The sequence below is a fragment of the Gobio gobio genome (genome assembly GCF_949357685.1).
Source record: "Gobio gobio genome assembly, chromosome: 1".
Lineage (NCBI taxonomy): Eukaryota > Metazoa > Chordata > Actinopteri > Cypriniformes > Gobionidae > Gobio > Gobio gobio.
The window spans coordinates 5,856,761-5,983,801 of NC_137097.1; the positions used below are offsets into that span (position 1 = coordinate 5,856,761).

General features: G+C 41.5%; 2 protein-coding genes across 2 annotated transcripts; one reads left to right on the forward strand and one right to left on the reverse strand.

Annotated features, from left to right (window-relative positions):
• Window positions 1-26,971: 26,971 nt before the first annotated feature.
• On the reverse strand, window positions 26,972-38,253 carry LOC307127504 (uncharacterized protein). Its single transcript, XM_079818759.1, has 3 exons — window positions 38,186-38,253; window positions 36,043-36,565; window positions 26,972-28,714 (listed from the first exon to the last, which is right to left on the reverse strand). The coding sequence occupies exons 2-3, from the start codon at window positions 36,500-36,502 to the stop codon at window positions 27,423-27,425; spliced, it is 1,752 nt and encodes a 583-aa protein (XP_079674885.1). The 5' UTR covers window positions 36,503-36,565; window positions 38,186-38,253; the 3' UTR covers window positions 26,972-27,422.
• A 23,377-nt stretch (window positions 38,254-61,630) lies between these two features.
• LOC307131958 (uncharacterized protein) lies at window positions 61,631-80,470 on the forward strand. Its single transcript, XM_079826087.1, has 4 exons — window positions 61,631-61,691; window positions 70,426-70,763; window positions 78,855-79,376; window positions 79,460-80,470. Exons 2-4 carry the CDS (start codon window positions 70,478-70,480, stop codon window positions 79,492-79,494), a joined length of 843 nt encoding a protein of 280 aa, XP_079682213.1. The 5' UTR covers window positions 61,631-61,691; window positions 70,426-70,477; the 3' UTR covers window positions 79,495-80,470.
• The last annotated feature ends 46,571 nt before the right edge of the window (window positions 80,471-127,041 follow it).

Sequence of the window (127,041 nt, forward strand, 5' to 3'; positions counted from 1 at the left end):
GCTAATCTTACTAACTGGACGGAATGTATTATCCAATGGATCGTCAAAAGAAGTTTTTATTGTGTTGAAGATGCTTTATTTGAGCTCACTCGAAGCAGCGGTGTGGAAAACCATTGAGAAGAGTCAAGACAGCGATGACGGTGCTTGTTGACAGAGCTGATCCAATAACATACCGGTGAGTTGCTATGTGTAGTTGTTTATGTATATTGAGAATGTGTGTGAGAATGTATTTATTTTATTGTTTCTGTGTGTTAGAAAAAATGCAATATACCAGTATGCATTATACATATGCTGATATTTTGCATTTTTCCTAGCACACATGGGGAAAAAGTATATATAATTTTTCCCCATGTGTATGTAAATAAAACATATATATATATAACACATGTAATTGTTTATATATATATATATATATATATATATATATATATATATATATATATATATATATATATATATATATATATATTGAGACTGTATTTATTTTATGTTTTTCCTGTGTGCTAGAAAAATTACAATATACCAGTATAGATTATACATATACTGATATTTAGCATTTTTTCTAGCACACACAGACGGCCGACCATCTGTGTGATTGTTGAATGCTCACTGTATCACCGGCCATTATATTGATTGTAGGACTGTGTGCGAATGTATGGGCCGCCGTCAATATGAATGCTCACTGTATAGCCGGCCGTTAGATTGATGCTTGGGCTGTGTGAGAATGTATAGGTGGCCGTCAATATGACTGCTGTCTAACCGACTGCCCATCAGTTTCATTGTTCATGGGATGGCCTGTAATTAGAGTGAATGATGACAGTGTGATTGTTGATTGAATGGGCAAACTATACAGAAATAGGACATGCAGTGCTAATTCTCTTTCCTTTCCTTGCCATTCTACAGGCATCAGGTTGAGTCTTCAGATGAGCTATGGCATCCAAGCACCAGCCAACCAGCAGAAAAGAGAAGAACGCTTTCAGATTCTTCAAGATCTGCACTTGCTGTTGTAGACCTGAATCCGCCAGTAAAAGGCCAGTAAATGTTTTTTTTTTTACATTTGCAAATTGTGTGTGTTTTTATAGCTATATATTTATATTATATTGTTATTTATATTACTAGTTATATTTATAGTTATTATACTTATATTACTTGTTGTATTTTCAGATGCAAAGAAGTTTAGCTCTTTTTTTATTAATATTTCATTTTTATTATATTTTTATAAGTTCTGTTGTACAAATAAATCACTAATACAAAGTCTTATGGTTCTGCCTATTATTTTATAGTTGAAAAAGCATTCAAGCATCATATATGATGGCTAAAACAGCTTGCAGTACACTTCATAACATTAGGTTATCAAGTCTCCTTTAGGTTTCTTGGCACCTGGACATATTCTTAGAAAAAAGCATGCAGGAACCCCATTTTTCATGATATCTTCGTCAAATTTTAAATATAAACTGATGAGACTTGTGCCTTTCAATTCATTAACTAACTGGATTCCTCCAGGCTTATTTTCATATATTTTTACATCAAATAATAAAGTGTTCATTGTAGCACAAATCATCTTCAAGACACTTCAACTTCTATAACTGTTTGTCTTTCTAAGTTTTTTCTACTTTAATGTTTGGGTAATAAACTCTAAAGTGTCTTCTTTTTAAAGATGTCTAAATTGTGCATGTAGTGCAAATTGTTCAGCAACTGCAATTGTTTTAGTTGGGAGATGTCATTTCTGGGGATGTGCCTCAAGCAGGCGGAGGGAGAAATGGAACAGACATAGTCTTGGAAAAAAGCTTGCAGGAACCACATTTTTCATTATATCTTCCTCAAACTTGAAATATAAACTGATAAGTCGTGTGGCTTTCAATCCATAACTGAACTGGATTCCTCCAGGTCTATTTTCATATATTTTTACATGAAATAATACAACATTCTGTGTAGTGCAAATAATTTTTGAGGCATTTCAACTATTATAATTTTTTATCTGTTTGAGAATTATCAACTCTGATTGCTTTTTAGTAGAGTCCCAAGTGTCTTCTTTCCAAAGATACCTTAATTGTGCCTGTAGCACACTGTTCTCAGGAGCTATAATTGTTTTAATTCAGGTAGGTCGTTTTCAGCTGTGAGCCCCAAAGTGGGGTTGCAGTTTAACAGGTTAATGTTCTTTAAATGTTTAAAATGTGCGTTTTCTTCATGTATTAAGAACGTTGTTTTGAGAACTTTTTCACTCAACATTATGAGAACATCCGTCAAGCACAAATAACATGATTAAGACGTTGCAAGAACGTTTTTATGAGAACGTTTTCGCTCAACATTATGAGAACATCAGTCAAGCACAAATAACATCATAAAAACGTTCCAACAATGTTGTTCTAAGAATGTTTCCTCTCAACGTTACGAGAATGTTTTTTAACTATGAAAACATTATAAGAATGTTCCTGAAACATTATTTTAGGAATGTTTTTTTCTAACATTTACATAACTTTTACATAACGTTAGTGAAAGTTATGGAAACGTTCCCTGTTAGCTGGGGATGCATCCCCTGATGAAGGATGACAGAGTTTACAACAGTAGTAGAGGACAATACTGTTTCCCAACTGTAGGGGGACCCAGAGAGCAAAAACTACCTAGTGCTGCTTTAAATCAACATGAAATACACTGGGTGTGGGGGATTTATCGCCATAAAGTGTTAAACGTGTATACTTACAAGTAATACATTTTTCAACACCTTGAGTGATTCAATGAAACACTAACACAGTGTTTGTATAATAAACACTTTCGTCAGTGTTGTTTTAACACTAGCAAAGATGGACCTGTATGTTCACCTGGAAAGTGATAATTTTAACACCCATAGTGATAAATCTCCCAACATATTTTTGCTGTGTGGGCTGTTTGACTGAAGCTTTTGATGACTATGAGGACAGGCAGAAGAGAATCAAAATATATACGTTGTTGTGAAACACAATAACAGTGTCTTTGTACACTTTATCTTGTTGTCGTGGCCTTGATTTTGCCTTAAGTTGACTCATTCTTACCTGTGTATTGGCTGACACTCCTTTGCCACCGTCCATTTCAGTCTTTCTGGACCTGGGCTGTCTGACGGAAGCTTTTGATGACTATGAGGACAGGCAAAAAGGAAGGATATGATAAAATGTGTAAAATGTAACTATTCTGTTAATAATAGAAAGAATCTTTAAAAAGCACTTTATTTTGAGAATTTAACAATGTCTGTAGTACTCACTTTTCCTTTAGGAGAAGGCATAACTTCTGCCGTATGAAAGTACTTTCTTTTTTTTTTTTCTCGGCAGTCACACGCTCTTCTTGGCCCATTTTTCTTCAGAGTCTTCCATACTGAATTTTTTCAAATTAAAACGCTTCTGTAACATCTTGTCTGGAAGGTCATGTTGCAGGATGTGTTCTCTGTACCTTCCCTGAAGTGATGCAAACATTTTTTGAATGAATGCTGCCGTGCGATGGTACAGTTTTTTCTGCAGGATCTTGTCTTTGACAATACTGAACCAATTTTCAGCATGACAGTTCGTGTCATGTGTTTTCTGTATGTCATTGTCATTTTTGGTAGACTCTCTGTCTGTAAATCTTTTCAAATCACCAAGCATTATCCCTGACCAGAGTGGAAAAATTGGCAGGTAGTCTTTGATCAGATTTTCCAGTATCCCTGGACAATAATATTTGTTGTCCATTTCAGTTTCCTCCTCTGTCTCTTCAATAGACATGACAGCCTCGTGTATATTGCCAAACTCCTTGGTAAACGGTGACTTTGCCAATATTGTGTTCGCCTCTGGAGGAATGTAGTCATCCACCGCCTGCTTCTCATCCAGTGTGTCTTCTGGAATTTTTATTCCACAAATTTCATCTTGAAGTATTAGAAGACACTCGTTTACACACTGTGTGTTTGTTTTGGTGTAAAAAACATGGCACATGCACTTGAAAATGTCTAAAGCCCGCTTCATATTTGTGGTGTGCATTAGTTGTGCCACACAGTGAGTAGCGAACTCTTTCAAGCCCTTGTCAGTTGTTCTTCTGCCAATAGCTCCTTGGACTGCCTTAATTATGTGGGCAGAACATAGGTGAAGAACAGTTAGATTCCTTAAATCTGTCATGGTGTCGTTTCCTTTCACTAAATTGTAGGTTTCCATTAGGTACGTATGTCGTGTTTGTTGAACGACAATAGGACACTCTGGATGAGTGCCCTAGCTGTAGTCAGTTTCAACCTGGTGTACGTTGTAGAGAGTGAGTTTCCGTATTTTTGTCACAGTTTGATGCAACCAGAAAGACACATTTGGAATTGTGTGGTCATTGGTTATCATTTCAGATATGGGAAGAGGGGGCTTGTCTTTTCCATGTCCTGGTAGATTGATGCTGTAATACAGCACTCTCTTTGCCTGACTTGGAATTCGACTCACAACCCCTCCCGTAGCATCCAAATGCAGGGTAACAGGATGTCCTTTTCTAAGATGTTGTACTAGAATGGCCAGTCCTGTCTCGGTGTAAAGATGAACACCAAATGGATCCACCTGCAGATGTTGGACATATCCTGGGCAAAATCTGTATGATAGATCTGTGTCTTTCATAATTTTCTGCGTTAAAGGGGCTATATGCGTTTTTCTGAAATTTAAACTCGCGACTGACACCTGTGGCCAAAAAACAGAACTGCTCTCATTTTCTGCTCGCTCTCGCAGCGGTGGTGACGTCACATCCGCAGACAGCGCGGGAAAAGACGACCCGCCAGAAAATAGGAAAAATAGGATACAGGCTTATAGGTGCACCCACTGTGAGCGGACAATGTGTCAGTATGCTCATCAGGAGATGTTTGAGTCATAAATGGTCAAATAAAAAGGCAATTGTTACGTTTATTTTGGGGAAAAAGTTGCATATAGCCCCTTTAACATCAGCTCCAGGATCACATCATCATGTAGCCTGCAGATTTTATTAATTTCACTAGAAATTACTTTTAGTATGTTTTTATTTAAACTTCTAGTGATTTTTCAGCCATCAGTTCAGGAAATGAAAGCTCTAGTGTAAAGTTCTGCCAGGAAGATTCAATGTTACGTCACTTATTACATCCAGACCTTACCAATCATGTCCTAATCATCAGAGTATAAAGATGGTCACTTACACACACGTCTGAGTTCACAGATGCTGAAGCCAACATTTCAGTTGACGATCCGGACGTTCGGTAGCGGTCGATCGCTGGTCCTATTATAAAATTAATAGTGCAATACAGTGGCGTTCAAAGTCCATGTCAGCCTATCATTCTGTTCATTGGGCTGAGTTAACGAGAGCAAAATCTCGCGTTTAGATCCAGAAGAATTACTTTCAATGGAGGACTATCCGGGCATGTTATCAAAGACACGGCTGTGATCTTCATCACCATTCTGGCGTCATCACTTCATCAGCATTCATCACAGTGATATGTATATGATTATGCATTTCCGATGTCGATTGGGTGTATATTAATGATTTTTAAAACGTTAAGGGGTAAATTTCAACATAAAATATATTCTGACAGAATCTGTTCTGAGAGGAGGGTTTCTGACAGGAAAATGTATTTTCTGAAGTGATTTTGACCTCAAATCAAGTTATATTAATGATTTTAAAAAAGTTAAAGGTAGGGTAGGTAAGGTTTGGTTAAAAAACTTTTTTTCCAAATTTGTTTAAACTTTCTTTATAAATCAATACATAATTAAAATGTAAGTACTCTGAAAAAGTATAAAAGTATAAAAATTGAGTGTCTGTAGACCTCTCACGACTGTTTTAAAGACAGCTCATTATTTCCATTCACTCCACCTTCTCCCTTCTGGGCTCTTTCCAAAGCCACGCCCCCAAAACACATGAACGCGCTACGCCCACGATCAGCTCAGCTGAAAGACGCATTATTTACCTGAGGCGAGCCGAGAAGAAGTGCATGTAGTGACATCATGTCAGAATCACATGTAATAAAAAATCTAACTTTATCATTATGAATATAAACAAATAAGATGTCTTTTAGTACTCACTATCAAGCTAGAATAACAATACTGGTAAAGTTTAAAATACACACACAACACAGTGTCTACGACACACACAGATACAAGATAAAAACATCAACATAAACATTGGTAGAGTATATAAAAACAAACCAAAGGCCGAAATAAACGTGCAGGTAAAGTTCCCGGTGAACATGGTAAAAGAGTTTAGACAGAGGGTAGTAGCTAAAGCTAACTTAGTTCTAAAAAAAGTTCCTGGATGCGGTGTACTAGCTTTTACACATGCATTTTATTATCTAAAGTTACATTTTGCGAAATTCAACACGACAGCGATCAACTTGAGCTAAGCATATTGAGTATTTATCATCTCTACTAATGGTTCGCTAAGTGTATAACATTGTAACTTTATGCTAAGTAATGTTATTTTAGCTATATTAGGCAGCTACGTGTGCTAGTGAGACATGCTTCATGAAAACATAAACAAAAAAAATGTATAATCAGAATGAAAGATTACCTGTCCAGCAGAAATACAGCCTCTTGAACTCCTCAAATCAAACGGGTGCGCCAGGGTTGCCAGGTTTTCACAACAAAATCCACCCAATTGCTACTCAAAACCAGAGGTGTCAAAAGTATTTGCATTCATTACTCAGGTAGAAGTATAGATACTGGGGTTTAAAAAGACTTCTGTAGAAGTTGAAGTATCAACTCAAGGTTTTTACTCAAGTAAAAGTGTAAAAGTACTGGTTTCAAAACTACTTAAAGTATAAAAGTAAAAGTAATGTAAGGGGAAAAATTGCCATTAAAGGAATAGTTCACCTAAAAATGAAAATTCTGTCATCATTTACTCACCCTCAAGTTGTTCCAAACCGGTATGAGTTTCTTTGTTCTGAAGATATTTTGAAGAATGTTTGTAACCAAGCAGATAGAGCAACCATTGACTGCCATAGTAGGGGGAAAATACTATGGCAGTCAATGGTTGCTCTATCTGCTTGGTTACAAACATTCTTCAAAATATCTTCAGAACAAAGAAACTCATACCGGTTTGGAACAACTTGAGGGTGAGTAAATGATGACAGAATTTTCATTTTTTGGTGAACTACCCCTTTAAGGACAAAAGATTAGGCCGCGCCACAGTGCATACCCCACATTTTTCTAAAGGCCATAATGACTATAATGTTATATTAAACGTTAATGTTGAACATTTTTAGTTGCACTTGGCTATGCGTTTCAGCCGCTTATATTCCCATTGAAAATTAACGCATTTTAGGACAATGCAAATACATTAAAGAACCATATGTGTACTACTGAGCATTAACGTGTTTCATGGAGCAGAAGATTTGATGACTAGTTGCCTATAAATATTGTAAAAGTGCAAAAAGTCAAAATTCAGAGGCATGTTATCAATAACCATTTTTTGAATGTGTGATCAGTGTGGCCAGATTGGGTCAACAATTTCCAGCCCAAAAACCTCACCAAATGTACATTTATATATTTTTTTAAAAATGGTTATTGATAACATGCCTGGTTATTGATAACAAGTTTGCACCTCTTACAATACTTATAGGCAACTAGTCACTCAAAGAAAAAAAAACAAAACTTTAACTGCCAAAATAATGTGATATTATTGTATTGCCATACCAATCAATGTTGATAAGTAAGTTACCATTTTATCTCCTTAAAGCATAACATTGATGATTAAAAAAAAAAAAAAAATCCCAGTAAAACGGTTCAAATATGACTATATGTCCAGGTAGAAACTGTCAAAACCGCAATCCCTTAGAAAAACACAAGATTTTCAATGTCAACAGTAAGAAGCCAATTTACGTGCAAAAAGTGCCCAATATAGAGATTGGAAAAAGCTATGTAATTAACAGGCATTTCACACGTTAATGCACACACCAATGTCAAAATGCGTAATTAATTTATACTGTACAATAATCCGTCAACAAATACATAACAACAATGCGCTTACCCTTGTGTTGCACTTTGCTTTGACAAAACTACAGTATGTCTTTCGTGAAGTACATGGCACATGCACATTTAGCACAGTCAAAACGGATTAGTCGTTGATTTTAACCTCTTTCAGCAGCTGTCGGGGTTGCTAGTTGCAGATGTCCTAAGTGTGTGTATGATGATGGACAGGAGTCACGGTTATATTTATAAAGAGTCTTCGAGTCACAGGTGTAATTCACGTTTGAGAGTTGAGTCACTCTCCCACTCTTTACTGTAGATACAACTTACTGTATATTTATGCCACTGGCATAGCGATCACTGATTCACTGGAATATACAGCTACGAGTCATCGCGCTAAAAACCCGGCTAAAGTCATGAATGAGGCTGAGCACATCTGCCTGCTGATCGCTGATTGGCTGAAAGTACGTGCTCGTCGGCGAGAACCCGCCCTATCTGGCAACATGGTGTGTGATTTGTGCAGGTGCAGGCGTGATTGATAGCCTACAACCCAATAGGGTGTCGGAATGGTTTGTGTTTATCCTTCTCATCCAACCACAATCAAATTCACTCTGTCCGGATGGCGCGATTTATCTGGATAGTTTATTTTATTTTATGACAAGCCGGAATGAAAACATGCCGAAATGGAATAGGAGTAACGAGGCTATTTTTAAAATGTAAGGAGTAGAAAGTACAGATAATTGCTTGAAAATGTAAGGAGTAGAAGTAAAAAGTAGGCTGAAAAATAATTACTCCAGTAAAGTATAGATACTCAAAATTTCTACTTAAGTAAGGTAACGAAGTATTTGTACTTCGTTACTTGACACCTCTGCTCAAAACTAGCCCAAAACAAGCCCAATCGTGTTTCTCCGGTAAAAATCGCGTTTGGGGGGTAAAATATGTGTCTTTTTGGTAGGGCTGCCTGCTAAAATTCGCAAATCCCGGGGCAAAATATCACATAATTGGGGTCGCTTCAACCCGCGGACATGAAAAACAGCCCGCGGCAACAGTGTTTGAAGTAGCCCGACTTGGCAACACTGGGGTGCGCGAATGTGGGCAGATCCTGGAGCAAAAGCGGCGGTAGCCATGGTAGCGAGAGAGAGAGTGACAGTCGCCCAAGCCAATCACTTGTTTCGTCCCGAACTAAAATAATAAGCGGTGTTTATTGCAGATTAAAAAGTCTAGAGTCAATCGATTTTTATACTCTCTTTTTCAGAGTACTTAAATTTTAATTATGTATTGACATATAAAGAAAGTTTAAACAAATTTGGACAAAAGTGTTTTAGATCATTCTTACCTACCCTACCTTTAAAGGTTAACTATGTAGGACTTTTGCAGTAAAATATCCAGAAACCACTAGGCCAGTGTTATATATTTTGTTCAGTTGAGTACTTAGAATATCCCAAATGTTTCCAACTATTTGTAAATCGTGAGAAATTGCTATTTTAACCAAGGAGCCGGGACGTGTGAGCTATGCGTTTGAGGGAGTCGCCTGTCGATTGTGTCATATCTGCGTCACCCTCGGTTTCCGGTTTTATTCTGCAGAAACGCTTTACTCTCACTGCAGTGTGAACAAGTGTCATAGCAGCCGTCGAGCAAACGTCATAACTTCCTTTTCAACACACTTAGATATATCTAATACGATAAACAGAGTTGCGTTACCTCGTACTCATGACTGGAAAAGAGGAAGTGCCGCCGGCAACCGTGTCATAATAAAAGTCCCGCCGGCGACTATGCCATAATAACAGTCCCGCTCTTCAATCGCTCCTGCGGCCTTGATCAGGTCCACAACACTCGGTCCTGCTCTGCTTCAGACTACAGTAATGTTAATAATCGCATCCATCAACATGATTTCTGCCCGAGTCCTATCCTGACTGTTTTCCACCGGCTGTGAGGTGAAGACCACATGTCCCAAGATTCTGCGCTCAAACGTGGCGTCATCAAACTACGCCTTTGTTTTGAACAGGCGACCTCTAGTGGACGGAAAAGTTACATAGTGTAGCTTTAAGAGATGTCTGACACTGGATGAACTAAAGCTCTGTAATAGTGAGTAATATAGGTGATAAGCACAAGAGAAGAACGGGTCAAACTAAATTTTTTAAATATAAAACAAAGGAAGCAGATAAGTGATTGGTCCGTGGCAACCCTGTGTGCTCATGTGTAGCTCATTCACGTCTGCCATCTGCTGTGTGTGTGTTCACAGCAGGAGCTGTGCTCAGGAGCGCTGCTCCTCTCAGCTTCAGCCACTCACTGAACAGGGTAAACACAGAGAGAGGTGTGACGGCAGGGAGAAAGCAAGACCTCGCACTCGCAGACCAGTACTGGTGACATTTGTAAAATAAAGTAGCTGACTTTTGTCAAAAAAGTCGCTAGATTTGTCGCTAGTCGCTTTTTTTTTTTAAAGTCGCTAAAGGGGTCTGAAAAGTCGCTAAATATAGCGACAAAGTTGCTAAGTTGGCAACACTGAAGCGCTGTGAAGCTCGTGACCGCGCGTGCCACCGGGAGATGAGAGAGCATGACGCAACTCCGCTTTTCAACACTCTGGCTTTAACTGACTGTTATGCCATATTAGCGCCAAAACGCTATTTATTGTTTGAATTTCGCATTAAAACTTAAAGGTCCCGTTTTTCGTGTTTTTTTGAAGCTTTGATTGTGTTTACAGTGTGCAATATAACATGTGTTCATGTTTCGCGTGTAAAAAAACACAGTATTTTTCACACAATTTACTTATCTGTATACTGCTGTTTTCACTGTCCTCAAAATGGCTTGAAAGATTTCCCTGTTCTATGAAGTCCCTCCTTCAGAAACACGTAACGAGTTCTGATTGTGCCAGCGGTTCAGCAGAGTGCACGTTACCGGAAAGGTCACGCCTCTCACCATAACGGGGATGCATGCGCTCAATGATCTCTAAGTACAGCGTCCCTGGGAAAGCCAAACAAAGGTGACTTGACTCCGGGATGAAAATAACAGCGTCTCGGCGACATGGCAACAAACAAACTATACGAACGCAACCGAACGCAACACTTCCTATTCTCCACGCGGGAGCAACAAGACCACGCCCCCTTTTTCGCGTGTTCTTGTGGGCGGAGGTTAGTCGACATACTGCTCTACTGGCGTAATTAAAGCAGGAAATACCAGGATGTAGTCCTAACCAGCCGTTCGCTGTAGGCTTTGAAAGGGAACTTCTGTTAAATAAAATATCTCGCTTGGCATTGAACTTTGAGCTTTATAATTTTACAGGTATTATAAATGCTCTAACAGCAACATTACACACTAACTAAAGTTTGAAAAATGGGATCACGAAGAACAGGACCTTTAAAAAAAATGTAAAAGCTTAGACTTTGTTTAATATCAAAAGCAGGTTTGGCAATTTGGCGTGAGATTAAGTTGGGCAGCGTGAGAGCGTGAGACAGAGTCTGAAAGCCTGAGTATCACACCAAATGCGTGAGAGTTGGCAACCCTGTACACACAGGTTCGAAGACTCGTTCTCTCGCCCCCTACAGTGCAATTCGGCTAGGTATACATCCGCGCTAAAATATCAAGGTGAAAGTCATCATAGCTTGCGTAGTATAGACCCAGCTCCCAACCCAACTTTGAGAATAGATTAACGGCGATATTTTTTTTTATCACCCGATAAGAGTCTCACATTAACGCAGTACGTTAATGCCGATAACGGCCCACAACTAATATATATGTGTATATATATATATATATATATATATATATATATATATATATATATATATATATATATATATATATATATATATATATATATATATATATATATTTATCATCTTCCATTAAAAAACAAACCCAAAAAAAACTGTTAAACTTACTTCTCTCCTTCTCATTAGAATGGCATCATCCCATCCCTATAGCCGCCCCGGTCCCATCAGGGTCAAATGCATAAAAAATTACATTAAAACCAAAACTCTAAATTTCAAGCAGGCCAATAATGTAATTTGCCCAGGCACAAAAGAAATCACCCACCTTAGTGCCCTGTCAAGTGGTGGAACGGTGTATGTGTGTCAGTCCTCTTCATCCACTGCAGTGTTTGAAGAGAGTGTGACATACTACATTAAAAATTACACCGTGTCCTCCCGATACAGGCCAGATCGTCTGTACATTGGGCAGAATACAGCGATCTATAGAACCTCTCCCCTCTCACTGACAGAGGAGGAAGAGAGGCTGGCAAGAGAGGCACTCATTCCTCCATCCATTGAAGTCACTGGACTAGACCAGGACCTCTTTTCCCGGGGGGCTACCTCAAGCTTGAAGGGATGGTGGAAAATGTGAGTAATTTTTACCTTGTCAGAACTTTATCAAACACACAAAACAACAACAATGCATTTACAAGTTATTTCTAAACATTTGTAAGTTATCATATTGACTTTTAATGTACCATTATTTTATAGCTGCAGGTTCCGAGGATGACCACTGTTACGGGCATGGAAGTCTCCATCTTGGACATGGCCATTCAAAGTGGTCCGAAACGCCTGGACGTGTCCCTGTGGCGAGATCAGGCCCTGAGCACGATCCACCTCAATGACCAATTAAAAATTACACACCTGAAGCGGAACACATAGTCTGTAAAATTTAACTCAACAACCTACACAACCGTTGAGGTATGTCACATACAAAACCCTCCGTCCTTAAAAATCAAACACCATTATTTTTTTTATTCCATCATTTAGCCATTATGTTAAGACAGTGTCTTAAGATCTAGTATGAGCCACTAGCAGTTAGGCAAGTGGCATTCAGTCTTACTTTTCGTATCAAATTAGGCCAGTCTATGTTTTTATGTAACTGATTAAAAAAAATTATGAACAGACTTAAAGAAAAAAATGGATGTCTAACTTGTAAGACTAGTCTTAACAGTTTATGCAACCGGCCCCTGCTTGTAAGTTTCAAGAAAAACAAAAGTTTTCTCAAGTGGGTCTTATTGTTATTTTTGTGCACAGAAACTAACCCTGAGAGATAAAACAGTATTGATATTTATTGATGGTATGGCTTCATTGATAACAATGGAAAACATGTTTGATATAACCCTCATTATACTTTCACTTTCGACATGGATTTCAGTTGCATTAACAACCGACAAGCGTGCACAATCACTCGATCACAAACAGACTATCATTTCCTAGCTAAAAGCAGCATGCTATGAGTGACAAGCAGACAAGTTGCAAATGCTATTTTAATTACAAAATAAAGGAAAAGGTTCAGTATCACTTACTCTTAATGTGCTTTTTTTCTCAACTCAGGTAATGGAGCAAGGACCAGTGGTGGAGGAGATAAAGGTAGTTGGCCTCTCCGAAGCCAATGGGGAACTGGCCATCCTGACGAGGACTTCACTGAATTCACAGCACCCCTCGATCTCCTTGAGAAGAGCGTTGAGGAGCTCATCAGTGAACTCCCTCTTAATTTGATTGTGATGCATAGACGGAGGTCAATTGAAAAAATAACTGACCCTACAAACAATAAAATGTTATAATAAAGTTAGTTAGTTAATTATTTAAATATAAATCACATGTTGTATGTATTTATAGTTTATAGTTAGATAGTTAGTTAGTTAGAGGCCCGTAACTCTCCCAGTCCACCAGGTACTGCAGGGAGTTTTGGACCCTACGCGAGTCCAATATCCGGCGGACTGTGAAGGCTGGCTGGCCGTCAATGATCCTGGGGGGCGGAGGGGGCCTGCGTGGGGGGCAAAAGGAGAAGACAAAACAGGTTTTAACAAAGATACATGAAAGGTAGGGTTAATTCTAAGGGAACGAGAAAGGTACAAACGGTAAGACACAGGGTTTACTTTCCTGGCAATACGGAAAGGGCCAATGAATTTGTGGGCACGTTTCTTAGACTCAACCCGAAGAGGTAAGTTCCTGGTAGCCAGCCAGACCTGTTGGCCGGCCCGGAAGCAGGGAGCCCTCTGTCGACGGCGGTTAGCCTGATGCTGGTACCTCATGGAAGTCTGGAGAAGCGTACGTCTAGCCTTCTTCCAGGTCGACTGGCAGCGTCGGACGAAGTGTTGGGCGGACGGGACACCGACCTGTGCCTCTTCCTCAGGAAACAGTGGAGGGAGATAGCCAAACTGACACTCGAAGGGGGACAGTCCAGTGGCAGATGATCGGAGGGTGTTGTGTGCATATTCAGCCCACACGATGAAGGTGGACCATGAGCTGGGGTTGTTGGCCACCATGCAGCGCAGGGTGGTCTCGAGGTCCTGGTTGACCCGTTCTGTCTGGCCATTAGACTCAGGATGGAACCCAGATGACAAGCTGGCAGAAGACCCAACCAATTTACAAAAGGCCCTCCAGAATCGAGATGAAAACTGGGGGCCTCGGTCGGAGACGACATCCTGAGGAATTCCAAAGACGTGGTTAATCAGGAGCGTGGCAGTCTCCTTGGCTGAAGGCAGTTTAGATAAGGGGATGAATCGGGCGGCCTTAGAGAACTGGTCCACAATAACCAGGATGACAGAGTTGCCCTGGGACGGAGGAAGGCCTGTGATGAAATCCAGAGATATGTGCGACCACGGTCTATGGGGAACAGGCAAGGGGTGCAGAAGTCCTATAGACCGCTGGCGCCTCGATTTACCTTGGCAGCACACTGGACAGGCCTCCACAAAGCTCCTTACATCCTCCTTGATGGAGGGCCACCAGAACCGCCGCTGGAGGAAGTCCAGGGTACGTGAAATACCAGGGTGGCAGGTAAGGGGAGAGTCATGACCCCACTGTAGAACCCGGGCTCGGACGGATCGAGGAACGTAAAGGCAACCTGGGGAACCACCACCTGGGTCCGGTTCTTGGGCTTGGGCCTCACGTATCTCCCTCTCCAGTTCCCAGCGCAGCGGCGCGACGACCCTAGCCTTAGGGATGATCAATTCTAGTGCTTTCTCTTGTGGCTCAGGGTAGTAAGCTCGGGACAAGGCATCCGGCTTGACGTTCTTAGTGCCAGGTCTGTAGGATAGAAGGAACTGAAAACGATTAAAAAATAAGGACCATCGAGCTTGGCGGGGATTGAGTCGCTTAGCCTGCTGCAGGTACTCAAGGTTCCTGTGGTCTGTGAGAACCTGGAAAGGGTGTTGAGCCCCCTCAAGCCAGTGGCGCCACTCTTCCAAGGCGAGCTTCACCGCAAGAAGTTCCCGATCCCCGACGTGGTAGTTGCGTTCCGCTGCCGACAGGCGACGAGAAATGAAGGCGTAAGGGTGCATCCTACCGTCCTCCCCTCTCTGAGAAAGGATGGCCCCAACTCCCACATCCGATGCATCCACCTCTACCACAAAAGGTCTTTCAGGATCGGGAACTGAGAGTATAGGTGCCGAGGTGAAGCGACGCTTGAGATCACTGAGGACCAGCAGATCTTGGTAATACCCCCCTTATCACCACATACCCAAATCAGAAGCCATGGATGAACAGGGAAGTGCGACTCCTGCTGAAGTCACGCAATACTGCCTTCAGATCAGGAGATGCACAAGCCTACAGCGCATCCAGAGCTAACCTGAAGAGGGGCATCAAAAAGGCCAAGCACTGCTACAAGCTAAAGATAGAGGGTCACTTTTCCAACTCTGACCCTCGACGCATGTGGCAGGGCATCCAGGCCATCAGTGACTACAAACCCACCCACTCCACCCCCGCAGCCACTGATGTCAACTTCCTGAACGAGCTAAATCACTTTTATGCTCGCTTTGAAAGAGACAACAGAGAAACTGCCACCAAGCTCAAACCCTCAGCTGACCCACCAATCACACTCTCCTCCACAGATGTCTGCAAGTCACTGAGCCGGATCAGCGCGCACAAGGCTGCTGGACCAGACAACATCCCTGGTCGTGTTCTCAGGGCATGTGCGGAGCAGCTCGCTGAGGTTTTTACAGACATTTTCAACCTGTCTCTTGCCCAAGCAGCTGTACCTTCATGCTTCAAACGCACGTCCATTGTGCCAGTGCCAAAACACTCTAACCCGAGGTGCCCTAACGACTACCGCCCTGTAGCACTCACACCCATCGTCATGAAGTGCTTTGAGCGGCTGGTCCTGGAACACCTAAAAGACTCTCTACCATCCACATTGGACTCACACCAGTTTGCCTACCGCAGCAATAGGAGCACAGAGGATGCCGTTTCCATGGCACTGCACTCTGTGCTCACTCACCTGGACAATAAGAACACTTATGCACGCATGCTGTTTGTTGACTTCAGCTCAGCATTCAACACTGTCATCCCAACCAAGTTAATAGCCAAACTTGGAGACCTGGGCATCAATACCTCAATGTGCAACTGGATTTTGGACTTCCTAACTGACAGACCCCAGAATGTTCGTTCAGGATCCACCTGCTCCACATCCATCACACTCAACACTGGTGTACCACAGGGCTGTGTGCTAAGTCCGTTTCTCTACTCCCTCTTCACCTCCGACTGCAAGCCTGTGTATGGATCTAATTCTATCGTCAAGTTTGCGGACGACACAACGGTGATTGGGCTCATCAGCAACAACGATGAGACTGCCTACAGGGAGGAGATCCAGCACCTGGCCACATGGTGCACCGAAAATAACCTGCTCCTCAACACCACCAAAACGAAGGAGCTCATCGTGGACTTCAGGAAGGAGTCAAGAGGCACACACGACACCATCCACATCAATGGAATGGCTGTTGAACGTGTCTCCAGTTTCAAGTTCCTGGGGATCCACATCTCAGCGGACATGTCGTGGACGACCAACACCTCCAGCCTGGTCAAGAAGGCTCACCAGCGCCTCTTCTTCCTGAGGACACTGAGGAAGAATCAGCTCTCCTCGGCTATCCTGGTGAACTTCTATCGCTGCGCAATAGAAAGCATCCTGACCAACTGTGTCGCAGTATGGTATGGGAGCTGCTCTGTTGCGGAGCGCAAGGCACTGCAGCGGGTGGTGAAAACTGCCCAGCGCATCACAGGGACTCCACTGCCTGCCATCGAGCACATCCAGAGGAAACGCTGTCTGCATCGAGCTCGCAGCATCCTCAAGGACTCCTCTCACCCAGCCCACAGACTGTTTTCTCTCCTGCCCTCCGGCAGGCGTTTCAGGATCCACCGGACCAGGACCAGCAGACTTAAGAACAGTTTTTTCCCCAGAGCTGTCTCTTTATTGAACTCAAACCCCCGCTGATCCACTCCCCTCATATACTGATAACTCTCCTACCTCACATCCACCTTCACTTTGTTATTTGCACTACCGACTCTTTATTACAGTAACAACTGTTTACTTATTCATTTTGCACTACCACACCGTAACTGGATTATGCTCATTTGCACTGCCGACTGTTATTTACAGTACCTACTGTTTACATTTGTATTTTGCACCGTACTTCTAACTGTAATATGCAATCACTTCCACTGCACTTTTACACTTTTTTTCGGATAGCTTCTGTCCATAATTTATTGCACTACCTTAATCCACTGCCATATTCCTAATTTTAGCCTAACATATCATTGTATACCTCTATCTGTAAAATTCTGTTTATAGTAATAGCCATCTGTATATTATATTATATTCATAGTACATATCCACCTGTAAATTCTGTTTATAGTATTAACCATCTGTATATTATTCACTGTACATATTCACCTGTAAATTCTGTTTATAGTAATAACCATCTCTCTATTTATAGACATATTTATATATACTCAGTACATATCCATGTCCTGCACTTATGCAAACGTTGTATATCCTGCACTTGCTGCTATTGCACTTCTGGTTAGACCTAAACTGCATTTCGTTGCCTTGTACTTGTACTTGTGTAATGACAATAAAGTTGAATCTAATCTAATCTAATCTTAGTCAGTGCCGTTAAGGGTGCAGCCACTGAGCTGAAGTTCTTGATAAACCTCCTATAGAAGTTAGCGAAGCCGATGAAGCGTTGAACTTCCTTGACTGTCGTAGGGGTAGGCCATTTCAGGACTGCCTCGACCTTCTTGGGATCCATCTCAACATGACCTGGGGTGATGATAAAGCCGAGAAACTGAGCATGGGTGACGTGGAACTCACATTTCTCCGGTTTCACATAGAGATGGTTATTCAGGAGGCGTTGGAGAACAGCACTGACATGCCCTTCATGCTCCTCTAGAGACCTTGAAAAGATTAAAATGTCATCCAAGTAGCCGAAGACAAACTTGTTTAGCATGTCCCGGAGTACATCATTTATTAGGGCCTGGAAGACTGCTGGGGCGTTGGTGAGCCCGAACGGCATCACCAGGTACTCATAGTGACCCGTGGGAGTGTTGAAGGCCGTCTTCCATTCATCCCCTTGCCGAATCCGCACCAGATGGTAGGCGTTGCGTAGGTCCAGTTTGGAGAAAATGGAAGCCCCTTGTAGCAGCGCAAAGGCGGAGGCCATCAGAGGAAGGGGATAGCGATTCCGAATCGTGATCTTATTAAGTGCCCGGTAATCGATACACGGCCTGAGTCCTCCATCCTTCTTCCCCACAAAGAAAAAGCCTGCTCCTGCTGGGGAAGTGGAAGCACGGATAATGCCAGCCGCTAAGGACTCCCTGATGTATGTGTCCATAGCAATGCGCTCGGGAGGAGACGGGGAGAAAATCCGACCTCTAGTGGGACAGGTGCCAGGGAGAAGGTCGATGGAGCAATCATAGGAGTGGTGTGGTGGTAGGGAAGTGGCTCGGGACTTACTAAAAACAGCCTGGAAACGGTGATAGACACTAGGGACTCGAGACAGGTTGATGGGTTCTTGAGACTCGGGACTCTGGGCTGGGAGACTGGAGAGAGGACAGGTAACCTGGCATGCAGTACCCCAACTCAGGATGGTTCCAGCTAGCCAGTCGATGCAAGGGTTGTGTTGGTGCAGCCAGGGATAACCCAAGATCACAGGGAACTTGGGAGAGTCAATCAGATAAAACTCCTCCATATGTTGATGTTGGAGAACAGTGAGACGAAGAGGGTTAGTGATCTCCGTAACGCAGCCCGGTTCCAAGGGTCTGCCGTCTAGGGCAGTAACAGTTTGGGGTTGAGGAAGTAATTGGGTGGGTATACCAAGCCTCCTGACCAGAGCACGGTCCAGGAAGTCGCCAGCAGCCCCGGAGTCGATCATGGCTCTGACCTGATGTTGATGGCCCTCCCAGGAAAGAGTTACAGGAATGGAAAGCACTGCATTGGGAGGAGGAGCACTAATCTTCCCCATCACAGCCCTCCTGTAACTGGGCGGAGACGGTCGTTTCCCGGGAGCTCGGGAAAGAGGAGACGGAAATGCCCAGATGCACCGCAGTATAGACAGCGATTCTCCCTCATGCGGCGATCCCTCTCAGCAGGGGAGAGTCTGGAACGCCCCAACTGCATGTCCTCCGGGGGCTCGAGTCTCTCAGAACTGGGTGAGGAAATGCGTGCAGGGTAGGTTTGCCTGTTACCAGAAAATCGGGGCGGAGACGTCTTGCGACGGGTTGACTCTCTCTCTCTAAGCCGATTGTCCAGACGGATAGCCATGGTGATCAAGGACTCGAGATCAGTCGCGGGTTCGCAAGTAACTAGCTCGTCCAGAATGGGTCCGGACAATCCTCCCTGAAAGCAGGCCATTAGAGCTTCGTTGTTCCATCCACTCCTGGACGCAATGGTCCGGAACTCTATAGCAAAGTCTGCAGTGCTACGTGATCCCTGCTTAAGAGTGAGTAGTTGCCTGGAAGACTCCTGACCACTCACTGGATGGTTGAACACCCGCTTGAACTCCTCCACAAAGAGAGTGTATGTTCCACAACAGGCATCTCGTGATTCCCACACCGCAGAGGCCCAGGAAAGTGCCTTATCTGCTAGGAGAGTGATGATGTAGGCGATCTTAGAGCGGTCAGTAGGGAAGCTTGAAGGCTGGAGTTGAAATGTCAAGGAACACTGAGTCAGGAATCCCCCACATGAATTGGCATCCCCCGAAAAGGGCTTAGGAGGTGGAAGCCGAGGCTCAGCGACCACTTGGGGTAAAAGTGGTACATCAATGGAAGGTGGGTGTGGTGCTGGAGAAGGTGAACTCCCTGGAATCCGTTGGAAAAGCTGGCCAATGGATGTCATCACATCAGCGAGAAGGTCAGAGTGCTTGGCCATCAGTTCCTCCTGACGGGTAAGAACAGCTTCATGGCGTTGATATGCTACCTCATGCTGAGCCATCACTGCCACCAGGTCCTTATAGGTGAGTGTTTCTGGATCCATTTGTGACTTGGTCTTTCTGTCAGGACCCGGCCTAGAACTCGGGTCTCTGGTGTAAGAGCTTGGCGGTAATACCACTGAGCCACCAGCTAGCAGGAGTTGGATCCAATTGAAACACAGGTCAGAGTACGAGGTCTCAGGTAAGATGGTTTAATGAACAAAAGATGATGACAAAAAACTCCAACAAAAGTTCTTCTCAACATGGAGGAATGAAAACAAAAAGGAGAAAAACAAACACTCCACGAGGGGAGAAAAAAAAGACAGAAGCAAGAGGACTACTTAAAATAACTTAAACAAAAAAATCCTTACAATGTCACAAGGTCTCAAAAGATCCAAAGAAACTCAGGGTGCCAGGCAGACATCTCATACAAAGACCAAGTAACAAGGGAGAACAAAAACAGAGCTTAAATACACAAGGGGAAACAAGGTGCAGGTGAAGATAATTACACAAACGAGAGACAACAGGTGAGTAACATGACATCTAGTGGCAGGACTAAGGAACAGCAGTCCCAAATGCTGACAGGTTTGAACAAATTGGTTGATGAAAGATTTAATAATTCGCTGTACATTATAATACTTCGTTCCTGAATGAACAAGCCGAATTAATCTGTTCAATATTAATGACTCACTCAATAAAAGTGACTTGCTGCCACCTAGTGGTGGTTTGAATTTCACATTTCAAGAATAGTTTCAATTTTGAATATAAAATAAATATTCAACGTTTTGAGTTTAAAACAAAGCGTTATTAATTTCCTTTATCAATCAATAATTAAGTTATTGTTGATCCCACGTGAGCTGCATTAAACAATGTTATTTCAGATGCTGCATCTATTTCCTGAGTATTGCAAAGATGAATTTTGATACTGAATTCGTCTCGTTACTCATTTAATTTATTGATTAAATGTAAGAATTTGACAAAAGATTATGCATACATCATCTTGCATCATACATGACAGCAACTTTTTGCCTTGTAACTGAAAAACATGATTAGTGTCGTGATTTCACTCGTGATATTGTAATAATGTCAAGCGTTTTTGTGTGGAGTGGAAAAGTTCATTCTTGTAGGCTATGCTACACAGAGAAGAACCGTTTATGAATTCGTTAATTACCTTTTACGCATTAGGAAAAAAAAGACATTGTAGTGACATTGTTATTGTAGTAGCATAAAAACACAAGGATTATAAATGAATATCTTACTTGCATTGTATTCCCACACGCAGTACTCAGAGTGGGTCACACACTGACTGAAATTTCCTCCTCAGAAAGTCCTGCGTCACACACTAATTGAGTTGAGCACATGGCATAGGCATGGCGCAAAAGCGGCAAAAACTCCCGCGATATCAGTAGTTTTTTTTTCTAATCTAAACTCATATGATTGGTTATTGCATCATGAGCTCAACAGAGATTTGTTGTAAAGCTCAACGCTGAAAAAAATTATATATAGGCCTATATAAAATCATGTATAAAAATTGTATAAAATCATGTGAGCATGTCTGACTTACTAAAAATGTTGCAACACTTTACATTTATTTTCACATTTCACTTCAATTGTGACAGTCTTTCAACCCTTGTCTTGAATATGCATTTTTTTCTCCATTTTGGACGGATTAGGGCAATATTTTAGCCTGGATGCCAGCCGAATTTAGCCCCGCCCACAACATTTTAACTCGGGCAGTTCGGTCTGGACTTTCTCCTTAGAGGAGTAATTATGCCCGAACAGAAACTGTTTGGACCAATGAAATTGTCAGGGCGGGCTTTAGACGATGATGGACAGATGATCAACAGTAATGTAATCATCTACGTCATCAAAGGTGCTTGGGTTGAATTTGTTCTAATCCTAAACGGAGAACTTGTTCGTATATGCATTCACCTTTACTATTTCTCTCAGAAATGATGATCGTGTTGGTAAGTATTCTGTGTATCCTTAAATTATTTTTTTACAACGCCGGCAAAGATCGTTTACACTCATCTTTTTCTTCTAACGTTAGGCTACTTATTCCAGCGTGCGTGAAGACAGGGTTGCCAAATTTTTACAACAAAACCTGCCCAATTGCTAACGTTCCTCAAAACTAGCCAAAAACAAGCCCAATAGCTTTCCAGGGGGGTTCTCCGGGGGAAAAAAGGCATTTTGGGGGTAAAATATGTGTTATTTTGGCAGGGCTGCATTCCTGGGTCTGTATATGACATAATTGGGGTCGCTTCAACCCGCGGACTTGACAACACAGTGCAGTTGAGTTCTGTTGACATTTGACAACTAACGTTATGCGTTGCTCTGATTGGTTGTAGGTCTATCCAATTGAGGTCTTTCCTGGTTCGGTTGAAACACACCCCATAATCACAGCCCAACAGAGCAGTATCAGACTCAAATTCTGACTAGAATTGAGTATGACGACGTCAGGCTAGCAATATCTATCTATCTATCTATCTATCTATCTATCTATCTATCTATCTATCTATCTATCTATCTATCTATATATCTGTGGCGGCGTGCTAATCCCTCTAAGGGAGCTACGTCTCAATTTGGTATACGTTAATCAGGGAGGGGAGTTATCCATACAGGTAACCCACCCCTAGAGGGTAGGCTTAAGCCACACCTCCAATAATAACCGACTATGCCACCCCGGGGGCTCAAATACCAGGGAATTGCCCTTTCACCAAAACAACACTTAAGGCACACAAGTTCGATTTACAGCTGAGTCAAGACATGAGACAAATGGAATACACAAATATATAAAACTTTATTGTATCAGCAAAATTAATCAAATAATAAATCAAATCAATTGAATGAAACCAAATCTGAATCTGATCAAATAATGAAGGAAATTAAGAATCAAATCATATTAATCAATTGATGAAGCAAATAATGAATCAAGTAAAACAATAAATCAAATCAAATAATGAATCAAACAATGACTCAAATAAATCAAATGAAGAGTTGAATCAAATAATGATTCAAATCAAATGATGAATCAAATTAAACCAAATAATGAATAATAATATTGGTTTTGATTTGTTTTTGATACACTTATACCTCCACTCCAGGGTTGGGGACCCAGCTTTCTTATTCTCTGAAAGAAACACAGCAAAACACACCCACACACACACACACACACACACACACACACACACACCAAAGTGTCGAACACTGCACGCGGAAAGTACCGCCACCAAAGAGAGGGAAAGACTCGTCCCTCGCACGGAGCAGAACGCTGGTAACCCCAACTCCTGGAGAGAAAGCAAAACTAACATTAAATCAAACAAAACACTTTTATAAAATGAACCAGTGACCACTTGGCCACCCAAAACGAAATATAACAAAATCAAAACAGAAAGAACAGTTCAGCACAACGGCACATACAACCAATACGCTGAAATTGTTCAGAAAGAAAGAAAAAAAGAAGTAAATAAACAAAGCGTTCAAATAAATAAACCACTTAATTCAGTTAATTCACCAGATAAAACACAGAACACCGTGAGCACTGCTGGAAGGTCAACCCCATTGGTTCAAAACTCATCAACGAGGCAATGTACAGGATCTACGTTAAAGGGTAACTAAACCCTAAACCAACTTTTTTTAGTTAATGATCTGTAATACTGGGGCTTTATTAATGCTGTTCATTGATTCGAGTAAATGTTTTGACATTTGAGTATAAAGTGTTTTAATTCTATAAAATATGGTGTAAAACCGCCAAAGTGCTGCCCTCTTAAGGTTGAACGGTGGCTACTGCAGTTGAATTTTCCTATTGGACGTTGTGGTACATCGTGACGTAGGATGGTACCTCCAACGGCTCACTATACGCGCCCCTGGCACGAGCTCACCACGCCCTCAGAAATGATTCCCCCAATCACATGATGAGAACGGCTTCACTCCAGTATGAACTGTCATGTTAGTGAAGTAGAAGTAGAAACATTATGAATGAAACTGACTTGACACTTGCTTTAACATTGCATTGAAGAAAATACGGTTAAATAATGCAGTTGCCAGTACACGTCAGGCTTTTCTTGCGATATTATTGCCGCCCGTCATGCGTACAGATAAGTTTCATACATGAGACGCGCTTTCAAACCCTGACACGCAAGTGGTTGCAGCGGACGCGGTGACGAATAACAATACTGTAACGTGCTGGCGTATATAGTCTAACTTATTTGAGGAAATCTGTTTATAATAGGCTTTTTATATTTTATTTTTATTTTATTTTATTTTTTTAGGTCTGAACTTTATTGGTCATGCGCTGCTGCGCTGATTCAGTGAATTTGAATGAAAATACATCGTATGTATATCAGATATCTGATCTATTTTTAGTGACATTCAGTTTAAGGATTTGACTGTTCATAGATTAGGTCAGTTCTCTTGCGCTGCTGCTTCACTATCATCGTCTGCATCGGGAGTTAACGCAGTTTGAGCCAGCGGCTCGCATTGATAAGGCTCTGGGTCTGTGTCTACAGACAATCCACCCTCCTCCACTTCAGGTGAAGGTAGAAGAATGACTGCTCTGTTGCAAAGCTGGCGTCACTCCAGTCATTCTCCATCTTTGCGACTTGCGAGTCAGACAGCTGTCAATCAATCTGTCACTGCGGGTCTCAGGTGCACGCCCTCCGCTCAGCCCTCGGTTCATCCCCTCTGTATCCGCTGGGCTCTGCCCACTTTTCCAGCATTTTTCAAAATTTGCCAGTGGGTGGAGTTAAGCTCTGAGCAGGGGTTTAGTTACCCTTTAATTTTTTTGTGTCTTCTCACTACTAAGTACTAATTAAAAAGTTTGATAATAATAATAATACAATTATACAAAAAACTAATTTAAAACAAGAAATTATTAATATTAGTTTCAATTTTGGTTTTTAAAACCCCTGAATTTTCATTTTGGTGCATCCCTAATTTGAGTAATGGACTATAGTCTATAGATGTTCGGTCCGTGTATTTTAATTTAACGTATGCCTTTAACGTCAGTTGAATTGGATTACATTGTGGCCATCCAAACTACCACTTGGCTGATACTCAGTGTCCGTCGCTGAAACCACCGGCAAGGGTAACAGTCTGAAGCCGGCCCGATTCTGTAGCAGTCAATAATTCACCGGCGTTGGACCACCGATCTGGCTGCCGGTCATACACGGCGCCGCGTCACAAGGCCGTCTGCACCACTCTGCTGCGCGGAAAGCAGTACGCCCATATACGAGCGTGCAGCCGCCGAAGCCCTCACGATAAACCCACTGCAACGTCTGTTTCGGCCTCTACCTACGTGGTTAACTGTAGAAAATAACAAAACTCGGAATGACCTATCAAGCTAATGCACAATAAAACGGGGCTCCGTGATTAAAACAACTTACCGGTTCGAAAATCCCACGTTACCCGGGAAACGCCAAGCCACTAAAATCCAGTACAAATCATGGTTTGCAACAGTGCCACAGGATTCCTCAGTCCACACTAAAAGAAACAAGCGTATCAAACCCCCGTCCACACCAGCAATAAAATACAGCCACAATCTATCTATCTATCTATCTATCTATCTATCTATCTATCTATCTATCTATCTATCTATCTATCTATCTATCTATCTATCTATAAACTCAAACTATTTCAAATTTTAAACTTCAAACTATTTCAAACTTTCTGGTCTAGCTTTTTCAAGTCAACTTAAAGTTTGTCTACAAACTTTTTTATCCAGTTCTCAGTCATAATAATCAAAATTAAAAGAAATAAACATTTGAAATATATCAGTCTGTGTGTAATGAATGAATTTAATATACAAGTTTCACTTTTTTAATGGAATTAGTGAAATAAATCAACTTTTTAATGATATTCTAATTATATGACCAGCACCTGTATTTACGCCTCCCCAAATTTGCATATAATCAGCCCATGTTCAAGGCCAGGCAGTAACGTGGACCTGCACCGAATCATCAAATGTTCTGCAGGTATTGTGAAGATGAGGACAATACAGTGAAAACGTCAGATCATGGAAATAAATGTTACGTTCCAGCCTGTGCAGGGGATGCGAGCACTTTTCATAGCCTTCGTACAGAACAGAACTGTCAACAGGCATGGTTGATGTTTATCTATAACAGGATACCGCACCAATTGAATTCAAAGTTGTTAGTTTGCTCTGACTAGTGTCAATTTTGTTTACTAAATTATGACAAAAAAATGTTCATTGACAACCTTTTTTTTTCAAGATGAGATGACACACGCGTCCTTCAATGCTAACTATGACTATATAAACAAGCAATATCATTGACGAAAAAAGACGAGACTAAAATGTACTTTAAAAAATAAAAACTTGAACAAAAAGCACTCTTTGGTTTGATTTTGTGCGAAAGAAACTGTATTATTCGGTCAAAATACTGAGCTTGGTCATTACTCTGTGCGCGTTCCTGTGATGAGTGCGAGCCGTCAGCACTGACTCAGCAGCCACTCACGCAATGTTGTCATGACAACCGGTACACAATATTCTGGAGATTTTATTATTAGTATTATTTTATTATTTATCATATACCTTATAGAAAAGACGAGAGTCGCGTTTGTTTCTATGGAGCCTGATTTCTTAAAATGGTGTGTGTGTGTGTGTGCTTATCCTAGGATATCATGAGCACCGGTGCCTGCTGACGGCTCGCACGCACTCACAGGAGCGCGCTCAAAGTAACGGCCGAGCTCAGTATTTTGATTTAATAATTCGGTTTCTTTCTCACAAAACCTAGTGTGCCTCCTGAACACTTTCCATATATGGTGCGCGTCTTCCTGTATCATTGCGTGATACTTTTGTATATTTTAGCCTGGTCGCTATCCACTGCCATTATAGGAAGGAGCGCGTGCAGGACTATTTTTAACATTTCTGCTTTTGAGGTCCAAAAAAGTGCATTAGAACAACAGCAGGGTGAGTAAAAGATGGCTTTATTTTCATTTCAGGGTGAACAATCCCTTTAAGTTGTTTCAAACCTGTATACGTTTCTTTCTTTTCTTTTCTTTAGTTGAACACAAATTAAGATATTTTGAAGAATGTCGGAAACCAGACAATTGACAGTAGCCATTTACTTTTTTTTCTACTATGGAATTCAACGGGTTCTGTTAAGCTGGGCATACACTGCGATTTCAGCAAGGTTACCTACTCACACTGTACATGAAACCAGTTCTCTCATACATGAATACTCATGTGGTACTCCAGGGCTTTTTTATAACAAAATTTTTTCCCACAGTGTCCACATGTAAACGGCTTCTCTCCAGTGTGAACTCTCATGTGCCGGTTAAGGTTTTCTTTTCGGGTGAAACTTTTTCCACACTGTTGGCAGGTGAACGGCTTCTCTCCAGTGTGAACTCTCATGTGGTTTTCAAAATGTTTTAGAGTGAAACTCTTTCCACACTGAGGAGGGTTGCTCCCCAGAGTGAAGTCTCGTGTGTCTGTTAAGGTTTACTTTTTTAGCGAAACTCTTTCCACACTGAGGGCAGGTGTAGGATTTCTCTCCAGAGTGAACTTTCATGTGGACTTGAAAGTTTTCATGTTGATCAAAACTCTTTCCACACTGTTGGCAGGTGAACGGCTTCTCTCCAGTGTGAACTCTCATGTGGCCTTCAAGGTTTCCTTTTCGGTTGAAACTTTTTCCACACTGTTGGCAGGTGAAAGGTTTCTCTCCAGTGTGAATTAGCATGTGCCTGTTAAGGATTCCATTTTCAGCAAAACTCTTTCCACACTGTTGGCAGGCGTAAGGCTTCTCTCTAGTGTGAACTCTCATGTGTCTTTGAAGGCTTACTCCTGGAGCGAAACATTTTCCACACTGTTGACAGGTACAAGGCTTCTCTCCAGTGTGAATTAGCATGTGTCTGTCAAGGTTTTTTTTTAGAGTGAATTTGTTTCCACACTGTTGGCAGCTGAACGGCTTCTCTCCAGTGTGAATCCTCATGTGGTTTTCAAAATGTTTTAGAGTGAAACTCTTTCCACACTGAGGGGATGTGTAGGGTTGCTCCCCAGAGTGAACTCTCATGTGTCTGTTAAGGTCTACTTTTTTAGCGAAACTCTTTCCACACTGAGGGCAGGTGTAGGATTTCTCTCCAGAGTGAACTTTCATGTGGACTTGAAAGTTTTCATGTTGATCAAAACTCTTTCCACACTGTTGGCAGGTGTAAGGCTTCTCTCCAGTGTGAACTCTCATGTGGCCTTCAAGGTTTCCTTTTCGGTTGAAACTTTTTCCACACTGTTGGCAGGTGAAAGGTTTCTCTCCAGTGTGAATTAGCATGTGCCTGTTAAGGATTCCATTTTCAGCAAAATGCTTTCCACACTGTTGGCAGGCATAAGGCTTCTCTCTAGTGTGAACTCTCATGTGTCTTTTAAGGCTTACTCCTGGAGCGAAACACTTTCCACACTGTTGACAGGTACAAGGCTTCTCTCCAGTGTGAATTAGCATGTGTCTGTCAAGGTTTTTTTTTAGAGTGAATTTGTTTCCACACTGTTGGCAGGTGAAATTACTTCTAGTTCCCTTATTTTTAGCCTTTTTTTGTGACAAAGTCTTTTCAGGCTGTGAGCAACTAAATGGTTTTTCTCCAGTTATTAAATCATGATTCTTAAATTGATCTTTCTCTTCCATTTCATTCAGTACTTCACTCTCCTCTTTCAGCACCGTCAAGTCTAAGGCAAAAAGAGACAAATGCAAATTAACACCAGTGTAATGGTACAAAGCAACAAACAAAACATTTAGACATGTAAAGTAACAAAACCAACATACAACTAGATCCTATTCACATGGGCATCACACCAGGGTGTGGGTGGTGGTGTGGGGTTGGGGAGATAGCGCAAACGTTGCTAGTGCGGAGGGCCCAGAAGTTTATGGAGGGACATTGATATAGAGCACACACGTTTTCTGAAGCCGATCATGAAATTACTGACATAATCTAACACGTTTATTTTCTTTGAGTCCTCAATGCCTAACATTCTCTCTTTCAGTGGTCCTCTCACAGTATGGCCAAAGACCAGCTCTGATGGGCTGAACTTGAGAGACTCCTGCTCAGTTTCACAGATTGAGAATAAAAGCAAAGGTACTCCTTCGTCCCACTCAGACCATGTCTCGATGCAGTATTTCCTAAGCATTGCATTGCTTTTCCTAAGCATTGTCTGATGGAACCTTTCAAATGACCCCTGTGACTCTCTGGGTGATAAGCACTGTGTATACGATGTGTAATATTGAGCGATTTAAAGACTTGAGCTCACAATTAAGATAGAAAATAAACCCCCTGATCAATCTGGACGTGATCAGTCTCAGTAGAACAAAAATGGTAAAGAACTTTGTTAAAACTTTAACAACTGCTCGGGATGTGATTTTTTTTGGAGTGGAATTGCTTCCGGGTATCTGGTAGCTGTGCACATAATAGTCAATAAAAACCGGTTACCAAATAGTGGCATGGATTAACTATGATGCTGAAACAGAATGGGTTAACATGGAACAGTGCTCTGAATAATTGTCAACACTAGTCTTTATGACACTGTAACGGATGGGCATGATCAAAATGCTCTAGGTACCATCAAAACCTTCCCCCTTTCCCTTTGGTCAAACTTGATCACTGGCCCGGCCCAAGCAAACCACCTCTCTTCAAATGCCCTTATGACCTCTGCTCTCCTGAACGACCTTAGCAGAGACGATGCCTGGAACCCTCAAAGGCAGCACAGGAGACTACAAAGACTAGAGACAAACTTCCAATACACAAGGACACTGACTCCACTTTTACTCACAATCAACCTGTCCCAACTGTATACACTATTTCTCCTGCATTTTATGCATGTCCTTTTATATTAGCATAGTTATGATTCTTTAGTTATGTTAGTGCAACTTCAAATGCTGATATCCAAAGAAGATATATCATTGATTTAATGTCTTCAAATCCCCATCTTGCTTGGTATCAAAAGAAACCTTTAATTTCAGAATTTATGGCGTATAGTATGTTTTGATTAAAATGCATCATAATATTTCTGCCATACCTTTATGTAAAAACTGCAAAAATTCTCCATGCCACCATAAACATGCAGATAGGGATAAGATAGAACAAGACTTTCTGCTGGTCTTCTTTGATTGGTCACCTCACCAAATGGGTGTGAACTGATAGGGCCTTTAAGAGTTCCCTGATTAGGCACATCTTTTGAGACACCACATTTCCTCCTTCTGGTAACTATCTTCAAGTTAACTTTGTGGGAATTAACATGAAAAACACAATAAACACTTCAGCACACTCCTAATGAAAACTTCAAGAAATTCTGGACTCTATTGCATCTGGACTTGTTCAGCAACCGAAGTCAATGCAAGTACAGTTCACAACCTTTAGATGCGCTTCTAAGTCATTGTGCCCCTTTAAAGGTGAACCTGATTCTTTGATGTTTCTCATGGGTTGTGGTAGAAGCAGAGAAATGCTGGAGGGTGTGGGAAGGTAGGAGACCACACACATATATTCTGGGATTGTCTGAAAATATCCACATTTTGCAAAGGGGTAAAAGGCTGAGATCATGAACATTCTGCATATAGACGTGCCTTCTACTCCCATTTTTCTTGTTTGAAGGGATACCACAGGATTGGTGTAGTAAAAACAAGATATATTTTGCATGTACTCTAATTAAATGCATGAAAAACTATATTAATTGGATGAAGCCACATTCTCCAACAATGGCCCAGTGGATAAAAAAGCTTGAATCTATTTATAAAATGGAATATTTGACTGCCCGACTCCAACTGAAAGTGGATTCAAGATTCAAGATTCAAGAGTTTTATTTGTCACATACACAGTTATATACACAATATACAACTGGCAGTGAAATGTAAACAGGTCCGCTCCATGGACAGTGCAAATAACAGTTACAAGAAATTAAAATAGAAATAGAATAAAATTAGAATAAAAAGTATTAACATAAGTAGAATTATAAATAAATCAAGTAAAAGATAAAAATAGGAAATAAGATAAATAAAAATATAAAAAATATGTGGATATGATAAGTGAGATAAACTGTAGACTTAAAAATAAGTGGTTAACATAAAATATATATATATGTATATATAAAGAAGTATAATGTGCTAGGTTTATTACAGGTTGTTACGCAGTAACAATAGGAAAGTAAAGTGCAGTGCAATTGCAGTATGTGGATGTTAATGTTAAAAAACCGTATGTTTATGCGTGTGCGGGGTGAAGTGAAGTCACGTGACTGAGTTCAGGAGTCTGATGGCCTGGGGGAAGAAACTCCTCCTGAGTCTTTCAGTCTTTGCCATCAGGCTACGGAAGCGCTTACCAGATGGCAGCAGGGTGAAGTGAGAGTTTGCAGGGTGATTAATGTCTCTGATGATTTTGGTAGCTCTACCTCTGCAGCGTTTGGTGTAGATGTCCTGCAGAGACGGGAGAGCTGAGCCTGAGATGCGCTCGGATAAGCGCACCACTCTTTGCAGGGCTTTGCAGTCGTGACTGGTGCTGTTCCCGTACCACGCTGTGATGCACTGAGTCAGGACACTTTCTATCGCCCCTCGATAGAAAGTTTTCAGGATGGCTGGTGAAACCCTGAATTTCCTCAGCTGGCGCAGGTGGTACAGTCTTTGCCTGGCTTTTTTCACCTGTGTCTGGGTGTAGAGAGAGTAGAGCAGGGGACTCAGCACACAGCCCTGTGGAGCTCCAACACTCAGGGTGATGGAGGTGGAGGTGAACTGGCCTATTCTCACCGCCTGGGGTCTGCCAGTGAGGAAATCTTCAATCCAGAGGCAGAGAGAAGAATTCAGGCCTAGATCCAGGAGTTTGTGTGTTAGCTTAATGGGAACTATGGTGTTAAAGGCTGAGCTATAGTCAATAAATAGCAGCCTGACATAGTTCCCACTTTTGCTGTCGATGTGAGTGAGGCAGGAGTGAAGGACGTGAGAAATGGCATCTTCAGTCGATCTATTGGGATGATAGGCAAACTGAAGAGGGTCCAAAGTGTCAGGAATGGAGGAGCAAATGTTGTTTTTAATGAGTCTCTCAAAGACCTTCATGACTAAAGATGTGAGAGCCACTGGACGATAGTCATTTAAGCAAGAGGGTTTACTGATCTTAGGTACAGGGATGATGGAGGATCGTTTGAAGGAGGTGGGGACAACAGATGTAGCAAGGGACTCGTTGAATATGGATGTAAAGAGCCCTGCGAGCTGATCAGCACAGGACCGCAGAACACGACCTGAAATACCATCCGGCCCAGCAGCTTTCCTGACATCCACACGTTTGAGTGCCCTCCGAACCTCGTCCTCCGAGACAGAGATCACGTGACCGTTGCTGCTCTGAGGGACTCTCTCTGACGCGTCACTCGCCGGAGTCGCGCTGCCGCGATTACCATCAAAGCGAGCGTAGAAAGAGTTTAACTCGTTCACCAGCAACGGATCAGCTCTCACCTCTGCAGAGGATTTAGTTCCAAAAGCACAGATGGTCCTCAGTCCCTGCCACATCCGCCGGGAGTCGTTGAGTTGGAAATGAGATTCCACTCTGTCTTTATAGCGGAGTTTTGCGGCTTTAACGGCGCGCCGGAGGGCGTAACATGAAGCTTTGTACTCCCTCATATCCCCCGTTAGGAGACCGGCATTGTAAGCGGTGGTGCGCGAGTTTACTGCAGTGCGAATTGAACTGTCCACCCACGGTTTCTGATTAGGGAAGGACGTTATAGATATTGTTTGTGTGGCTTGCTCTGTCAGTGTGTTAATAAAGCAGAGCGCCACTTCTGTGAACTCGCTGACGTCTTCAGAACTCGCGCGGAACATGTCCCAGTCGACGTCATCAAGAGCTGCCTGTAGCGTGATCTCTGAATGGGATGACCAGCGTTTGACTTCCCTCCTCACCGGGGGCTCTTGAACGAGCCTTTGTTTATATTCCGGTGTGAGGAAAATGGCGGCATGGTCCGATTTGCCAAAAGCTGGCTGTGAACGAGCTTTGTAGGCGTTCTTAAACGGAGAGTAGCAATGATCCAGTGTGTTTGCTCCTCGTGTGGGACAGGAGACATGCTGGTGAAAGTTTGGCAATACTTTCTTTAGGTTTGCTTTGTTAAAATCACCCGCGACGATGAAAGCAGCGTCGGGGTGTTTGTTTATGAAGCCGCTGGTCACATCATGGAGGGCAGATAAAGCCAGCCCCGTGTCTGCTTGTGGTGGAATATAAACGGCAGTGGTGATGACCGAGGAAAACTCCCTCGGTAGGTAGAAAGGCCGGCAAATGATAGTTAAATGTTCCAAGTGAGGCGAGCAGGATCGCGAAAGAATGGAGATGTTCCTAGGATCGCACCATTTCTTGTTTATCATGAAACGCACTCCACCGCCTTTAGATTTCCCGGCCTCGGCTGTTCTGTCCATCCGAAAAACAGAGAAGTTCTCGGACGGCGTCACGGCTGTATCCGGGACCGCTGGCGTGAGCCATGTTTCGGACAGACAATAGATGTTGCAGTCTCTCATGTCCCGTTGAAAACTTATCCTGGCTCTAAGATCGTCCATCTTATTCTCCAAGGATTGGACATTTGCGAGCAAAATGCTCGGGAGAGGAGGACTGAATGCTCTTTTTCTCAGTCTGTTGCGGATCCCAGCGCGTTTCCCGCGGTGTTTTTTGAATCTTCGCCGTCGACTCGAGTGGCCATTGTTCAACTCGGCGTCCCGGCGAATCTCAGATGGAAGATTGGAGAAAGTGTCCTGAAACAGGTCAGTGTAGCGGTAACCAATTTCCAGAAGTGTTTTGCTGTCGTAACAGATCAAAGCAGATGATCCGTTGGAAAAAATAGAGAGTAAAAGAGAGTAGAATAATAAATAAAAGCAAAGTCTTAGCGGAGCGACCTGAACGGCGACCGAGCACGGCGGCGCCATCTTGTGATATCATCTTACAAAGGTAGACAGTATATATATATATCTGGTAGGGATGAAACGGTATGGAAATTCAACATCACGATTATAGTGACCCAAATTATCACGGTTATCAATATTATCACGGTTTTGTTCAAACGAGATGAAAGTATTCAAAAAGAACAGATACACACACTTAAAACATTTCAACAAGTTTTATATTTGAAATTCAACAAACAACAAATAACTAAAGCAGCTCTAAGCACTTTTTTTAAGCTAGATTATGTGGGATTTCCTTCCTTAATGGCCGTCGTCAATAGCAACGCATAATGCATAAATAATAATAATTTGTCGTAAATATAATCTCTAATATTATCTCTGTAAATATATTCTCAAGCAATATTCTCATCAGTGTTCAGCAATGATGCATTTAAATCAGCATATTTTGTGTTAAAGCCCAAACAGTATCGTAGTGAAATAATGCATATCCATATTTCCATATGATTTGACATTTATTTTATTAAATATCAAAATGTGTGCATCATACCTGACACCTAAATGATCACTTTACTGTCAGTTTTATGACTGTCATTCTCTTCAAATGCTATTGAAGTCAGAAACGTGTATAACGTTACCAATGTTGTATGTAACTTTAGAGATGGTCCCTAAATTCGCCAGCGTTGTGCCAGTCATATCAGACGCGCTGTGGTTCTGCTGTGGTTCTGCTGTGTGTTTTAAAACTATTTTCGCTGCTGAAATAGAACAAAAACAGTCCAACACAGTATGTTGAGTGAATCTCCTGCGTACATCGCACGTTTATCTCTGCTTTGAGTGCAGATTTCAGCGAGTGAGCGCGGCGCGCGCTCTGAACGCCTCTGATTATGAGACTTTGCATTCATAAACTCAATATAAACACGTGTGAGTGGTTATAATGCGCAACGCGATTATAACAGACGGCTTTTGAGAAGACTAAGTTCAACAGCCAGAGTGACTAGTGTGCAGCCGAAATAACGTTACCCGCAAATGGCGGTTGTTAATGTTAAGCCCTGAATATTATCCCTTAAATGTCACCCTAGTCTTGTCTGCATTTGTTCGTTCGCTTCACGTTATTATTTGCCAGACGTAGTTTTGGTATTGAGGTCAAAGTCCACTTGCCTTGCGTTCGTAGTTTTGAAGTGTTCCCCCTATTACAGCGACTTTCTTCTGGCATGTTCTGCAGACAAGGTGACCATCTTAGAGTTTCCCTCAGGACTTTTGTAAAAGCCAAAATATGACCACACCTCAGATTTGGTCCTTTTAGAGGCTGAACAATCTCCCGAGTGCTGTCACTGCCTTCTGCCATTTCTTCTCATTCAAAAACAGCGGTGCGCTGCGCCAGACTGACGCTGACCGGACATGATTTACCGCGAGTTTTCACAATCGTGATAATCACACGCGGTTTTAATGATAATTAAATTTTATACGATATTACTAACCGTCACTAAATTTTATCGTGGTTTATCGTGAAACCGGTAATCGTTTCATCCCTAATTTCTGGATGCATATAAAACTAATTGATCAATACAATCAGAACTGTTACTTATTTGCTGTTGTATTATTTGATTTTCCACATAATGTGTTTTCTTTATTATCTTATTACTTATGTACTTTTTTCTTCCCTTACTTGAGTAAATGCTGTTGTCAAGGAATGGTTAGTTCACGGTTTGATGTATAAAAATAAATGTAAAAAAAATGACATGCTCAAAAGGTTCACCCATGACTGAACTGGGATTAAAGTGGCTGGTGGATTCACCTGGTTTGGTTTCCCAGCATACTTGCAAACATGACAAGTCATGCAATGCTGTACCACATCACACTTCAAACCATACCAAACAAATGCTGTAGAAACATGGAGGTGTTCACTTGGCCTCCAAGTTCCCCAGATCTCAATCCAATCGAGCATCTGTGGGATGTGCAGAACAAACAAGTCCAATCCATGGAGGCTCCACCTCACCACTTACTGGACTTAAAGGATCTGCTGCTAACATCTTGGTGCCAGATACCACAACACACCTTCAGGGGTTTAGTGGAGTCCATGCCTCAGCGACAGCAAAATGGGGACCAACACAATCTTAGATCATAATTCAGCTTTAAGAATGAAACCAACCTGTGTGTTCCTCAGTTTCTTCATGTTTCACTCTCAATGGTTCCTCAATCTTCAGGTCTTCTCTCTCCTCTTTCTCTGTGTGTTCTTCAGTTTCTTCATGTTTCACTCTCAATGGTTCCTCAATCTTCACGTCTTCTCTCTCCTCTTTCTCTGTTTGTTCCTCAGTTTCTTCATCTTTCACTCTCAATGTTTCTTCAATCTTCATGTCTTCACTCTCCTCTTTCTCTGTTTGTTCTTCAGTTTCTTCATCTTTCACTCTCAATGTTTCTTCAATCTTCACGTCTTCACTCTCCTCTTTCTCTGTTTGTTCCTCAGTTTCTTCATGTTTCACTCTCAATGTTTCTTCAATCTTCACGTCTTCACTCTCCTCTTTCTCTGTTTGTTCCTCAGTTTCTTCATGTTTCACTCTCAATGTTTCTTCAATCTTCACGTCTTCACTCTCCTCTTTAATAAACGCCATCTTTATAATAGTGTGTCACATGGATCTCAGTCACCTCACCAGGAGTTTTTGTGTGTGTTTGTCCTGTTTAAGATGAGAATAATTAACAGAAAGAAAAATGAATCCAAAATCTCTCCTAGTCCAGTAGTCAGTGCACTGGCAAGAGAATGAGTTTGTTCACTTTTTAATAAATTTTTTAAAATTTAACATTTCCGAATTCAACAGCAGAATTTCTTGACACATTTTCACATTTTGTAAGTATGAATTGAAACATAATTGAAATAAAAAGAAAAAAAGTTGAATTTAAAATTAAAGGGCATCACAAACATGTTAAATTCATTTCACACATTTGTTTTGAAAATGAGCAAAAAAGAGCATCCCTTGCTCTCAAATTGCCAAACCTGCTTTTGATATGAAACAACATCTTAGCTTTTACAATTTTTAAAGTTTTAATATTAAATTCCAACAATTAATAGCATTTTGGTGCTAATGTGGAATAACAGTTAAAGCCAGAGGCGTTGAAAACAGAGTTGCGACATACTCGCTCACAAGTGAATATAAATGAATGCAAGCAAATTAATTTAAATGTTTCTTGGGTTAAATTATGTGCTAAAAAGGCAAACTTATTTTTTCATTATATGTACAGTAGGCTATATACATATGAATTGATACCGATATTTGTGCCAATCACCAACCCCAAGATATAACCAAAAAAGATCTAATTGATTGATTATTGCATTTATTATCAATTAAATCAAGTTGATCTAAAAATAAATGATTGGAGACTTAGTTATTAAAAATAATTGCTCTGTTGAATATTTTCCCTAACCATTTATTTAAGCAACTTGTTGGTATCAATTTCTTCTTCAATTATCTAATTTTCACTCACAAGTCCTTTTGACGCGGTGTTTGGTTTTTAAACTTTTTTCATTGGGATAATACATACATCACACACTTTCATTTGTGTAATGAATTAGTTGTTATTATTATTATTATTATTTTGCAAGAAGTACACCATCTATCAAAACGAATTCCCATGTCTCTGGCGAATTCAACATACGTTTGACTGGCGTTTTTCTTCCGAGTACAAAACTGCTTCCTGTAGTCCTCTTAACCACACTGTATTTACGGCTGTCTTCTAAAGACAAGGGTTGAAGTATTATTATTAATTTGTTATTATTATTAATAATATTAGTTGGACTGTTGTTGAATTCTGATGCTCAGCTTTTGAGTATTACTGAACTATGCCTTACATTTAAGTGTCTGTTAAAAGATATTGTAGGCTATTGTCATGAATTCTATTATAAAATGACATCTCTATTCATCAGTGATGGACCTAAATGACCTGATTATACAAAAACACTCTAAACTAACACAACAGATTAATAAAACAATGTAAATTATACAGAACCTTATATTAGGCAGTTTAGCTATTTAATGATTTGTTGTGAATCAATCGGTTCAATTGACTCGGAGAGTCTAAAGCTCTGGTTCTCTCGTCGCACGCCAGAGACTGAACTCATGTTTGAACTGATTCATGATAAAGAGTGAAATGAGCCGCTCCTTCTGTTACTCATGAGTTTATTCTGTTACTTTACTCACACAACACTGATAAACGTTAGATAAATCAATGCAGTGTTACATTTAATAATACACCATTAATTCTGCTTCACTATAAACACTTTAAACGCTTAAAGCACAAACCTCTCTTCAGCAGAATCACAACAGATGCAGGAGGACGGCGCTGCCTTATGACGTCACACCACAACACCAAAATAAAAGTCCCGTTCACTGCTGAGTCTAAATTCAGTGAACAGACATTTACTTCAAAAAAATATATATATTAAAAATAAAAAAGATGACAAAATTCAGAGTTGAATGTATTGGTGAAATTCATTTAATATCACAATTGTAAATTAATAATACAGTTCACATTGAGAGTTAATCCCAGCAAACACATTTACGTTGTGGCAACATATGTAGTTGCGTTTGGTCCGTGTATATTTTGGTCATTGGATTTTGCTTTCAGAAACGGATATTAAAAAACAAAAAACAAGTGGTTATTTGATTTTTGTTTTAAAATACAAAATATTAAATTAAAATACAAAGCGTTTCTCTTTTTCAGTGTCAAAAAGAGATGAGTGAAATTTTAAAAATGATTTGAATTTCACTTTCTATTTCGGATATCAAAAAATAAAATTACTTTAAAACAGAAACGAAAAAAGGCCCGTTTGTTCATATTCCGAGACCGGATGTGGCTAGCACTCACGTGACAAGACCGCCACATTTGACAGAGTGACAGTGCTTAGCCGTGCTTAGCCCAGAATAAAATGTCTTAAGAACCTTACTCAGTTATGATTTTAGACATGGCAAAACAAGGCCTGTCATCCACAGAAATCTCAGCGCAGATATCACAAGTAAATGGGGGAGCAAGAAACGTGAGGAGATTTTGCAGTGAAAATGGATTAAGTTTGATGGGACTCCCTGACGCACATTTGGAGTTGGAGGTGGCAAAAGCTATAACCGAGGTATGATCCTGGTTTTTTTTTTTTTTTTTTACTACAGAGAGAGAGAGAGTATTAAATTTATTATTATTATTTTATTATTGTTCATATAACTGTTTTATTGTGTTTGTATATATTATGTATATATTTTATTTGTATATGCTTTGGCAACATTGTTTCAAAAAACTTTCATGCCAATAAAGCCCTATTGAATTGGAGAGAGAGAGAGAGAGAGAGAGAGAGAGAGAGAGAGAGAGAGAGAGAACATGAGATATGCACAGTATGTCCCGCATTTATATGTCTTATCAAATTTATTTGGCTGGCATCTTTTATGCCCGTTTATTACGAATGGTACATAAATCCCAATAAATAGCCTCAGCCTTCCATTGTTTATAAATAGTTTCTAAGTCACAGTTAACATAATTCTCACAACACTGATAAATTCTATAACACAAAAACGTTTTATTTCATGAAACAGACATCAGTTGGTAAATATTTGGAACGTAGAAAAAGACGTGTATATTTTTTATTTTCTAGACTGGATCTACATATGGAAGAAAGATAATGAAGGGGTATCTCGCCACGAAAGGAGTGCATGCTGCAGAGATACGAATTGGATCAGCGCTCAGAACTATGCATCAGCCATACCATGAAGCAAGACGTCAGGTCTGTTACTGTCTCCTCTCTCTAATACATAATCAAATATGTGGATGGAATTTATGTGTAAATATGAGATAATGTTTTTTTTTGTGTGTGTTTTTTTTTGGCTGTTTAGCTGCAGTTACTTAGATTTAAGATTAAAAACTTGCAGATATTTATATTAAGCCAATAATCAGAACAAACCCCTAATTTTCATTTTACTTTTTTGATAGAGACACAAATAGACATTAGGTTATATTTGTAAAATATGCAGCCATATAGGACTAATGAGATTTTTTTTGTGTGAAATAGTTACATCGTTTTCCTATCTCTCTTAGGGTGCCCGCAATCTCAACCCCATACCATATCAAGCTGATTACATGGGTCAAAAGGTTCATATGGACCAAAACGAAAAACTGACTATGTTTGGGGTCACCCATGTTTTAGCCATTGATGGCTTTAGCAAAAAAGATTGTTGCTCATTCTACAATGCCTATAAAAAACAACCTTGCCATCTATGAAGATGTTTTCAGGTAATGGCAATTATTATTATTGTGGACACTAAAGAAAGTGCATACACATGGCTACCATTTGTTGTGAACTTTTCTCTTCTAAAGTGTAGGAAAACTTCAGAAGTGAAGACCAGGAGACTTCGGGATTCAAACAGAGGTTATTCTTTTAATGAGAACACTCTGTGCTGTAGGTCGTCCGAAAACAGTCTGACTCAAACAGTCTATCTGAGACGTTATATACAATCCAAAGAGGGAGGGATTACAGAGATTGAAACAAAGCATGTAAATTAAATACACAGGTTTTGGGAAACCCGCCCAAATAGAGTATCACCAATCCTACTCCTAATCAGCATAACTATTCAAAACGCATAGAGGTAACGACGGTGAGAGTCTGAAAACAGGTCCGGCAGGAATCTCCTACTGGAAACTCAACAATCTTCCCTTTTACCTCAAATGATCACTGTAAAACAGGCCCAGCAGGAAATCTCCTGCTGAAAACCCCAGAATCATTATCTATACCTTAAAATGCTAAATACAATGTACTTTATTAAAAAAAAATTATCTTACACATTCATGATAGAATATAAAACATATAATAACTGTTGAACATCTACAGTATATTGTTATGAAGCCTATTATACTGAGAATAACTAACAACAGTTAAGTTTGAAAAGTTTTGCACAAAATAAAACACTTTTTTATCCAATAGGCCTGCAATACTTGCCTATGGTATGTGGGACCAGGTACGAGTAGATCATGGCAAGGAGTTTTATTTGACGCTTTTCATGCAGGAGCTGCTGTCATCTCACCGCCATAATCAGGAGCGAAGGCCATATATACAGACTTCATCCACAAAGGTACAGCTCAACAGTTTGTTTGGTTGCTTCAGCAATTCACTTGTATCCCTGCTTTTTTATTATTATTACTATTATTATTTTTGCTTTACAGTATAATGTTGTTTTGCATGTATGAGACAAATTGTCGTTGGTATTACTATGCTTTCCACATTTTAGAGTTAATTAAACAAAATTAACTGGCTGAGAACATGTTTCTTTTTTAAATCTGGTTACAGCTTAACAATAAAAAACTGCTGCAGAAGCAATTACATCCTATTTGTCTTCAAGCAGAATTCCTGGTAAAACTATAAATTTACTTGTTCGGCGGTCGATGCGCATAATGACTGCTGAGTTAATACATTTACATATTTACTGGGAATCCTGCATGACCATTTTCCTTAATAGAATAAGATTTATTTACCCACCAGAACAAATTGACTGATTACACATCTTTGTTGCAAATTCAGAATCATGTAGTTGAACGAATCTGGCCTGAAGTCAACAATCGTGTCAACTATCCACTGAAGACAGCACTTATGGGGTTGGTGGATCAAGAGGAAATAGACATGGATGACAGCCTTGTGAGATATTGTGTGTCCAACCTTACTGGCCGCTTGTGTGAGATTGGTCTTACAAGGCTGGTGGAGTCATGGAATGCTCATAGAATTCCAGGTGAAATAAAACCGTGTTTCAAAGATTACAAGAGGCATTCATAAATTTCAATACCATCAGTATGTTCTTTATTTTACAGGTAAAGGAACACCAAATGACTTGGCTGGCCGTGGGTGTCCCAAAAAAATCCAACAGGAGCTGTTGCCTCATTCAGCTGAAGCAGCAGACCTTTACAGCCAACAGCTGGGATCATCACTGACCAGGCATTCAACTTTTGGAGTTGATCCATTTTCAACTGAACAGGACAAGATTACAGTTGAGAACCAGTTTGCTGAGCATTATTCAGACATTTCAGAATTGTACTCTAGAGCAGTGAACAATGACTTTGCCCCAGATACAAACAGGCATTGCTCTGTCTTATAACCACAACTCAGCGCAATGTGTGAAAAGCTATTAGCTCTATTTAACTGTTAACTGTAAATTTGTTTGTGTAAAAATTCAACATGTTACTCCTCTTCAAAAAGGGATCTCAGAACAGAAAATGTCTCTGACAGACCATTAATTTCAAATATGGTGTTGTTTGCAGTGTTCCCTCTACATTTAGCTATCGTTAGAGTTCGTACGTTAGCTTAAAACATTTTTTACCTGGAAAATGCGACTTATTTTTTCTGCAGTCATGTCTTCTTCCCTGAGAGAGACTCTTTTATTGTTTCGAAAAACAACGTATGGCTCCATGTCTGCTCTGCTCTATGATCACGCTCAATTAGTCGTCACAGCACGTAACTTAATTTCTTCACAACTGTCAAATGTGGCGGTCTGGTCACGTGAGTGCTAGCCACATCCGGGCTCGGAATATGAACAAACAGGCCTTTTTTTCGTTTCTATTTTAAAGTAATTTTATTTTTTGATATCTGAAATAGAAAGTGAAATTCAAATTATTTTTTAAATTTCGCTCATCTCTTTTTGACACTGAAAAAGAGAAACGCTTTGTATTTTAATTTTATATTTTGTATTTTAAAACAAAAATCAAATAACCACTTGTTTTTTGTTTTTTAATATCCGTTTCTGAAAGCAAAATCCAATGACCAAAATATACACGGACCCAATATGTTCTCAATATTCGGTCTCTAATAGAAAAACTGATTTTGTTTACCAGTGATTATTTTTTACATTCAAGCCTGGCTGTGTTAAACTCATAAAACAGGAATTTACCTCTCTGGATTAATTTGGTTCTGCCAAAATTACAGTCTTAGCAAAAAATTGTCTCAGTGTTAACTTTCATGTTTGCCAAACGAAACACTTGTCTGTAGAAACGGAAAAAGGGCAGACTGCTAAAAATAAGTAGTAACTTCAGAATTAAGTTGATGAATGATAGAAAGTGATTCATTCCCAACAAGGGCTGTGGATGTTTCCCATATCACTCCAAATTATATTGCATTATGAAAGGTACAGTGGTGGTCAAAAGTGTTCATACACCTGGCAGAATCTGTAAAACTTTGAAAATGTAAGGAAAAAAGGAATTTGGGGGAAAAAAGTATTTATTTATTTATTTAGAACTGTATAATGTAGGCTCCATTAGCATCACTGAATGTTTGAATTCTTTGTAATATGTTGTGTATGAGCCTCTTGATTGTTCTCAGTGTGAAAAGATGAATCTCAACATCACACAGTCACTAATGGACAGATGGTGAAATATGCAAAAGATTCTGCAGGACCTGGAGGATTTTTCTGAAGATCCGCAGACAGTTTAATGGCCTAGGACAAACAAGAAACTCCTACCTAAATATCTGTTATGATCCTGGGCTTCTCTTTCCTTTCTCTCTGTCTCCCTCTTGTGGTCATTCACGCACTCACTCACTCATCACGCTCACTCATCCCTACTCATTATCTCTTACAGCTGTTTCCCCTTCCCGTTCTGTTTCCCCACCTGTTCTCCCTTTTCTCTTGATTGTCCCAGCTTCTTATTCCCTGTCCTTCTAGGTCTTGTTGTCGGATTATTCTTTCGCTACAGATGAGAGACGTTTGTTATTTCTCCCTACCGTGTCTTATCTTGTCCCGTGTATCTGCTCAGACTGTGCTTGTGTGCAGAGTACCTGATCGGCGCCTGGCTGCTCACCTTCTCTGCTGCTGGAGCCTTCCTTGACCGTTCCACAGACGTTACTGAAACCTTCCCTTCGTCCTCGTGGGTCCCCGAGTTTCCTTATCGAGCCTAGTGGCCGTTTGTTTGTTGAGGACATTTTCCTTTTGTTTAAAGGGTTAGTTCACCCAAAAATGAAAATTCTGTCATTAATTACTCACCCTCATGTCGTTGGACACCCGTAAGACCTCCGTTCATATTCGGAACACAAATGAAGATATTTTAGTTGAAAGCTGATGGCTGAGAAAGGCTTCACACAGGCCTCCATTGGCATTCAGTACATTGACACTTCCAAGATCCATGAAAGGCACTTAAAACGTCGTTACAAAGTCTATCTCACCACAGTGGCTCTACAATAATCATACAATGCGACGACAATAGTTTTTGTGCGCAAAAAAAAATCAAAATAACACCTTTATCCAACTTGTTCTTGTCTTCCGTGTGCGCCTCCACGACGCATGCGCGAGAATATGACGTAGCGCCGGTGTTCGGGAATCGATGAAATACACACTTAAGCCCCATTTTGAGCACTACGCCGAGACCTAAAGCACGATCAATGTAGAATCCAACAGCTTAGACACGCGCGTCTTCCTCTGCTCGTAAACAAATCGCTTCTGGGTCATATGTCCGAACGCCGGATCTGCGTCATATTTTCGCGCATGCGTCGTGGAGGCATACACGGAAGTCGAGAACAAGTTGGATAAAGGTGTTATTTTGATTTTTTTTTGCGCACAAAAACTATTGTCGTCGCATTGTATGATTATTGTAGAGCCACTGTGGTGAGATAGACTTTGTAACGACGTTTTAAGTGCCTTTCATGGATCTTGGAAGTGTCAATGTACTGAATGCCAATGGAGGCCTGTGTGAAGCCTTTCTCAGCCATCAGCTTTCAACTAAAATATCTTCATTTGTGTTCCGAATATGAACGGAGGTCTTACGGGTGTCCAACGACATGAGGGTGAGTAATTAATGACAGAATTTTCATTTTTGGGTGAACTAACCCTTTAACTAAAGACTGTGAATTGCACCCTCCCTGGTTTTTGCATCCTCCTTATCAAAACAATATCATAAAACATAAACACTGTCATTGATTTTTCATTTAACATTGTCCGCGATTTAGGTGTATGTAAACTTTTGAACTGTTATTTTTGTAAATATGATTCTGTGCTGTGGTTTATTTGTAAAGATATGTTATGTAAAATAACTAGTTCAAGGCAGTACTAAATTACAAACAATCCTTAATTTGAAAAATTCCTCTTATTTTTCAAAAATATTTTTTATAATTTTCCTCATTCAGCAAGGGATATGTAAACTTTTGACCACCACTACCGGTATGTCTTATATAATCAGTAAAGCAAGCAGGAACAACTGCAGTGACCAAAAACTCTTTCAGTGTATATATGAGCACCAATATGGATTAAGGCAGTTTTTAAAATTACCCTTTAATTAACATAATATATGACCAAAAACAGTACAGAAACTTTAGTCTTATTAAAAATATGTATATACATGTTTAATGATTTAATTAATTTAATGGTTTCATGTTACCTCTGATTATGAACGCTCCTGCCAGCAATATGTGAATTCCTGTTGAGTCCTCTGTTAGCCACCATATAGTGTGCAACATCAACATTTTCCCCACCTTTGTCTGACCTCACACGATTTGGCATGCCATATACTTGAACAGCTTCAAGAAAGCTTTGCAGGACAGTTGCTGCACGATTGTTGGTGGCTGCACTCAGGTACACGATGAGACGGCTAAATCCATCAATCCCACCATGCACAACAATACGCCATCTGATATAGATATGCATGGGCATGGATTATTATTTTTAGGCATCTCTTTGTGCAAGCTTAGGCCAGTAAGACACAGAGTCTATCTACTATAAATATTGTTTCTGCTGCCTTTCATTAAAGCAATAAGCCCCAAGAAGCCCTGGTTTACAATGAATTTATAACAGCTAATATTTAATTAATTTGATGAATTGTGCTGTTAGGCACAACACAAGTGGAGTAAAATCCCATTAGCTGTTATAAAATCACTGTAAATCACAGCTTCACTGGGCTTATTGCTTTTATAAAACAGTTTTCATAAAAGTAAAACAGTAAATAAAATATACTCATTTCAACATACATGATAATTTTGAATACTATTAAAAAGTTTATTATTAATATAAGTATGAACTGGCAAGCTTGCCAAGATTGTTGTGGTTCTACAGATACTTTATCAATTTGTGATTGCCGTCGATATGCCATAAACTGTTTGGCGCTGGTACAAAGTACTTCCTGCGCCTTCGTGGGTTGAGCTGAAGGGTGCGAATGGAGACTCCATAAGGATCCACACGGCGCATTGATTCCTGCACACGCTGTCCTATAATATGCCAAATAAATCACAGATTTAGGTGTGAATTACTAAAAATCACTAAATACACAAGTCCCATAATACATTCACAAGCAATAAAAAAGCAACTTCTTTCCAGCATTATTAATAGAATCAATTGACCAGAAGCCCGTTATTGAATGTTCCCCTTCCCCAAATGAATCACTTACTCTGTATGCGAATACCCTGTGCATTCAAGCGCCCGACCATCATTTTATATCCACAATTGGGATGGTGCTGCAGAATTTGGGTGACAGTTTCATCCAGATTATTGTCATCCATTGGAGTAAATAGATCGTGGACTCTGATCATTAAAAACATCAAAGTCAATTAACACAACAATGACCGTAGGCTACAAACAAAAAATTAGCTGGCCTGTTTGTTAGCTTTGCTGCAATTGAAAAAAAAAAAAAATAGTGTTGTCTGAAACAAAATAGCAATACATTAATATTAAAGGTTGTCCTTTAAGAAGTTACCATAACGGCATTAAAGACCAATAGCAAATGAGGTCTAGAGGATTTTTAAGTCAAATCAAATTAATTTGATAGCACAACACTGCAAATCATTATCTTAATGGGCATGTACACTACAGTAATACAACAGCCTCTATTTTTAACTCTAAGAAACAGCAACAAAAGAGGAACCTTTGGTTTATGCAGGGTGAAACATGCATTTGGTGTTATGATTAGAATAGATTAAGAATAAGGAACTATGGAGAAGGTTTCGAAAAGTTAGGGTTAGTAATATGGTTAAAAACAATAATTCACAACACATGGGTTTAAGTTCTCTAAACAAACACAAGTGTCAAATCGGTCATCAAAACATACAGCTGACAGAATGTTATAAATGACCTTATCCCATGCTGTGCCATCCTCCGACCAATTGTTCTCTCGCACACTCCAAATAAATGAGCTATATCTCCAGCGGTGTGTCCCAAAAGGAGGTGTGCCTCGATTACATGCGAAGGTAAAAGGTATGGTGGACGTCCCATGTTTGTCTCCGTTTCTGAGCGCATGTGAAGCTGGCCTGCTGCGTCTTGAAGACCGGTGAACACAGCTGGATCCAAGTCTACATCCATATCAGCACTGAGCTGAACTAAATCATCGACTACACGTTGCAAATGAAACAGAAGGTAGTCGCTTGGTGCATGATCTATATCATTTGCTATTAAACGCAAATCATTAGCAAGGGTACTTAAAAAACCCGCCATATTAAACAAAACTAGCATCCACAGTAACAGCCCAGGGGCCCGTTCTTCGTACGTTGCTTATTACATCTGAGATGATTTGACAGATCCCAGATCTTTTAATCGTGATAACTGATATCTGGCTAATTTGGTTCTTCAAACGAATTTGCTGATTGGATTAAAATATCTGGATTAAATGATCTTAGATCACTGAGCGTTCTTGTGTTCCCTGAAGAGGGCAGATGCATCGATACTCGAAACCACGATCAGCAATGCAGCGATTGGCTGGCGTCAAGACAGCAACGTAATGACATCATGTAATTAAAAAAGCCACCTGGCAGAAAACTTGACACAATAAAAACCCCACGAATTTCTGGACCTTTATAAGGAAACAGCCAAACCACCAAACCAACATACTGAAGTTATTATAGATAAATTATAAATGTTTTTTTTTTGTTTTTTTAAACATGATTACTAATTATTTATATTCACTATTTTATACAGTATTTGTACACCCCTTACATTTTTATTTCAATGTTGTAATTTAATGTTTAATTCAATTTGGAGCAGATTTGTAACGTGACAGTATTAAAGTTTCTTAAGGATCAAGATCAAATTATCTGCATCTCTTGCGCTGCATGAAGCCACTCCCATAATATCTGTGATCACTTAAATTAATGCACGGCTCATATTAACTGTACAACATGTGTGTAAACCTCCAATAAAATGATAAAGTAATTATTCCATCACAAATAAATCGCTCAATCAAGTGGCTGTGTCTATATTATTATATACAACATTATAATATTATATACATTCTCATATACATATACAATATAACATTTTTATATTATTATTATTATTATTTAAAATTATTATTATTGCCCCTGGTTCAGTAATGAACTCTTGTAATAAAGTAGCAGTGGCTGGGACAGATTTTAAGTATCACCTCAAGATGCAATCTAATCCTGTTTACATGAAATAAGCCTGCTCATGAGCAGGTTTAAGCTTACGGACCTGTTACTATGACAGCAAGTCCAGGATGAGCTTCGAAGAACCAAACAATCCGAGATCATGTTAAATCGTCAACAATCAAATCCAGCTAACTGAGTTAGCGACGTACGAAGAACGGGCCCCAGATGGCTCTGGTACAGCGGCAGCCATAACGACGATAACGATCCTGTTTGACCAATCCTGCACTGAGAGAGGATAGGACCGCCTAGCTTATTAGCATACCTACCTACACATAAATAAATAAAATGTAGAAATGCATAAATAAATGTAGAAATACATAAATAAATGTAGAAAAAGTATGGTATAACACAAATGATACAAAAATAGCACAATTAAAAATTATTTATTTTTGTATTTATTCATTTATGCATATCTGCATTTATTTATTTCAGAATTTAATTATTTATTTTTATTCATTTATTTCTGCATTTATTTATTTCAGCATTTAATTATTCATTTATTTATGTATTTCTATATTTATTTATTTCTGCATTTACGTATTTATTCATTTATTTCTATATGTATTTATTTCTGCATTTACGTATTTATTCATTTTATTTATTTATTTATTTATACTTAAGTCATTTCTCGTCCTCCATAAAAAAGATGTGTTCATAGTAGATCTCCATATCCCTCCAACATGGCTCCATCCTTTATGCTGTGACCCTTTGTGTAGTCTTCCAGTAAGTGTATTAATTCTATAAGATAAATCATTCTTATACAAAATATTTAAAATTCAAAGCTCACCTTATCTTTTACATAAGGTAGACTCACAGAAGAAAGATGTCCTGATTTTTCCACTTTGGACTCCAGGGCATTTTCTTCTGTGTGTAAGTGATGGATATAAACATTTGCAAACATTTAGTGTTGGTGTCAAACTAGTTTGCAAGCTGATAAAAATCAGATCCTTGTTGTTTTTGTCTGTATTACTTTTGAATGTTGATGTAATATAATTATGCTGATAAAGAATTTTAAGCTCATTGCTTGGGCTGCACTCTCTGTAGGTTATGAGGGCACAAAAGAGAAAAATTGTCTTTCTAGACTCCCAATATTCGATGCAGGCACAAGGCTTTGGACATGAGCCTTATCGAAACATCCTAAGGTTACTCAAAGAAGATATCTCTTGGCAGCCATGTTCCCCTGGCTTGTCAACACTTTTCAAACTCTTATTAAGTGGTCATGTTCCCCTGACTTGCACTGTTCTTTATAAATGCAGTGTTGTTTGGCTGTCATTTTCTCTGACTTTTCAATATAAATAATCACTATTTTTTCATCATGATCACTTGCTGTAAGTAAGGTGTCCATGCATCTGTTATATATATTTTAAATTCTAGAACAGTTCTAAAATGTGTTCAGAATGACTTTGTTGCATGCAGTATTTCACATTTTTGTAAATTATTGACACTATTGATTTGCAACTTTATCAGGGCTGTGGCACACCACCTGGTTCCTGGATCATGGACAGAGTATTCTGGCCTGGATCTAAAGGTATGAAACAGTCATTTGTAGAAAATGTTTAAGCAATAATAACTATTTTCACTAAACATGTAACACCAAGCTCAAACCCTCAGCTGACCACCCACCAATCACACTCTCCTCCACAGAAGTCTGCAAGGCACTGAGCCGGATCAGCGCACACAAGGCTGCTGGACCAGACAACATCCCTGGACGTGTTCTCAGGGCATGTGCGGAGCAGCTCGCTGGGGTTTTTACAGACATTTTCAACCTGTCTCTTGCCCAAGCAGCTGTACCATCATGCTTTAAACGCACTTCCATTGTGCCAGTGCCAAAACACTCTAGCCCGAGGTGCCCTAATGACTACCGCCCTGTAGCACTCACACCCATCGTCATGAAGTGCTTTGAGCGGCTGGTCCTGGAACACCTAAAAGACTCTCTACCATCCGCATTGGACTCACACCAGTTTGCCTATCGCTGCAATAGGAGCACAGAGGATGCAGTTTCCATGGCACTGCACTCTGTGCTCACCCATCTGGACCATAAGAACACTTATGCACGTCTGCTGTTTGTTGACTTCAGCTCAGCATTCAACACTGTCATCCCGATTCCAAGTTAATAGCCAAACTTGGAGACCTGGGCATCAACACCTCAATGTGTAACTGGATTTTGGACTTCCTAACTGACAGACCCCAGAATGTTCGATCAGGATCCACCTGCTCCACATCCATTACACTCAACACTGGTGTACCACAGGGCTGTGTGCTAAGTCCGTTTCTCTACTCCCTCTTCACCTCAGACTGCAAGCCTGTGTATGGATCTAATTCCATCGTCAAGTTTGCGGACGACACTACGGTGATTGGTCTCATCAGCAACAACGATGAGACTGCCTACAGGGAGGAGATCCAGCACCTGGCCACATGGTGCACTGAAAATAACCTGCTTCTCAACACCACCAAAACGAAGGAGCTCATCGTGGACTTCAGGAAGGAGTCAAGAGGCACACACGACACCATCCACATCAATGGAATGGCTGTTGAGCGTGTCTCCAGTTTCAAGTTCCTGGGGATCCACATCTTGGCGGACATGTCGTGGACGACCAACACCTCCAGCCTGGTCAAGAAGGCTCACCAGCGCCTCTTCTTCCTGAGGACACTGAGGAACAATCAGCTCTCCTCGGCTATCCTGGTGAACTTCTACCGCTGCGCAATAGAAAGCATCCTGACCAACTGTGTGGCAGTATGGTATGGGAGCTGCTCTGTTGCGGAGCGCAAGGCACTGCAGCGGGTGGTGAAAACTGCCCAGCGCATCACAGGGACTCCACTACCTGCCATCGAGCACATCCAGAGGAAACGCTGTCTGCATCGAGCTCGCAGCATCCTCAAGGACTCCTCTCACCCAGCCCACAGACTGTTTTCTCTCCTGCCCTCCGGCAGGCGTTTCAGGATCCTCCGGACCAGAACCAGTAGACTTAAGAACAGTTTTTTCCCCAGAGCTGTCTCTTTACTGAACTCAAACCCCCGTTGATCCACTCCCTCATAAACTGCTAACTCTCCTACCTCACATCTGCCTTCACTTTGTTATTTGCACTACCGACTGTTTATTACAGTAACAACTGTTTACTTATGCATTCTACCATATCTTAAGTGGATTATGCTCATTTGCACTGTCGACTGTATTTATAGAACCAAATGTTTACATTTGCATTTTGCACCGTACTTCTAACTGCAATATACAACCACTTTCCACAACCACTTTCCACTGCACTTTCCACTTTTTTTCGGATAGCTCTGTCCATAATTTATTGCACTACTTTAATCCACTGCTATATTCCTCATCTTGCCTAACATATTATTGTATACCTCTATCTGTAAAATTCTGTTTATAGTAATAGCCATCTGTATATTTATTCACTGTACATATTCACCTGTAAATTCAGTTCTGTTTATAGTAATAACCATCTCTCTATTTATACATATTTATTTATATTCAGTACATTTCCATGTCCTGCACTTACGCAACCACTGTATATCCTGCACTTACTGCTATTGCACTTCTGGTTAGACCTAAACTGCATTTCGTTGCCTTGTACTTGTACTTGTGTAATGACAATAAAGTTGAATCTAATCTAATCTAATCTAATCTAATCTAATTTCACAATACAAAACAGGGGCTTCCTAAACAAGAATATGGCATCGACTGTGGGATTTTTATGATCATGGTGAGAGACGAATTTTGGTAAAATGTCAAAAAACAGATTAAATATCTGTTTAACTGGAAGGAATGATTATTTTACTGTATTTGCAGTATTCCTGGTATGTCGCAATGGAGGCACAGTTTGATTTCACAATTGTAAGTAAACTTAATTAGCAAATACACACCTACAGTAGTATATCTGTACAGATGTTTATTAATAAACATAACATTTATGTACATTACTATTGCATGTTAATATCTGATTCTTAAGTGTGGGACTTTTAATTTGTGTGGGATTTTTAATTTGACCTCTTTTCAGGATGACATGCCTTATTTGAGGCGGTGGTGGTGTAAACTGCTAATTGAGAACCTTCAGATTGAAGGGTATGGATTTGTTGGGAAAAGAAAATGAATCACAGTATTCTGGCAAAGCACGTCACATTTGTTTGTTTGTTTTTTAGGCATGGTCGAAGGTTTGCACATTTCACACAGGAAGGTTTATTGATGAGCAGTGGATATCTTCCCCCGATCTTACGTATCCCACGGAAGAGAAAGCATGTGGAGGTATGAATCATTTCATTTGAGTGATATGCTGTGCGGTTTGATGCACTACTCAGACCTCTTCAACTCTGCTCCTGGAGACCCACTGTCCTGCACAGTAAAGCTCCAACCTAGGGCTGCACTATATTGGAAAATATTACGTTATTATTATATTAATAACATTGCATTATTTTGTTTGTCTGTGAGTACTTCCATGTATGTCACATGCATGACCTTTCTGACGTGATGACATCATATGACGTTAAGAAGCACAACACAGAAGTTGTGCATTTGAGGTTAAAAAGTTCAAAAGAAGAAAAGCGAAAAAAGAGGTGTTCGCATGCTGTCTGCTCTGTGTGCACACAGAAAACATTTCTGAAGATCCAGTTCCATGACAACACCCACCCACAGAATTCAAAGATTATATATTAAGCTACTTTGGTAACGCTTTAGATTAGAGCCTGTAAAGTACTGTGTATGTCAAATTAATGTTCCATGTTTCAAGGCAAGTAAAACTATTGCAACTTTTTTTGTGCCTTGCCTTGCCTAAGTGGTGCTTGTTATTCCATGTAGTTACAGGGTAAGTGTGAATCTGCGGGCTGTAGGTTAAAGTGGTGTTTGCTGCAGATTGTTCACACTTAACCTGTAACTACACGGAATAACAAGAGTATATTTCCCCATTATTTAAAAAAGAAGATGTTTTAGTTGACTTGAAACATGAAAGCCCAAACTAAAACAGATGCACTTTTGCTATCAAAATAATTACTGAATAAATGCAATATGTACCCCATAATTTTAAAAAAGCCTTTACACTATTATTACAAAAAGGTTTGTTCTTGCTAAATTGCACCCAAACGCAAGATTGTTGCCTATCATAATAGACTAATTCCCCCTTTATTCCCCAAACATTACATGTTGTTCTCTTATACCTACACATACTTACTTTATAGTTACATTATAATTACCAAAAGTTATGCTGTAAAATTTTTTTACTTCTACTTTCCAGGCTGTAATCTAAGCATTACCGCTGCTTTTATACATCAAATCAAATCAAATCAAATCACTTTATTTGTCACACAGCCATGTACACAAGTGCAACAGCATATATTGTTTAATGTTTGTTTATATACATACTAATATATTTGTTACATATGTATACAGGGAGTGCAGAATTATTAGGCACGTTGATTTTCTGATCATATTTTTTTTCCAGGCACATTTGACCAATTCCAAACCACAGTAATCCTAATAACTACTATTGATTTAGTATTTAATAATGTATAAGTGATATATAATTGTTCATGAAGGCTGGAAATGAAAATCACCTTATATTCAGGTGTGCAGAATTATTAGGCATGTTTTCTTTTACAGATAAATTGAGCCAAAAAAGAGATTTAACTCAGACTGAAAAGTCAAAAAGTATTAAATGCCCATGAGAAGGATGCAATACTAATGCAATACTAGACATTGCAGTTAAGGCGTGACCATTGGACAGTGAAATGCTCGTTGGGTCAGCAGGATCTGACAAAAACAGGTGGTGAAGAAAAGACACCTGTTAACTGCAAAAGAATTAAGAATTAAGGTGAAGAATTAAGGGTGAAACCATCAGGAACCCTTTAGTCTCCAGCGCCACCATTTTCCAAAGCTGCAACCTACCTGGAGTCTCCAGAAGTGCAAGGTGTCAGGATCTCAGAGACTTCAGTTAGGTAAAGAATCCTAAAAAATGACCCCCACTAGATAAGAATCATAAGCTGAAGTGTTGTAAAATACATGAAGAAGGTTTTTTTATAGGCTTTATGGACAGATAGGTTGAGAGTGACTCTTGAAGGACCAGCACCACATCCTCTAGTACCACTGTTTGAAGAATTCATCTTCCAGAATCTGGCAGTACGTTTTGGGAGTTCATTTTTAGTCCATCTCTGCAAAACGGACTTCAGGATGGACTAAAATGAACTCCCAAAACGTACTGCCAGATTCTGGAAGATGAATTCTTCAAACAGTGGTACTAGAGGATGTGGTGCTGGTCCTTCAAGAGTCATTCTCAACCTATAAAACCTATAAAGCCTATAAAAAAACCTTCTTCATGTATTTTACAACACTTCAGCTTATGATTCTTATTTAGTGGGGGTCATTTTTTAGGATTCTTTACCTAACTGAAGTCTCTGAGATCCTGACACCTTGCACTTCTGGAGACTCCAGGTAGGTTGCAGCTCGCAGTAGTATTGCATCCTTCTCATGGGCATTTAATACTTTTTGACTTTTCAGTCTGAGTTAAATCTCTTTTTTGGCTCAATTTATCTGTAAAAGAAAACATGCCTAATAACTCTGCACACCTGAATATAAGGTGATTTTCATTTCCAGCCTTCATGAACAATTATATATCACTTATACATTATTAAATACTAAATCAATAGTAGTTATTAGGATTACTGTGGTTTGGAATTGGTCAAATGTGCCTGGAAAAAAAATATGATCAGAAAATCAACGTGCCTAATAATTCTGCACTCCCTGTATGTTAACATTTAACTAACATGAACCTTAACAATAACCAAGATTAATACATTCGTGAAAACTTTATTGTTCATTGCTAATTTATGACACCTAATGTAGTAACTATTGTTACCAATTGTAACCTTATTGTAAAGTGTGTTTTTCTTTTTTTAAGGTTGAGCTGTGAAGCCTCAAACAAGAAGTCAAAGACCTCATTGTACCGGCTCTTACCCCATCATTGTTTAGTGACCACTGTTTCTTATTTGTTTCTCCTGTTTTTAGTTTTTTTTTAAAAGTAGAATATGATTGTTCATTGTTCATTTATGACACCTAGTGCTGTGACTTTAGTTAACAAATATGAAATACTTGATTTTGAATAAGAATTAAATGGACTACCTTTTACTGTTACTACTTTTATATGCTTACCTTTACTTTTATATGCTTATATGCTATATACCTTTTCAACTTTTGGGCTAACTGTTGATTTGTTTTATGTTTTTAAAAAAGAGACATGTTGTATGAGTGTGTGCATCTGCACGTTGAAAAATACATTCATAAATACTTGCTCAAAAGTAGCTTAATGTTATTTAATATAAGCTTAGTTTAAGTTGTACGCATGTTATTGCTTCAGACATGTTCTTTTAGAAGGAAGGAACATTTTCTTAATCGATTTTCATTTATTGTTGCATATGGCAGGTTAAATTCATAGTTTTGTTGAATTTTAGTTATTAGTTATTAAAGAATGCAAACAAAATTCAATTCTGCTGTAAAACAGCTTTTAAAAAGACAATAATGTCATTGTTTCTACCCAGTTCAGTTCAATAGCTGTAAAGTTAATAAATAATGGAGAAAACCAAGTCAGTAATGTCATCATTGAACATGATGTGGTTATTTTCCCAGGCGGCATCACAATTCAGAATATTTCATCCATCTCCTGCTTGAAAATTTAAATACATCACAACATAGTGGTACCGACTACGGTAAGACAGTAGTAATAATGTAGCAAGATAAATTATAAGCAATGTGATTCTGATTCAAGTATTTTCAATCATACCGCCTAATCGCTAGGTGGGTGAAAGTGAGAAGGAAAAAAGCGAGGAAAATGAAGTAGAAGAAGAGCGGTTCCAATGACAAGACTAGCTGTTCCCTAATTGGCTGTTTTCGTTGTCGGGGCGTTACTTGAAGTTGTGGGCGTGGCTTGAAGGGCCGTGGCTTGTACTGCGGGATGCAATCAGATACACTTGTCACGCTCGGCTGGTCATGTGACGTCAGGCACGTTCTACTCATGACGTCACAGGCAAGACAGAGCTTATAAGAGCCGCTGCGCTGAGTGAGAGAGACGGAGAGCGGTGAGGGATTCCCTGCAAGACGGAGAGCGGTGAGGGATTCCCTGCGGTGACGGAGAGCGGTGAGGGATTCCCTGCGGAGACGGAGAGCAGTGAGGGATTCCCTGCGGAGACGGAGAGCGGCGAGGGATTCCCTGCGGAGACGGAGAGCAGTGAGGGATTCCCTGCGGAGACGGAGAGCAGTGAGGGATTCCCTGCGAGACGGAGAGCGGTGAGTGATTCCCTGCGAGACGGAGAGCGGAGAGGGATTCCCTGCGAGACGGAGAGCGGTGAGGGATTCCCTGCGGAGACGGAGAGCGGTGAGGGATTCCCTGCGGAGACGGAGAGCGGTGAGGGATTCCCTGCGAGATGGAGAGCGGTGTGGGATTCCCTGCGGAGACGGAGAGCAGTGAGGGATTCCCTGCGAGACGGAGAGCGGTGAGTGATTCCCTGCGAGACGGAGAGCGGCGAGGGATTCCCTGCGGAGACGGAGAGCGGTGAGGGATTCCTTGCCGGACGGAGAGCGGTGAGGGATTCCCTGCGGAGACGGAGAGCGGCGAGGGATTCCTTGGCGGACGGAGAGCGGTGAGGGATTCACTGCGAGACGGAGAGGGATTCCCTGCGGAGACGGAGAGCAGTGAGGGATTCCCTGCGGAGACGGAGAGCAGTGAGGGATTCCCTGCGGAGACGGAGAGCGGCGAGGGATTCCCTGCGGAGACGGAGAGCGGTGAGGGATTCCCTGCGAGATGGAGAGCAGTGAGGGATTCCCTGCGGAGACGGAGAGCAGTGAGGGATTCCCTGCGGAGACGGAGAGCGGCGAGGGATTCACTGCGGAGACGGAGAGCGGCGAGGGATTCACTGCGGAGACGGAGAGCGGTGAGGGATTCCTTGCGGAGATGGAGAGCGGTGAGGGATTCCCTGCGGAGATGGAGAGCGGTGAGGGATTCCTTGCCGGATGGAGAGCGGTGAGGGATTCCTTGCGGAGATGGAGAGCGGTGAGGGATTCTCTGCGAGACGGAGAGCGGCGAGGGATTCCCTGCGAGACGGAGAGCGGTGAGGGATTCTCTGCGAGACGGAGAGCGGTGAGGGATTCCTTGCCAGACGGAGAGCGGCGAGGGATTCACTGCGGAGACGGAGAGCGGCGAGGGATTCCTTGCCAGACGGAGCGCTGTGAGGGATTCACTGCGAGACGGAGAGCGGTGAGGGATTCACTGCGGAGATGGAGAGCGGTGAGGGATTCCTTGCCGGATGGAGAGCGGTGAGGGATTCCCTGCGGAGACGGAGAGCGGCGAGGGATTCACTGCGGAGACGGAGAGCGGTGAGGGATTCCTTGCCGGACGGAGAGCGGTGAGGGATTCCCTGCGGAGACGGAGAGCGGCGAGGGATTCCCTGCGGAGACGGAGAGCGGTGAGGGATTCCCTGCGAGACGGAGAGCGGTGAGGGATTCCCTGCGGAGACGGAGAGCGGCGAGGGATTCCCTGCGAGACGGAGAGCGGTGAGGGATTCTCTGCGAGACGGAGAGCGGTGAGGGATTCCCTGCGAGACGGAGAGTGGTGAGGGATTCCCTGCGGAGACGAAGAGCGGCGAGGGATTCCCTGCGAGACGGAGAGCGGTGAGTGATTCCCTGCGAGACGGAGAACGGTGAGGGATTCCCTGCGAGACGGAGAGCGGTGAGGGATTCCCTGCGAGATGGAGAGCGGTGAGGGATTCCCTGTGGAGACGGAGAGCGTCGAGGGATTCCCTGCGAGACGGAGAGCGGTGAGGGATTCACTGCGGAGACGGAGAGCGGTGAGCGGTGAGGGATTCCCTGCGAGACGGAGAGCGGTGAGGGATTCCCTGCGGAGACGGAGAGCGGCGAGGGATTCCCTGCGAGACGGAGAGCGGTGAGGGATTCCCTGCGAGACGGAGAGCGGCGAGGAACTGGGAAAAGTGACTCAAATAAATGGGGAAATTGATCCAAATAATGTCAATAACTGTTGAAAGATTATGAGGATTTCATGTAAATAAATCTACTGATACAAGGACAATCATATTTTTAGACATTATACACCTATTTTCAAGTTTTTAGACTTAGCAACACAGCTTCTGGTCCAGGCCCTGGTTATTTCTAGACTTAACTACTGCAATGCGCTTCTGGTTGGACTCCCCTCTTGTGCGATCCAAACACTTCGAATGATCCAGAATGCAGCAGCACGTCTTGTCTTCAGCGAGCGCAAAAGGACCCATGTCACACCTCTCTTCATCTCCCTGCACTGGCTACCACTCGCTGCTCGCATCAAGTTTAAGGTGCTGACGCTTGCTTACAGAACCACCACGCGCTCAGCTCCTGCTTACTTTGACTCCATTCTACAAATCCACACCCCCACCAGAAGCCTTCACTCAGCAAAGGAACGACGTTTTGTGGTTCCCTCTCCAGGAAAAATCCCTTTCCAGGACATTCTCATTCAATGTTCCCAGCTGGTGGAACGAGCTTCCCAACGCCATCCGAAACGCAGAATCATTGACATCATTCAAAAGTCAACTTAAATCTCAGCTCTTCCGTGAGCACTTAACCTCATAAAAAAAAAAAAAAAAAAAAAAAAAAAAAATCCTTTCCTCTTTCTCTTCTTTCTTCCCTCCCTTCTCTAGCCTGTGCTACACTGAGCAATGTACACGCTCTCAGGATTTCAGGCTCTTATTGCGCTTCTCGACTCTTCATGACCAATCGCTTCATGTTCCCCCAAGTTGTAAGTCGCTTTGGATAAAAGCGTCTGCTAAATGCATAAATGTAAATGTAGATGAACTTTATATGTACACATTTTAATATCAGAAAAAAAAACATTTCTATGCATTTCAATACTGACACATATCCCAGATAGCATGTAATCATTGAAACAATGTTGAGTCAGTGTTGATGCGCCAATGCCAATTACATTAAATATCCTTCTTAATATATTTAAGAAAGGGGGGAAGATAGGACAAAAGAATTATAATCTTTAAAAATAAAACTAGTTTGAGAAGTCTGATGTCATTATGACTACAGGTGGTCCAACGGTTGAGGATTTAGAAATCTTGCATCAGCCGACTGCCTCTTTTCCTTTGGGTTCTCTGAAATCTGAAAAAGAAAGCATGATGTTACTTAACAACAAGTTCATTCAGTTGTCATACAGTCAAATCAAATCCTGTTAATATACTAATCACAATATGATTTTACAAAATATTAAAACTGTGATTATAGTACCGTTAAATTCTGTATATCTATTCTAGTTCTCAAATCTACTAATCCTTCAATATAAGAAAAAGTGTCTGATTTTTCCCACGAGTTTATCTCCAGCCTTAATTAAACACAGCTGAAGCAGCTGATCAAGATCATTGGGATCACTGAGAACTTCAGGCAGGTGTTGAGCTAAACTCTTCATGAAGAGGAATAAACACCTCTGAGCCAAGACCATAGACCATTACATAAATCTCAGTTCATTTTCTGTGAAACTACATAGCATTCAAATAAAGAGTTCATCTTGAAGAATAAAAGAGCTTAGGTTTTTCCAACAAAAAATCATTTAAAGGGAGAGTTCAGCCTGAAATGAAACTTCTGTCATCATTTACTCACCCTCGAGTTGTTCCAAACCTGTATGAGTTTCTTTGTTCTGCTGAACACAAAAGAAGATATTTGGAAGAATGTTTGTAACCAAGCAGATCCCCATTGACTACCATAGTATTTCCCCCTACTACAAGTAGGACAACATTTCTAACCGGCAAGCACTGCTTCAAGTCAGCCGCCGATCGGTCTGCGCATCGCTTGTATGAAGTCGAACCAAATGCTAAACCAAAATGGGCGTTTACCAATAAGTGGCCAATTTCAAACTACAATAGATGTTTTTCAACCACTTTTCAAAAGACTTGCTAAACTCATGAAGGCCCAAGCCCCCAGTGGATTAGATCAAATCAGGTAATGCGATTGAAAATACCCATTATGGTTTGAAAACGCCCCACTGATTGGGAAACACCCACTAGTGTTCTGCAGAGAGACACACCTGCATGATCTTGTGCCCATCAACTACAAATCACTGCTAGTTCAATGTCACTGTCTCCACCCATGTGTGCTGTCGACTTTCATCACAATCTCAGTGCTGATACAACACACTTTAAACATTGAATGTCTATCTCAACCAAAATGATGGTTTGGATCAAAACTCAACATTGCATCAATGTTCCCATGCTGTCTGGGATTATTATTCTTGCCCCACTGGCAGAACATTTTACTTTTTTTTTTTTTTTTAAGTGAAATGTGCTTATTTTAAATTTTACATTTACATGTAGATTTTTTTTTTAGTCTCCCAGAAGTTCAAATTGATAGCGGCTCCCTGATGCCCGTAAATGAGTTAAAATCTCCCAGAGTTTTATTAATTCAACCAATAAAGTGTCAGTGTGGGCGGGCTTTTATCTCTTCTCCCGGACCGAATGATTCAGTTCAGTGTATCTAGAAACTGGGTTTGGGACTTTTTGCAGGTTGGGATGTCTGAAAATACTCAGTAAGAAAAGCATTTGTGCAGTTTGAATGAATGACTAAAGTATTTAAACACTGCTGGCGCTTTAAAAAAGGGGGAGGAGACCTAAAGAAACTCTGGGTTTACCAAGAAAACCTGTAACTGACTCTGAGTATAAGTTACCTCTCTTTCAGAGACGGGCTTGACTTACCCTGCTTTCTCAGGTTTGACATACCTCACATTCTGAAACAGGAAACCCAGAGTTCCCCTCATTTCAGTGTTAACATACTCAGAGTTTTCACTTAACCTCCTTTCTGAAACGGCCCCAGGACAGTTGTGGTAACAAATAAAACACATGTATAGGGGGAAAATAAATGGTTCTCCTTTATTAATTATTACTTTTTTATCAATTATAAGAATTGGGATCTATTGACTTATTTGGGGAATTCTTGAAAGAATCGTCTAATAAATGTTTAATGAGAACATCTATAGACTATAGTCCATTACTCAAATTAGGGGGTTCAGGGGTTTTGAAACCAAAACTGAAATATTAATAATTTCTTGTTTTAAATTAGTTTTTTGTATAATTGTATCATTATTAATATTATTACACTTTTTAATTAGTAATTAGTAGTGAGAAGTACTTCATTCAGACACAAAAAAATGAAGTGACTGCATTGTTTAACTCTCAATGTGAACTGTATTATTAACTTACCATTGTGTTATTAAATGTATTACAATAATACATTAAACCTTGAATTTGGCCATCTTTTTAATAATTTTTTCCTAGGTAAATTTCTATGCACGTCTGTGATTTTAGACAACAGTTTAAGAACGGGACTTTTATTTTGCCATGTGCGTGTGACGTCATAAGGCCGCGCCGCGCTCCTGCATCTGTTGTGATTCTGCTGAAGAAAGGTTTGTGTTTTAAGCGTTTAAAGTAAAATAACGAATGTTTTATTATTAAGTGTAACACTTCATTGATTTATCTAACATTTGTCAGCGTTGTGTGAGAAAAGTAACGTAATGAACCTCATGAGTAACAGAAGGAGCGGCTCATTTCGTGAATCAGTTCAAACATGAACACATGCTGCGTCCCAATTCGCCTAATTATAATACGACCTGATATACTAATATACTAAGGGTCTGAATAATTTTATAATTTGCATTCTTTTATTAATGTGTTGTGTTTGTTTTGAGTGTTTTTGTCTAATCTGGTTATTTAGCTCCATTAAAGGGATAGTTCACCCAAAAATTTAAATTTGTTTCAAACCTGTATTTCTTTGTTGAGTTTCTTTGTTCTGCTGAACACGAAAGAAGATATTTTGAAGAGTGTTTGTAACAAAGCAGAGAGAGCAACCAAATGACGAGTAAAAGATGACAGACTGTTCATTTGTGGGTGAAACTGTCCCTTTAACCCATTAAGTTATGAAACTGTCCCTTTAACCCACTAAGTTATGAAACTGTCCCTTTAACCCATTAAGTTATGAAACTGTCCCTTTAACCCACTAAGTTATGAAACTGTTCCTTTAACCCACTAAGTTATGAAACTGTCCCTTTAACCCACTAAGTTATGAAACTGTCCCTTTAACCCACTAAGTTATGAAACTGTTCCTTTAACCCACTAAGTTATGAAACTGTCCCTTTAACCCACTAAGTTATGAAACTGTCCCTTTAACCCATTAAGTTATGAAACTGTCCCTTTAACCCACTAAGTTATGAAACTGTCCCTTTAACCCACTAAGTTATGAAACTGTTCCTTTAACCCACTAAGTTATGAAACTGTCCCTTTAACCCACTAAGTTATGAAACTGTCCCTTTAACCCATTAAGTTATGAAACTGTCGCCCAGTTTTCCCCCTGAATGGTTTCAAGCATATAGTCATGTTAAAGTGTCCTGTGAACATGTTCTGCATTTACTCTCCCCAGCTATTTTCTTCTTTAAAATCATATTTGAATGTGCAGCAACTATAGTTGCCGGTGGGCTAATATGTTTTATGCACCCCTTCAATGTCAAATTTGAATAGGGAGAGAACAATTGGCATCTAAATAACTGCTTTCAACAGATCAATCTTTATTCATAAGCAAATGTATTACCGTATTTCCTCAAATAAAAGCCTGTAGTCAATTAAACGCCAGGCCTCTGATAGTGGCCGGGGGCGTGGCCAGCACGAACAAATAAAGGCCGGGGAAAATTATTTCCTTTCATTTCATGTGCATTCAAGTTCAGCGTAATGTACAGCAGGGTTATGCAGAAGGAGCGAAACCATCGTGACCATCGCCCCCCGCAGGGAGTCACAATCCTGCTCTCTTCTATACTTAACCTAAACACTTTGCACGGATTGCTCTGTAAATTAAACAGAGAATATAACTGATGCATATCTGCTGTTTTAAATACTGTAGTCTATGAGAGATGTGACGTGTGTTAGTCTGTGAAAGCTACACAAATGATCTGGACAATCTCTTAGCCTCTCGTCTTTTTTACACATCTTACTCTGCATTTCACTTAAACTATTTTATTTTGTACCAGAAAACAGCATAGGCTTCAAAATAAATTATGTTATTGAAATATTGTAAAGTGGTCATTTGAACAACACAAATGAACATTTAAAAAACAATATGCAAAATCAAAATTGAACAGCTCCATAACGGATTGAGAAAAGTGCGCGCATTAGTTGGGTTAGAAAAATATCGAAATTATAGTTTTTTTTTAAAGTACAAAATAATATTTATGTAAAGAGATATATATTAAAATAAAAAGTTCTTAAAGGAACACAGCTCTTCTTAAGTGGAAGGAAGCTTTTTCCCTCACGTGAAATATAGAAAGCACATTAGTTGGGTTAGTAAAATAATGAAATTATAGAGTTTATATCGAGTCTATAAAACACGAAAGAACAACAAATATATCACAAAAGTACATTTCGTTTTGTATAAATTGTATCTTAATTTTAATCTCTGTTTTATCAACCAAATTGTCCGGATTGAATAAATAACAAGCAAATAGCCTATAACAGACAATGACATGAGGTGGAGGCGCAGCGGGGCTTAAATGAACTACTAGAAAAGGAAAAGAACTTTAGTCAGGGACAGCCTTTAGTGTTTATTTCAGATAGGCCTATATTTGATCCAGCAGGTCACAGAGGGGGTTCTGGGTTGAGCGGCGGTGCTGAGCAGAATGAGCTTCAGAAATGAGCGGATCTCCAGAAAGGCGCTTGATCTCCACTGGAGGAAATATTACCGCTCTTTCAACACACACACCGCAACAGTCACAATATGACCTCATGTATGTTTTAAAAACATAATTCAACTTATAAATAATACTTTTTAATGGGCCACTTAAAATGTTTATTACAAATAAATGATTAGATTCTTAAAATGAATAAAATAAACTAAAAAGTGCATTGCATTTGCAATCCTTTGAAACCCCCCCACTTCCCGCGCCCCTGATGATATCTGTCCTCTGGAGCGCTATCGCTTTTCATTTAAAACGGTTTATTTAAAACAATTATTTTTTCAAATAGATGGAATTCGAAATACAGGCCTGCCCCTAATAAAAGCCTGCTTCAAATAAAAGCTGGTGACCTTCTGCAGTTCAGGTAAATAAAGGCCCCGGCTTTTATTGGAGGAAATACGGTATGTATAAAAGTCGAAGAACATGCGATGCAACAACAAAAAAAAGCTGCATCTATGATCCATCTTATAATCTTTTGAATATGAAAACACAACAAATACATTTGTCTTTAAGTGTTGGAACTACATACAGCCATTAAGTTGCCCCAACAGGGCATTGTGTATCAAATTGATTGAAAATAAATAAATAGACGAATAACAAAAAAATTACATCTATATTAAAAAAAAAATTATCAAAATAGTCCCATAGTATTCAATGGCTGACTGTAGTTGGTGATTTCATATTATAATGTAAATGTAAACTCATTGCTTGTCTGAATTTCCACATTATAAACAAATCATAAGCTACTAGTCATAAAGAGAATGAGGGTCCTTGACCGATTAGAGTGAAACGTATCCAAACTGGATCGAAGGGTCCTCAATATCTTGGCCCTTACAAGACATAATATCATAAAATACTATATTTTGCCCTAATGAATTAAGGTCTACTGTAGAGAAGAAATGTCAGTTAAAGGGTTAAGTTATGTTTTAAGTGGGATATTACGAAAGCAAAAAGCACCAATCAAGACCAAAAATCTTGATTTATTAACCTATTAACACAGTATACCCCATTTCCCCATTATATGTACTTAGAAGTAATTTGCCCACCGGCAACTATAGTGAACTATAGAATACAAAACACTATAGATCTCTTGTAAGATTTTGTTTGGATGATTCTAGAGATCTTCATGATTATGTAGATCAGGAGTGGGGAACGTCCGGCCTCCAGGCCGTACAGTTTGATCTGCCCCAGAGTAAAAAAAAACCCCCAAAAAACTTAGAATTACAACAACAAAAAATATGTACAAAAAAGTAAACAGCATTACTGTCAATATAATTGTTATTTTATATTTTTACATGGCGCTGTGGAATACTTAATTCTGATTGGTCAATCGCCCATTCCAGCGGTATGTTATTCCCTGATAACAACTGCCAGACTGAATAACACACCACCCATCCGGGTACTATCCTATCTTGACCGGTACTCATGGGTGTCGGAACCATTGTATGTGTTGTGGGACAAGACCCACCCACTTTTTACGATCAATGATATTGGACCCACTCACTTTTACCATCTCTAATTCAGCACGTCTGTTTACTTACCCCTAACCGATAAACACCTATTATTAAAGACATGTTAGATGCTTTATTTACACTTTTCTAATATTTTGTTCATAGAAAAAAAAATGCCTTTCCGACCTGATATGTGATGGGAAAATGAGTTTGGCAAAAGGCGGATTCGAACCGCAGGTAGATTTGCGTCAAAACTTGATGCCATGCGTCTTACCACAACACTATTGCCACTCTCAGTGCTAACGCGATTTCCATAATTTTGTCTTTCCCAACCAGACGTTTAGCAAACAAAGCCGTATATTTGTAGGCTACAGTACTTAATATAAATGGCATCTAGGCTTCAGTAATTTTCTTTTTCTGAGAGAGGACCCACCCACATTTTTTTGCTTCCGACACCCATGCCAGTACTATATGCTTAACGTGTCACTCCACTGTCAAAAACACTACCACGGGTTACAATGGTAGACTGCAAGGGATAGTTCACCCAAAAATGAAAAAATTATTTACTCACCCTCAAGTCACCCTAGGTGTGTAGGACATTCTTCTTTCAGACGAATATGTCCTGGCTAATCCAAGCATTATAAATCCATAAAAATGCATCTGCCCGTCAAATAACGTGCTCCGCACGGCTCTGGGGGTTAATAAAGGCCTTCTGAAGCGAATCCACACGTTTGTGTAAGAAAAATATCCATATTTAAAGGTCCCGTTCTTCGTGTTTTTTTGAAGCTTTGATTGTGTTTACAGTGTGCAATATAACATGTGTTCATGTTTCGCGTGTAAAAAAACTGTATTTTTCACACAATTTACTCATCTGTGTACCGCTGTTTCCACTGTCCTAAAAATGGCTGGTGAGTTCCTGTTCTATGAAGTCCCTCCTTCAGAAATAAGTAACGAGTTCTGATTGTGCCAGCGCTTCCCGTGTTGTGATTCGACAGCAGCTTAGCGCACGTTGGAAAGGTCACGCCTCTTAACGGAGAGATGTATGCGTTCAATAATCTCTACAGCGTCCCTGGGAAAGCCAAACAAAGGTGATTTGACCCCTGGATGAAAATAACAGCGTCTCGATGACATGGCGATAAACACACTCAACGCAACAGTTCCTTTTCTCCACGCGACCGTCCGCTTCTCCACGTGGGACAGCAACAAGACCGCGCCCCTTTTTCGCGTATTCTTTGTGGGCGGAGGTTAGTCTGTTCTACTGTTCTATACTGACGTAATTATAGAAGGAAGTACCAGGATGTAGTTCAAGCCAGCCGTTCGCTGTAGGCTTTGAAAGGGAACTTCTGTTAAATAAAATATCTGGCTTGGCATTGAACTTTGAGCATTATAATTTTACAGGTATTATTTATGCTCTAACAGCAACATTACACACTAACTAAAGTTTGAACAATGGGATCATGCGGAATGGGACCTTTAAACGTTTATTAAGTTCCGGCTGATGGCCTTCCGTGGAAAAGTGTTGAAAGTGCCTTCGAGATACTTAACTGACGCTACATCTGACGACCGTGACTTTGAACTGCAGAGGCACTTTCAACACTTTTCCCATAAACTGAATACGGAAGGCGATTGGCCGAAGCTCTACTTCATAGAGTTTCGCGTCGGGGTCCTGATCACTCTGTCGGGGTTTATTCTGCAATAACAACCGGCTGGAAGTACATTATCCCTTACTTATTATATATTATATTTAGGGCTGAAACGATTTCTCGAGTTACTCAATTAACTCAATTACAAAAATTCCTCGAGGCAAGAACTCTGCCTCGTTAATTCCGGAGGCACACCATAGCACGTGATACATTTTGAATTTAGTTGGCGCGATGGCGGAGAGTAAAGATGTCCATAAACGGCAGAGAATGTCTAAAGTTTGGGATCATTGCATTCTTAAAAAAGAAGAGAACACGTTGCAATGTGTCTACTGCAAAGTAGGGATGGCGTTCTACAGCAGAACGACTTCAATGATTCAGCATCTGAACCAAAAACATCCACTCCATGCTGGTTCACTGAAACGTAGCCTAAGCCTATACATTGATGTTCACTGATTTTAATCCCATACTGTATTTGTAGCGATGTGGTGATGCGGTTTGACTAGATATGATGTTTAGCTTTGATGTTTTTAAGTAGTAAACGTATTCACGTTCAATTGCAAGAGAGTATAGCCTAAAAAAAGAACCCCTTCACACACACACACGCATGCAACCTCGTCTCTCTCACGCGCCAGTCAGACCAATCGCGGCAATGCATACAATTTCTTTATCCGACTAATCGATCGATTAAGTGCTAGATTAATCGATTACAAAAAGAATCGATAGCTGCAGCCCTAATTATATTAGATAATAAATATATAATATATGTCCGGGTCACAGTCAGGGTGAACGCAACAGGTACGTAGTGTTTGTCATTGCTGACATGCATAATGGGGACAGTCAAGAAAAGAAAAGTAGATGCAGAATGTCGGGCTTTTCAAGAAAAATGGACAAACAATAATTTTTTTGTCGAAGTGAAAGGCAAGCCAGTTTGCCTAATTTGTGGGGATGCGCTAGCAGTGATGAAAAAGGCCAATCTCGAGCGTCATTACAGCTCGAAACATGCTAAACTGGATGAGTTGCAAGGACAAATAGGCTTGGATAAAGTTTGGGTGCCCAACAAGCAGTTTTCACAAGAATGCATTCTGACAGAGACAGTGTTACTCATGCAAGTTTTGTGGTGAGCGAGCTAATAGCGAAGAAGCTGAAACCTCATTCAGAAGGTGAAAGAGTGTCTTGTTGGCGCTGCAGAGCTTCTACACCAGACAAAGTAAAACTGTCCCAAAGTGTCAGTTTATCTCGAGAAACCATCGCAGAAAGAATTACGTATATAGCACAAGACATTGAAACAACACTGAAAGACGGCAAAAAACTCCAGTTTTTCTCTCTGGCCTGCGATGAAACAACGGACATAACAAATATCGCTGAACTGTATCATACATCGAGAGTCTGTGTGCGCATTCCCTGAAGCTCCACAGTGTAATGACAACTGTCGTTTCCACCATTAATTTCATCAAAAGTAGAGGGCTAAACAGCTGCCAGTTCAAAGAGTTACTGAGTGGTCTTGAGTCTGAGTCTGGAGATCTGGTTTACCATTGTGAGGTGCGATGGCTGAGTCGCACAGATATGCTCGCACGGTTTTATAAACTGAGGGAAGAAGTTAAACAATTCATGGAGATTAAGGGAAAACCTGTTTTGGAACTCACTGATGGCAAGTGGCTGTGTGATTTGGCCTTTGTGATGGACATAACCAAGACTTTCCACGGGCTAGAGAGCCACTACAGAGCCAGTCTTACATCACTGTATACGTCTCATTTTTCTCAGCGACTCTAGCGAGGCAGCGGGAAACACAAACACACCTGTCTTGTCCGAGATGCACCAGCGCTGCGCAGACGATCAGCGTATGATATCAAAACACCGCATGAGTGAATCAAAAGCATAAGGAGTCGTCTGCTCTCGTTGTCATACGGCAATTGTTCTGCGCAGCGCTAATGCATCTCGAACAAGCCTTCCCTCAACAATGGCGAATGTTGCGTTACTATTGATGCACATGGCTTTACGATCCTACATCGGCATCAAAACAGCGAATCCAACGCATTCTTGCAGCTCGCCGTAATTTGTACAGATCGAGCAGCTATTAGCTTTATTAGCTACTATTTAAAAAATGGCAGTCACAAGCTTGTTTGTGTTGGTCTTGTTGGTCACGGTAACCCTGCCCCCAGCTCCTGACGCAAACGGTTCTTACTTCTAGACCAGCAATGTTTTGGTGCTACTTAAGAACCACTTTTCCTGGTTCGGAGCTGGTGCTTTGTGTGTGGAAATACAAAGAACCAATTTGAAACTAGGCTCTGGCTCTGAACTAGCACTAGCACTGCCTTGGTGGAGCTAAATGTCAAGCTCCAGGGTCCAAACCAGCTTCTCTGCTTTGAAACGTGAAATCATTCGAAAGGAAAATTAAAGGTGTGGCAATTGCAACTGGAAAAGGGTAACACTGTGCATTTTCCTACTCTGCAAGAACAAAAGTGTGCAAAACTGCTTCAGACATTTGGTGAAAGGTTTCAGGACGTGAAAAGTAGACAAAAGGAACTGCAGATATTTGCTACGCCGTTTAATGTGGAGCCATCTGATAACTGATAACCTACAACACGAAATAATTGAGCTGCAAAGTAATGACGGGCTCAAAGCTAAGGACAATAGCCTCCCTCTGCTCGAGTTCTATAAACTTTACGACCCACTGCTGTGAGCAGGTCTTTTCAAAACTAACTCTTGCAAAGACCCGATTCCGCTCAAGACTGACTGACCCAAACTTGGGAAACCAGCTGCGAGTAGCGTCATCATCACTGGCATCTGACATCAGACGCCTTGCTAAAGAGAAGCAGTTCCAACATCGCATTAGAGAGGTTAGTGATGAGCAAAAGGCGTGGAATGTACACGCCACTTGGCGTAAACTAATTTTGCCGTATACATTCCATGAAATTGGACACTCGTACTATTGATACGCATTCTCATGTGATCGTGTTGTTAGTGATATATGTTCAATAATTTAGTATGGTCCTTAAAGGAAGTTACAAAAATGTAAATGGCCCTTGATAGGAAAAAGGTTCCCCACCCCTGATGTAGATGTATATATGTCAACAATTAGTAACATGAAAATGACCTTTCTTTGGGAGGGTTTGCCTTCGCCTTGCTTCCTAGACATGTGACCGGAAGGAAGTGAATACCTTTTTTTTTTTCTCTTTGAAATCCTTTATTTGGTTGTTTGCTTGCATGTCATTGAGACATAAAACATGGATAATATCTTGAAAAATACTTTGTATTGCAACTATTGTATTGAGACACTCTGAGAATTAGTGTGGATTTATTTCTGTTTCTATTTCTCATCTTAAAAAGGATAAACAGAAAAACTCCTGGTGAAGTGACTGAGATCCACATCAACATAAAGATGGTGCTTATTAAAGAGGAGAGTGAAGACGTGAAGATTGAGAAAACATTCAGAGTGAAACATGAAGAAACTGAGAAACAAACAGAGAAAGAGGAGAGAGAAGACATGAAGATTGAAGAAACATTGAGAGTGAAAGATGAAGAAACTAAGGAACAAACAGAGAAAGAGGAGAGTGAAGAGGTGAAGATTGAAGGAACATTGAGAGTGAAAGATGAAGAAACTGAGGAACAAACAGAGAAAGAGGAGAGTGAAGACGTGAAGATTGAAGAAACTGAGGAACAAACAGGTTGGTTTCATTCTCAAAACTAAACTGTCATTTGATTATTATTAAAATCTCCAGCTCTACAGAAATGATTGATATTTTTGAATAATGCCATATGAGTGTCATAATTTAACGCCGCATTCACACGGGGCTTCGGCGTCAACGCTTGACGGAGGGCGTGGCTGAAGCTTGGTGCTGACGCGACCGTCATAGTGACAACAGCTAATCACATTACTTGCCGCTTGGACCACAACACAACACAAAAAAAGCGCATTTTTTGACAGCTAGTCTGTGAGACTATTTTGTGTATGAAAACTGATCACTTTAATATTTGATTCCTCATTTGGCTGGGGGATAGCGCCTATTTGAACCACACATGATATGATATGCTGCCTGTCATTCAATGATAAACAGAATACACGGACGGAATACAAGCATGATACATTCCAGATTCTCCAACCGTCTCTGCCACCTCCTTCCAGGCCTGGTCTCTCCAGTTTGTGTCCCGGTATGTAAATAATGAATAGGTAGTAAATGACCGGGTGATTATCCACCGCAATTATTAGCTTTTCCTCCATTTTAGATCGTTCTTTACTCTTCATTCACTCTTCATTCACCGGTGTTTTAAACGAACGCGATTGGCTAGCGTCTGCTCTAGGATATTTGCATAGGGTGATCTGATTGGATGACGCCTGCGTTGGCGCTTGAAAAGTTGAGAAATCTTCAACTTTTGCCGCTTGCAACGCGAGTGAAGCGCCGCGACGGAACCCACAATTCAGTTCGGCAACGCATGACGTCACCCATTCAAAGTAAACGAGAAGCGTTGACGCCGAAGCCCCGTGTGAATGCGGCGTAAGTGCTATTATTTGACATGGAGCGGGTACAGACATGTTAAGATCACATGACCAGACAAACACTAATGCTGTGAAGATCCGACTTACATTTTTTAGCACCAGCCCTAATCAAACACACCTGAAATAGCTAATCGTAGGTTGCGTCCGAAACCTGAAAAATGCTGCCTTCGGAGGACCAATTTCAAGGCAGGAAGGCACCAAGGCACGTCCTAATCTAATGTTAGCTTCACTTCCTGTCTCCTTCATCTGATCGATTTTTGAAGGCAGCATATTTGTCTTCTTCGCTGCCTTTGATATCCCACAATCCTGTGCTTTCCATTCTGTGACAGTTGAGCTGGGGAAAAAAGAGGAGTCCGAAAGTTGCGTTTGCTGGTCAGTTTGTGTGTAAATGTACGGTTTCTTTTACCAACATTTTCCACTTCTGATGTCATTTCTAGCGAGAAAATACTAATGTAGTAATTCAATATTTGTTTGGTTCTCACCAAAGCTCGCTCTATTTTGCTGTAGATCATTAAACTGATACACTGCCTAAGTCTGTCCGAAATCAGCACAAACGCATGCACAAACGCTGCCTCACAAGCCATTTTCTGATAAGGCAGCGAGGCAACGAGTCAAGTCAGCTGTCTAGGTTTTCGGACACAGCCAAAGTCTTACTAGGCATACTAGACACCTCCAGCAGGCGTGTTGAGGCAAGCTGGTGCCAAACTCTCTAAGACAGTGGCCTTCCAGGACCAAGTTTGGACACCCCTGGTGTAAACATTTGAAGTTATCAAAGTTATGTTTACACCTGGGGTGTCCAAACTTGGTCCTGGAGGGCCACTGTCCTGCAGAGTCACACAAATTATTAAAACATTTTTTGTCATCTTTATTTCCTACAAATATAAAAGCAATAGTTCACCGGCAAAGATCGTTTACACTCATCTTTTTCTTCTAACGTTAGGCTACTTATTCCAGCATGTGTGCAGACAGGGTTGCCAAGTTTTTACAACAAAACCCGCCCAATTGTTAATGTTACTCAAAACTAGCCAAAACAAGCCCAATAGCTTTTCCGGGGGAGGTTCTCCGGGAAGAAAAAGGCATTTGGGGGGTAAAATGTGTGTTATTTTGGCAGGGCTGCCTGCTAAAATTCGCATTCCTGGGTCTGTATATCACATAATTTGGGGTCGCTTCAACCCGCGGACTTGGCAACACAGTGCAGTTGAGTTCTGTTGACATTTGACAACTAACGTTATGCGTCGCTCCGTTGCTCTGATTGGTTGTAGGTTGTGGTGAGGTGGGCGTGGTTTCGCGAGGTCTGCGGGCGGAGAGAAGGAAAGGAACCGAGCGGAGAAGGACTGGGACATCGCCAGCGCTACACCGGCGAGAGTTCAACGAAGTGTGATGAATGTTCGTGTAGGCAAGGAAGGAAGAAGACAGGGGTCGGCTTTACTGGGACTCGCACTTTTTATTATATAACTCAGAACTGAACGTAAACAGCGCTCGTGGGCGCAAACGGCAGCAGTCTCTCTCAAACACACACAGTAAACTCTCGTTGAACTCTCGCAGGTGTAGCGCTGGCGATGTCCCAGTCCCTCTCTCTCCCCGTCTCTCTCTCTCACACCGGCTTTATATGCTCTCTCCACGGCAATTACTGCAATCAGAGACAGGTGTTTGTAATCTGCGTTTGAGCCGCTTACTCACCGCTCGGTTCCTTTCCTTCTCTCCGCCCGCAGACCTTGCGAAACCACGCCCACCTCACCACATAGGTCTATCCAATTGAGGTCTTTTCTGGTTCGGTTGAAACACGCCCCATAATCACAGCCCAACGGAGCCGTATCAGACTCAAATTCTGCCTAGAATTGAGTATGACGACGTCAGGCTAGTGATTCACACCTGAGAAGACAGAACCGCATAATGAGCTGCATAATGAATGAGCCTTTGAGTCACGTACAGTGGGGAGAACAAGTATTTGATACACTGCCAATTTTGCAGGTTTTCCTGCTTACAAAGCATGGAGAGGTCTGTCATTTTTATCATAGGTACTCTTCAACTGTGAGACGCAAAAATTCAGGAAATCACATTGTATGATTTTTAAATAATTAATTTGCATTTTATTGCATGACATAAGTATTTGATCACCTACCAACCAGTAAGAATTCCGGCTCTCACAGACCTGTTAGTTTATCTTTAAGAAGCCCTCCTGTTCTCCACTCATTACCTGTATTAAAGGGCGCCTATTATGCCCCTTTTTCCAGATGTAATATAAGTCTCAGGTGTCCCCAAAGTGTGTCTGTAAAATTTCAGATCAAAATTCATGACAGATTATTTAATATACTATTTTCAAAATGCTCATTTTTGGGTTTGAGTAAAATTAGCTGTTTTCTGCGTGTCTCCTTTAATGCAAATGCTCCCCACACCAGAAGGCATCTGCATGTTTTAAAGCCTTAACACTCTCAACTTGAGCACACACACCCGACGCATGCGCACAGAGAGCTGGATGTCGGACCGTGATTAGGCTGTTCAACTAGACTTGTTCTCTTTCTTGTGTTATTGCAATTAAAATGTCAAATGCACACACTTTTATTTCAAAAACACACAAAGTTCACATGAAAACAGTTGGTTATGTCTGCCTTTATGCAGCAAATACAGAAATCCTGTGTTCGTATTAGATCCGTGTAACGTTACTAAAGTGAAAGCAGTGTAATATACAGTAATGTTACTTACTGCTATATCTGCTGTTAATATGAATCAAACAGAAGATAAACAGAAAATCACTCACGACTCTTGACTGAATGAACTTTAGTAGCTTTATTAAGAACACATTTCTTACTCGAATGCTGCTGTTAAATGCTCTGGCGAGGAGATAAAAATGGCGGCCTGTGTACAGCTCTCTGAGGGCGGGGTCTTTGCTAATAGACCCCATCAACACTCGTGGGTGGGGCTTTACCAGGATTCTGCAAATGGCTTGCTCTGAGACACTGCTTATGATTTATGGGGATTAAAAAAGGAATGGGTGGATTTTTACCATTATAGGGTGATTGTGTACACACACTGCTAAACCACATTTATGTTTAAACACCATGTTAAAGTGAATTTTGCATAATAGGTGCCCTTTAACTACACTTGTTTGAACTTGTTACCTGTATAAAAGACACCTGTCCACACACTCAATCAAACAGACTCCAACCTCTCCACAATGGCCCAGAACAGAGAAGACATCAGGGATAAAATTGTAGACCTGCACAAGGCTGGGATGGGCTACAGGACAATAGGCAAGCAGCTTGGGGAGAAGGCAACAACTGTTGGCGCAATTATTAGAAAATGGAAGAAGTTCAAGATGACGGTCAATTTCCCTCAGTTTGGGGCACCATGCGAGATCTCACCTCGTGGGGCATCAATGATCATGAGGAAGGTGAGAGATCAGCCCAGAACTACACGGCAGGACCTGGTCAATGACCCTTAAGAAAGCTGGGACCACAGTCTCAAAGAAAACCATTAGTAACACTACGCCGTCATGGATTAAAATTCTGCTGCGCACGCAAGGTCCCCCTGAGAAATGGGAGATGGTCATGTGGTCTGAGGAGACAAAAATAGAGCTTTTTGGTCTAAATTCCTCTCGCCGTGTTTGGAGGAAGAAGAAGGATGAGTACAACCCCAAGAACACCATCACAACCGTGAAGTATGGAGGTGGAAACATCATTCTTTGGGGACTGCACCATATTGAGGGGAGGATGGATGGGCCATGTATCGCGAGATCTTCTTGGCCAACAACCTCCTTCCCTCAGTAAGAGCATTGAAGATGGGTCATGGCTGGGTCTTCCAGCATGACAACGACCCAAAACACACAGCCAGGGCAACTAAGGAGTGGCTCCGCAAAAAGCATCTCAAGGTCCTGGAGTGGCCTACCAGTCTCCAGACCTGAACCCAATAGAAAATCTGTGGAGGGAGCTGAAAGTCTGTATTGCCCAGCGACAGCCCTGAAACCTGAAGGATCTGGAGAAGGTCTGCATGGAGTGGGCCAATATCCCTGCTGCAGTGTGTGCAAACCTGGTCAAGAACTATAGGAAACGTATGATCACTGTAATTGAAGGTTTCTGTACCAAATATTAAGTTCTGCTTTTCTGATGTATCAAATACTTATGTCATGCAATAAAATGTAAATTAATTACTTAAAAATCATACAATGTGATTTTTTGGATTTTTGTTTTAGATTCCGTCTCTCACAGTTGAAGAGTACATTTGATAAAAAATTACAGCCTTCTACATGCTTTGTAAGTGGGCAAACCTGCAAAATCGGCAGTGTATCAAATACTTGTTCACCCCACTGTATGTGAAGAAACGGCATGAAAGAATGTGAGGAAAAAACAGGACAAAATACATTTGAGAGTCAAAGGCACATTTTGAGTACTCAGTTATGCCTGGAAATAAATCCTGATTTACTATTAATGTTGGAAACTGCTGTGCTTCTTTATATATATATATATATATATATATATATATATATATATATATATATATATATATATATATATATATATATATATATATATATATAAAACCTGTGATACTTTTTTCAGGATTCTTGGATGAATAAATGAAGTAATGGCTAATCAAAATTCAGCTTTGCATCACAGAAATAAATTATATTTTATAGTATATGTCTATCCAAATAGAAAACCTTTATTTTAAATTGATTTTTTATTGTATTTTTGGTCAAACAAATTGCTTCTTTCAAAAACATTCATTCAAATAGTAATGTCCAAACGTTTGACTGGACTTCATTTATAGCATCTGAGCAGAACTTTGCGAACAAAATCTTTATTGATGTGACACTAGGCTACTTTACAGTAAACCCTTCATAATCTGTCCAAAACAGGCCAAAGAAATCTTGTCTAAACATTCTTGCGCAGAGCTGCCAACTTTTCAAAAAAACTTAGAGTGAGATTTGGTGGGGCCAACCAAAATTTTGCCGTGAACAAAGCAAAAAAATATATATAATAGCTACACACACATCATAGAAAACACTCTTTTTGTTGTTGATTTCTTTTTTGCCTTTGATAGATAAGGTTGATAATTAATTATTTCTATTAAGACAAAATGCATCTATATGACGCTTTGTATACAGTAGCCTATATCCTATAGACACACACACACACACACACACACACACACACACACACACACACACACACACACACACACACACACACACACACACACACACACACACACAATTTTAAAGCACTATGTAGAGGCAGGGTTTTGTCTAAATAGAAGGGTTTTGTCATTAACCTACAGCATACTTTTACAGGGAAGAAAAAGGAAAATAACTATCTGTCCTGTCTGTTGCTCTTCTGTCTTTTGTGTGGTTCTTTTTTTGCTGTGGCTGATCTAAAAAAAACAGTGTTGTAGTAAAAACTACTTTGAGTAGTTAAGTTATATTCAAGCTACCCTTTTGAAAGTAGCTACACTACAAGTTACTATCAAAAAGTAGCTGGCTACATTGAAACCATGTTTCTTTTTCTTCTTCTTTTTTACAATGAGATTGTTACAAATAACTGAATAATTATTCATGAAGAATGTTATAATATTTGGGGTTTCAGGCTTCATAATGCAATGTAATTATTTCAAAGAGTATAGGCATTCAGGGTTATTGGGACACTTTTCCCCAGTCATTTCAATGGAAAAAACTGTCAGAATCATTAGGCCCTACACACAGTACTCAAATATAGCCTATATCTCAAACTGGCTGACCAAGTGCAAAATGGCTACAAATTTAACATCAGTGCAAGAACAAAATGTATGCAAATCAACTTTGCGATGCTGTTTGCGAACGTTCGTTGGAACTGGTTTCGGGAAACACGACTCGTTTAACTATGCTTATAATGACGGAACTTGTGACCATAGCTAGCGAACGACACTTTCGGGAAACGCACCTCTGAGTGTCACAGCGCTCCACTTCGCTCATTACAGGCTCGTTCTCGTCAGAACCCAAAACAGTGTGTAGCTTTAGGTCGCGCAACACCGTATTTATTTGCCCATTTATCTTGAACCCCCTCACCGAAAGCATGATCGGCTCAACGTGTAGACATAGATATATAGATAAACTCATCTTTCAGGCATTTGACAGACCGGGTTGGCACTTCAGCGTGAGAAATCGGGGGTGTGGCGTGTGAGCGTGTGAAACCAATCAAATGTGTGTGTCTCACGGCCAATGCGTGAGAGTTGGCAGCTCTGCTTGCGTCTATGACATTTTATGATTTGTGAAATATGCTATATCTGTTCTATTACAGAGCCTATACATGTTAATCTGCAGTTTAATACGATTCCTAAAACATTTTATGTAATTATTTATTACATAGAGATTTCACTCATCTCAATATAGTTTTGGAAAACTGTGAAAATTGTAAGTATGTGTGTAGTAAGTGAAAGTGCACGTCAGTTCTATTTATTCATACATGCAGAATATACAGGATTCATATTTAAACAGTCTTTTTGCGGTTTAATATTCGCAGATACTATATCGCGATTAGAAGTCTATATCGCGATTAGTCTATATCGCGATCAGAAGAACAGAGAATAAATGTAACTGTCACAATCCTCGGCTGGATCCATTGTTCCTCGAAATGAAACCAACTTTTCTTCTGAGGTAAATTATTACAGGATTATTCCTCACCGCATCTCAAAGCGATGTAAATTCATCACACTAAACTTGATGTGTTTTACAGAGTTGTTGTGGGTTTTAACTTGTTTGCATAGATCTCCTCAGAATTAGCTTTTGAATAGAGCGCACGATCCGTGGGCGTGGCCCATTAGCAGATGAGGCAGCATGTGAACAACTGACATTTCTCTTTTTAAATGGATTACATAAACAGAGAATATTTCCGTTCAAGTTGATGTTCATCATTTAAAAACCTGACATTTCTTTAGACATATGCCTCATATGTTGTGTGACAAGTATTAACTAAGTTGCAGTTCATTTTCTGCAAAGTATCAGAATGGACTTCATTGAGAGAAAGCCGGCAAATCGCACATCATGTTTGTTTTCTTTGTTTTGCAAATAGCACAGCATTTAGTTTTTTTATTGTGAGTGCAAAAAACAATTAAAAACTTAACAGATTTGAATGATGTATAGCACTTGTCTGTATTACTAAAATCAATGGAGTATAAAAAAAGCGAGTTGGTCTTGCCGGACCTCTAGGGGTTAATGCTTTACAAATGTTTTGATGGCTGTTGTGGTGTGCTATTAAACTGAGGTTAACTTTTGTCTTTTTTGCCTTAGACCTGATGCTGTTGAAAGAGGAGTGTGAAGTACTAAAGGAAACGGAAGAAAAAGATCAATGTGAGAGTGATCATAATTTCATAACTGAAGAAACATATTTTAGTTGCTCACAGACTGAAAAGACTTTAAAAACAACCAAAGAAAAAAATGAAAATAAAGAAACAAGTTACTTCACAAGCTTTCAGGGTAGAAAGGGTTTGAATCAACAAAGAAATATTTCAGATCACATGAGAATTCACACTGGAGAGAAGCCTTACACCTGCCGACAGTGTGGAATAAGTTTTGATCATAATGAAAACTTTACAGTCCACATGAAAATTCACTCTGAAGAGAAACTCTGCACCTGCAAACAGTGTGGAAAGAGTTTCAATCAAAAAAGAAACATTGACAGACACATGAGAATTCACACTGGAGAGAGCTCCTACACCTGCAGACGGTATGGAAAGGGTTTTGAACAACATGGAAACCTTAAAGCCCACATGAGAATTCACACTGGAGAGAAACTCTACACGTGCCCTCAGTGTGGAAAGAGTTTCAACAGAAAAGGAATCCTTGACACACACATGATAACTCACACTGGAGAGAAGCCTTACACCTGCCAACAGTGTGGAAAGAGTTTCAACAGAAAAGCACACCTTGACACACACATGATAACTCACACTGGAGAGAAGCCGTTCACCTGCCAATACTGTGGAAAAAGTTTTAACAGAAAAGTAAACCTTAACACACACATGAGAGTTCACACTGGAGAGAAGCCGTTCACCTGCCAATACTGTGGAAAAAGTTTTAACAGAAAAGTAAACCTTAACACACACATGAGAGTTCACACTGGAGAGAAGCCTTACACCTGCCAACAGTGTGGAAAAAGTTTTAACAGAAAAGAAATCCTTGACGCACACACGAGAGTTCACACTGGAGAAAAACCTTACGTGTGCCCTCAGTGTGGAAAAGATTTCAACCATAAAGGAAATCTTGATTCCCACATGAGAATTCACACTGGAGAGAAGCCGTTCACATGTGATCTCTGTGGAGAAAGTTTCAAATATAAAGTCAGCTTTAAGCGCCACATGAGGATTCACTTATGAGAGAACGGTTTTACTAGCCTGGCTCCGCCCTCCTACGTACTTCTGCTCAATTTTCATTTTGTTTCAGTACTACGTCTGGTACTGCTGTATATGCTTAGGTTTTCTCCCAAACAATTTTTTATCTGTCCAATCAGCGAACAGAGGGAGTGGCTGAGAGCGATGACGTTGATGTTGTGCGCTAGTTTGAGTTGTAGTTCAGTAATGGTGGCGGTGAAAGATGCGAGTGTGTGGCACCGCTGACGAATGTCGGAAGTGTGTAAAGTGTAAAGCCGGAGTGTGGCGAGGTGGACGAGCGAGCGAGATCGGTGTGCGTGATTGAGAATGAGACACACCGGTCTCGAGTCCTCTCATGATGGAGCACGGAGGCATATAAGGACGGGCAACACCGGTGAAGGAGAGAGGACCAGGCCTGGATTTGAAGTTGTGTTTTGTTTACGTTTTGTTATGTATGTGCGCGGCAGTCGTCCGTGAGGGGCTGCCGCTTTTACTTTCATTTTGTGTTTATTATTTGATTAAAAGTTGTTAACCGTTCGCCGTTTCCCGCCTCCTTCCCTGAACAAACGAACTCCGTTACACGGAGCAAGAACAATCACTGCTGAGTTTTGTTGGTGGCCATGATGTTGTGGTCCGGGAAAAGTATTTTTCAGCTCGCTCCGTTAGTGGTGAAGGAGTTGCTGAAGCCGTCCGTCTCCCACCACCCGCGGAAAAAAACCCAGGCTGAATTATCAACTGCTTTTGACGAACACCAAGGTTGTGTGGGAATGTAATTGCTCTCCGAATCTACATCACTACGTAGTGACTGAACGAAAGGGAATGGGATTTCACAGGCGGCCTCTGTGGTTGTAATGTAACAAACAGGAAGTTCATGGACAACCTCCGTGGCCGCATCAGGGCAGACAGGAAGTTCATGGGCAGATGCCGCCACCACGGGGAAAACTAGATCAGGTGCTGCCTCCTCTGGAGAAACTGGAGAAGTGTACTCAGCCTAGACACACAAAATGGCCATAGCGGTAACATGGAGTATAATTGATTGTGGGAGAATGTCCGAGATCCCCAGACTAGATACCACCACAGATGCCAGCTACTCGCACTGACATTACCGGTGTGTCCAACTGTGAACTAACAAGGATTAATTATTGCTTTAAAAAATATTGCTCATTGTTAGTTCATGTTAGCTAATGCATTAACTAATGTTAACAAATGAAACCTCGTTGAGCTGTTAGCATTTTGTCTAAATATTAGGGATGGGTAAAAAATATCGATTTTAATCGATTCTCATTTTTACAAACCAATATCTATTCTTAAATCCCAAGAATCGATTAGTCATCCTTTTTTCAGTTGATGAATGAACGGGACATTGTAGCGCGCCTCCAATCCAATAAATCCCAATAATCTTTGTGCTTTGTTACTATTGACATGAAACAAAGTCTCAGATTTCAAATTACGTCAATTTTTTTTTTTAACGAAATTCAAAAACATGAATACCCTGTGGCGTGAGATCACTCTGGTGCAGCTCAACTCAAGAGAAGGGGCACATGAACGGATCTTCTCTTCCACTTTAATACAGCCAGTCCTTCCAGAAAAATTTGTCTTTTTTTGTGATTGTTGCGGGCAAAAATCCTTGATTATGCGGCACGTTTTCATTAAAAATGCGATGGAATTGCTTGGTCTGATGAGTCTCAATTTCCGTTGAGACATTCAGATGGTAGAGTCAGAATTTGGCGTAAGCAGAATGAGAACATGGATCCATCATGCCTTGTTTCCACTGTGCAGGCTGGTGGTGGTGGTGTAATGGTGTGGGGGATATTTTCTTGGCACACTTTAGGCCCCTTAGTGCCAATTGGGCATCATTTAAATGCCACGGTCTTCCAGAAAAATGTGATTGTTGCGGGCAAAAATCCTTGATTATGCGGCACGTTTTCTTAAAAAATGCGATGGAAAATGTGGGATAGTTATGCAATAAAATTGCGGAAACTTGCAAAAACTGCGGTTTGATGAAAAAGAGAAAAAAAGCACTACATCACAGAAAGTGCTGGGAATATTTAAGTTCTCATCTTGTTTTATTGAAGACCTTAATAAACACATGGCTCAAATTCACAAAACATCGAGTCAAACAAGTTCTGTAGCTTTACAAAGGGAATATGCTACAACTTCTGAAAAAAATGAATAAATAACTTCCTGTTTTACAGAGGTAGCTATACAAAACAGACCTTTGAGTGCTTCCAATGCACAAAGTGCAATCTCTTAAAGGGTTAGTTCACCCAAAATGGAAAATTCTGTCATTAATGACGTCTCCTCATGTTGTTGGACACCCGTCAGACCTCCGTTCATCTTCGGAACACAAATGAAGATATTTTAGTGTAAATCCGATGGCTCAGAAAGGCCTCCATCGGCACAATGCACTGTGCACTCTCAAGACCCATAAAAGGTACTAAAGACGTCGTTACAAAGTCCATCTCACTACAGTGGTTCTACAATAACTTTATGAAGCGACGAGAATAGTTTTTGTGCTAAAACCTAAATAACGACTTAAATAGTGATGACCGATTTCAAACCACAGCATCATGAAGCTTCGAAGCATTATGAATCAGCGAGTTGATTCATGATTCGGACCGCGTGTCAAACTGCTGAAATACGTGACTTGGTGATCCAAACCACTGAATCGACTCACTGATTCATAGCGCTTCGAAGCTTCATGATGCTGCTTTTTTAAATCGGTGAACACACCAGGAAACTGCTTTACGCGGTCTTTTGCTGTTATTTTTGTTGGCAAATGGGAAGTGCTTCATCATGGTTTCACTGATATCTATGGTTTCGGGGTTTGCAGCTTTTCGATGACGTTCACGTCGGGTAATTACGTCACTTCAAAACGTTCCCATGGCAATAGGGGGAAATGGCGGCTCTTGTGTGAAGTAAACAAACATTTTTCAATTTTCTGCTAATATATGTGACTTTTTTGCAGCGAAAATGCGGGGATTATGAAATCATGCAAGCCCCGCATATTTTGCACACGGAAATAGGCAATTTACGCGACGAAAGTGCGGCGTATTTGAAAAAATGCGACCCCCCCTGCATAAATATGCGGACTTTGGCTGTTTATGCATTAAATCATGCGATCGCATAATCGCGTTTTTCTGGAGGGACTGTACAGCGCGAAATAAACATGAATGAGCATTTGAAAGTGTTAAAGGGGTCATGAACTGAGAAATCAAATTTCCCTTGAGCTTTTGACATATAAGAGGTTTTCAGAACTGAAAACTTCCTTGTTAGTCCAATAAAAGCTTTTATTGACACCAGGCCCAGCAAACGACAGGTTTTTCAAAGTGGGGATCTATGACGTCAAAGGGGGGCAAGCACCGCCTCTGCAGAAGAAGATCAACGCCTACTTCATCACTGACTGTTTAGCCCCGCCCACCGATTCGTGCATAACATGACCAGTGATTTCTGAAATGTAATGATTCATGTACAGTCAGATGTTCTTTGTCTGTGTGTCAGTAAATCAAACCAGTGACTAAACGTCAATTTGCGTTGTTTCTCTTAGTAGGATGAAAATAATCTGTTATTTAATGGTGATTAAATTCTTTAAAGAAAGCGATCAAAGCAAGCTCCCTTGGCAATCGCTGGAGCAGCGCATGCTGGAGCTGTCAATCAAACTGCGAGAATTTATCAGTGACTCCCGTTTTATTCAACAAATCTCTTAACTATATCACGTTTGCACTGTTAGTGAAGATGAAAGCAATCATTATTGTACAGAAAATGAAAGCTTTAGCATAAGTTCTGCCGGGAAGACTTAATTGTCACGTCACTTCAACTCTTTTATCTATCCAATCACATTCTAATACTTAGGTATAAAAGATCGGTACTTACTCATGTCTGAGTTTGCAGATGCTGACGCTCCAATTCACCACCATCTTCCCCACCACCTCCAAGTCAAATCCTTCCCTACATCCACCCCACCACCACCAGGATGGTCCCTTCCATACCTCAAGGGGGGGTCGGCTGCACCTCTGCCTTGGTCTTCAGGCAGGATATGCAGAGTCCGGACCCTCAGATTGCGAGCTATGGACGGGGCCTATGCCAAAGGACTTTACTGCTTGATGGGTTGTTAATAAATGGATAATTGTCACAGTATTTATTCTCCCGAATCTTTCTAGTAGAACTGAGTTGCAATGATGAGATCACTGCTTTCATGAGCTCAACATGTGTGTGATCGGCTACAATGATCATCACTGCAACCTTTCATGCCACGATCTAAATATAATGCCATAGATCTAAATATAATGCCATAGATCTAAATGTAATGCAACACTTTTCACGATTAGTTACGATTAGTTGAGAGCTATAATATTAAAAACGTGCTAAAAGAGAGAGTAATACTTAGCTATTTCAAATGGAAAGAAGTTAGGCAATCACAGCTTTGGGCGTTTACACTGAACACTCACAGAAGACACACTTTGTCATTAATCGCGATTAAAAGTTTTGAATATTTTTATATTGAAATAATTTCACAGTTACTCTCCAAAATTAATGTGGACAACTTAAATACAGTATATTTTAAATATCTGTTGTAATGGCGTCTTTTTATGAATGACAGCCAGTATCACTAATACTAATACTGATGATGAAGCTATCAACTTCAACATTTATTAGGCTTTAAAAAATAACAACTTTTCATTTAAAGTGTAACTCAACCCCAGGTCAGAGCCTAACTCCACCCACTTGCAATAATTGAAAAATGCTGGAAAAGTATCTCTGCAGAGCTTTCCTCTCACAAAAAGAGCTTGCGCGTGGCACGTCTTTTTCAAGACGGCTCGCCCGTGCACTTCCGGGTGCGATCGATCTCCGTTGCTGTTTATGGGCACATTCACTGCTCGACGTGTTTGGGCTTCAGCACGTTTGGGCAGTGTTTGTGGATGTGTCATGTTCCCACTGCGGGAACGTGACCGTCGCGGTCGAGACTCAGTGATCTCCGTGAGGAGAGAGAGTCCCCTCTGCCACACCCCAATCTACTGTCTCCGAGAAAGGTGGTACTTTGGCTGGTGGCCAGGGTGACCTGAGGGCGGTGCCGTGGTATTAAGAACCCGACGATCATTCCTCGGGCCACGCCCCCCTCTCGCACATCGCTTCCCACGAGTGCTGAACTGAAGCGGCGGGACTGTCTCTGACGCCCCGTTTGTTTCGTTCACACTCCAGATGGTGGCGAGATGTCGGTCGCCGCATCTCAAGGTGGGCTAGAGTCCTTTGCTGTGCTCCGCCTTCGGGTGTGTCAGCGCGGTCGGATCTGACCTAGAGTTGACAGCCATGTTCGACGTGGCGTGGCTATCCTAAGCACCCTCCCAAGCCTGTGGGCTCGTCTACTTCGGTGGTGTGGTCCTGCAGAGCTACGGGGCAGGCCGCCGTCCCTTTGCACATGCACAAGGGTGGAGCTGACCCAGGGCTCTTAAATGAGATGCGTGCCGCCACTGATCCTGCCCCCCGGGCTGTAACACGTACTGCCCTGGTGGCCAGTTGCTGCACCCAGCCGCCGGCTCAGTCGCCTCAGTCCGCTCAGCCTTCGCCTGGGCCGCGCCGTGGAGGTGGCTGCAGGATGACGCCCAGTCCGCTCCCCAGCCTGGTTAAACGTGGACAACTCAGAGATGGGTTCCAGTTCTTTCCAGGGGGTCTGTCCGCTGGGGGGTCTGTCTGCTGGGTCGCGACGATCATCAGGTTCAGCTACGCGATTCAGTTCGCACAGGCTCCTCCCCACTTCTGGGGAGTCTGCCCACCATGATGGGGCCGGGCGGAGGTTACCACCCAACTGACGAAGGGTGCGATCGAGCCTGTCCCTCCAGCCGAAATAAAGTCCGGCTTCCTCAGCCCTTACTTCATTGTACCCTAGAAAGCCGGTGGGTTATGGCCAATCCTGTATCTGCTCGTCTTGAACCGATCCCTTCACAGGCTTCCGTTCAGGATGTTGGCAGCGAACGCCTTCTCGAATGCTATTTCTGTCAAAATACTTGAAAAGGCAGTGTCTTCACAATTATGTTCCTTTTTAGAAAAAAATGGTATCTGTGAGGATTTTCAGTCAGGATTTAGACCTGGATTTAGGATTTCGTATCATAGTACTGAGACTGCTCTCATCAGAGTTACAAATGATTTACTCTTATCATCCGATCGTGGCTGTATCTTTTGATTAGTGTTACTCGATCTTAGCGCTGCATTTGATACTATCAACCACAACATTCTTTTGAATAGACTCAAAAATTATGCAGGTATTAGTGTAATTGCTTTATCATGGTTTAAATCATACCTATACGACCGTTATCAGTTTGTAGCAGTAAATGAAGAGATGTCACACCGATCGCAAGTTCAGTATGGAGTACCACAAGGCTCAGTGCTAGGATCGCTACTCTTCACCCTGTACATGCTACCACTGGGAGATATCATTAGGAAGCATGGCGTTAGTTTTCATTGTTATGCTGACGATACTCAGCTCTATATTTCTTCACGCCCTGAAGAAACTTACCAATTCACAAGATTAACGGAATGCATAGCTGATATAAAACATTGGATGACTGGTAATTTCCTGCAACTCAATTCAGAAAAAACTGAATTTTTAATTATTGGACAAAAAAGCTCCACAAGTAGTAACCTAGAATACTGTCTAACACTTGATGGCTGCTCTGTCAAGTCCTCGCCGTCAGTGAGGAACCTGGGTGTGCTCTTTGATACCAATCTTTCGTTTGAAAGCCACGTTTCTAGCACGTGTAAAACTGCATTCTACCATCTTAAAAATATATCTAAATTACGGCACATGCTCTCAATGCAAAATGCTGAACAGTTAGTTCATGCGTTCATGACCTCAAGGCTAGATGATTGTAATGCTCTATTGGGTGGTTGCCCTGCTCGCCTAATAAATAAACTCCAGCTGGTCCAAAACGCACAGTGCAAAAAATGCCCTTCTTGAAAAAAGCAAGATTTACTTAAATCTAGTTAAAGCATACCAAAATCAAGCAAAAAAATCTGCCAATGGGGTAAGCAAAAATGACTTGGTAAGATTTCTTGAAAGTAGCATAAATATCTAGACAATAATAAATGCTACTGGATCTTATAACTAGACAAAAATGCTTAAAATTTGTATTTCTAGCCCATTTATAAGCATTGAATAACACATAAATTAGTGAAAACTGCTTTAAAACTAGAATATTTTAGCTAAAATCTAGTCATGAAAAATACTTTTTGGTCTTAAAATTAGACAAAAATGCTTAAAATTAGTATTTCTTACCCATTTAGAAGCATTGAATAACACATAAATTAGTGAAAACTGCTTTAAAACTAGAATATTTTAGCTAAAATCTAGTCATGAAAAATACTTTTTGGTCTTAAAATTAGACAAATATGCTTAAAATTATTTATTTTTTTACCTATTTAAAACGATACTCGGTTACTTAACGTAACCTCGGTTCTCTCTAGAAGAGGGAACGAGTATTGCGTAAGTTCCTTACGCTACGGGAAAGTATTCTTTCTTCGAGATTTCTGAAAAAACCCAAATTATCCTTAATTTTGTAACATTGTCAACGCAGTGCGGCAGCCTGGCAGACCATAGCAGGCTATTCCAGCGTGCTATTGGCTGCTCTGCTGGCATCTGCAACAGCCTATCGGTGAGCCCGCGTGACGTGGCGACCAATGAGGGCGCTTTGCGCCTCATTTACCTACAGGTGGGGCGTGGCCACGTGTATATAAGCGGGCCTCGCAGGCTGAATATTCGGTTTTCGTAGTTCTGAAGCGTAAAAGCCCGCGGGGCGCACGGCAAGGAACGCAATACTCGTTCCCTCTTCTAGAGAGAACCGAGGTTACGTTAAGTAACCGAGTATCGTTCTCTTACGAGAGGTTCTCTCGTATTGCGTAAGTTCCTTACGCTACGGGAACATATTGTCAACGCCGTGCGCGCCTCGCATACAGCACATGTATCCCAGGGAACCGGGGAAAAACACAGCTAGGGCAAGGTGGCCGGTAAGGAAAACGGGCCACCACGTATACAGACACTTCATTGAACTGACAGGTGGTTACAACACCCTGTCCCATGAATGAGGGAACGGCACCTGCCGGTCTCCTTCAAATTCACCACACCTTGTCTCATGAATGAGGGAACGGCAACGCCGGTCTCGTTCAAATTCACAATACCTTGTCTTATGGATGAGGGAACGGCACCGCCGGTCACCTTCAAACTCACAACAGCTTGTCTCATGAATGAGGGAACGGCACCGCCGGTCTCCTTCAAATTCACATAAGCAGAATACCGAACTTACTACCAGTATGTGAGCTTTGTCTGCACAGAATCACTGGGCAGAGCTAACAGCCCCATTAAACTGATAACACTTTTGCCTGTAAGGCAGGAACTTCCAGATTGTAAAATCTCACGAATGTAGACGGGGAGGCCCAGCCTGCCGCCATACAGATATCGTGGATGGAAATCCCTCTGGCCCAGGCCCAAGAAGAGGCCATGCCTCTAGTGGAGTGGGCTCTCACACCTAGCGGGCACTGCAGGTGCTTGGAAGCGTAAGCTGCTGCAATCGCGTCCACTATCCACCTGGACAGGCTCTGTTTCGAGGCGGCGAGACCTTTAGTGCGCCCACCAAACGAAACGAATAGCTGCTCAGAACGCCTGAAGGCGGCGGAGCGTGTGACATAAACCCTCAATGCCCTGACAGGGCAGAGGGCATTGCCACCATCCCCCTCTTCGGATGCTGGCAGAGCCGAGAGGGAGATAATCTGCGCCCTGAAGGGAGTGCCGATCGCTTTGGGGACATAACCATGCCTCGGCCTGAGAATTACCTTGGAGTCATTCGGACCGAACTCCATACACATCGGGCTCACTGAGAGCGCGTGTAGATCCCCCACGCGTTTTACTGAAGCCAGAGCTATCAGGAACGGGGTTTTGAGCGAAAGGAACCTCAGTTCCACGGCTTCGAGCGGTTCGAAGGGATGAGCCTTCAGGGCCTCTAGGACCAAGACCAAATCCCATATAGGAACCGATGGGGGCCGCGGGGGATTCATCCGTCTGGCTCCTCTGAGGAAACAGATAATGAGCTCGTTCCTTCCCAGCGCGCTGCCTAGCGTCGTCTGAGCGAATGCTGCTATAGCCGCCACATATACCTTGAGCGTGGAAGGGGACCTGCCCAGTTCCTAAAAAGTTCTTGGAGGAAGGAGAGCACCCGCTGGACCCCACATTGCTGTGGATCCAATCCCTTAGAAACACACCACTGAGTAAACACTGACCACTTGGAACTATATAACCGCCTCGTCGAGGGGGCTCTAGAGTGTGAAATCGTGTTCATAACCCCTTCGGGCAGGTCAACGGATATCCGTTGGTCACCCAAACATGCAGAGACCATCGCTCTGGATGGGGATGCCAAACTGACCCTCCGGCTTGAGAGAGGAGGTCTGCTTTCAGCGGAACTGGCCAGGGGGGTGAGTGCGACAGCTTCACCAGGTCTGGGTACCAAATCTGGTTCTCCCAGCGCGGCGCTATAAGGAGCACCGGGCGGCGCGTCTCCCTGATTTTCGCTATGACCTGGGGCAATAGGGAAATTGGCGGGAAAGCATACAGCGGGAGGCTGGGCCAGCGCATCCTCGCTTTTGGATAGAAACCTCGGGCAGCGGGCTCTGCCGAATAGGCGCCATAGTAGCTGGACTGTCTGGTGGTGCAGGGACCATTCGCCTGGGGGAATGAGGCCCCTGGACAGCTTGTCCGGGCCCACATTGAGGTGGCCCGGTACGTGTGAGCGCAGCGAGCTGTGTGCCCACACGAGCAGGCGTTCTGCCAGAGTGCCCAGACACCTGGACCTGACACCGCCCTGCCGGTTCACGTAGGACACCACCGTGGTATCGTCCGAACGGACCAACACGTGGTGCCCTCGTATAAGAGGGAGAAACTGCTTGAGCGCGTTCTCTACCGCTATCATCTCCAAACAGTTTATGTGTAGGAGTTTTTCCCGGCTCGACCAGAGGCCAGAAGCCGGTCTGCCCTCGAAAACGGCGCCCCAACCTGAGGTGGAGGCGTCCGTCGAGATAATCTTGCGGTGTGAGATGGCTCCCATCGTCACTCCCTGCCGGTACCAGTCGGCTACTAACCAGGGCTTCAGAGCTGAAACGCAGCTCTGAGTCACCCTGATCCGGAAGCCTCCGGACGCCCAGGCTCTGTGAGGCACTCGGGCGTTTAACCAGCATTGCAGCGGGCGCATGCGCAGTAGGCCCAGCTGGAGCACTGCTGCAGCTGAGGCCATACGTCCCAGCATCCTCTGAAAAACTTTGAAAGGTGCGGTTTTGCCCGGCCGGAAGTACGCGGCCATGCATCGGACTCGACGCGCGCGTTGGGGTGACAGGCGGGCTGACATTGCCACAGTGTCCAGATTCAAACCCAGAAATGAGGTTGACTGCGTGGGCACCAATGAGCTCTTGGTCCAATTGACCGTGAGCCCCAGGCTGTCCAGATGGCTGAGCAGCACTGCCCTGTGGGCGAGGAGCTCGGCCTCTGACTGCGCCAGGATGAGCCAATCGTCCAAATAATTCAGATTTCGCATCCCCTGCCCTCTCAGGGGAGCGAGGGCCGCGTTCATGCACTTCGTAAATGTACGGAGTGCTAGCGACAGGCCGAATGGGAGGACGGTGTATTGATAAGCCTGGCCGTCGATGGCGAATCGTAAGAATGGCCTGTGACGAGGTATTATCTTGATTTGAAAGTATGCATCTTTCAAATCTAGGGAAATCAGCCAGTCTCTCGGGCGAATATGCGCGAGGATCTGTTTGGTCGTGAGCATCTTGAACGATCTTTTCATAAGAGCTTTGTTCAGACGCCTCAGATCCAGAATCGGTCTGAGTGACCCATCCCTCTTCGGAACGAGAAAATACCGGCTGTAAAAGCCTGACTCGCTCATAGAATGGGGAACCGGTTCTATAGCCCCTTTGCACAGCAGCGTGGCTATCTCCGCTCGAAGTAGATGTGCTACTTCCTCGCTCACTCTCGTCTCCGTACGCGCAGAGAAGCGCGGGGGGCGGCAAGCGAACTGCAGAGTATAGCCGTGCTTCACTGTTCTCAGCACCCATTCTGATACACCTGGAATGGCTTCCCACGCTCTCGCGTGTGCCACTCGGGGCAGAATGGCCTCCGGGCTCAGAACGCCGGCTTCGCGGGTTCGATGGCCTGAATAGGAGGGGCGGGCGCGGTGCTCGCGCTCTCTGCGCCCTACACACTGTGTCTCTGCCGCTTCGAGCGGGGAGTGCTTTGTGTGTGGCCCTACACTCGACGTCCCGGCCACCTTGGGCGGTGAACAAATGGTGTGTGGCGCGGCGCGTGGTGCCGGGGGCAGAATGTTTGCGAAAATGTGTGAGCGCGTTTGAGCGGGCACATCTCTTACACGTGGAACATGACCGGTTAAGAGGGGCTGTGTGACAGCGCGTGTGGTGATTAGGCGTGGGCGCAAATAAGCGGACACGTGACCTAACTCTAGCACTCGAGCGGCCGGTGGCCGCTTTATGTGAGTGAGAGACACAGGATTTGTAGTGCTTGAGTGCAGGGGTGAACACAGAAAAGTGGGCACGTTTACTGCATTTGAAACACATACGGCGTGAGCCGTATAACCAGAAATAATGCAACTTTTGTGATTTCTCTGGTTCGCAGTAAAAACGGCGGTTGTAGACAGGCGAGAGGGCAGTTTTGCCGGCTTGTTGGCTGCGTGAAATCCATCTGCAGCAGCCACAGTGGTGGGGGCTGACAGGAAGAAGAGTTTTGACGGTGGTCCGGCCGCGGCGGGACTTAACCGTCGTTTCTCCCCTCTGGCTAGGAGGACTTTTGAGGCTCGGGCTTCAGCGCGATCCTAGGCCGGGGCCCCCGAGGGGGAGACGGCTTGCCTCGACTGGAAGAGCGCGATCTGGCGCGGCCGCTCGGTCTTCGCTGAGACGAAGGGGGCCGCGCTGGGCGTCGAGGCAGGAAGAGGTTCATAGCTTGAGTCGTCTTCTGTACCTCAGAGAAACGGTCGACGATCCCCTTGACTATTGGGCCGAAGAGGCCGGATGGGGAGAGCGGGGCGTTGAGAAAAGCCGCGCGCTCCGTTTCTCGCATATCCGCGAGCGTGAGCCAGAGGTGCCTCTCTGCGACCGTGAGGGAGGCCATAGAGCGTCCGAGGGCTTGTGCTGCGGTCTTGGTAGCGCGGAGGGCGAGATCCGTCGCGCTTCTCAAATCCGTGACCAACTCAGTGTCTTTGCTTTTCTCGTCCAAGTCGCGGAGGAGATTAGCCTGGAGGATTTGCAGCACAGCCATAGAGTGCAGAGCAGACGCCGCTTGACCGGAGGCAGCGAAAGCGCGGCCGATCAGCGATGACGTCGTTCTGCAGGCCTTGGATGGGAGAGCAGCCTTTGAGCGCCAGCCAGAGGGCGGGCAAAGGTGCGCTGCGACCGCCTCTTCCACCGGAGGGATAGCATAGTAGCCTTTCTCAGCAGCGCCGTCAACTTGTGAGAGCGTCAAAGAAGCTTGAGACGAGACCCTCGCGGAAAACGGCGCATTCCAGGACTTCGCGAGCTCCTCGTGAAGCTCAGGCAGAAAAGGTGCAGTCCTGGAGGTGGGCGCGTGGCGGCGACTGTTCAGGAAGCATCCGTCGAGCCGATTCGGCGCTGCCACCTTGGGCGGAGACTATTCGAGGCCTAGCTGCTCGACAGCCCGGGTGAGAAGGCGCAAGAGCTCCGCGTCCTAACCCGTTCGAGAGCGTCCGGAGGTCCGGACTGCAGAGGCCGCGGAGGACCAGTCCTCGCTGTCAGAGGCCATAATAGAGCAGCTGTCGGCGCATTCCGCAGCCGCATCTGCCTCATCCCTGGAGGCGGCAACAGACATGGCGGCCTGGGGTGGGGGCGGGGAAGGCGAGAGGGAAGCTGGCGGGAGGGGTTCCGGCGAGCTTTTCTCCGCGAACTCCGGTGTCCGCTGCGAGCGGCGCTTCTTCTTGCGCGGCTTGGCAGGGACTGGAGGGATGTCATCCTCGAACTGGTCGAGTCGAGCCCGCAGGGTCGTCATCGTCAGTTCCTCGCACTCCGGGCATCCGCCGGCGAGGAGTGCGGCAGCGCCGTGATCACGGCCCAGGCAGAGAGCGCAAATCACGTGGCGGTCTCCGGAGCTGAGCGGCGTGTGACACGAGCCACAGGCGGAACGAGACATTTTGTAGCAAACGCTCGGCTCTTTTTTGAGATAGTGTGACGCAGCGGCGACAACACTAAGCAATAAAAGGATATAAGCTGCCGGATAGCAGAGCAGGCACGGATGGCTGAAGGTGGCGAATACAGCCGGCTTCTTCAGACGCTGTCCTCTGCTTGCTGGTCTGCACGATTCGACGGCAGCGGGTTCCAGAGATCCAGCGATGCGAAGGGCTTCGCTGAAGAAAAGAAAATCGAATATACAGCCTGCGAGCCCCGCTTATATACACGTGGCCACGCCCCACCTGTAGTTAAATGAGGCGAGGAGGGCGCCACGTCACGTGGGCTCACCGATAGGCTATTGCAGATGCCAGCAGAGCAGCCAATAGCACGCTGGAGTAGCCTGCTATGGTCTGCCAGGCTGCCGCACTGCGTTGACAATGTTACAAAATTAAGGATAATTTTGGGTTTTTCAGAAATCTCGAAGAAAGAATACTTTCCCGTAGCGTAAGGAACTTGGACAGTTGACGGTAGCCATTGACGTCCACTGTATTTTTACCCCCTGCTATGGAAGTCAATGGCTACCGTCAATTGTCTGGTTACCAACATTCTATTGTGAGTAGGACTATTTCTTCCGCGTCTCATCCAACGGCTCTTTTGCTAGTTCCGAAACGTCATTTTAAAGCTGATAACGAAGGCTTGAGCCATTGATAGCATCTACTGCAGTTATTAATAAAGTTATTAGAAAGAGAGCGAGAGAGAGAGAGAGAGAGAGAGCGAATGCTTGTGTGAATTAGGCTAAACAGCTGTTATTACCTCGCTAGTGAAAAAATGTCACGTGTAGCCTTTAAGTTGCTCCACTATATAGGCTAACTGATCAAATCGTCAGGGCAGCGCTGACACCTTTGTGCAAACTGTAGTGTGTGTGCGAGCATGTGTGATTTCAGTAATGAGACAGAAAAGCTTGCCTTTGATGTCCGCTTCCGTCTGTTGGTTTTCATCTGGACTGTCTAATACTGCTGCCGCCCAGTTGTTGAACGTTTTATATTCACCGTAAATATTAAGATTTACTTTAGGAAAATCGTCTGTCATGTTGTTTTTTAGTCCTGTAATTTCCGTTATTACAGTTAACTATGCGCAGTGATATGGAGCTGTAATGCGGTTAAGAGCTGCTGGAAGTACGCGCGCTGTGCGTCTCCCAGAAAATAATCGCACACCTCAGAACGTTCATCAGCCAATCAGATTCAAGCATTCAACGGCCCCCGTAGTATAAAAAACAATATTTATACAATATTATCTAACAGCTTTGGCACTTTGGAAGGAATTTTTTTTTTTTTTTTTTTTTTTACCCAAAAGCTGGGTGAGGCCTATAGGTGATTTCATTAAAAGGGATATTTCACTGAAAAATTTACATTCTGTCATCATTTACTCACCCTCAAGTTGTTCCATACCTGTACTGACTATATTTTGTACTGAGTTTCTTTGATCTGTTGAACACAAAATAAGATATTTTGAAGAATGTTGATAACCCAACAGACCTGGGTCACCATTGAATTACATTATAGGAAAAAACAATACTATGAAAGTCAATGGTGAACTAGATCTGTTGGGTTATCAACATTCTTCAAAATATCTTCTATTGTGTTCAACAGATCAAAGAAACTCATACAGGTTTGGAACAACATGAGGGTGAGTAAATGATGACAATTTACAGTTAACTCTAAGTTACAGTGAGCTCTAAGATCTCTAAGTTATTTTTTTACATTGCATGGCCAATTTTACATATCCCAATTAAGATGTTTTCAATCAAGCATTTTATTGAGACAGTAGGCACTAATAATTTATCACTACTTAAGTAAAACTCACTGTAAGAACGTGGAAAAGAGCCTCACTGATTGGGACCTGTTTCTTTGGTGCAGCAGAGCCAGATGGGAAGAGCAGTGGCAGGGCAGTAAAAACAGCAATGGCATGTTCAACTAGTGGAGGGGGAAAAAAGAGAAAGAAAAACACAAGAGGAGATCAATATCAATATGCAAGATACTAGGTCTCTGGGTATATTCTATGCCACTGAAATAAAGCTTAACCTCCATTTAAGGTCCTTGGTGGCTTCATGGCTTTCTTCATCACTCCATAAAACTGAACCTTGGAGTAGAAGGTCTCCCACCTGCCCTTCATCTCAGAAATGTATTGGCAATTGTTTGGATCAATGATTCTCCGCAGTTCATCCATTGCCTGAAAGAATATTAATTATTGAATGTTATAAAAAGAATAATCAACTTGTATGTCTTTAGTTAGGCAGAGGATATGGGATGTTACTATGTTTTACATCAGTGTAAATTATGTTTTAGTGTACTCACATGGTCCAGTTCTTTGAAGCAGGGGTATGCCTGTAAAATTTTTGTTGGTCTGTCTTGCTCTTTCAAAGCATAAGAATCAATGACAACAGGAAAATAATGCAGAATTTGATTCTGACTGATAACACTGTGAAGCTGCTTTTAACCAATTGGCATCGTAAAAAGCACTATAAATAAAGGCAAGGTGACTGATCAGTCAGCTCTGGCTTAATTTCAATGGAGAAGTTCTCCCCTGGAACCCCAGTTCAGATGAATCTAACAAACCTGTGACACGCTTTTGGTTCCAGAAACACCTCAAATCCGTTCTCCAACATCAGGGGTCCCAGCAAAGAACTTTTCAAGCCACTCCTTCCGTATTGGGGCAGCAACCTCAGCAGCTCAAAAAAGGCCTCTCCCAATAGCAGATCCAAGCTCTCGGGAGATGGTCCTCCGACGCTTTCCAAAGCTATATCAGGACCAATCGGTTCCACATCAAAATAGCCCACCAAACCCTTATTGACTAGTACACACTGAGAATCTCCCGACCAAACACTCATATTTTTTGTTTTGTTGCTGTTCTCTCTCTCTTTTGTGTTCTCAGGTTCCAGTAAGAAATGGAAAGTTTCCATGGACGCAGTACTGCGGGAAGTTCCCTATAGCTTGAAAGAGTGGAACGTTTCCACGCAGTACGAAAGAGTGGAAGTTCCATGCAGTACGAAAGAGTGGAAGTTCCACGCAGTATGAAAGAGTGGAAAGTTTCCACGCAGTATGAAAGAGTGGAAAATTTCCACGCAGTACGAAAGAGTGGAAAGTTTCCACGCAGTATGAAAGAGTGGAAAGTTTCCACGCAGTATGAAAGAGTGGAAAGTTTCCACGCAGTATGAAAGAGTGGAAAGTTTCCACGCAGTATGAAAGAGTGGAAAGTTTCCACGCAGTATGAAAGAGTGGAAAGTTTCCACGCAGTATGAAAGAGTGGAAAGTTTCCACGCAGTATGAAAGAGTGGAAAGTTTCCACGCAGTATGAAAGAGTGGAAAGTTTCCACGCAGTATGAAAGAGTGGAAAGTTTCCATGCAGTATGAAAGAGTGGAAAGTTTCCATGCAGTATGAAAGAGTGGAAAGTTTCCATGCAGTATGAAAGAGTGGAAAGTTTCCACAAAGTATGAAAGAGTGGAAAGTTTCCACGCAGTATGAAAGAGTGGAAAGTTTACACGAAGTTTGAAAGAGTGGAAAGTTTCCACGCAGTATGAAAGAGTGGAAGTTCCACGCAGTATGAAAGAGTGGAAAGTTACCACGCAGTATGAAAGAGTGGAAAGTTTCCACGCAGTATGAAAGAGTGGAAAGTTTCCACGCAGTACGAAAGAGTGGAAAGTTTACACGAAGTATGAAAGAGTGGAAAGTTTCCACGCAGTATGAAAGAGTGGAAGTTCCACGCAGTATGAAAGAGTGGAAAGTTTCCACGCAGTATGAAAGAGTGGAAGTTCCACGCAGTATGAAAGAGTGGAAGTTCCACGCAGTATGAAAGAGTGGAAAGTTTCCACGCAGTATGAAAGAGTGGAAGTTCCATGCAGTATGAAAGAGTGGAAAGTTTCCACGCAGTACGGAAGGGAGGAAGTTCCACGCAGTACGAAAGAGTGGAAAGTTTCCACGCAGTATAAAGAGTGGAAGTTCCACGCAGTATGAAAGAGTGGAAAGTTTCCACGCTGAACGAAAGAGTGGAAACTTTCCACGCTGAACGAAAGAGTGGAAAGTTTCCACGCAGAACGAAAGAGTGGAAACTTTCCACGCTGAACGAAAGAGTGGAAACTTTCCACGCAGAACGAAAGAGTGGAAACTTTCCACGCAGAACGAAAGAGTGGAAAGTTTCCACGCAGAACGAAAGAGTGGAAAGTTTCCACGCAGTATGAAAGAGTGCAATGTTTCCACGCAGCAAGGAAATGTTTTAATAATGTTTTTAATATTGTTGTCTCTCCCATGTTTCTCTTTTCCAGTTTTCTCTTGCAGGCAATCCCCCGGCACGATCCGCCACAACCGCCCTCAGGGGCCTACCGGTCAAGCAACCAGGCCCCTTCGCGAATGCCAGCCCGCCAAGCTCGGCACTTCTTGGGGGGTATTTAGCCAGGCGGCTGTCCTATGCTTTAGCATTTTTGGGGGGTACTTTGGGTTCGGGCCAAATTCCGAGCTCGAAGCCCTCCCCCCGGACAGCACGCCAAATACGCATTTAAACTACTCTCCATAAATGATATGTAAGTGTGAACTCGTGAAATATGTATATAGTAATAAGCTTTACTTGTTTAAAAACTCTTGATGTTCTCTCTCTCCCGCTCAAAACACCCCAGGCCATTTTCTGTAGGGACAACTATACCACCCCCACATTGCTGTTATCAAGATGACACATGTGCTTTCAAGTTTAACACAGCATGACGTGTCTGTCGTGTCTAAAATAACTAACACCCGTGCCCCCCCACACAAATATACGCTCACACGTACCTGAATGGCACCCCATCACCTCAACGCGACCTCTCCAGAACCATCCGCAATAACTGATTGTAGATCTTCAAAAATAATATTTATTGGCACGCTGTGCTCTGTCTGTACCGCCACAGCGTTTGTTTGTGTGTGTGTGTGTGTGTGAGGGTGTGTGAGAGTGCGGGAGAGAATGTGTGTGTGTGTGTGTGTGTGACGTGTGTGTGAGGGTGTGTGAGAGTGCGGGAGAGAATGTATGTGTGTGTGTGTGTATGTGTGTGTGTGTGACTTGTGTGTGTGTGGCTTGAGACGATTAGAGTTGAAAGGGCTGAGAGAGAGTAACTAAATAAATTATGAACTAAACAAAATGTTAAAACTAATACTATTTATAAAAGTCATTTGTTTAATTATTTTACCGTTATTTAAATCTTCACGCCTGTATGGGCTGGAGAGGTGTGTTCTTCTGCTCCGTGGGTAGTGTTAGGGGCGGGGTCTGGGGGCGGGTTTACACGCAACCCAAGAGTCCATTCATGCTTCATCGCCGGGGAGAAAGGACGTGTTTGCACAGTGTTCCATAAGAGACAATTGTTTTTACCGAAACTAAATAAAAAATAACAATAATTGTAATGTGAAACAACTTAATATTATTTGTTTTGCTTTTATTTATTTATTTGTTTTTAACTTCTGTTCTGCGCCGAGGGGGAGTGTTAGGGGCGGAGCTGAGGGAGGCGGCTTCGCACACATCCTCTGCATCCAGTTTGCCTCTGTCGTCAACATGGAAGGACGCGTTCGCTTCTTAGTCCGTAAGAGATAATTTTTTTGACTAAAACTCAAGAAAAACTTTAACATTATTCATTTCATGTGATTTTAACCACATTTCCATGATATGCTTAATGCCTATACTTGTTTGAATACATTGATTACTCTATCTTTACAAACCATCAGATATATTCTCTAAATTGCTTTTATATGAAAACATTTTAAATGATTGAACTTTTTTACAAAGTTTTATGTGAAAGAAAAAACTTTAACTTGTTTTTACATGTTTTCGTCTTGAACGCCATGCTTTGTATTAACTACATCGCTTTTAAATGTTTTTAAATCTCTCAAAGCTCAAATGTATGTGAAATACTATCTTTGCTTAATAAAACACCCTAAAACTACACCCTGATCTTGTCATTGTTATCCAAACACAATGTCTGACATCTTATTCAAGCACATTTGTTTTAAACATTCTTTGATCGGTTTCAAACTTTTTAGAAAAACACACAAACAGTCATAAATTCCTTTGAATAGCAAGGGGGGTGGATAATAAAACAGTAGGGGGGTAAAAACACACAACCAAAACAAGTGTCCAGAACAGGTGTCCAGTCCGGTGGAATGTTAATTACTGTCATAAATCAATCAAAAGTGGCAGGAAGTGCCCTTTATTACTCTCTAATCTTTCTTACACTGAATCTACTGAACAAATCTTTCTTACACTGAATCTACTGAATGAATCTTGCTTACACTGAATCTACTGAATGAATCTTGCTTACACTTACACCGTTTCTCAATACCAAGAACGCAAACTTCTGACTTGCGTCCTTGGTAGTTTAGACTTGCAAGTTCAACTCGGGAGAACGAACTCCAGAGGACGGGAGGAATCGCCATCAGTCGTCAATTGTGAAACGTCATCAGTTGCTGCCAAGTCCTGTTCCAATTCAAAGTTCACATCTAGCCAAGTACAGTTAAAATCCCTGGATGTGTCCTTGATCCGCCCCTTTTATCGAGGATGCATCGAGAGGAGACTTGTGGACTTCAGACAGACCGGTATCCCAGAATGCATCTCGCACCAACCAGCAAACTTCAATAGCGGATGAGAAACCCCTCGTAATTTAAAAATACTACTGTTAATGTTTCACAAAATGTAGTTTTAAGAAATTTGTAAGAATTTTTGTCGGAGTTGTGAGATCCAGGCGATCACCGGAGAGCAGCCTTTCATCGGCCAGTCCATCTGACGTCTGCCGCTGGTGTCTCTGTAGTGGTTAAACATGAGATATTCATCCTGTGTAACGGGCGTTCTTTGGTCTCATGTATCTATAATTTGTTCCCTGCTAAATCGTTTTGGCTGAGGGCAAAGTGAAGTCTCATAGCTTAGTAATGTTTAGGCTATTTAACTTGTCCTATCTAGCGCTGACTTTGTTTGACTGAATTGTTTGCTTTCCTATTGTATAGCTTCTTATATCTTTTACTTATACTTTTATATAATTGATCACACATAAACTGACATTTAATTGATAATTATATATATGCACACTTTTCTGAACCACATATTAATGTTTTTTGTTTTTTTTAAATGTAAACGAAAAGAGGCAGTTTTTTTTTATATTTCGTTTTGTTGTTTAGGCTACATGCAGTGAAGAAGCATTGCCTGCTCTAGCTATAGGTACATTTGTGTGGCTATAATATGTTTATTTATTTATTTTTAATTAAAATGAACAGAGGCATAGTGGTGTTTTATCATATAATTTGTTTTTTTAGCCTAAAATATACATACAGTGAGTGACAATCAAGAACACTGCTGTTCCATTAGCAGAATAGACCTACTATGGGACTTGTGTCCTCCCGTCCGCGGAAGTTCGTTCTCCGGAGTCGTTTTGGCAAGTCAGAAGTTCACATACTTTTTTTGAGAAACGTATATTTTAGGCTAAAATAAAACAAAATATGTCATAATACACCACTGCCTCTTTTCATAAAAATAAAAAAATAAATAAAATCTTACACATAATAGCCACACAAATATCATTCAGGTAACTCGTACATTGATTATATATTTATAACAAAACAAAGTATAAAACACAACCCTGCCTATTTCCGTTTACATTTAAAAATATATATAAACAATGACATTGTTACAAATAACTATGATTTTGGTGATTATATATTGTTTAATATTATGTAGAAAGCATTTATTTAAATTAGCCCTAATTTAAAAAATCGAAAGAATTTCGTTTTGTATAAATTGTATCTTAATTTTAATAAAGGTTTTGTCAGCAAATTGCCTAGATTTAATAAAAAAGAAGCAAATAGGCTAGCAGACTATCGTGACATGAACGTGCAGGAGCGATCACTTTAAGAAATAATGCACTTTCATTGCACATGAACTGGAGCGCGTCTCATAAATAAACCCAAACTCAGATGGCTTCTTGCCTCACAGACATGAGAAATATGAGTATAGAAAACTTGAAATGTCCACTTTTAAACTAAACAATTCGAAACGAAAAGAAATAATGCGCAAAAATTGTAGATTAAACTAAATACATATTGTTTAATGGCTACAACAAGTACAGATACATTTCATGTTTTAGATTAGATTCAACTTTATTGTCATTACACAAGTACAAGTACAAGGCAACGAAATGCAGTTTAGGTCTAACCAGAAGTGCAATAGCAGCAAGTGCAGGATATACAACGTTTGCATAAGTGCAGGACATGGATATGTACTGAGTATATATAAATATGTCTATAAATAGAGAGATGGTTATTACTATAAACAGAATTTACAGGTGAATATGTACAGTGAATAATATACAGATGGTTAATACTATAAACAGAATTTACAGGTGGATATGTACTATGAATATAATATAATATACAGATGGCTATTACTATAAACAGAATTTTACAGATAGAGGTATACAATGATATGTTAGGCTAAAATGAGGAATATGGCAGTGGATTAAGGTAGTGCAATAAATTATGGACAGAAGCTATCCGAAAAAAAGTGTAAAAGTGCAGTGGAAGTGATTGCATATTACAGTTAGAAGTACAGTGCAAAATACAAATGTAAACAGTAGGTACTGTAAATAACAGTCGGCAGTGCAAATGAGCATAATCCAGTTACGGTGTGGTAGTGCAAAATGAATAAGTAAACAGTTGTTACTGTAATAAAGAGTCGGTAGTGCAAATAACAAAGTGAAGGTGGATGTGAGGTAGGAGAGTTATCAGTATATGAGGGGAGTGGATCAGCGGGGGTTTGAGTTCAGTAAGGAGACAGCTCTGGGGAAAAAACTGTTCTTAAGTCTGCTGGTCCTGGTCCGGTGGATCCTGAAACGCCTGCCGGAGGGCAGGAGAGAAAACAGTCCGTGGGCTGGGTGAGAGGAGTCCTTGAGGATGCTGCGAGCTCGATGCAGGCAGCGTTTCCTCTGGATGTGCTCGATGGCAGGCAGTGGAGTCCCTGTGATGCGCTGGGCAGTTTTCACCACCCGCTGCAGTGCCTTGCGCTCCGCAACAGAGCAGCTCCCATACCACACTGCCACACAGTTGGTCAGGATGCTTTCTATTGCGCAGCGATAGAAGTTCACCAGGATAGCCGAGGAGAGCTGATTCTTCCTCAGTGTCCTCAGGAAGAAGAGGCGCTGGTGAGCCTTCTTGACCAGGCTGGAGGTGTTGGTCGTCCACGACATGTCCGCCGAGATGTGGATCCCCAGGAACTTGAAACTGGAGACACGTTCAACAGCCATTCCATTGATGTGGATGGTGTCGTGTGTGCCTCTTGACTCCTTCCTGAAGTCCACGATGAGCTCCTTCGTTTTGGTGGTGTTGAGGAGCAGGTTATTATCAGCGCACCATGTGGCCAGGTGCTGGATCTCCTCCCTATAGGCAGTCTCATCGTTGTTGCTGATGAGACCAATCACCGTTGTGTCGTCCGCAAGCTTGACGATAGAATTAGATCCATACACAGGCTTGCAGTCGGCGGTGAAGAGGGAGTAGAGAAACGGACTTAGCACACAGCCCTGTGGTACACCAGTGTTGAGTGTGATGGATGTGGAGCAGGTGGATCCTGAACGAACATTCTGGGGTCTGTCAGTTAGGAAGTCCAAAATCCAGTTGCACATTGAGGTATTGATGCCCAGGTCTCCAAGTTTGGCTATTAACTTGGTTGGGATGACAGTGTTGAATGCTGAGCTGAAGTCAACAAACAGCATGCGTGCGTAAGTGTTCTTATTGTCCAGGTGAGTGAGCACAGAGTGCAGTGCCATGGAAACGGCATCCTCTGTGCTCCTATTGCTGCGGTAGGCAAACTGGTGTGAGTCCAATGTGGATGGTAGAGAGTCTTTTAGGTGTTCCAGGACCAGCCGCTCAAAGCACTTCATGACGATGGGTGTGAGTGCTACAGGGCGGTAGTCATTAGGGCACCTCGGGTTAGAGTGTTTTGGCACTGGCACAATGGACGTGCGTTTAAAGCATGAAGGTACAGCTGCTTGGGCAAGAGACAGGTTGAAAATGTCTGTAAAAACCTCAGCGAGCTGCTCCGCACATGCCCTGAGAACACGACCAGGGATGTTGTCTGGTCCAGCAGCCTTGTGCGCGCTGATCCGGCTCAGTGACTTGCAGACATCTGTGGAGGAGAGTGTGATTGGTGGGTCAGCTGAGGGTTTGAGCTTGGTGGCAGTTTCTCTGTTGTCTCTTTCAAAACGAGCGTAAAAGTGATTTAGCTCGTTCAGGAAGTTGACATCAGTGGCTGCGGGGGTGGAGTGGGTGGGTTTGTAGTCACTGATGGCCTGGATGCCCTGCCACATGCGTCGAGGGTCAGAGTTGGAAAAGTGACCCTCTATCTTTAGCTTGTAGCAGTGCTTGGCCTTTTTGATGCCCCTCTTCAGGTTTGCTCTGGATGCGCTGTAGGCTTGTGCATCTCCTGATCTGAAGGCAGTATTGCGTGACTTCAGCAGGAGTCGCACTTCCCTGTTCATCCATGGCTTCTGATTTGGGTATGTGGTGATCTGTTTCTGGGTTGTAACACTGTCAATGGTGGTATTGATATGATCCAATACAGAGGAGGTGTAGGAGTCAATATCCGTGTGAGCGCCACTGGTGGCTTGAGAAGCAAACATACTCCAGTCTGTGTGTAGAAACCTTTCCTGGAGTGTGGAATCAACCCCCGCAGGCCACACCTTGATGGTCTTCACTGATGGCTTCACACGGTTGATGAGGGGTGAATATTTGGGGATGAGGAACAAAGAGATGTGGTCTGACTGTCCCAGGTGGGGGAGGGGTGTCGCAACGTAAGCTCCCGCCATGTTTGTGTACACGTGGTCTAAGGTTTTGTTTCCTCTGGTGTGGCAGGAAACATGCTGGTGAAACTTGGGTAGCACTGACTTTAAGTTTGAATGATTAAAGTCACCTGCAACAATAAAAGCAGCTTCCGGGTGATCAGTCTGTTGTTTACTGATGGCTGCATGAAGTTCTTTCATAGCAAGCTTGGCATCAGCATCCGGGGGAATATAGGCTGCAGTTATAATGGTGGAAGTGATCTCTCGCGGCAGATAAAACGGTCTACATTTAACCATGAGAAACTCCAGGTTAGCTGAACAATGACTCCCAACAATAACAGAGTTTGTGCACCAGGCTTTGTTAATGTAAATGCACAATCCACCACCTCTGGTCTTACCGGAGCCATCTAATGTTCTATCCGCCCGGAGCGTGTGGCATCCCGCTAGCTCAATAGCGGTGTCCGGTATTCCGCCGTTTAGCCAGGTTTCCGTGAAGATTAGGACGTTACAGTTCAAAAGTTTCTTGCTGTGTGTGATGCTGAGTCGAATCTCCTCCATTTTGTTCACTAGCGACCGTACATTGGCAAGGAAAATACTGGGTAAAGAGAGCCGATGTGGGGTAAGCCTTAGCTTTAGCCTTAGCTTAGCTCTCAGACCACCGCGTCTTCCCCGCCTTTGTTTACGATCTCGGCGCCGCCTGCGAGCACTTCCGCCCGGCCGGTCAGAGTGCATAGCCTCGGGTGTTCTAGCGATCTCAGGAAGGAGTCGAAGATTGTCCATAAAACTGTCGGAAATTCGCAAACCAATATCCAAAATCTCACCACGGGTGTACGATGTTAAGGCACAACTATTCTGAACGAACAGACCCGAGATGAGCAGGAAAAATACAGCAAAATTGCAGAATCTGGAGAGACCCGGAGCCTCGCGAACTACTCGCGCCGCCATCTTGGGTTTTTGTCAGAACGGGATTTGAGCGTTGTATTACCGGTGAGCAGTTCATGAGTGGAGAGTGCTTGGGCCGTAAGCGATTGAGTAGATCGCAGGGCCGATTGTAAGATTTTCATTTTAGGGGGTAACACTTTAGTTCAGGGTGCAATTCTCACTATTAACTATAGCTTATTAGTATGCACATTAAGATATTGGCTGTTTATTATTACTTATAGACCTACTTATAAAGCAAATATTAATGCCTTATTCTGCATGACCATATTGTACATCCCTTAATCATACAATGCAGGAAGGTTTATAATCACTGAGATCCCAAATGTGAGGTAGTTAGGGGGGTTTGGGGCCATGGAGAAAATGTTGATTTCCATGATCTACTTACATATGTGCATTCTAAGATGTTCTGAACAGCAAAAATTATAACAATAGCTTGAAAACCATGTCAGTGGGCAGATATGACTGATAAAGTTTTTCCATTTTCATCAGTGAAGACAGTAAACATATGTTTAACTGATATTTATGTTTTATGAATCATTTTTGTAGACATGTTAATTTACTTAAGGCTATAACAGGAAAGCTAGGTAACTAAATTTTCTGAATTAATTCACAATATGCACAGATTCATTACTTATCTTATGCCAAATACAGGCTGAAAAAAGTTGAGTTCGAGAGCTACAAATGCAATCCTTAATTTACAATATGCACACATTTATTAGGCTACTAATAGGCCTATGACTTAGTTAATATGTCTTGCTTGTCAATTATATTATAAATTACATTAACCCTTTGACACGTACGCTCAAACCCGTGTGATAAATCTAGGCTGGTCCCTGGAGCGTACGATCACACGGGTGTGATTAGAGCGCTCAGTGATCAACTGCCAAATTCAAAATTTAAATCTGCTTTAGCGCGCTGACTGGCGCCGAGCCAAAGACTGAGTGAGTGAGAGACTGACTGCGTTCAGTGTCTTTTAATGTTTATTTTAGGTTTCATACACTTCAAATTACATTACACAACCTCAAAAATATCAGCAAAAACAAAATATAGTTTGTAATTGCATACTAATATATAAAATAGCAAGATATCAGTGTTGTAAACATAATGGCCCATGCTAACATTACCGATCAAATAACACAATCATTTTCTACCCTTTGACGTGTATGATCAGTCTAGGCTGTTCCCTCACGTAGTGTCACTTATATCAGGAGAAGTGGGTGATCTTGTGTTGTAAATCCAGCAGGCTTCAGCTCCCTGGTACTGTTGTAAACATATAATCGCGGCACGAGCGCCCATAACGTTAGCTCGCTATAACATTACAGATCGCGGCTCGCTATAACATTACAGATCAAATAACACAATCATTTTCTACTCTTTGACGTGTATGATCAGTCTAGGCTGTTCCCTCACGTAATGTCACATATATCAGGAGAAGTGGGTGATCTTGTGTTGTAAATCCAGCAGACTTCAGCTCCCTGGTGCTGTTGTAAACACATAATGGCAGCGCCCCGCCCACAGCTCGTGATAACTTACCGATCAACTAACATATATATATTTTTAATAAGTATATAAACCATAAGGAGTTCACGTGCATGCATTTAATTTAGTTAACAAGTTTGAAAATATTTTTATAAAATAAAAAACATTTGAACAGTCATGCATTGCAAGCATTTTTTCCCGCTGACAAGTTGTCACGGTTGACGTCACTGTTACCTCACACTCGCGTTGGTACCAACGTCAGACACAATTTTAATCAAATTTACCAGTTTTTAACTACTTCAGAGAAAATGGCAGACAATTTATTTAAAAAAAGACAACTGACAAGTGAGGAAATTGAGGAGATTTTTTTAAATTCTGATGAGGAGAATTTTGACAGTGAGGCAGAGATTGACAGCGATGAAGACCTTCCCCCAAACCTTGAAGCTCTTGACAACATTGAGGGTGAAGATGAGACTTCTTCCACAACACCAGAACATATTTTACCTTCAAATGACGCAGCTGAGGTAAACTCGTCATCCTGGAAGGTAACCAACCTTTTTAATCCTCCTGGCCCAGGCAATTTTGACGACCAACAGTGTGGTGTGCAAAATCCACCAGAATCCCCCAGTGAGGTCAATTGTTTTAAATTGTTCTTCACTGAAGAAGTTGTCGGAGAAATTGTGGAGGAAACAAACCGCTATGCGTCTGAATTGAAAGAAAAAGAAGTGAGGGGGAAAATGGTTAAATGGGTTCCAACAAATATCCCTGAAATGTACACATTTTTAGTGGCAGTTCTCCTAATGGGGGTGATCAAAAAAACATCACTTCGGGATTACTGGAGCACAGACCCCATGCTCTTGACACCATTTTTCGGTTCTTTGTTCTCACAGGACCGCTTCCTTCTGCTCCTCCGTTGTCTTCACTTCGCAAACAATGCAACAGCAGTTTTCAATGACCCACTGAAAAAAATCTGAAATATTTTTACCTCTCTCACGCATTTTTGTGCCATACAGGGATCTGTGTGTGGATGAGTCTCTGATGAAGTGGAAAGGCAGGCTAGCATTTCGTCAGTACATTCCATCTAAACGGCACAGATTTGGGGTCAAGTTTTTTGTTTTGTGTGATGTGCTCACTGGTTATGTGCAGGACATGATAATTTACTCCGGATCTACCAGTGACATACAACACTATCAAGGACTTGGGATTTCTGGGTCTGTTGTAATGACACTACTAGCACCTTACCTCAGAAAGGGTCATGTCCTTTTCCAGCACCTCTTGTCTCTTGGCACTGGAGCTTGTGGGACTGTGCGTGCAAACCGTAAAGGGATGCCAACATTCACCTGTAAAATGACAAAGGGTGAGGTGGAATTCAAGGAAAATGGATCACAGTTGGCAGTCAAATGGCATGATAAAAGAGATGTCCATGTCCTTACCACAGTCCACCCAACTGGTATGGCAGCCACAGGAAAGCTGGATCACATCACTGGGCAAGCAAAGATGAAGCCAGTCTGTGTGCTGGAGTACAATAAAAAGATGGGAGCAGTTGACAAAGCTGACATGATGACTGGTTTTCTTGAATGCACCAGAAAGTCTACCAAGTGGTACAAGAAGATCTTCTTTCACCTACTTGACACGGTTTTACTCAACAGCCACATTGTCTACCGGCAAATTACTGGTAAGATATTTCTATAAATCAAAGAATATAAACAAGATAAAAAGTGATTACATTTTCAATTAATGTAAACATAAGTGTTATAAAGGGTATGCATGGATGTCACTCTCCTGCCGGAACACGCCCCTCTCAGCCTGAGTGAGTGGCAAAAGAGCTGCTGCGTGACTTTATTTAATAGGGGAACTATTTAACTGCGAAAACAATGCGTAAAACAAGTTTCAGTTTAAACTAAAGGTTAGACTCGATATAGTGGTCCTTACAACTTACCAAAGATCCAGTGATCCATGGATATTGACAAGAACATTTCCTGGCATTTATACATGCCTGATTTTGACGCCAGTAAAATACATAAATCAAATTTGCCTGTGAATGCTTTAAATAAATACAATATACTAGGGGTGTAATGGTAAACAAAACTGACGGTTTGGTATGCACCTCGGTTTTAAAGTCACGGTTCGACACATCAAGGGAGAGAAAACTAAATTTAAAATAGCTTTTTTTTTAATTAAACAGTGGTTTACTGAACAAATTGTGTCAGTCCTTAAATTAATTCAATTATAACTAAAATATAAAAAAAAAAAAAAAATCTTCTAATGCAATTTTTATTATTTGCTAATAAAGTTATACCACACTCAGATAGGCATACATTAGGTATGTTACTGGCCATTATTTTAATCTACTCGCATCAAATTCAAAATAAATATTTATGGCCGTACAAGATATTATTCAGCACGTGATGAACATCGCAATGCCAGGTTTGCCTACGCTGTCGTCACGTTGTTCTCGCAGTCTGGATGAAGATAAGGAGCAGAGACTGCACAGCGAGTTGTGTTGACAGTGTTTAGTGGTTTGGAGAAGAGAACTTCAGAATAATGTCACAGAGTTCATTCATGAAGTTGTGTGAACAACGCACAGCATCCGTATACGTCCGCGCACATGCACACTTTGGTCAGAGCGGCAATATTGCGATTAAGGTGTTTATATGCCTTTTTAATGCGATTAAAATTGGCGTACGTATGTTCATGCGATTATGAGCTTAATCACATTTTAATCGAATTCACTCCAGCTGACAGTGATGTCACATGCATACCCTCTATTAACAAATTTACAATAATAAACAGACCACACTGTCACATACAATTCTATCCTCTCCCTTACGCCCTATTGATGTGTTCTACTGTGAGTAGGAAAGGAAATCACCTCCTGCAGTTCAGGACGAACCTGATGAGAGGGCTGGAGGAGTACAGCACATCACGTGTCCATCCACAGGAGGGCGACCTGCCTTAGACACTCCTCTGAGCCTTACAGCCAGGCATTTTCTGTCAGAAGTCCCTCAGACCACTTCCCAGGGCAGCAGGACCAGGCGGCACTGCAAGGTCTGCCTCTCCAGCACACGGAAGAGCAAGCAGAGGCGTCTCACCAAACACATGTGTGTGCCGTGCAACTCTCCCTTGTGTGCGGTCCCATGCTTTGAGGAGTACCACACACTGAAGAATTATTAATCCTGTATAAAGTCAGAGTTTATTTATTTATTTGCGTTCATTAATTGTAATTATATTTGTAATTTGTTTAGTAAAAAAGATATGTATATAGTTTGTTTTAAAGATGTTTTTACCATAGTATATTTATTGTTTTGTTTATAATACTATTTTGATTGTTGTTCATTGTAATCATATTTATAATTTTTGTAATTTTATTAGAAAGTGTGTATATATGTATAATAGTTTAAACAAAAAACATTTAGCTTAAATTGAAGATTTAATAAAACATGAATGAAATGTGTAAATTTTGCAATTTCTTTTTAACAAATGACATGCGTTTGAATTATGCTAAACTTATACAACACATTTCTCACTAGTAAAGCAGAGAAAAGGTACATGGTATTTGACATCATGTAAACTATATATATATGCAAGCTAATAGTGAGGCGTGACCATATAGCTTTTCTCTGCTTTGCTAGTGAGATATAAAACTCAGTAACAATATTAACACTAAAACATAAATAATATATAATTTATTCATGTTACGTATCAAGTCAACTGAACCCTAATAACTTTACAGAATGCACGGAGCATATCTACAATGTGCAAAACGACAAACATGACATTTGAACGTCCACATTATTGAGTACTGTTCGTTTTACAAGAGAATTTTTAAAACATCTTTATTCATATTTATTGCATGCTTGTAAATAATTATATGTGCTCCAAAATAGGAAATGAAAACTAAAATATACTCACCAATTGTCACGCGGATGTTGTGAGGGAGATGCAAAATGCCGCGTGCAAGCGAAATTCAAAGCAGTGGGAAAAAATAGCAACATAAACATGTCAATCATAGTGTGTACACGCTAACAAATAATGTGAGAGGTTTTGAATTAAAAAAATAAAGCAAAACATTCATAGAGTGCTCACCTGCACGCGGTCATCCACCAAGAGCGCCATTGTGACTGCGAAAACTCACACGTGTCAAGGTTGATGTGTTACCATGGAAATTAGAACGCATGTCATTACATGATAACGGTCGCAAAAAAAAACTCACGCCAGGCTGCCAGTCTGAATATTTAGAACGTACGTGCGAAAGGGTTAAAATCGTATCCGATTGTAAAATCTGGTTGCAGCACACACTTCAGGAGAATCTTTGCAGATTTTCTTCCCTCAAATCTTGAACATGCTCACACTACAAGATTTGACATTCGTGAAGCATCACACACTACAAAATGTTATTAAGATTATCGTGCCAGAGGAAGCGCGTCACGTGGTCGACGCAGCAGATTGGAATCGGGAAAAATGGATACTGTAAACCGAAAACTTGCTCTATCAATAATGATCGTTTGTTGTGAAAAAAAAAACAAAAGCGGAAGAATAAACGAGTGTGGATGAGAAAATGGTTGGGGAGACGGGATCAACATGGACTTCAGCGAGAAATGGAGGTAAAATTTTCCTTATTTTAGCCTACTATCATAGTGTGCTAGAATGTTTACCGTTGTAATATTGCCTGCACATACACACACAGCGCGCGCGCGTGCTCACATACATACACACACGCACAAACAATCCCCTCTCTATCTATCTATCTATCTATCTATCTATCTATCTATCTATCTATCTATCTATCTATCTATCTATCTATCTATCTATCTATCTATCTATCTATCTATCTATCTATCTATATAATTATTGTTATTATTGCTAGTAGGACTCAAAATGGCTATGAAATGATTAATTCAAGGGTTAAAAAAATTATTTTTGTTTGTTTCATGCACAGTTGGAGGATAGGTCAGGCTTCAGGGAGCTGCTGCGCATGACCTCAGAAGAATTTGAAATTCTGCTAGGGAGAGTAGAGCCACTTATCACCCGACAGGACACCAAGATGAGACGAGCAATTACAGCAAGGGAGAGACTCTCCTTGACCCTCAGATTCTTGGCAACAGGTTTGTATATGTAAAAATTTACAGGTCTGTCCCTTTTATGTTTACATTTTGCAGTAATGTTAACTTTCTGTTGAAGGTGAAACCTACAAATCACTGAGGTTTCAGTACAGAATTGGGGCCACTACTGTATCTTCTATAGTGAAAGACACGTGTGCAGCCCTACATCATGTCCTGAAAGATGATTTTCTTAAGGTTAGACATCCTTAATACTTTTAAGTATAACAACAGCAAACATTCTGCAGTATGTACAAATATGATAAAATCTCTTTTTGTTATTAACTTAAATAAGTCTTTTATTTTAACCTTCCTCCCCTCAAAATGTGCATAGTTCCACTGCTAATCTGGCATGACTTAATATAAAATTGATTAGGTGATTATCCATACTCTTCTTCTTCCCAAAAATGCCAAACAAAAACATTTTACTCCATTCCTCTTCTGATTTAACTTCCACACCCAAGTTTTCTGGTAACAATCTTTTAAGAAAGTCAAAAAAATCAACTAAAGCCTCACACCTCAAGAAATAATGTAAGAAACTCTCATGGCCATTATTACACACGTCACATATCGCATTTACCTGATTGTTTATTTTACTTAACACCACATTTGTATAAATTCTATTATGTCTTATCAAAAAAATCATTATTCTCACACTCTATGCTGTTATATTTTAAATTTAAATTCGACCATATTTTTTCCACATCCAAATCATCAAATACCTTCTTCCACACTTTTTCTGCTGCTGGCTCTTTTCTAACATCAACATTTAACCTCCTGTACACATTTTTAACACTCAAGGCATTGACATCATTTACATCCATTCCTGGCAAACATTGTTCTTCTCTGGGTATACATTCATTTTCAATCAGATGTGCCCATTGCCGCCTCCATGCCTCTAATACTTCCCGGTATATTTCTGGGATTCCTCCCGTCATAGATTTTTTAAAACCCATGTACCAACCATTTTCACCTATTCCTCCCAAATCATCAATATATTTTATTAAGAATTCCTTCCATCCATACTCCCATCTACCCCCCACATATTTTATCACAGTTTTTATTCTCATTGCAGTCCTTTTTATTTCTAGATCCATCAAGTTTGAACCTCTTTCCCATCTCTTTCCCACTAATGTTTTCTGTGCTATTTTCACCCCTTTGCCCTCCCATATAAAATCACACACAATTTTATTTAACTCATTCATCACCCACTCTGGCATTTCAATTACACTCATTACATACACACATATTGAAAGCAACAGACTATTTACTACAATTACTTTCCCATTTAACTTTAATTTCCTCCCTTTCCATGCTGTACATACTGTTCTTATTTTGTTAATCACTCCGGTCCAAGTCACATCTCTTGCCTCTTGGCTTTCTACCCCTAAATACACCCCCAGCACTTTTTTATTTTTCTTCTACTTTTACCCCAACCTCTACTCCCTCTTACCTCTCCTATATACATCAACTCTGATTTCTCCCTATTTATTTTCGCCCCTGATGCCTTCCCATATTTCTCTACTATCTCTAGGACTCTTTTAACATCATCTCCTCCCCTCACAGTGATTGTGGTATCATCTGCATATTGATTTATAATACAAATACCTCCATACGGCAAATCAATCCCGACTATCTTTTTATCTCTTTTACTTAATGCGGCTAGGGGCTCCACAGAAATTGCATATAGTAATGCAGATAGGGGACATCCCTGTCTCACTGACCATCCAATCTCAAATTTATCCGTTAACACTCCATTTATCTTTACACAGCTCTTTGCCCTCTCATATAGTTTCCTCACCCATCCCACCATTTTCACCCCAAATCCAAACTTTTCTAATACTCTAAATAGATATTCATGTTCAACCCTATCGAATGCTTTATTCCAATCTATCCCCAATACAATTCCTCCTTTCCTGTCTCATTTTATATATTCTATCACATCTCTTATTGTCGCTATCGTATCCGCTATATCCCTACCTGGTACACTATAACTCTGCGTTGGTTGCACTATACCCCCAATCACTCTTTTTACCCTGTTAGCTAAAACTTTGGTCAATATTTTATAATCAACATTTAGCAGACTGATTGGTCTATAATTCCCTTTATCCAATCTATTTCCCTTCTTATAAACTAAAGCTATCACTCCCTCTACCATCCTGTCTTGTACTACCCCTGTTCTTTCTATTCCTTTAAATACTTCCACTAATATTGGTGCTACGTCTTCTTTATATAACTTATACCACTCAATACCCATTCCATCACTTCCCGGACTTTTTCCGCTCCTTAACCCCCCTATTGCTTCTATCACTTCTGCCTCTTCTATCTCCCTATCACACCAGTCTCCATCTTCCTTCATTAGAACATTTTCCACGCTTTCCAACACGTCATCTATACTTTTCTCATCTACTCCTCCTTTTTATATAGTTCTTCATAAAATTCCTGTACTCTCTCCAAAATCTCTACATAGTCTTTTGTTGTCTTACCTTCTTTTGTCTTTATTTCGTGAATATATGTCTTACTTTGTCTCCTTTTCTCTAGACCTAAAAAATACCCTGTACATTTTTCAACTTCTAATGCGTATTTTGCCTTGCTTCTTAAGATTGCTCCTCTGCATTTCTCTCTCTAAAATTTCTCTAATGCCATTTTAACCTCTATATATTTTTCCATACTGTATCCGTCTACATCCTCTACCTTGTCTAACTCTTCTCTCAATCTTTCTCTTAACAAACTTTCTTCCTTTATCTTTTCCTCCTTCTTTTCTCACTATATTTTATGCTAATTGATTTGATTTGGTCCTTAATTTTCTCCCATCTCTCTTCTATTCTATCATCTGCTACACAATTCCTTTTATACTCATCTATCCTCTCATTCTCTCTATTTAATAAATCTTTCATCTGCATCTCATATTCTCCTTCCTCAATATACCCTGCATTCAATACCCACATCCCTCCTCCTACCTCTTCATTTCCTATGTTGATTTTGAATCTAACACTATCATGATCACTTAAACTATTTTCTTAATGCCTTATCCCATCTATATGCCTAATTATTTCTTCCTTTGCTAACACAAAATCTATTCTACTCTGTTTCAATATCCCTTCCTTTAACTGCCTCCTAGTGAATTCTCATATCTCCACACATCTAGAGGGGGGGGGGGGGGGGGGGGGGCTAGGTGGTGCTGCAGCTCCCCCAATAATAGCCATAGCACCTGCCAAGCACCCCCAAGAAATGTCTGTAATTTTTTATATTTTAATGTCATGTTTGAATATTCTTTTGCATGTTTTTAAAATAGGGATTAAATAATAATTTAAAATTATATATATTTTAGTCTAAAATAACATGAGGCCCAAACAGGTGATCTTCTTTGGCCAATGGGCTCGGCGCCCGCGAACCTCTGACCTTAACTCATTTCAGCTTGTTTTTGATAGCGAGTTTTAGCAAAGTAAACAAACGTTACACCAAAATGGATCGTTTTTTGCTCCCTAAACGTCCACGTTCTGAGTCACATCCTGAAACGAGAAACGAGACTGTGAAGGTGCAGACACAACACTCGTCGTCACAGAGCTTCAGGAACAAGAAAATCCTGGGGATGAACTTGAAGACGGAGAATCGGCGGCAGCGGTTTCCATTGAGGATGCTAACTATGCTAACGGTTTGTGCTGCAGGTGATATTAGCAACCATCCTCAAGAGGGCCCAAGAAGGCCAGTCCTTCAAAAATACCCCACACGGCAATTTTGGAATCAGCAGAGAAGTTTTAACAAAAGTTGGATGGATCAGTATTCATGGCTGGAATACAGCGTGGTTAAAGATGCAGCATTTTGTTTTGCGTGTAGGCATTTTCTGAAACGAGGGCACGGATTTCATGTAGAGCCAACATTTACCAGCAGCAGCAACGGATTTAACAACTGGCGGAAAGCATCAGCATCTCTGAAGCGCCATCATGAAAGTATGGGGCACAAATTTGCTATGGAAGGATGGAAAGAGTTCAAGCAAAAAGAGACAAGCGGATCTAAAATAGCAAACCTGCTTGATAAGGGACATTCTGCGTTAGTTATGAAGAACAGAAAATACATGAAAGCTGTGGTGGAGAGCCTGCGCTTCACAGCCTGCCAGGGGATCGCACAGAGAGGTCACAGAGAGGGTGAGTCGTCACACAACTTGGGAAACTTTCGTGAGCTGCTGCATGTTATTGCTAAGTTTGATCCAACAGTGGACAAGAAGTTAGCTACCAACCCATCAAACGCCAAATAAACTCACCATGATATTCAAAATGAGATATTTGCTGTAATGGCAGAAATTATAAGAAAGAAGATTAGTGATGAGGTAAGAGATGCCGAGTGCTTTGCTGTTTTGGTGGATGAGAGTAAAGATATGAGTAAAAAGGAGCAGATTTCTGTTATCGTGCGGTATTTGCAGCCCGAGTCAGGGGAAGTGCATGAGGAGTTTTTGCATTTCACTGCCGCAGATGGATTGGATGCAGACTCTCTGCTAGCCAGCATCAAACACACACTCAGTCAGTGTAATATTGATATACATCGCTGTGTTGGTCAATGCTACGACGGAGCGTCTGTAATGTCAGGATGTAATAATGGTGTGCAGGAAAAATTCCGAAAGGAGGTGCCGCAAGCCATCTATATACATTGCCATGCACACAGGCTGAATTTAGTGTTAGTGGACTGTGTACATAATGTCAGCGCTGCAGCAGAGTTTTTTGAGACACTACAAATGCTCTACAAGTTTTTTTCTGGATCCGTGGTGCACGATCTATTTATGAGAAAACAAAAAGAGCTCGACCCCGACAGCACAACCAGTGGAACTCAAGAGACTGTGCGATACTCGCTGGGCTTGCCATTATAATGCGATCTGCGCTGTCAAGAAAACTCTCCCCGCTATCCGAGCCACCCTGCGTGATGTCATCACTCAGTCACACCCACATTGGAGGGCAGAGGCAAGAGCCATCAGTGCCATCATCGATGACAAGTTTGTTTTGCATCTCATCATGTTTGAGGATTTATTTAGAACAACAAAGTTCATGTCAGATCAGCTACAGGCCCCCAATTTTGACCTCATTGCGGCAGAGGATTTGGCCCGGTCTGTACTTAATGCTCTATCAGAAAAGCGCACAGACACTAAGTGGAAAGAAATCCAACAACAAGCAGAGACTCTGTGTGCAAACACAGGGACAACACATACTTCACGCGCGAAAAGGCAGACCCAGAAAACTCGACACCTGGAGGATTTTATTGTGGAGGCCCCGATAGAGAGAACACAGACAGACAATACTGATGACATGAAAACGCACTCTTTCTATCCAGTTATAGACAGGTTGATGGTGGAAATGAAACGGCGCCTGAGGCAAATGATGTACTGAGAGGTGTGCCAACTCTCAGCCCAAAACACACATAGTTTTTGGACAAACAACTTCTGCTGCCCATGGCCCGACACTATGGTGTCAGTGAGGAAAACCTGTCAGCAGAGCTCTACCAGGTGCGGCGGCTTCTACAAAGGAAGGAAGAACAGGGACATGCCATCCACAGCACAAAGGAGTTCCTATCCTTAATGCGGCCATATAAAGATGCATTTATGGACCTGTACACTTTAATATGCATAGCCCTGACACTTCCTGTCACATCAGTGAGCTGTGAACGCAGTTTTTCTTGCCTGGGCCGTGTAAAAAAACTACCTGAGGAACAGCAGTGGAGACGCTAGGACTGGCACTTTTGGCTATAAACACGGAGAGAACGAGGACCCTTGACTGCGATAACATAATTGATTCCTTCACACTCAATCACAGCAACAGACGTATTGTTTTGTTTTGAAGACATCTATGGTAAGTGCTTGATTTCTCCCTCTGTTGGCTGTTAAAAATGTAATTTATTTGGTGGTTGAAGCACAAATCTTAGCTCTTCATAGTTACATTTATGATGCTCCAACAATAGGAACATTGCTGATTCATCATTAGACTAGTGTGTTGGTAACTGGCTGTGTGATTTCGTGATCTGAGCATTTTAGGCCGAAGCGTGTGTCTGTTGCTGCCGTTTGCTGCTCCGTTGTATTCAGGGATCGACTGACATAATTGTGTGAAATAATATTTTCAGAGGTTTACATTGGCAGGCTTATGTTTGTTGTATCTATAGCCCTTGCGTTGAATAATTAGGCCTATTATATATATATATATATATATATATATATATATATATATATATATATATATATATATATATATATATATATATATATATATATGCCTATAGTTGCGGAACGAATATTTAATGCGGGCGTGTACGCATTAATTTATACCAGGAAGCTGAACAAGGTTCTTTAAGCACACTTCTTTATTGACAATGATCAAATTGAATTAGGAAGTACTACTTACACACTGTTCATTTGGTCATTGAAAACATTTTCTTCCAAGCCCTCCTCAACAATGCTCTTATCATGTAAGCTTCACAAATAAAAATCTAGAAAAAACAGACATGCAAGTATGATCTTGGCCACTGACAGATAACATGGAAAATGTAAGCCGAGAGTGTGTAACATTGTCTGTGTTTTTGTACCACAGTCCATTATAAATGACATCATAGATGAAGTTTATAAAGGCATAGTCAGGTGAGGATCAAGAGTTGTCTCCACTTTGTTCAATTAGATAAGCAATCTGATAAAATCTTACCAAACATGCTTATTAGTTTGTCATTGTAGTACTGATGGCCATCATTTGAGCTTGGGGTAAAACGATGCAATGTTTGCAATAGGCATTTACTCTGTCAATTACTGAATTACACCTGTGTGTGCTCAGTAGTGAAGCAATACCAACAAAATTAAGTTGCACTTTATTTATGCAAATTCTGAAAGCAAGCATGAGTAAGTAAAGTAAGAAACATTAACGCAGTTAAGCAGTTTTCAGTAAATCCGAGGAGAGTGAATGTTTGTGTATCCGTTTCAAGGCTTTCATTTCACAATCTTTTTTTTTTTTTTTACTCATTCTCAAACTTACACTAAAACTGGCAACTTTCATATTCAATTAGCCTATGTCCTGTTTTTTTTAGCCTATGTCCTTTCACTTTCAGTACTTTTCCCATAAATTAAACAGGGGAGGCGGTCAGCTGAAACTTTACTTTATAAAGTTTTAAATATAAATTTTTCTTACACAAACGCATCGATTCAGTTCAGAAGGGCTTTGATTATATAACTCCGATTTTATTCGTCTGAAAGAAGAATGTCATATACACCTCAGATGACTTGAGGGTGAGTAAATTATGGGCTAATTTTCCTTTAAGAAGTCAAAAAGTAAAATCTCCCGGCACTGCCTTCTGCCATTTAATCTCATTCAGAAAACAACGCTATGCACTGCGCCTGCACCAGACGGACGCTGACTGGACAGGATTACAGTGAGTTTTCAAAATCGTGATAATCAAACACGGTTTTAATGATAATTAAATTTTAAACAATATTACTAACCGTCAGTACATTTTATCGTGGTTTATCATGAAACCGGTAATCGTTCCATCCCTAAGGGCTACATAAATGAGAGATTGTGCAAAGAGGTTAGAAAGTCCCTAACTTTTACAACTCTAGTATGAAAGAATACAAAGATATTTACATGGGTTGTAACTCATTGCTCAAAACTGCGCAGAATGCCTATGTACGCATACAAGTCAAAAGAAGTATACTTTGCAATGCTGTGCGTTTGACTGCACACATACTCGTAAAAAAAACAAAAAAACAGTATACTTTTGGCTTAAGGTTTTTCTGTCTGAAACTCATTCCAGACTGATGACATATAAAACCGTTCTCTCACAAGTGAATCCTCATGTGGTGCTTAAAGCTGACTTTATGTCTGAAACTCTCTCCACAGAGATCACAAATAAACGGCTTCTCTCCAGTGTGAACTCTCATGTGCCTGTTAAGACATCCTTTTTGGTTGAAATCTTTTCCACACTGAAGGCAGATGTAAGGCTTCTCTCCAGTGTGAATTCTCATGTGTCTTTTAAGGCTTTCTTTTTCAGCAAAACTCTTTCCACACTGTTGGCAGGTGTAAGGCTTCTCTCCAGTGTGAATTCTTAAGTGGCCTTTAAAGTGTCCTATTTGATTGAAACTCTTTCCACACTGAGGGCACGTGTAGAGTTTCTCTCCAGAGTGAACTCTCATGTGGACATTAAGGTTTCCATGTTGTTCAAAACCCTTTCCACACTGTCTGCAGGTGTAGGAGCTCTCACCAGTGTGAATGTTCATGTAATATTCAAGACTTCTTTTTTGGCTAAAACCTTTTCCACACACTTGGCAGGTGTAAGGTTTCTCTCCAGTGTGAGTTCTCATGTGATGATCAAGACTTCCCTTTCGGTTGAAACTCTTTCCACATTGTTGGCAGGTGTAAGGCTTCTCTCCAGTGTGAACTCTCATGTGTACATCAAGGGTTCCTTTATGAGTGAAACTCTTTCCACACTGTTGGCAGCTGTAAGGCTTCTCTCCAGTGTGAATTCTCATGTGGATTTTAAGGGTTTCTTTTCGGGTGAAACTCTTTCCACACTGTTGGCAGGTGTACGGCTTCTTTCCAGTGTGAATTCTCATATGTACCTCAAGGGTTCCTTTTTGAGTGAAGCTCTTTCCACACTGATGGCAGCTGTAAGGCTTCTCTCCAGTGTGAATTATTATGTGTCTGTTAAGAACCATTTTATTTTTGCAAACTCTTTCCACATTGTTTGCAGGTGAACAGTTTCTCTCCAGTCTGAACTATCATGTGGTCTTTAAGGTTTTCATGTCGATCAAAACTCTTTCCACACTGTTGGCAGGTGTAAGGCTTCTCTCCAGTGTGCGTTCTCAAGTGGTCTGTAAGATTTCCTTGTCGATTGAAACTCTTTCTACCCTGAAAGCGGGTGAAATAACTTATAGTTTCTTTCTTTTCAGCTTTTTCTCTGCTTTTTTTTAAAGTCTTTTTTAGTCTGTGAGCAACTAAAATATTTTTCTTCAGTTATGAAATCATGATCACTCTCATATTGATCTTTTTCTTCCACTTCCTTTATTACTTCACACTCCTCTTTCAACGGCATCAGGTCTAAGGCAAAAAAGACCAAAGTTAACCAATAGCACAACACAACAGGCATGTATACATGTAAATCATTAACCCCTAGAGGTCCGTCATCATGACCAACTCACTTTTTTCATATCAGTGTGAAAGAGACTCAAAAAACTTCATCGATTTAAGTCATACAGGCAAGTGTTATACAGTATTATAATCTGTTAAGTTTCTACTTCTATTTTCGTTCACTCACAATAAAAACTAAATGTTGTGCTATTAGCAAAGCAAAGAAAACAAAACATGATGTGCGATCTGCTGCCTCTCTCTCAATTAAGTCCATTCTGATACTCTTCAGAAAATGAACTGTAACTTAGCGAATACATGTCACACAAACATGAGACATAAGTCTAAAGAAATGATGAAATGTCAGGTTTTAAATAATGTAAATCAAATCAAACTCAAATATTCTGTTTATGTAATCCATTTAAAAATAGAGAGATGTCAGTCGTTGGTGTGCTGCCTCATCTGCTAATGGACCATGGCCATGGAGCGTGCGCTCTATTCAAAGGCTAATTCTGAGGAGATTAGGGCTGAAACGATTCCTCGAGTAACTCAAATTAAAAAAATCAGAGGCAAAATAATTTACCTTGAAGCTTCGTTTAGTCCGTTTAACTACACGGTCATGTTGCAGAAAGACCATTTTTCGGAGTATGCGTGGATTGCGGTTATATCTGCGGGTCAGGTGGGCAAAGCCATAAAAAGTAACTTTCCAAAAATTGCAGATAGATGAGAGATAAATAATTTATGTGTTGATTTTAATAAAGACGCGGAACTCTCATTTCACGGTAAAACGCAATGAACGCGTGTCATTCTTTAACTTTCGGTTTCAGCTCATCTCCAGATCAGAGACTGCAATGCGAGAGAGAGTGGCATCAGCATTGCTAATATAATTTAGTCTTGTTATTTTTAAATGAAGACAACTGTGTGTTGAGCTTCAGGACGCGACGCTGAACATTTCAGTTTAATTTGCGGCTGAAGAGATACGAACACTCAAAACATCACCATCATTGTGATGTGTATGTGAAATGTTTAATGGGACTTTATATACTCAAAGCTAAGTGCAACAAATAGCAGAACGAGCTGTAACTGTTGTGTGTGTGTGATGCGCAGCGCTCATGATTTCAGAGCTGCCTGCTTTCATTGATCTGCGTAATTTAAATCTCACACTTTAATCATATTTATAGCTCCTAACTTAATACAACAAGCTGTTATAATACAAATAATACAAAAAATACAAATAATATAATACAAAAAAACGATTCGCGCGAATCGCTCAAGTTGAAAAATCTGAACTTTGGCGGATATTTCGTGCCGCGTTAACCAATCACGAGCGTGCTCTAGTAGTGACGCATTTACAAGCGGAGGCAGAAATCGGAACAGCAATGGAGGAGTTGATGAAACTCACCGAGCTGGGTGCGCTTCTGGAGGATCTGATGGACCAAGACATGGCGCCGAACAAGTCTACGCCGCTTTTCAGCCTTCCACAGCAAATAAAGCGCAGCTACCCTCTCAACAAAATCTATGTCAGCCATTTCACAACGAGACTGGAGCAGAAAAAAAGAGCCAGAGCCAGCTGCAAATGTGAGAAGGACTAGCCGAGGAAAGGCGGGTCTCGCCGGGTAAACGGGTGCGGAATGTCACTGATCTCCTGGATCTCACAACTCCGAAAATGCCAGATAAAATGCTCAAATAGGCACTCTTTTTATAAATTAACCACAGATTTGAGCTTTAAACAACTATATTATCGCCTGAAAAAGTCTTTAAACTATGTTTTGTCACACATTAATAGTAGTATTTTTTACAAAAAAGATGTCAAGTGACCGAGACGAACTGGCTCATATAGGCTCATATAGGGCAGAAGTCCCTCCCATGACGCGAATTTGCGTCTGTTGTGTAGTTGTCACACGCATATTTAACATGCGTTTCGCGCGAATGAAGCGAGTAAACTCAAAATGTTCAAGCGTCCACCTTCGCACGATTAGCGTGAATTATTCACGCGAATCGCGTCTGGTGTGACCGCCACATTAGTCTGCCTTTAAAATGTCCACCTCCACTCCATTTATTATCCTAAATTAGATGTACCTGTTTGAGGTCGTTAGCTGCATAAAGACACCTGTCCACCCCATACAATCAGTAAGAATCCAACTACTAACATGGCCAAGACCAAAGAGCTGTCCAAAGACACTAGAGACAAAATTGTACACCTCCACAAGGCTGGAAAGGGCTACAGGGAAATTGCCAAGCAGCTTGGTGAAAAAAGGTCCACTGTTAGAGCAATCATTAGAAAATGGAAGAAGCTAAACATGACTGTCAATCTCCCTCGGACTGGGGCTCCATGCAAGATCTCACCTCGTGGGGTCTCAATGATCCTAAGAAAGGTGAGAAATCAGCCCAGAACTACACGGAGGAGCTGGTCAATGACCTGAAAAGAGCTGGGACCACAGTTTCCAAGGTTACTGTTGGTAATACACTAAGACGTCATGGTAGGAAATCATGCATGGCACGGAAGTTTCCCCTGCTTAAACCAGCACATGTCAAGGCCCATCTTAAGTTTGCCAATGACCATTTGGATGATCCAGAGGAGTCATGGGAAAAAGTCAGATGGGACCAAAATAGAACTTTTTGGTCATAATTCCACTAAACGTGTTTGGGGGAAGAAGAATGAGTACCATCCCAAGAACACTATCCCTACTGTGAAACATGGGGGTGTTAGCATCATGCTTTGGGGGTGTTTTTCTGCACATGGGACAGGGCGACTGCACTGTATTAAGGAGAGGATGACTGGGGCCATGTATTGCCAGATTTTGGGGAACAACCTCCTTCCCTCAGTTAGAGCATTGAAGATGGGTCGAGGCTGGGTCTTCCAACATGACAATGACCCGAAGCACACAGCCAGGATAACCAAGGAGTGGCTCTGTAAGAAGCATATCAAGGTTCTGGCGTGTCCTAGCCAGTCTCCAGACCTAAACCCAATAGAGAATCTTTGTAGGGAGCTCAAACTCCGTGTTTCTCAGCGACAGGCCAGAAACCTGACTGATCTAGAGAAGATCTGTGTGGAGGAGTGGGTCAAAATCCCTCCTGCAGTGCAAACCTGGTGAAAAACTACAGGAAACGTTTGACCTCTGTAATGGCAAACAAAGGCTACTGTACCAAATATTAACATTGATATTCTCAGGTGTTCAAATACTTATTTGCAGCTGTATCATACAAATAAATATTAAAAAAATCATACATTGTGATTTCTGGATTTTTTTTTTTTTTGATTATGTCTCTCACAGTGGACATGCACCTACGATGACAATTTCAGACCCCTCCATGATTTCTAAGTGGGAGAACTTGCAAAATAGCAGGGTGTTCAAATACTTATTTTCCTCACTGTATATACAGGGAGTGCAGAATTATTAGGCACGTTGATTTTCTGATCATATTTTTTTTCCAGGCACATTTGACCAATTCCAAACCACAGTAATCCTAATAACTACTATTGATTTAGTATTTAATAATGTATAAGTGATATATAATTGTTCATGAAGGCTGGAAATGAAAATCACCTTATATCCAGGTGTGCAGAATTATTAGGCATGTTTTCTTTTACAGATAAATTGAGCCAAAAAAGAGATTTAACTCAGACTGAAAAGTCAAAAATTATTAAATGCCCATGAGAAGGATGCAATACTAATGCAATACAAGACATTGCAGTTAAGGCGTGACCATTGGACAGTGAAATGCTCGTTGGGTCAGCAGGATCTGACAAAAACAGGTGGTGAAGAAAAGACACCTGTTAACAGCAAAAGAATTAAGAATTAAGGTGAAGAATTAAGGGTGAAACCATCAGGAACCCTTTAGTCTCCAGCGCCACCATTTTCCAAAGCTGCAACCTACCTGGAGTCTCCAGAAGTGCAAGGTGTCAGGATCTCAGAGACTTCAGTTAGGTAAAGAATCCTAAAAAATGACCCCCACTAGATAAGAATCACAAGCTGAAGTGTTGTAAAATACATGAAGAAGGTTTTTTTATAGGCTTTATGGACAGATAGGTTGAGAGTGACTCTTGAAGGACCAGCACCACATCCTCTAGTACCACTGTTTGAAGAATTCATCTTCCAGAATCTGGCAGTACGTTTTGGGAGTTCATTTTAGTCCATCCTGAAGTCCGTTTTTGCTATGCCAACCCCGCTCTGCTGCAATTCATCACGGGTAACGTTGTGCGGAAGCCAGTATGCTATTCAACTATTCTCAGCCGGACACTACGTTGCCCGCAATGCATTGCGCACACAATGTCAAAACCATTTCTGTCTGGTGATACATGATTTAAGCGGCACCAGCGAGACTACAGGAGGGAGGAACTTTCTCTCGTTGCGTTTCAAAAGAGAAAACAGATGTCACTCAGTTTTCAATGGAAAACAAATTCCAACGTTCATTTACAGTGATGTCTGCCGTTCATGACACATAATGTGAACTAATTCACGTTCAAGTTCTTTATAAAAAAATGTGTTGCGTTCAGTTCAACGTTCACGAAAAAATGAGCGTGTTCAATGAACGCGTTCTTTTGAACTTGTTCACGCACAACACTGAACTGCGTGTTGTTTTTGATTGTGGAGCGAGCTTTCAAGGAACATCGCTGAACCAACAGCTCCTACAGGGACCGGACTTAACAAGCTCGCTGGTGGGGGTCCTCTTAAGATTCCGACAAGAGACCGTGGCGGTCATGGCTGACGTGGAGGCTATGTTTCACCAAGTCAGAGTCAGTAATGAAGACAGATTTCTTCAGGTTTCTTTGGTGGCCCGAAGGGAACTGCGAGCAGGCACTTGTCGAGCATAAGATGTTGGTCCACATCTTCGGTGCGACGTCTTCGCCAAGTGTTGCAACCTTTGCACTTCAGAAATGTGCTACAGATTTTGAGGATGAATTTGGTCAAGAAGCTGCCAAAACAGTAAAGAAAAATTTTTATGTAGACGATTGTCTTAAGTCAGTCACAGATGAAGATACAGCAGTTACCCTTTGCGCTAACTTGAGGAGCATGTTGGCAAGAGGTGGATTTCGACTAACGAAGTGGTCGAGTAACAGTCGAAGGCTGCTCAACTCCATTCCTGAAGAGGAAAGGGCCCAGGGTTTTCAGGATTTGGACTTGGATGAAGATAACTTGCCAATGGAGAGAGCATTGGGAATCCAGTGGTGTGCCGAAACGGATCAGTTCCAGTTCAAAATCAACCTCAAAGTTCGACCACACACAAGGAGAGGTCTGCTTTCCCTCCTCTGTTCCATTTTTGATCCGTTGGGTTTTCTTGCTCCAGTGGTACTGCCTGCAAAAAGAATCTTGCAAGACTTATGTCGGCAGAAGTATAGCTGGGATGAAGACCTGCCTGATAACGTCATTAAGAGTTGGAAAAGGTGGATGGCTGGTTTGCAACAGCTTGAGACCTTTGGAGTTGACAGATGTGTTAAGTCAAAGCAGTTTGGTGATCCAGTCTTTGCACAGTTACATCATTTTGCTGATGCTAGTGAAGACGCATACGGAACAGCAAGTTACCTACTGCTACGCACTGCGAGCGGTGAAGCTCAATCCACCCTGATTATGGCAAAGGCAAGGGTTGCGCCCTTAAAATCTCCAACCATACCAAGAATGGAATTGACTGCAGCAACAGTTGCCGTCAAGATGGACAAGCTTCTGAAGAAAGAGCTTGAACTGGAACTTAATGAATCAATTTTTTGGACCGATAGCACGGCTGTGCTGAAATATCTGAACAGCGAAGGCACTAGATTCAAGACTTTCGTTGCCAATAGGATCACAACAATCCTGGAGCACTCTCAGACTTCACAGTGGAGATATGTAAATTCCAATCTGAATCCTGCTGATCATGTCTCTAGAGGACAGACTGTTGAGGCGTTCTTGAATAGTGAAAGCTGGCTTTCAGGACCAAGTTTCCTGCTCTGTGCACAAGACCAGTGGCCCAAAAATCCAGATCCTGGAATGTTGGACATTGACGACTCGGAGGTTAAAAAGGTAGTTCAAGTGCATGTTATTCAGATGCAAGAGCCCAAAGATGCTACAGAACAGTTGATGACCTATTACTCATCCTGGACAAAACTAAAACGCGCTGTGGCCTGGTTCTTGAAATTTAAAGATTTGCTTAAGGAGTTAAAAGCAAAGAGAAAGGAACCAAACTCACATGGAGAAAACAGAATTAGTCAGTACAAGAAAGCTTTCAAAGGAACACACTTAACCTGTGAAGATTTGACTGAAGCAGAAACAGAAATTGTGAAGTACTGTCAAAAACAAAGCTTCAAAGAAGACTTGACTATGCTAAAGGAACATCAAAGGGTAAAGAAAAGTAGTCTACTTTACAAGCTGAACCCTGTACTTCAAAACGGAGTCATGAGAGTTGGTGGAAGGATGAGCCGCGCAGCAATGCCGGAAGGATGAGCCGCAGCAAGCAATCTTGTCAAAAGATTCACACATCACGATGCTTGTGCTGAAACACATTCACGATGTTACAGCTCATGCAGGAAGAAA

Bases quoted from the DNA above. Each gene is read 5' to 3' on its own strand.
- LOC307127504 (XM_079818759.1), bottom strand. From the start codon at position 36,502: ATGGCGTTTATTAAAGAGGAGAGTGAAGACGTGAAGATTGAAGAAACA. The intron at 28,715-36,042 runs GTTGGTTTCATT...TTTTTGCCTTAG, and splicing joins AGAAACTGAGGAACACACAG to ACTTGACGGTGCTGAAAGAG.
- LOC307131958 (XM_079826087.1), top strand. From the start codon at position 70,478: ATGGTGCTTATTAAAGAGGAGAGTGAAGACGTGAAGATTGAGAAAACA. The intron at 70,764-78,854 runs GTTGGTTTCATT...TTTTTGCCTTAG, and splicing joins AGAAACTGAGGAACAAACAG to ACCTGATGCTGTTGAAAGAG. The intron at 79,377-79,459 runs GTGGAAAGAGTT...ACCTGCCAACAG, and splicing joins ACTCTACACGTGCCCTCAGT to TGTGGAAAGAGTTTCAACAG.